Consider the following 118485-nt stretch of genomic DNA (forward strand, 5'->3'; position numbering starts at 1 on the left):
TAGATGGGCACCTACTATCTTTTAAACATCTGTTATAGACAGACTAAGTTTACCTTTACAAAACGAAGTGCGAGTCTAGACTTTTTACGAGCGAACAGAGGAAACAAGAGGCCACGCAGGCTAACACTACGACTAGGCTTCTCACGAGCAAACAGAGGAAAGGAACGGGAAACAAGAGGCCAAGTAGATTAACACTGAGATCCTCGCATGCTGCCAGGAGTTCAGTGTCGAGCCTACGGGGCCAGAGGAAGGAGAGGAAGCAAAGAAGACCCACGAGCCAAAGGAACCAAGAACTAAAGGAACTAGAGCCAACCCACGAGCAAAACCAGAGGCCGAAGCCAACAAGCCAAAGAGAACGAACCCGCGAGGCAAAAGCGAAAAGGAACAGCGAGAAGACCCAGAGATCCACAGGATAAGAGAGAGGAGCCAAATGCCACAGAGCCTAAAAACCCACGAGCCAAAGGAAAAAGAGCTAAAAGCTCACGAACCAAAACCCAGAACTCAAAGCCCAAAACCAAAAACCAAAAAACCAAAAAACCAAAACCAAAAACCAAAAACCAAAAACCAAAAACCAAAAACCCAAAACCCAAAAACCAAAAAACCAAAAAACCCAAAAAACCCAAAAAAACCCAAAACCGAAAAACCGAAAAACCGAAAAACCAAAAAACCAAAAAAAAAAAAAACCAAAAAAAAATCCCATAGAAACCAAAACCCCACAAGGATCCAAAGACCCAGTAGCCCCAAAAGATTGGTATGGAACCAGCTCCTCGCTATTCAGCCAGAAAATGATTTCCCCAGTTCTCAGCCCCCCCAGTCCCCATACATAAATGTCCCCCAGATGCCCACATGTCCCCAAGGACCCACGACCAAGAACCAAAGAGGTGGCAAAGCAGATGTAGCCTACTTTTTTTCGGGAAAGGCCCAAGGTACCAATCCGTACTACATAAATATCGGCTAGAGATCTAGACCTGCCACAAGGAGAAAGGAAAAAAGAAGTCTGAAAGGTGAGGAAGCTCCTGCCCTTTTATTCACCGGTGGGTCAGCGAAATTCTTTTTTCAAGAATGGGGCTTGGCTACGAGAATCTTGTTTTTAAGTAACTGGATAAATCATTATCTTGGCCGTGAAAGTTTTCTTTTAAGTGTTTGGATAAATAATGATCTTGGCTGTGGCCGTATGAGGTCAATTATCGTGAACACGATCCTTGGCGCCGGGTTGCCAAGGTTAATGAGTTTAACGGTTAAGCAACAGTGTCAAGGTTGCTCATGGGTTTACCATGGGTAGCTTATCTCTGCCCATTCGTGGTGGGCTTGGTCCAGGCGAATATGGTAGAAATATATAGCAGAAAAGAGTTATTTTGATCATTGGTCGTCGTAGCTCCTAGAATCAAAAACACAATTGATTCACTTCGACCCAATATCCAGAAGTGAACCGGATTGTATTAAATATACGGGATTCAGGCATGATTGATCATGATGGTTCTCGCAAGCCTGGCTAGTACGAAGATGTTTGATGTTCTAGTTATAGTGCAGGCCACGATAAACCTATGTCCCGTGTAAGGTTGTCTTGGTAACGGTGCCTCCAGTCTAGCCTAACTAGACGTGTAATCTATATGTATAATTAGACAGGCTTTCATCCTTTTCGTAATAGAGCCATCCATCTTATTTAGTGTGGTCCACGAGGGCGAGCGTCCTTGTGTCCTTGCCTCGAGGACATGTCCTCGATGACATGCAAAGACAATGGTCTGAAATGACAAGGAGTCTCGAGGACACTACCTATCCTTGCCTCGAGGAACCCCGAGGACAATCTTTGGTATATTATATGCTTAATCTGCCCCATTGAGATGAGATCAAGGGTAGGATATGCTTTCTAATTGAAATAAATACCCTTTTTTACTCTCCCGGAGTCGTTCCCAAGGTTCCTCGAGGTTAGACAAGGACAGAGGTCAACGAGGCGAAGTACCTCGAGGACACTCTCAAACCTCGCCTCGAGCGTCCTCGTGGACCATATTGGTCATACTACATGTACATATTGAGTCTTCCTCTCTATATATATGCATCCCGGTTACTGTCTCAGGCAAAAGAAAATGGGTTGAGAGCACAGGTATCGTGTCGATAGGTCTTTCTTCGAAGTGCTATCTGGGTAGACTATAGCTCCGACTCCGAGGTGGTATGATCCACGGAAATCTAGACAGCTGTCCTCGACGGTATGCAAAGACGGTTGCGCAAAAGGATAAGAAGCCTCGAGTACACTCTCTAGCTCTTGATGTGTCGCCTGATGGAGACGAGGTCTGGGAAAATATGCCTTTTCCTTTAAACAAACACCGCTATTTGTTCTCCAGGAATCATTTTCATCATCCTCAAGGCTCTTCAAGATAGCTCTAGGGGACTTCAAGGATAGATAAGGATAAAGGTCGAAGAGTTAGAGGTATCGCAGTCAAGAATATTAATTCCCAAACCTAGCCTCGAACTTCCTCTTTAAGCACACTAGTTTTAAGAATAATTTAAAAGATTATTCATTCCTCAAAAACGGAGAGCTATGGAGAAGACAACCTGTCACTGCCTGTTTTAGTTGGGGGAGACTACACGATTTTCGTGGAGATGCTTCTTTCGGAGCCCCCTGTAACCTGCGACATATATTATCACTCGAGCCTTGGCAACCACCAACCTATATCTCACCGTCCTTCCTTCTCTCCCAACCAACTCCCCAACTCCCCAACTCCCCAACTCCCCAACTCCCTACCTCTTCACCTCCCTTCCCCACCACCCCACCACTCCCTTCTTCCCTCCACTCCAACTATCATTAAACCCCCGGGTCCCCCCCCCCCCTCTCCTCCTCCAAAATGGCCAACGTGCCATACCAAGCCGGCCTCAGGTTCGGCCACGCCCTCGCCATCCAACAAGTCCGTGACGTCATGGACAAGCTCTTCCACCCCGCCGTCATCAACTCCCTCACCATAGTACTCGACCGGATCTCCATGCCCCCCTTACCATTCGAGATCACGTCCCCCAGAGCAGCCCTTGTAGCCGCCCCTGGGCCCGCCTCCAGAGCCCTTCACCCCGATCCCGTCACCGGAGGCCTCCTGGCGATTCCTCCCCTGCCAATGTACGTGGAAGCCCCAGGCCCTCCTCATCCTGCGCCTGAGCCTTGCCTTCCTGCGACTCCGACTCACCATCATACAAGCGGAGCTCTCCATTCCACGGCTAGTTGTCTCCCCGATTCTTCCGCCAGAGGGGATTCAGAGGAACTCACCCCAGCCCCGCCGGTCCGGAGACGCGGTCGCACGGCCCGTGACGCTCCCTCTGCCCTCGTCAAAGAAGAGGTGCAAGAAGACGCTGCTCCAGTGCAGCCTGTGCGGAGAGGTGTCCGCACAACAAGAAGCCAGGTCTCGTATGCCGAGCCCTCTCTCGCTGCCGCTGAACTGGAGGACGCTCACGAGGCTTACGTCCCGAGGCCTGGCCGTCAGAGCAAGCACGGTCTGTGCTCTGAGACGCTCCTCGACTCAGGTTCTGAGGATGCTGCTCCCGTCCAGCCGGCCCGTAAACGCGGCCGCCCAAGAAAGAACATCGCGCCGCCCGAGACTCTTGTCATGGCGGATCCTAAGCAGGAGGAGGAAGAAGGAGAAGCCACCGCTGAAGAAGACCTCACTCCAGTCCAAGCTCCCAAGAAGCGTGGCCGGGGTGGCCGCCCAAGAAAGAACGTCGTGCCGGCCGAGACTCTTGTTGCGGCAGATCTCAAGCAGGAGGAGCAGGAGGAGGAAGAAGCCCCCGCTCCAAAGCGTGGCCGTCTCAGTACCACTGCTTCATCCCCCGAGGCTACCGTCGAAGAGAAACTCGCTCCAGCCCAGGCTCTCAAGAAGCGCGGCCGCCCAAGAAAGGTACCTCCTTCACAGGTTGGCCGGAGCGTCCTCGTTCCCTTCGAGGGGAAGCTTGTTGATCAGAAGATGAAACGTGGAAGGGGGAGAAAGAAGGTGGTTGTGTAAGTTTTCGCTTTCTTCTATTTTTTCTACTATATGGGAATTTTTGCTAACCAGGATTTCGTTTGTAGGTCTGATACTGATACTAGCACTGCTGAGACGCACGGTGTTGCGGCGAAGCACGAAGATTCGGAGTGGTGAGAGCTGGAAGGCCTGGGAAGCCAAGGGTGTATGAGTATTCGGGAGAGCCTACAGCCCTCCCTTCAGAATTTTGTGCCAACTTCTAGCGCTTCCTTTACACGCCTCCTTGTACTCTTCCCCATTTGTCTACTCTGAATATGCACTATCATTATGTACCACGATTAACTACCGAGAGAATATGAATTATATTAAGCATAAACAATTCTCAAAGTCTTAGAAAATAAATCTGTGGCTTAAACTCGGTCTTACTTTTTTCTTCTCTCTATTAAAAAGTCCCTCCATAGATACCACATTTCACAAAAGTAGCCGAGAAAAGTGTACAAGTCAACTGTAGACATTTCGTAAAAACCGACTGTTGTTGGGTAGAAAAAGGTTACCGCTATTCCTATTGTTCTATTTTAGGGATAGGAAAACAAGCTCCGTTGGGATTCGAACACCCTCTTCCTATTTGGCAAACGTCCTATTGATAGCCAGACGCATTCCCACCTATTCTAGCGAAGCTTCAGGGTAGGATATATGAGCGCTGGGACGGACGGTAAAGATCAGTCGTTTGTGATAGGAGAGATAAAGAGAGATCTCAAGGTCTCGAGCTCTGAATTAAAGTCTAGAACGTTCGCAAGAAAGACGCCCCAGGCCCTGCCCGAACGAAAGACCGAGCGGGCTGCCTCAGCTTCCCTTTATAGCGTCTCAAACCTACCACATATGCTTCACCAGTTACAACCACGTCGCTATTATAAAGTGTCTTGGCACCTGTTCCGCCAACCTGTTCTACAGCGTGCCTTGAAAACGGTCCAGGGCACTTGTAGGCATATGAGCATATGGCCGTTATCTCTTACTACTTTTACACTCCCACTTTCGTTGCCCTATACACGAGCGTGCGGGGTGGAGGCAGGAGGGGAGCTCGAGTGAGCTAAATAGCTCAAACCCGAGTGATACCCCATGCATCAACCCTAACCCTAGCTACTCCAAGAACCGTTCCCTCTTCTACCCATTCCCACCCCCCTTGATCCGCACATCCTCATCACGAGCAGCAAATTTGCAAGAGGTCTATCATGAATATCCCATATATTCCCTCCCTCTAAGATAATAAATAAAGCCCTCTACTACTAGCTACACAATAACCCCCCCCCCCTTCCCCCATTCCCCGCATACACAGCCGTTCAATCCCCCCTCCTATCCAGCCTTATAGGCAATACTACCTAGCTAGCCGGCTTGGGCGACCTAGCTACCCAGCCGGCTACTAATAACTAAAGGTCGTAGATAAATATATACAGCAACAAAAGAAAAAGAAACAAAGTATAAAAAAGTATAGCTAAGCTAGGTGGGGTAAGAGGCTAGTATAAGCAAGGAAAGAGGAGGTAGATGGATGGATAATATAAAATAAAGAGGAAAGTATAATTCGAGAGAGAACATCCAATTCCGCGGATGGAGAATAAAATATATAGAGTGGGAGAGAGAGAGAGAGAGCCAGGAGAGGAGCCAGAAGAAGAGGAACAGCCAGAGAACAGAGGACAGAGAAAAAATAGCTACAAAGCGCACAAGCAAGCAAGCAAGCCAGAAAGAAACCCCATTACAGCAAGTTTAAGAAAAAAAAAGGAAGAAAAAGCAGAAAAAGCCTACTCAAACACTCAAAAAAAAAAAGAACCAACTCCGATCCCAAAACCCATTAACCCACCCCAGCCTACCTCGACCGTTTCTTCCCGACCACATCACTCCCACTCGCACTCCTATTCACCTGCATCCCGCCCGCGCCCGCACTATACCCGCCCTTCACCACGCCCAACTTCGCACTCTGACTCCTAGTCCTCTTCGGCGGCGGCCCATCCTCCTCATCATACTCCTCCTCATCCCCCGCCGCATCACCCCCGAGCCCATTCCCACCCCCACCACCAAAGATCTTATGCGCGCCCGGAATCCCCGACACCTTCCCGACCGTCTTATTCGGCGTCAACACCTCCTTCTCCCCCAACGGCGTCCTCCCCCCTCCCCCGATCTTTCCCGGAAACACCGCGGCCGTCGGCGTCGTCAACGGCGACACCTCCTCCCCCTCGTCCCCCTCATCCACCATCTCCTCATCGTCCGCGCCCCCCGCGAGCACCACCTCCCTCGCCGCCGTCCGCGGCAGCACCATCGGATACTCATACTCCCTCTTCCTCGGCGTCGCGCCCGTGGGCCGATACTCCTTCATCGGCGCGCGGACCACGGACCTGCGGAGGTCCGAGAGCGCGGGCAGGATGACGGCCTCGACGGGGTCGAGCGCGCGCTCGAGCGCCGCCGTGTGCGCGTTGATGTCGTCGGCGAAGATCTCGGTGTCCTCCTTGACCTCGGCGAGCCTGGTCTCGTGGGTGGTGTATGTGTCGCGCACGGAGGTCGCGAGGGTCTGCAGGGTGGTTGAGAACTGGGTGTGGTGAGATTCGTTGGCGGCGCGGGCGCGCGTGACGAAGGTGTCGAGGGAGGCGAGTTGTGTGTCGATGCTGTGGACCTGCGTGTCGACGAGGGAGACGGTTTCGGCGTGGATGGTGGTGGCGGTGCTCTGGATCGCGGCGCTCTGGGCTTCCGCGGCCTGGAGGGGGAAGGGGGAGATTGGTTAGTTTTGGGGGTCAATGTGAGGGAAAAGGGGGAGGGGGGGGTGGGGGGGGGGTAATGATCGGGTTGCAGGTAATGATGATGCATACCTGCCAGTCCTCCTGCAGGCGCGTCTTGAGCCCCTCCTTCTTCGCGCTGAGGTTCTCAATGAACCGCTCCTCGCTGCCCGCCCACTCGTCCATGCCCGCCTTATACTCCTTCGTGGCCGCCTCGAGCTCCTCCTGCACCGCCGCCACATCGCTCTGCACGCGCTGGATCCGCGCCGTGAGCCTCCGATCCTGCTGCTCCGCCGCGCCATTGACCAGCCTCGATATCTGCGCAATCAGGGCCTCGCGCTCCCGCGCCGCCTTCTCGCGCTCGTCCTTGAGAATGCCGTCGACGTCCTCCTGCGCCTTCCTCGTCGCGCTCGTGCTCGCCGCCGTCGCCGCAACAAGCTGCACCCGCAGCTTCTCCACCTCCGCCTTCTGCGCCACAACGCTCTTCTGCGCCTCGTCGAACAGCACGCGGAACTCGCGCCCCAGCTGCGCATACGACTCGTGCAGCATCGTCCCGAACTTGGCTAGGTCCTCGACGACCTCCGCCGCGATGCGCTCCGCAGCGTCGTTGAGCCCCTTGAGGCCCTCGCCGACCCGCGTCTTGACCTCCTCCCGCAGCACCTTGATCTCCTCGAGCACCGCGTTCATCTCCTCCTTCGCCTTGTGCGTCTCCGCGGCCAGCGCCGCCTCGCCGGTGCTGAAGCCCTCGAGCCGGTTCTCGATGTGGCTGTACGCATCGTCCAGCTTCGCGACCTCCACCTCCACAAACTGCGCCAGCCGGTCCGTGACATAGTCGGCCAGGCGCTGCTGCTCGCCCGTAAACGCGCCCAGCTCGCTCTCGACCAGCTCGGTGGTGGACACGACGGCGCCCGACGACCGCTGCCACGTGCTGTGGTTGGTGACCTCCAGGTCTGCCATTCGGCGGATCTTCCCGTGCAGCCCGGCGACGTCTTTGACGGTCTCGCCGAGCGTTGTGATGAGCGTGCGGCCGACGCGGTCGAGCTTCTCCTCGGTGTGCTCGTGCGCGATGCGCAGCACGGTCTCGTCGGCGAGGTCGCGCTGCGTGCTCTCGAGGTGCTGCTCCGTCTTCTCCAGGCTTCCCTTCGTCTCCTCCAGCGCCCGATTCGTGCACTCATGGTCCTTCTTCAGCGCCACAAACATGCGCATGTTGCTCTCAAACTGCTCGCGCGTGTTCTTCAGGCTATTCTCCATGACCTCGATCTTGCGCTGCTGCTCCTCATTCAGGATGCGCCGGCTCTCGCTCTCCTCCGTCATCTCCTGGTAGCTCTCGCTCGTGAGGAACACGCCATTCTTCTGCCGCGTCGCGTGCAGGTCCCCCTTCAGCTTCTCAATCTCCAGCACATACTCGCGGATCAGCGCCTTCTTGGTCAGCATCTGGTTCATCTGCGGCTTATTCCTGATGTCCTTTGCGCGCGCCGCATAGTCCAGCGTGCTCATCGTCTCCTCGAGGTTGCACTTTGCCGGCGAGATCGTCGCGATGATGCACGTCTTTGTGCGCCCGCCCAGCGAGTCCTGCAGCAGCCGCGTGAGCTTCGACTCGCGGTACGGGATGTGCGGCGACTTGTCGACGAGCGCATTGATCACGCGCCCGAGCGTGAGCAAGCTCTGGTTGATCATGCCCGCCTCGCGCGCGCGCTTGTTCTCCGCGCCCGAGCGCCCAATGTTCTCCGACCCGGCCAGATCCACGAGGTTGAGCTTCCCCGTGCGCAGCATGTCCTCGCCGTCCTCGCCCATGACCTTGACGTGCACCGTGATAGTGAAGACGGTGTGCGAGCGCGACGAGAGATCGTTACACTTCGTCGCGGCGACCTGGCGCTTGTGGGATCCGTCCTGGAGCAGGCGGACGCCGTCCTCGGCCGACTTGATGAACGACTCCTCCATTCCCTGAATCACGATAGCGCCCTTCCTCGTCGAGTCCTCAAAGATCTTCACCTTCGCATTATCGTCCGCCGCCAGCAGGTCCCTCAGCTCCTCATTATACAGCTCGATGAACGAGCACTTGACACTATTATCCTTCTCGTCCGCGCCGCCGAGCTTGCTAAACAGCTGATACAGCGCGCGGGGTATGATGCCCGCCGTGTCCGAGTAGCTCCCAAAGTTGTCCGCCATGTCCCCCGTCATGGTGTACGTCTTCCCCGTGCCCGTCTGCCCATACGCAAAGATCGTGCAATTGAACCCCTGCAGCATCTCGTCCAGCATCGGCGCCACCACATCGTCGTAGATCATCGTCTGGTCCGCCTCGGGCCCAAACACCCGGTCGAAGCTGTACGTCTTGTTGCTCAGCGCCAGCGGGCCCATGCTCAGCGCGATCTCGCGCCCGCGCAGCCCGCCCGGCGTCGACACCACGACGACGCTGCTCTCGCGGATCTCGCGCTCGGAGCGCCCGCGGCAGCGCACCACAACATTAATGTTTGTCTCCGAGTTGTGCTGCTCGTCGTGGAGGGCCTGGGCGGCCTCGGCCGCGATCTGGCGCGCCGTCTTGCGCGTGGGCGAGCGGCGGGAGGTGGTGGAGCGGATTGAGCCGGCGGGGGAGGGGGGCACGGCGGTGGAGTTGGAGTTGGAGTTGGAGTTGGTGGGCTGCGGGAGGTTGGGGGGCGCGCCCATGCGCGCGTTGGCGATGGAGATTTGGTGGGCGGTCATGAGGCCGGCGGCGCGGGAGGTGGGGCGGGAGGTGGCGGCGCGTTGGAGGTTTGTTGCTGCTGTTTTGCGGACGCCGGGGCGCGGGGGGCCAGACATGCTGGCGGTTGGGGGGGGGGTGGGGGTGTGTGATGATGCTGGTTGTAGATAGTTCTGGTGGTAGGTGGTGGTAGGTCTGGTAAGGTTGTGAGGTGTCTGTGTGTGCTAGAGATGCTGCTGTGTGTTAGTAGTATGTAGTTGTGAAGATGCTGCTGCAGACTGGTGGTGAAGATGGTGATGATGCTTCTTCTTCTTCTGCTGCTGCTGCTGCTGCTGCTGCTGCTGCTGCTTCTGCTTCTGCTCCAGGAGGCAGAGGTCTGGCGGGAGTGAAGCTTGTTGTCGATGCAGCTCTCACGTGTGTGTCCGTGTCGGTCTGAGATGTGCAGAGGTGTGCGCGGAGGGGGTGTTGGGTGTGGAATGGCCGTCTTGAGTCTTGACCCTTGCCCTTGTCTTGTCTTGTCTTGTCCCGTCTTGTTTGTTTACGTTTTCTGTGCAGCCCGGGAGAGACAGAGAGGCCGAGCAGCAGCCACTACCGAGTGCCAAGACACCACCACCACCGGGCCCTGGTTGGCCCACCGCTGCACACACACACACCCAGACACACACCCCCAGACACCCCAGACACACACACCCCAGACACCCCAGACACCCCAGACACCCCAGACACAACCACAGGAGAGCTCCAACCTCTAGATAGAGTCTACAGCTACTTGTATGTTATCCACATATATCGCCTATAACCAATTGTACCGTACACTATCGACAATCTACCTGCTATGTATCCTGTACTCACTATCCGCCGCGCCCTAGCTCCATCCATCATACTCTGATCAATTGCACTGAATTACTAAAAGAAAAAGAAAAAGAAGAAGAAAACATATATCATCCATTCCTCTACCTATTCCTATTCCTATTCCTATCCCTATCCCTATCCTACCGGCTATCGATATCATATCATACTATCCCTATCCTATCCTACCAACCCCGCCTATTTTCCCGCTTTCCCACAAAAAAATTACAGCAACAGAAAAGAAAGAAAAATCCAACTCAAACGAGTAAAATAAAATAAAAAAGCGAGAAAAGAAATACGCAAGTTAATCCCCCAAGCCCTAGTATCGATCCCCCGCCTAAATAATAATAGCTAAACAAGAAGATTCAAGAGAATAACTAACTAAAAAATGAGAGACTACTGTAACCTAAAGAAGATGAACAACAAAAAACACAAACATCCCAAAAACACCAAAGCCAGAAGAAAAAAAATATCAGGATACCGCACGAAAAAACGCATACTATCACAATTTTTATGTCCTAAGAATAAATGAGTAACCCCCCATCCCCCTCTCTGATTACTACCCCAATTACTCCGTATTCGGCGTCTTCCCCGCCTTTGTGGCTGTGTCCACCGTGATGAGTGTGGGCGCAATCCTCCTCCGCTTCTTGTCCCCGCCTGTGGCTACATCGGACGCCTCCTCCGTCTTTGTTGCGGCCGTGTGTTCATCTCTCTTCCCTAAAACACTTCCGCCGGTGGCACTGAGGGGGGTCTGCGGGGGTGTGGTCAATGGCACTCCGGCAACCGAAACACTCGGGAGACTTCCGACGGTTGGGGTCGGGTTGTTGATGGCACTAGCTAGTGAGCTCAGCGTTGTCACTGACGACGCAGATGAGGACCTAGTTGGCGAGCTGGGCTGGCGAACTGGGGGCGCAGGGGATGGAGGGAGGGTAGGTGTCGAGGAGACTTTGGAGGACGATGGTGTCGAGGTCGGGTTGGTGGGTGTGGAAGCGGTAGGGGTTGGCGCCGCCGTGGGGATGGGCCCAGTATATTTCTCTCCGAGCTCCCCCGGCGAAAACACAACTACAGAACAGAACCCATCCGTCGACGTCATGAGTAAAGTATTGCCGTCAGGTGACCTAGATTGCTAATTAGCTTGAATCAAGCACACTTCAAGGGGGGGGCGGGGCAAACCATGTAAGATCGGTGAATGCCGCGTAATGCAGGTTGCTGACAATGCAAAGCGGCGTCTGCTGCTGGGTGTCATATATCAAAACCGCATCCTGTGTCGCAACGGCATACACAATCCTATAGGGAAGTGAGAATGCCGAGTTTGTAGGCGTCCCCGACGAGGATGGCGAATCCGAGTTGCCGGACTGTGATCCGGGAGTTGAAGTGGAAGTGGGCTCCTGGGCCGCTACCGCGGGTGGGGGTAACAACGGGATCGAATCCATATCGGATGTGTCTACGGTTATGTGCTTGGTGGGAGCTGGCGCTTTCCGGTATGTGTAGAATACCGGTGAGCACTTCACCGCAATCGAAGGCTTCTTGTGGCCTGGCAGATGTGCAATCGGCGGCTTGTTCAACCCAGCCCGGGTGTAGATGTATACAGTGTTAATAACCTCATCGGGGTTCTTCACGCCATCTCCAGCCGTGGGATTGGACGTCTTGTACTGCCCGGCCGGGGTTAGGAGAAGACTCCCATCGGGAGTAAAGGTCAGTCTACGGAAGAAAGACGTCAATGTCTCATTGTAGTATATGTTTGCGTTCTTGACCCCTAGCCCGTGAACCTTTGGCGAAAAGTCCATAGGTTTGACAGCAGGCAAGGGCAAAGCCGGGGATGGCGATGTGGAGCGGCGCATTGAGGGAGAAGAACTGAAGGAGCTCCGCCTGCTAGCAGCAAGAATAGGCGGGTTCATCGGGAGAGAAAACCCAGTTGGTGTCCCGGGGGTAGACGGGGCAGGCGACGCAATTGCAATTGCCGATCCCATATCAAACTCCCTCCCCCTCTGGAAATCCGGCGGGGCGGGGCTGCTCGAGGACACCCGTCTCCGTGGGGGCAGATCCATTCTTGAAAGCTTCCCGTGCTGTGAGAGGGAGAATTGCCCATCTTTGGACTTTAGTGTGTAAATGTGCACTGAGCGGTCTGAGCTCTGAGTCGCGACAAACTCATTCAGTGGGTCCCAGGCAACGCCTTGGACATAGTGATTGTGCTCGGCAATTTGTCGAACCATTTGCCCTGGAAATTGCGTGGTTTGTCAGCTCTCTCCAACCGTGATCACTGATAGCGGGCAAACCATACCTGTCTGCGCATTCCAAACTCGAGCAACATTGTCCATGCTCCCAGTAATGAAAAACATCCCATCTGGTGACCATGCAAGGTCGTAGATTTCCGAACCCATGGATCTACACATGTGCTTCAATCTCCACGTCTCCTTATCCTCGAGATCATCTTCTCCAAATCCCGGGCCCGCACGGTGTGTTGGTTCTGCTGGGACCCAAAGAATAATGTTCCCGTCGTCTCCAGCGGACGCTATCATCTCGCCTGTGTCACAAGAAGTCAGTCTCGACCAATTCCACGGGGAAGGCGTTGCAATAGCCGAAGGGTGCACAAACCTCGAGGGCAGAAACGAACAACATTGACAGCCTGGTTGTGTTTGGCGAGTGTACTCAGGTAGACAGCCTTCTTTTCGTCGCCTTCGCCTTGGATTTTCCACAACTACTCAATCCACATCAGACCTGAATTTTTTTTGATTTTTCTCTCCCAATCTCCCCCGAAAAATAAAAATAAAAATAAAAATATTGGGACGGGATCCTGAGGTGGGAAAAACGTGACAAAGAGGTGTAGATCAAACATACGCGAACATTGTTGTCTCCACCCGCAGTTGCAAGCCTTCCTTTGCCGTTTGGCTCAAAGTGAGCACTATAAATAGGCTGGTTGTGTTCGTGCCAGTGAATGGTGAGTGGAACTGCCTTCATCTCGTTTCCTTTGCGCTGAAAGTCGTCTGGGAGTCGGTGAACAGGAGATCTTTGTCGACGACGTTGATGGAGGACAATGAGACAAAGGTTGGAGTGAACAAAAGAGCTAGTAGAAGAACACCAATTCCTCTATTGTGAAATTATGAGAATTCTGGTTTCCGTAGGAAATAAATCAAATCCACTTATGAGTCGTTGAAAAACGGTAGGTTTATTTGGTGGGAGCTTGGGTCGTGAGTTGGTTGTGGTTGAGGATGAGGTTTGTAGTGGTTGGTTGCCGTGGTGGCAGTAAGGTAGCAAGGTTCGGGGGTTTCAGAGCAGAAGATCGGTGCGGTGCAAAGGGTTACTTTTGAGGCGAATAAATTGTGTGCATACACTGGCAGAGGGACGCAGAGAATAACGGGGGCAAGAGCTGTGCTACATCACCGATGCACTTGCCTTCACGCCCAGAGACACTAACTATCGTGGGGATCAGTTCCTAGAACTTCTGTTTATTTACCGTTCTACCATGTGCCCCCTGGTGCAGCAGAACGATAGTATCAGCGTCCAACATGATACTCCAATCAGACAACCACTTTCGCCTCTGTTATATCTTGGCTCTTTATCACGAAAAATGATACATACTTCAATCCTAATGGGTCCCTTCCATCGATCTTGCTATCGAATTATTATTTCATCTCGATTTCCCCACGTTTTCACATGCAACCACATTCTCAGCCCTGTGTCTTCTGTCCTTGTGCAATTCGTTCGGCTATGACTGGATCCTCAAAGCTCAATCTCTTGCGTCCCTCACGAGAAGTGATTGAATGAGAATCCGAGTCTACCCCACAGCTGGCTACGAAGGACTACCAATCCAGGAACAGCATGCCCGGCTTTGTTCCTGACCACTCGGCAAAGGCAATGCTTACACAGGTACATGAGTAGAGTACCACGCCCCAACTTTTCACATTAGCGACTTGCATATGAAACTACTCTGGAGAAGAAGAAGAAAGGAAAGTCTTGTGTTTTAGAGCACTGCGAGGTAGCGAGGCGGCCCGATGCCGCGTGCTTTAGGCGTAAGAAGGGCAGAGCGTTCGGGCAGGTACGTTTGAAGGTACTCTACCCAAACCAGAACATAATTGTACCTATAGCGACTATACTTTGTATGGTTCCCCAGACTACTAAGCTTCACCAATCAAGCGGTACGACACAAGATGTTCCTAGAGTGGACCCTGGAGGCATGCAGAGTGGAATGTCCACGCGGCAAAGTGGGATCGTCCCACCTTTCGAAACAATATTTGCTTGCAGGCAGAGAGAACGAAGGAATTGTAATCTGCGAGTACCTATGAATTGGTTCATATTTCGACAAGCACTGCTGATGTTGGGTTCATTCATATAGTGCCCTCAAGACCCGACTTTTTGCCGTTATCAAATAAGGCTTTTTATCATTCTTTTTTTTCTTCCTTCATGTTCATGCATCGCACCGATTAGACGAAGAGCGCACCAATTGCCTTTGTCGTGAAATAGGCTGAAGTAGGAAAGTGTGACAGTAAAGGTCAAACAGTCGATGGTGCAGTTCTAATTCACATCGCATACGACGTCAGGCCAGATTCAAATAATTTGTCCTCCTAACGCGAATTGGAAGCGTTCCCAAGGATCAGAGTCTAGAGGCCCTCTAGTGGAAAGTCAGGGTAACTTCCGGCGGCGCCTTGTAGCGAGCGAGTGCTGATATTTCTACATACGACGGGAAAAATCCCTCAAAGGATGCGCACGCCAGCAGGTGGATATTCGAATTCAAATATATTTACCTCCTTCTTCACGAGTCTGGGGCTATGGTGTTGGTGGATATCAATGGGTCAATCAAGGCTGATCTTCGGCAGACTGAGAAATACTCGCTGTGGAACTTAGTAAATACTGCATGTTTCTAGGAAACCGACACGTCACCTGCTGCAAGCATTTATGAAATCTCAAGGTTCTGTTACATCGTGCTCCTAGTTCACATAGAGAGGCAACAAAGAATATTTATGACTCTAACTCTCTTAATAATATCAGATTTATCGATGCCTTATTAACAGCCAAACGGCTGATCAGAAAGCGGGGCGCTAGGCTTGATATTTGAGAACTTATCGATAAGAAGATACATGTAGTGATATATTACAATTTGTAGGTACATGTTGTAACTTGTCGTCCTCGTGAACGAATTAACCCGTGTTTCAGAGAAGGTGCTTGCGCTGAGCTTCAATATTATCAAGCCATATTTGTAACTATGCTCTTAGTTCCCGCGCGGGGTTGAATAATTGGTTAACTGCAGACATATACCCTTCCAATGGTTTCGTCTCAATTAGTATGACTGATATGCTTTAGGATCAACTTCGCATGTGATGAATCACAAAGCTTTGTGTGTGTAGCTACGTCGAGAACGGCGATCAAGATCTACTGGCCTGAATCTCTTTCGAATTGTAGGCTGTTTTCGGCTGGAAATCTATGAATGAATCGCGAGGGCTGAACTCATGAAACTGGCGTAGGCAACGGAGTTGGCCAAATGATTTAATGGTTGTCAATCTGCAGGTCTGGATACGAGTTGTTTCTCGACAAAAAAGAGGAGCCGGATCAAATACCGTAAGTACCAGGGCAATTATTGAACAAAGTGTCGTAGCTTATGTATCACTAGCCTGGATTTGGACGTCATTTTGAGCCTCAGACAAGAGCTGCAGGGCAGCAACGTCCTGTCGTACAAGATATCAACAGCTCGCCTTTTAGTCCTGGTATTTAGCAAGTAAGCGCCATAGTCAATGGAAAACCTATTCTCATCAAGAGTGTAGCTTTAATACCCTGCAATATTAGTGATTCAAGCTGAAGATGAATGCCTTACTGTCGACACACATACAATTTTGAGTCGGCTTATCCAGAACGTAGGCTCACAATAGTCTTAGTGTCGACAGTAAGGTGTGCATGATCAAACTCTGAGTCTTAAAGACTCAAGCTTTAGATACAGGAAACTTTAAGCTTTCGAGAGTTAAATTCCTTCCCGTCAAAAAGAAATTCTATTATGTGTCGATTTCTAGCACATGAGCTCCTGCCGGGGATGAATTGAGTCAACTAATCAGCCTGACTTAAGTAGGAAGGTAAGTATTTTGAATTATACGAAGTCGACAGTAGCCGCAGGATTCTACTAGATGAGGCAGGCGTAATATCTAATGGAAAAAGTCTGTTGAGATAGAAATCTCCTCTTAGGTGGCTCCCTGTGGCTTTATGGGAGGGCATACAGTATAGTGCAGCTGGTCGAAACGAATCATTTGACTACTCCCTCTAAACCCTGAGCTGCTACTTGTCAATTGCCATAAATTCAATTACATGTACATAATAGAGTGCCAAAATCGCACGTTCAATATGTTTATCTCACTTGGGGTCGTCTTTCAGCCGAAATAAAACATTGATTACATCGCGGTTATCGTCGGTACCGGCCGGCCGTAGGCGCATTACATGTACGAGCCCATGGTCAAAAGAACCCGGTTGCGCGTCTAGCAACGGCAACTACCCATAAACAAACGCCAACGATGAGTTCAACCCCCCCACGCAACGGGCCTAGTGGCCACTGGACGACACCCACTAGAGTAAGAGTATATACTTTACTTGAAGATGGGCACTCTCAAACTGAGGTATCTCAACAAACCGGGGTGCCACAGCAAACCATTAGTGAATGGTGTCGAAACCCTCATCATTCCCGCCGCAACCACCACCGCCCTGGCCGTCCGCGCCGACTAACAGAACGCGACATCCGACACATTATTATGATAATTAGAAGCGGCTGGGAGGGAAGAAGGCTTTGCTGGAGGAAATTGGGGAAAGCAGCCAATCTTGACGCATCGCCCCGTACAATTCAACGCGCACTAGCTCGAAAAGGTTACCATCGATGCAAGGCTTGCAAGAAGCCATTCCTTAGCCATGAAAATCAACAGGAAAGAAGAGCCTACGCCAATCAACATTTAGGCAAAACAACAGACTTTTGGCGTTCTCACATGTATTCTGATGAATGCACCTTTGACACCTCTGCTCGCGGCTCAGCATGGGTGACACGACTTCCAGGTGAACGATTCCATGAGGATTGTATTCAATATACTTTCAACAGTGGGCGGGGATCTGTTCATGTATGGGGAGCGATCAGTTACAATTGGAAGTCAGAGCTAGTGTTTTTGGATGGTACAGGTGGAAAAGGTATTTGTGCAAAGGACTATATGGAACAAGTCTTGGAACCCATAGTTGCGCCAGCCTTTATGGGTCTGCTTGACTATGATGCATCTACAGGTGGTCTATATGTTGAAGATAGGGCACCATGGCATGGGACTAAGAAGGCACTGGTGGAAGTCAAAAAAATACTTGATATCCCTCTCCATTCTAGACCTGCTCAATCTCCTGACCTTAACCCAATAGAGAATGTATGGAGGATTATGAAACAGCGGATTAAAGCAAGGTCTCAATTTCCAAATACTGTAAAACTGATGGCAAAGGCAATTCAGGAAGAGTGGGATAGGCTGGAGTCAAAGGATTGGAATGGATTTATTGATAGCATGCCAACAAGATTGCAGGAAGTAAAGAAAAGGCATGGACTTATAACTCAATATTAAATGATGAATGTATTTAACTATACTCAAGCTTTATCTATTTTAAATAGGAGGTAAATATCTCAGTCTGTTGTTGAAATACTTCAGGGCCGGTGTTGAGGAGCTCTCCGTTGCTATATGCGCTACCGGGTTTTTTTGACCGTGGGCTCGTACTTATTCATTGATATCTACCCCTGATGATACTGGGTTGCACACACATCCAAGTGCCAATAGGGATCCGGATCTTGCAGGTACATGAACAAACATATATATATGAACAAATTTAAACATACTACATGAAGGTAGCTACTGACATAAACAGCTGGCATACTTACCTGTAGCTACATGAATAAATATAGCTCGGGAATAAACAACTGTCTCTGTATACAAGTAATAGAGTACATCATGTAGTAAACCCTCACAAATTAAGAAGGAAGGCCTGAAGCTACTAGATCAATTAAGTGTTCGTCCAATAAACGAACTCTCAGACACTCTCTATGGGAAGGGATAGTCAGTTTTCAGCAGGGAAAGCTATATGAAGGGAAGGAACGCAAACTATGATCTATAAATCTACAATCAAATCCTTTTCTAAACTTAATATGAATATCATTGTTACTAGTAAAGCACCTTTCCTAGAATTAAACCTCACAAACTTTGGAAGCAAAAAGGCTCGGCAATAATCACAACCAGAATTCATATGCCAATGACCCATTCCACAGCCAGTTTGACACGGTACCAATTAGTCGTGGTGGTATCAATATCGCGATCGGATCAGCCCTAGTTCTTAATGTTAAGTATCTGTATAACCGAATCATCTGACTTTAGCATGATGAGCAGATACATGTATCTATACTGACGAGTTACCTTTAACATCATCTAGATGCAACCCGAGATTTGATTACGGTGACCGCTAGAACCTAATCTTTAAACCATTAGATCTATTATGTTGTCACACCAGCCCCTACTGGATCGGACAGCATCGCCTTACTATTTTCAGGCAATGTCATCTTTTTTTCTCGTACTAGTTGATGACATACCAGAGATAACACACTCATATCGGCAAGAGGCAGGAGTACCATGACTCAACCGAACTGGTGGAACCGGAGATATTCCTTTGGTGATGTACCTCTCCGCCACAACCGCTGAGGTAAGGGAAGCATGGGTGGGCCACAAGAGATAACAGTCGCGCTCATAAAAGAGGGACATCCATCGAATAAAGAGAAATTCCCGCTTTGCAGTACTCATCACTTCTTGCAACGTCCCACCAGCGAATGTTCGTTGCAATAATGGAACATAGCACAACTATTGCGCTCGTCGCAACGGCGTCGTCGGCAGCGATAATTGCAGTCTCAAGCACTATTAGCGCAGCTAAACATTGGAAGCAGATCTCGCCCAAGCGAAAGGGCAATTACGAGGAAATTGGGACAAATGTCTACCAAGATGAGGACGGTACAGCTACAGAGGAATCGGAGGCCAGATACTCGACCTATGTGCAGAAGGTTTTCATTCTGTTTGGGACAGCGCTTGGTGTTGGGTTTTCTTTACCAATTGCAATAAGATCCATGAAGGATATGGAAAGCCTTGTATATGTCTCAAATTGGCTGGTATTTGTCTCATGGGTACGCATTGCATTCCTTGGATTATTTGGCCATCTCTAACATGACACAGTGTTTTATTACTATTCGTGCGATATGCGTCACACAATTACGAGGAAAGCTTCAAACGTTCTACGCTTCCTGTCAATTAGCAGGAGTAGGCGCTATTCTTCTCGTCGCACAATTAGTCCTAGCTTCAATGATACGTAGTGACCTGTCTCCTTGGCTTGAACTTGGCCTTGTTGCTGGCCGCATGTTTGCCGCCTTCGTTTTAATTTTCTCCTCTCTTTCAATCCCGAGGCGGCCTGACGTTTACTTCAATGGCCAAAAGGTGGATGAAATGCGTTCAGTAAGCTTATTTTCCCGCTATACCTTCACATGGGCTGGAACACTTCTCAGGTTAGCTTTCCAAAAAGGTCGCCTAGAGGAACATGATTTGCCAGTATTAGATTCAAAGAGAAGGGCGCGCGAGTTGCAAAAATCGTTCAGCCAGGTAGCGGAATCCCATAGGCTTTATTATCAAATTTACTTGGCCCACTGGAGAACAGTCAATATCCAGTGGACACTGTCTCTGATAAATGCATTCACTACCTTTGCGCCCCAATACATTATGTTCCAGCTTCTAAAGAGTTTAGAGAAAAGAAGTGCCGGAGTTGATGCCCGTTATGAAGCCTGGTTTTGGCTTATTTGTCTGGGCTTGACAAAATTGGTTGACTCGACAATCGCATCGTATTTATACTGGTATGTGCTTATCTAGAGTCCCGCAATCAAGCTGTAAATAGCCACTTTAGTAAACTATAGACTGATATATCCCGCTAGGCTATCCTATATGGGATTAATGATCCCAATCCGAGGACAGCTTTCTGCCATAGTGTTCTCTAAAACTATGCGAAAGAAGGATGTTAAGGGCATGCAAACGGGAAAGGATTCAGAAGCCACAAACGATACAACTGATAACAATAAAACCGCCTCTGGGCCCAGTGATGATGAGGACGAACTAAAAAATATGAAGCAAGGAACAATCAACTTGCTTGCCATTGATTCTTCGCGAGTTGCCGAGTTCACTTCCTTCAGCAGTGCCTTCTTCCAGGCAATCTTCGAAATGTTTTTTGGGTTTTCATTGCTCATTAATATCATCGGGTTTGCTCCCTTCCCATATCTTACGCATTCACCTCGAAACTGAAACTAACATAAATCCAATTCAGTTGGAAGAGTATGATTGCGGGCCTTGGCGTAGTTGCTGTGACGACTCCCTTTAATATAATCGTTTCGAAAAAGTATTCTGTGGCTCAGGACAATCTGATGAAAGTGAGAGACCGTAAAATGGCCGTTATCTCGGAAGCTCTTCAGGGTCAGTGAATATCATCCAAGTCGACAATCCAAACAGCCCCAGATTCCCGGAAGCTAATAACATCACAGGTATTCGGCAAATCAAATTCTCTGCTTTGGAAACGCAATGGGAAAATCGGATTCGGGCTGTCCGGAATGATGAGCTCAAGACTTTACGTACTGTCTTCACAACTGAGGCGTATGCATACCTCCATTGAATATACGAGAACAGATTAATGATTACTAACTTTTTATAGTTGTCTAATTCTTTTCTGGATGTAAGAACTATTTTACCCATATAAACTCCAAGAATTTTACTTACGATCGCAGAATGAATCCTGTATTGCTCTCAGCAGTTGCTCTAAGTGCCTATGCTATAATTTATGGGACATTATTGCCCTCCGTAGCGTTCACTGCATTGGCAGTCTTCAGCGAGCTGGAATTTGTCCTATCGGTTATTCCGGAGCTCACAACGTAAGCCATTCTTCGGGATTTAAAAGGTACCTCCTAGTCACTGACCCAAAATAGGGATGCTTTGGACGCATATGTCAGCACAAAGCGCATAAAAGATTATCTTGATTCTGCTGAAAAAAGCTTCAAGCCTACACCATCCAAAAGAATTGCAATCAACAGTGCCACAATTGCCTGGGCTGCTGATTCGGAAGATCAAAAAGACAGATTCTGCCTTCGTGGCGTAAACCTTGAATTTCCTATTGATGAGCTTAGCGTCATATCAGGAAGAACAGGTTCTGGGAAGAGCTTGCTGCTTGCAGCTCTATTAGGCGAGGCAGATGTTTTGAGTGGAGATATTGAGATGCCATTACCCCCATCACCTGAAGAGAGATTCGACGCGCAGGCTACCCCAGGAAATTGGATTCTACCGTCAGCCGTAGCATATGTTGCTCAGATCCCATGGATTGAGAATGCCACCATCAGGGAGAACATATTATTTGGTTTACCATATATCGAGTCGAGGTACAAGCAAACCTTGGCAGCATGCGCTTTACAGAAGGACCTTGAGATGCTCTCGGACGGAGAATTCACTGAGATTGGTGCAAGCGGAATAAACCTCAGTGGTGGTCAGCGTTGGAGGGTATCATTTGCACGTGCTGTTTATTCTCGTGCAGGAATATTGATCCTTGATGATATATTCTCAGCTGTCGATGCCCATGTAGGAAAACATCTTTTTGAGAACGCTCTCGTTGGAAACCTTATGCAAGGCCGAACCCGTATTCTTGTTACTCATCATCTTAAACTCTGCATCTCTAAAGCAAAATATACTGTTTCGCTGGAGAACGGGGTTATTCAACATGCAGGTTCGGTAGAGAAGCTAATCCAAGATGGAGTCCTGGAAGAGATTATTGCAGCAGGCGAGAACGAGGATCAAGCAGTTGAAGAAATTATCGACGAAGTAAACGAAGATCCCAACCCGAATAAGGGTGATAGCAAGCCTCAGGCTACACCTCTTAAATTTGTGCTGGACGAGGAGCGTGAACGAGGTGCTGTGAAGAAAGATATCTATCTTGATTACATCCTCTCTAGTGGCGGGTGAGTGGAAATGCAAGCCCTTCGGCGGTTTGGAATAAATCTGACAATTAGTAGAATCATCTTTTGGATATTTATAGTTTCCTCTTTCCTTGGACAGGAAGTAATGCTATTATCAAGAGTAAGCGTTCCCAGACTCTAGAAATATAAGAAGAAAATACTGACAAATTATAGAGCTACTGGTTGAAAATGTGGACTGCAGAGGGCGTACAAGCGTCTGTAGTTCTTAGCCCACAATCTCTTATTCATACTTCCCTCCAGCGACTTATGACTGTTGTTCAGGAGGAACGTTCTCTGTTTTACTGGATCGGCGTTTACTCTGGCCTAAGTGTAGCTGTCTGCATTATCGGAGTTGCAAAATATGGTAAGTTCTTTAACATTGAGCCTCTTTCTGAAGTGCTAATAATTTATTGTAGTATTGGTCTTTATTGCTTCATTGAAGGCCTCCAAGGTCCTGTTTGAACGAATGACATTTACCATCTTGCGAACTCCACTGCGCTGGCTTGATACAGTCCCTACTGGCCGGATTCTCAACAGGTTCAACAAGGATTTCGAGCTTTTTGACTCAAAACTTTCAGGAAATATAGCCATGTTGGTTTATCATTCACTGGCACTCATGGGAGTTATCGCTGCTGGGTAAGTAAACTACTGTCTTTTTTAGTGAATTACAACTGATAAATATTTTAAGTGTAATACTTTCTCGATGGATGCTTTTTATGGCTTTAGTCTTGCTCTCCATCAATATCCTCTATGCGATGTACTATCTCGCGGGTGCTCGTGAAGTAAAACGATTAGAGAGCAACAGTCGTAGCCCAATGTTTGAGCTTTTTGGGTCAACATTAAGCGGAGTTGGAACCATCAGGTATTCCATCCTTTGAGCTACTATATTATCGCATATTCTAATCAGAATGAATAAATAGGGCATTTGGCAAATCCGAGGAATACATCGATAAAATGTTCAAAAAAATTGATATCTTTAGCCAGCGTACTTTTTATGTTTGGTGGGTTGACATAATTCTACTAATATCCTGATTCCAATGCTAATGGTGACTTTGTAGGTTGTTCAATAGGTGGATGGGTCTCCGTATGTCCGCAATTGGGGGATTCTTTTCTGTTATTGTTGGGGCAGTAATTGTTGCTCTTCCGAATATCGATGCAAGTTTGGCTGGATTTGCCTTGTCTTTTGCTCTCACCTACACTATTAATGTCATATGGACAATCCGGCGTTATGCAAATACTGAGCTTGATATGAACAGTAAGACTATGACGATTGAAGATGCGGCATGTTTTTTCTAACCTTGGGACCAGGTACCGAACGTATTATTGAATACACCAGACTTGCTACCGAGGACATCAATGGTATAGCTCCGCCTGCAGCATGGCCACAGGAGGGCAGAGTCGAATTCCAGGACCTAGTAGTAAGCTATGCTCCAGAACTACCGCCAGTGCTGAAAGGTATCTCGTTCGATATCAAGCCGAGGGAGCGAGTTGGTGTCGTTGGACGCACTGGTGCCGGCAAGTCCTCCATGACGTTGGCTCTCTTTCAATTTATACGGGCTTCCTCGGGATCGATCTATATCGACGGTCTCGATATCTCGAAGATTTCGCTACAAGACCTTAGAAGCCGGTTGGCTATCATTCCTCAAGGCAAGTAATAAAGCTGAAATCTAATTTGCGAGCATAATTATTAATGGTTTTTAGATCCTGTTCTCTTTTCAGGTACTATTCGTTCCAATCTCGACACATTTGAGGAGCATAGCGACCAAGAGGTGAGCAGTTCCTTATGTCTCTTAAGGACATTCTCTCTAACATATCTATTCTAGCTTCGGGATGCTCTGGAACGTGTTCATCTGGTCAGGTCATCCAGCAGTGGTACAGCAACGCCCAACTCGCTAGGTTCGACAAATGCAAACATTTTCGAAAGTCTTGATTCAAAGATCTCTGAAGGCGGTCTTAACTTGAGTCAAGGGCAAAGGCAGCTCCTGTGAGTAGCATCCAGTCGGGTTAACTAGATTTCTTGCTGATAGTATTCCAGCTGTCTCGCTCGCGCAATTGTATCTCGGCCAAAGATTCTGGTTCTTGACGAGGTATGAACCCTAAAGATTCCATCTATATAGATGTTTTTTCACTAATCTATTATATAGGCCACCAGTGCAGTCGATATGCAGACCGATGCCTTGATCCAAAGAAGTATACGTGAAGAGTTCACAGACTGTACAACGTTAGTGATTGCACATAGACTACAAACCGTAGCGGATTACGATAGAATCCTTGTCCTCGGCGATGGAAAAGTCATTGTACGTCAAATTCCTCTTCCAAGGCCCATGAACTATACTGACTAACGATCTCTAGGAGTACGACTCACCGTGGAATCTACTCCAAAGCAATGGCATGTTCCACGATATGGCCCAGCAGAGCGGCGATTTTGAAACATTAGTCAGTATCTCCAAGAAGGCTACAGGGCGGGAATAGATGTGTTGAGGCATTTTCTTTTTATTTTGGTTATAGTTGTGCATAATAGAAGTTCTGCACGAGTTTATACATGTTTTCCTTTTTTTTATTTGCAAAATTCATAAAATCGAGCGCAATAAAATTTTCTCTGTTTACAATCGGTTATTATTCGTCCCTATCCCTTGGCCTGGGAGAAACTTACACATTGCGAGACTTCCTATCTCAGTAGGCCTTCCAGTAGCAAAGTCGCTGCTCCACAGTGGTAGCTTGTGGCTTAATGTTAATTATACGTAGAGCAGTGACTTTACCACTGGAAGGGCCTACTAAGATAGGAAGTCTCGCAAGGCCAAGGGATACAACATGATTATGTGATGATAGTAGTGAAGGATGAAGGTAATAGTGGAGGGATGATAGCAATAATAATAGTGTTAGTGGTTGAAGTGTATGAAGAGGGGATGGAGGGGATAAAAGTGTAGTCTGCTTCCCCAACTTGTAATCCGGCAAACGCCAAGACCAGATCCAGTCTAGCATCGACACTCCCATTCCATCCTTCTCCCGCCCATCCTCCACCCCCCCCCCCCCCCCCCAAACCTTACGCCGGGATGACAGTGGGAGGTAGAGAAACTGTAATATGATGACCAGCCCGTCTAATTGGGGTACGAAGTGCCGAGTGATTTCCTATGATTACAAAGCATAAGGATGACATAAGTATATTGACTAAATTCTGTATAATTACATATCTCTGATGTTCTCCAACGCTCGTTCACCAACCCCTATATGGTTTATATACGCGGCTGAGGAGGCAGGCTACCGAGTGATAATGCATGATCGACAGAAGTTGGCTGGTTTTCTTGACTCTTCACGCTCTGCGCTGCGTGGTTGTCGGTTGGGGAAAGCCGGGCTACGCAGTGAGAGCATAACTCCTTTGTGGCGAGAGATAATGAAGTAGTTTCTCGTATTAGCAATCTATACACGTAGAGCTATTTGGTAAAAACATAACTGCCTGTTCAAAACCCGCTCTCGTACCCGAGATATATATATATATCCGCCGTATGTCCGGTCGCCCTATAGAATTCGGTAACGGAGTATGGTAACGGAAACCCATGCAGCTAGATCCATAGCACCACCAGTATGGATGTCTTTCCTGGTGTATCCTCGTTTAATTGTTGAACGAATCCGAAGCCGCCATCGCTTCTACCAATCAAACTCTGGGCGTCCTGTTGGCGGGGGTACCAACATCTCCCGGATAGTGAGGAGATAGCAGGTGTGCTCTTTTTGGCTTGTTGGGTAGGTGCTGGCAGTACGGGAGTCTCCAACGTAAAGGTTGGGTTCCGCCCTCTTCGCATAGACGTGCGCGCGCCTCGTTTTCCTCGAGCTCTACCAGTACTAGCCACACTGCCATACGGTAAAAGACCTTCCGAGCCTTACTGAATATTATGGAGAAAATGGTTTGTGCTTAGGGTACAATGGTGGGCCTTGCATTGAAGATGGATATGCAGGCTGGACATCGAGAGCAGTAGGCACTGATACATTATATATGGTGAAAGAGGACTTTAGTGTTGGGTACTTAGCCACTAAATATAATTTCAGTAGAGTCTTGATTGTGGTTTATGTGTGTTCATATCTCATCACTCGGCCACGTGAGACCGGTGTTGTTGGATATATGGCTTCTTCGATGACAGCGAAATCGAATGTCTCATGCTAATATTTCTGTCCTATTCAGATAGTGACTAGATAGATAGCTAGCTAGCTAGACCTCAGAGTCTATCATCTCATTGACAAGGTTTCTGTCATCTCTCTATATTGCCTCTCTAAAAAGGTTATCAATTCATCCTTTTCGACAGGGGCGATGTCATACACAATGGCAGTAAGGGGAATGCATGAATGACATACTGATCATACGCCATGACCAAGTTTAGCTACTAATACCTTCAACTTCAGCTGCTGGAAAATTAGAGAACCAATTTACTTATATTCTCAGGCCAAAAATGTCTACAAAAAAGCCAGCCAAAGGTTACGCATCAAGACCACCGGTGGGATTACTACAACCTCCATCTTTACCGTATCCACTCCGTATATACAACGCCGTGCACCCAGAGACCCTAACGCACCCTCAACAGCAGCTGCCCGCCAATTTGCCTATCAACGGCCTCCCTTGCCTCCAACAAGCCGCCTTTATCATTCAACAGGAACATGCACTCGCCGGGCTGCAGCGGCTTGACATACTCATGTTCCTTCCCACTAGTAAGCATCTTGAGGCCATTCACGCCAACCCACACCCTCTTTGTCGGCTTGGATACCAGGCGCATCTTCGAGAGCACGGGTTCGTTGTCGTAGTACTTCATCCCCAGCCACAGTCGTCGGGTCGCGACGTTCTCCTGCGTTATCGGTGTGTACTCGGTGTCGGGCCCGGCGTGGTTGCCTCTCGCCACGGAGGACAGGAAGCCTTGATCTTGGAGCCCAAGTGCAATTGCGAGGTTGAGCTTGGTCATGGGAATGGAAGTCGTGGCGATGCGCGCTTTAGAGATGTTCTGCAGGTGCGAGCAGACCTGGGCGAGATTTTTGAGAACCATAGTGGGGGTAGTGGGGGGGGGGGGAGGGGGGTGAACGAGTCTGTGAGAGTTAGTGGGAGGGCTTCAGATGGAGGCAGATTAATTGCTCGGGCGGAGGGAGCAAGGTGTCTACCTGGAGAATTGGCCGGGACGGTGACTGACAGCCTCCTTCGATTGGGACGTCGCTGAGATTCTTCTTTGGTGTCTTCACACACTTGCCTGTGATTTCGATGTTTCGATAATCCAGATAGTCTTGGCGTGTCTCAAAGAGGCTCTGGTGCGGAAAAAACGGTTCCAGACTGCGCATGACTAAGGAGGTGATTGGGTAAGCCAGCCCAGCTGTGGGCTTCTCGGCACTTCTCCATTGAGATAGACGTGTCAGGGTCAGGGTTACATTTAGGACTCCCTTCCAGGAGGACGAGAAGGACAGAGAGAAACTTCAAACACAGATCGGGCAGTAACCCCCAGCATAGGCATCCAGACCCGTTCCCTCTCCCTCACAATCATCACTCGGCTTCCTCTGAATCGTGACCCTTCTACAGAACGGACTTATTAACCTATCCCTACATCGTTCTGCTATACCCTACCCCAAACCGTTCGAGAGCCGCCAAATAGAAGGAGGTCAGCATTAAATCGTACGATTTGAACACCCAGCAGCTTCATCAATCACTCCACTTTTTTTTTTTTTTTTTTCTCTGGCTGTGCAAGGCCCCATTGAACAAGCCCAACTGCCGCCACACACCCACTCGAACCACTCGCACCCCCCCCCCCTCCCCCTCTTCTTGCGGTTTACCACCCCTCCCCCCACCCTCCCAGGTCCCTTCTGCTAGTCCCCGATGATCCTCGGGCTGTCACTCATCCTCGCGTTCCTCACGTACCTTATTTACCGCCGCCTGCTACTATCTACGGACAGTAGTAGTACTAGTAGCATCACTGGCACTGGCTCGTCCAGGAACAGCTCACAATCATATCAAGTCTTTCCGATGTGGCCGTTCCTGTCGACGCTCCTACAACAGCAGTCCACCACCTCTACTACTACTACCACCTCAACCTCCGCAACCGTAGGCCCCTCCAGCACAGCCAAGCGTCCCTTCCCTACATGCCAACCCACCACCATCTCTACCAGTGCTGCCAATAGTGCCACTACCACCACCACCACTACAACATTAAGGGCCAATGACTACCATGGTAGGTCACCGGTCGCTCCCGCACAATATGCAGCATCGCCGGAAACAACTCCAAAAGCGATCCCCGCAGCACCTGCCATCGCTATTGACGCAATCCCGCCAGTCACCCTCGAGTTAACACCCCCCAGCATCACCATCAACGTCGACGCCGAAGATGAGGATGACACCTACATTCCCTCGTTCCCATCCATAAATTCCGCGCAGCGGGCCTCGCCATCCTCCTCTGCATCCCTCATGTCCACCACTCACAGCGCCAAACCAGCAGCCCCCATGGCGCCGCCCCCAATCCCCATCCGCGGCCGCAACCCAAAAGCCAACGTCCGCTACGCAACGCCCACCACCACTGCAACCCCGTCCGCAGCAGCCGTCGCACGCCAGAACCCAAACGGCGCAGCCCGCTCACGACTCACCGCGATGGGCGTCGGCGCATCTGGCGTGGCCGCAGGCAGCGGACTGAGCCTGCCGGGCAGAGGGGGGCAGAGCAACAACAGCAACAGGAAGAAGGTTGTGCTAGAGCCTGGACACTCGCCGCTGGACTGGGCGCGCTTGCAGAGGAGCGGGATTGATCTGAGGGTATGTTCCCCCCAGTGCAAAGCTGTAATGGGTGGGCGGAATGACTGCATCAACAAAACAAGACTAACGGCGTGCGTGTGTATAGGGACTCCCACACTCAAACCTAATCAAGGTACCGCCATCACTGCTGGCAAAACACGCAAAGGCCCCCGAAGACATCTGGACGGCGCTCAACGGACGCGTCTACAACATCACCGCCTACCTCCCCTTCCACCCGGGCGGCGAGAAGGACCTCCTCCGCGGCGCGGGCAAGGACAGCACTAAACTCTTCAACGCTACGCATCCGTGGGTAAATGTGGAGGGCATGCTGGCAGAGTGCCTCATCGGCATATTTGTCAGCGAGGAGGAAGCGGCCGCGGGCCTGGACGAGGATGAGTCGCCGTTGGATACAGTGGATTGAGGGGGTGAGGGATTCTTGGGGACTAGGGCGTAAGCAAAGTGAGGAGGAACGAAATTTTTTTTTTCTTTTTTCATTTCTCTTTTCCTGGTTGGGCTGGTCGATTTGGCTGGTCGGTTGGGCTGGTGGGCTCCATGGTTGGTAGGGTCTTCTGTTATCTTGGGTTGGGGAGTTTTTTTTGTCCATATAATGTTTCCTTTTTTTCTTTTCTTTTTATCTTCCCTACTTTTTTTTTATATAACTTTGGCTTCTTCTTTGGGGGGATACTCCTTATCTTTTTTACTGGAACAAAAAAAGCGGGGTTTCTTTTTATATGACAATATACTTTGGTATAAATCTGTTGTAGTTTTTTTTGTTATAGTTTGTCTCTTGTTTTTCCTTTCTTTTCTTTTCTAATTCTTTCTGGGGGCTTTTATTACTTGGCGTTATGATTAACTCTACCTACTAACTAACTTAACTATATGTAACTTCATTTTACCCCTTACAATTAGCCCTCTTCTTAGTGACTGACTTGTCTTTTTGTTTCGGCTCTTTGTTGTTTCATTTTATCTGGGGGATATGGTGATGCTTGGGGGAGACGGCGACTATAAGTATCTACGTAATGGCAGTGGTATAGCATAGACCAAAAAGGTTTTAATCAACATTGGCCGGTCTGTCTGTCTGGTGTTCTTGGCGTTTTCTTGCTGGATATTGGGGCATCTGTGGTGTGATGGGTGTATTACCTGGGGGAGATTCGAAGGGTGCCGAGGATGAGGGGCATGCTTGTGCTTGTGTTATGCTTGTACGCGTGTTGCTATAATATTGTTGTTACTCTTTTATAGATTGCTTGTTGTCTTGCCTCTAGTGTCAGCTCTTGTGCGGGGGTGTTGTATTATGGGTCTCTCCTCTTCTAGAAATGTTGGGGGGAGGGGATTGCTTAGCTATTGAGCTTGTGCAGATGTTTGATAGTAGCTGGTGGCAAAAGCTTTAATATCAATAGAGGTGTTGATATGTAATCAACCAATCATATACCACACAATGCAATAGCTCCGCTGTCTATCTATCTGTCTAGTGTGCTTGTGCCCGAAGCCGTGCCTGCGTTAGATGCACGCCATCCAGCCAGGCCAGGGAGTGTCGAGTAGAGTGCAGATGTATATTATACATACTAAATAGTCGACGTGTCTGCTCCCTCCGTCCCGGCCGGTCGATATTGATACCAGGCATACACGACCAAACGAAGCCATTCCATGCGCCAAACCCCGCCCACCTGCATGTAAACACAGTAAGAGGAAGAAGAAAATAGGGTTCCGGAATAAGTGATCTTCCAGGCGGTAGTTAGTCTCAAGGGTTTGGGTTAGGGTGGAGGATCTTCCGTGACCGATATATTGGTACTCTACTTCGCGTGCAGATATATGCAGCCTGCGGGTACGAAGAGGTAGAGTACATATTGGCGAGCGACAACAAAACGAAAGAATGCAGCCCAGCCCTATCGGATGCAGCAGCATCGGGGCTACGCCGGAGTGATGGCGGGCGGGTGCGGGCGGTACACCAGTGTTCTGGTGTAAAGTACTATAGTCATGGGGTGTCACTCGGCGATGTATGTGGACTAGCGCCGGGGCTGTTCGGTTGCCGAATATCTCGGTGGAATGGAGGTGTGCAGGGGTCTCCCTGGTTGTACTGTAGATACCTTAGTAATATTTGTTGATTGACTGAGATTCGGTGGTCTGGATGCGTACATCCTGGCCGGAGTCGGTCATAGTATATCACTCGTTTAGATCCGGCTCCGACATGGAGTTGTGGATTCTAGGCCTAGGGCGGCAGTGTTATGGACCGTATCATAATGGCGCCCAAAGGGCCCAGAGTACGGAAGATGAAGGGTTGTGCTGCGGTCAGTCAGGTTTTTTTTTGGTTCGCTTCCAGCCGTTCATACAACACATCAATCAGTTTCTGCTGCGTTATTCCCCCCGCCAAATCGATTTAGTGGATAGGAGTAGTCTAGATATGGTGTATCTGATACTGTAGATCCATCTTTATGAGTATCCCTTTCGCTGGTGAATGGGTGACCCCCGCCTTCCTCGGAGAGTCAGTACTGGGGGCATGATATGTGGCTTGTGTTGACGGTGGTGGTGGTGATGAGGAGGTGAATAGGAAAGATAGACAGGAGGAGAGAAAGATGAAGAGCCCTCCCCATATAATATATGTAGCTACGTGTAGTGAAGCTTTGACGACATCTCCTGATGCCAGCTGTTGCGTGGCATCTATATTGCACTAACCCACTTTAACTACATGTACATGTAGCGGGTTCCAGCAGGGATACATGTATAGTTCTTGTTCAAAAGTCCCGGGACAACGCAACCGCGAGTTGCTACGGGGGCTTGTCCCAGGATTTTTGACATGGAGGTATACATACATGTATAGTCGTATCATGAGCACGAACTCGGTAGTTTAGGTCTGCTAACACCACTGAAAGCTAGGGCTACATATATTTCATAGGGGATCACTCGGTTTGTTCGAAAACACCAACGTGTCTAGATAATTGATTGATTGACCAGCGTGTTTGGAGACGACGGAGGGTGCATATGGGGGATGGATGGTGCGGGTGTTGGTCGATCTTCGACGGGGCATGACTTCGTTCCTCACGTACGCCGGCCGCACTTCAAAGGATGGCGGAGAAAAGCTGGCCGAAAACCTCAAGATCGAAGGAAAATTAAAGGCCACCGCCCAAACCCTAAATTATTGCGAGTTTCCAAAATTAACCCGACGCTCTGTTACAACCACCCAAACCAAATAGGCCACAATAACTAACCTTTCAAATACCTGCGATTGAGTCGATATTAAAACCTGAGATAATACAAGCGTAGAGAATCACAGATATAACACCTCTTGATTTCCAGCTGTGGTTGTGTTGCAATTGCAACGTGATGTTGAAGTTGCGTTCTCGTACAAAATTCGGTTAATTTTGAAAACTCGCAATACAACCACACTTTCTTAACAGCATATCTCCATGGGGTCCGTGTCTACTGATCATTCAAAAGCTCAACCTATCTCACCCATCAAGTTTAGCGAACTTCGCACTCCTTCGGCGGCCTTTTTGGTGCTTAGGTTCACCATGCAGCGTTTGTCCTGGTGTGGACGTTTGACAGCGGGACATGGATAATCACTCGAATATCTTGGCGCCAAGAATAGCGCAACCTACATGTAGCTGACCTCCTCCTCCGCTCCATACAACCATACCTGTACAAACAAAAACCTTCGATGTCAAGATCTCAATACTGGTGATATCTACCAGTTATGTACAGCAAAAATGACCATCATAGCTCGAAGGCCAATCTCGAACCAACTGCCACGCAATCACTGTAACAAAACGCACTAGCGGGAGTGCGATCCCACAGGATTCGAGGCCACCGTGATCTAGCTAGCTGAGTCCGAGTGGGATAAACCCGGCCCATATTCCACCTTTCTAACTACCACGAATGAATATCTTCACAGCTGAACATACGTACCATGGGATAAGGGTTGGAGGGAGGTACATACGTATCGGAATATTTTAATCATACTATATCACTCGCTTCCCTCCTCCTCCTCGCTGTGTTGTATGTTCCCAAGCCCGGGCCCGCCCACAGCGCCAGCCAAAACCCATTGGCTTGATGTAAGTGTTGCGGTCCTCGCCGACATGGCTGTCTAGAGAATGTTTCTATTGGTCAGGCATTACCTGGGCTCGTCAAGTAAGCATAGGATTACTCGGGGTAGGTGTGCCTGGGGATGAGGTAAAGCCTACCGCCGATAGCATCCCCGATTACAAAGTGGCGGTTAAATTTATTTCCTACCTTTCCCACTAGTGTGAGTCAAATTAAAAAGCGTAGGGCAGATCTGCCTGCCATCATAGCGTGGACTGAACGACACCGACACCCGGCCGATCACGGCCCATGGGTTTCGGTAGTGTGGTCCACGCGGCATTGACGCTCAAGGCATGGGGGTCGACGAGGCGAGCATGCTCGAAGTTTAGGTAATTATACTACTAGTATTAGTAGCATATACGTATCCAATAGGATTGAAGTTTCCGCTATCGGTAGGAATATCAGTAGTATTCCCGGATTCTCCACTATAGTTTCATCAATATTTATACCAAATCAACATATATTTGTTTCGCTCGAACTGCATACCAGTATTAACTACAAAATACAATTTTACTAGATCTAAATATATGTAGTAATTATCTGCCTCGAGCCAGCTCGAACACCTCGAGGCGTGATCTCTCTTTACACGAGCGAGCAAAGGCACGCGCCACACGGGGCAAAGGCACCTCGAGGCACCTGCAGGCTCTGCTCGCCTTGAGCAGCCTCGTGGACACTAGACCGTTTCGGAAACTAACGTTGGGCAGAGGGTGGCACAACGCAAGTGATTCATTAGCTAATTAGCATGAGGCCACTCATGATCGAGGTACATAACACAGGAAGTAGTTCGCCTTGAACTTCGTGGTCTAGTAAGCAGGGTAACGAGAGCATACATAGGCTTGAGCTTTGCGAGATAGTGACCTGCCGGTGTTTCTCGAGCTCTACTCAGTTCAAATGAAGATTAGTTGTACAATTGTCCGGAAGTATCAAAATTGGGGATTCTTTACATTAGCTCCATATTATATTTAGATCGATTTCGCTAAATTCATAATTGAGGCTTCCTCGTTTTACGATATTCCATGTTTCGGTCTTGAAAATAACTAGCACAATTATCCAGAAGAAATATTGAATTATTAACGACGAAAATAAATACATAGCAGTGCGTATAATTAAATGAACATCAAAAAGTCCTAACCAACAAGACATCCTCTTCTCTGCGAATACTAACTCAATTACTCCAAGCCTTGCCACCCGTATTTCCTCAGCCGAGCCATCTCTTTCTGATGTTTGTCGACTTCTGTCAATAGGGCGCTTGTCACAACCCACGCAAAGCTCTGTAGCCCGTTTTGTGGCCCAACACGCCCTCCATCCGATCTACACAGGAACAGGCAAGCCATTCCAATTCCAAAAACATCTGCTTGGCCATCTTGATCTCCTTTAATGGAATCAATGATTGATGCCACCAACCATTCGTACTCTTCTTTCATAGAAATGGAGGCGTCCTTCTGACGTTGGGTCTGTTTCTCGCGCCCAACGATGGAACCGATGAACACTTCGACTTCGCTGATATTCCCGCTCCATGGGGTATCGGCATAGTTATGCATCAAGTTTAGCATCGCCTTTTCGTAACTGTTGTTACCGTATTAGTGGTCGGGTTTCTAGATGTTCTGGAACGTTCGCTTTTACCTCTCTTTGATCCCTTCGGCCTCCCTCAATCGTTCAGTCCAATCATACACTGGTGGGATGTTCGCTGAAAGATAATTCCAGACACCATCACTAACATTAACCGTCTCCGTCTCCGTCCTTTCCGAACCCCTTAATTCTGCCTTGACTTCATAGATGAACTGTTTCTCATCGATAGCACGGTAGAGATGCCCAAGAACCTTTGCTGATTCATAGTACCTAATTCCAGTGTCCCCAACTCCCCCATCTTCCCCTTCAATCTCCATCTCTGCAATTGCACGGTTCTTCTTGACGAGAACACGGGGCCCCGGGGCCATGAAGTCGGGACGAACTCGACCACCGTAAGGAAGTTTAGCCTTGTCGACTTTGATACCGGTTTTGGGGAAATCGACTGCTGTCGATGCCATTTCCGCCAGCTTCAAACAATCGGGGTGATTCACGCCTTCTTTTTCCCTGTCGGAGATGATGAGATGTCGAGCACTAATTAAACCGACAATGTCGTTCTGCATGAAATCAATCAGAAAGTCGACAATGTCATTTTGATTGACCGGGCGACCAAGATCCTGAGGCAGGACTCGAGTGTACATGGCGGGAGTATAAGTTTGACCAAGTGAGAACCTAGGATCGTAGATAATGTTGTATAGATCTTTCCTGTGTCAGTTTATAAACTCATACTAATTCAGTAGTTATTTACCTCCGTCCAGATCTCCACCAGACAACATGCTGGGCAAATCACGACTTCCACATTGTGAAAATACAACAACATTCTTGAGTGCCCTGAGGGGAGAGTTTGCAGGTATATGCGACACCGCTCTAGCCATTTGAACGTCTCCGGGATGGTAAACTGGCGATCTGGTAATCAAAACGTTTCCCTTCACTACGCCTTCTTCGTTATTATCAAATCTGTAGGGGCAATAGATTTCTCCTTCTTTTAGGAACCCCGTTTCGTCGACAATGCCTATGAGAGTAACCCCATTCGGCACCGGAATTCTTGCACGATGCTTAAGATCCCGTAGAGCCGTCAACAGGGCAAGTTCGAGTGCGCGTTCCAAGAATTCGTCCTTTCTAAAGTTCAGCCCGATATTATGGAGAGACTCGATCATCCATGGAAGTTTGACAGATGCCGGTGCAACCCCACGCCTTTTCAAGAAATTCGCTGCTAAATGCGCCGACTTTGTGGACTCACGGAGCTCATTTATAGCATCTCTTTGCAGATCCATAAACGTCTCTTTCTTAACTTTAAGGTCCTCTAGTAACTTGATTAGTGGTCTATTCAGCACCATCGGTAGCCAACCTGGCGTCGAACATATTTCGATGTTACGGTCAGTCGAGCCACGGAACTTGATCATCGATGGACGAAGACACAGTTGACTTCCTTGAAGACGGGTATCTAAAGCGACCACACCCTTGGCGCCAGCAAAACGAATCTGGAATACCGTGGACTTGTTTTTCGCGAGCTTTTCAGACCCGGTCCATATAACCTCGAGCATTTCATGAGAAATCTTTCCCACACCATCACTGAAGCAGCGATTATTCCGTTCAATATCTTCGATTTCGATCTCTGAATGATGAGGTACTTCGATAGACCCGACAGTGTCGCTAAAGGCTTGACCAATACGTGCTGCACACCTGCCAGGACAGGTAATCTGAGAGAAGTCCCCTAAGTTTTCGATAATCCTGGCGGCATCCAGATGTTCACCGTTGAAGACGAAAGGGGCCATAAACCAACAACTGCTAGTTCTCAACGAAGAACTTGAGAACCCTAGGAATTGGAATGGTTTGCCAGCGATAACAATTCCACTACCTGAAGGCGAGAGGTAGTTTCGAAATTGTCCGTCATAAATCAAAGACTGCGAGACGTTGTACTCGAACAGGAGTTGATCACCATCCTCGTCACCGAAAAAAACTCTTAAAAAGGAACCGTGATTCTGTGGATACTTCCGAAGAACCCTATTCTGCATTTCTAGCGTGGGTCCGTAGAAATAGCACCCTGCAGGAGTGATCGTTGAATGGTATATGTAAGTCATCCCAGCCTCCTCAGCAGCACTATCTGCACTCGAGACATGTGAATTAAGGTGTTGATAATCGGCAATGCATGACTTCAAAACTTCAAATAGGCTGTTGTATGATAGGCTATCAAGCTCGCCCAAGGGGTCCACTGAAGTTACCGATCTAACAAAAATTTGCATGATACCGGCTGCCTTTGTTACTCCAAACCTCATTATCAACTCAGACACAGTCGGGAGCAGTGGGAGAATGGCATATGGTGGGAGGATTCCGTTTGCACATAATGCGTTGAGTTGAAATGCGATAGAGAAATCGAATTCCTCCCGTAATACGTTTGTGAGTTTCCGAAAAGAATCCACAAATAAGCCGGCGACATTGGGCATTATTAATGTCGGCCGGGAATTTATTTCTGGCACGCCGCCGTTTCTGGAGAGGTTATTTAGTAAGTTGAGATCACCAACTTCCGTGAGATAAAACTGGTATACAAAGGCGAAAGGGGCAAAGCAAGCGTGAGCTCCGTCCAGGCTAGATGTCCGTTCAATCGAAAATTCCTCTTCATCTGACATTGATTGTTGGAAAAGCCTAATCAAATCGCTCATATCCTGGTCGAAGCCGTTATTTGGGCTAGGTGTGCCCTCTGCAACAATCTTACGATACATCCTAGGTGCTCTTGCTAGGGTGAAGAGAACTCGAGGACTTCTTGTCCCAGAAGTGATAATTGAAGATACAGTGGGATATAGAATGGAAATTGTTTTGTTGATACGTATAGCCCCAAAATTGCGGCGCAGCTTCGGGCCCAGTGTTTCCGGGTCGGAAACGTCCAACTCATCGTCTTCAAACTCAACCACGGCTCCGTTTTGTTTGAAAATCAGCTTTCCATCAACTTTTTTCGAGTAATATGCCTCAAAGATCGGCACATTCATCGATTGTGGGGACCAGATTCCACATTCAATCGAGCTGATTGAATATGATTTCGTCAGCTTGCTGGGGGTAATTGGTTGGGTGCGTCGGGCGTTTCTAAGCTTTTTATCTTGTTGCTCTTTGGCAAGACTTTTAACCAAGAGTGGTTCAAATGGCTTATTGCTAAGGGCACAGGATATCTTGCAGCTCGATACCCATAGTTGGACCGGTGGTGGGCCACCATTTTGCGGCTGTCCAAAATATCTAAGGAATTGTTGCCCGGCTTCCTCGGTCGGGAGCGTTAGAGCTGCGAGTTTGGTTCTCCTATCACTCCTCTGTTTTGACGAAAATACTCGTACGGCCGAGGCTAAGATGCCGATGCTTATGAGAGAAGGTTCAAGAGCCTTTTCCACATCGTTTTCGGTGGCATGGTAAGGGATCCCTCGGATGAAGACCTCCATTATTGCTATATATTGACCCGCTCAAACCTAAGGTTGGCTAAGAGAGCGAGTATCTTGCTGATATCGAGCTTGAAAGTATTGAAGGGTTTGGGCTTGGGGGTATTGAGTTTGGAGGTACTGAGATCTAGATTTCTGAGATAGTAGCAAACTCCACGGAATTAGCATTTAAGCATGCATAATAATGAAAAAATAAATACCTGAATAGCTTGGTTGAAGTTCGTAGCGAGCACCTGTCCAAATTGAGAGTATTGTTCCGTGTTTTATACAGTTTCTACTCGAATCATGTTTGAGTAGACGTCACGGTATCTAAAATTATAGTTACATGTATTTATGCAGGGTTCAGGCAACCACCGCGGGGTAACGTTCTTGTGTAACGCACAATCACATGTAGGTACTCCCGTTATTGAAGCAGAGTAGAGTAAAATTCGTTCAAAGTACCAACGATGCATGTAGTTTTATTGGTCACATATAATCTAAAATACACAGCCCGGTACCGAAAGTATGCATAAACCGATATGGAGTTATCGTCGCCGTCTCAAAACAGACGCTAGCAAATAAAGTTGGCTTCTAACTGTTACTGAATACTAGGCCCAATCGGGTCTGGTGCTATAAAACAAGATAGGTATCAATGGGAGATATCTAGCTGGCTGTCTCTCCGACCAACCAGTTCAACGATTGTTGAAGAAGTCCATACGTAAACCCTCGTGTTTGGTATACTCTTGAGGCTCAAAGTAGGATTTCTTTTCAGGCAGGCCACTCTTACTATGAGGGATTAGAAATTTCTAGGGCTGTCGACGTTAGGCATCCATATTTCCAAGCTTTTCTCGATATCAATGTACGTACTACTATAGTAGTGATCCAAGAATCTTAAGAGGATATTCCAGAATGTTTCCTTCTCCACTAAGAGTAATATGTACATGCATGGGCAGACAACTAATCGCGTGGATGTATACGCACAAGAATACACAGCAATATTACATACGTATTAGCTAATTATAATAGAGATGGATCTTTTTGACTAAGGGACAGCTAGAGTTTTCTACCAGTTCCCGCAATCCCAATAGTAATATCGCGATAGTTGATAGCTACAGTACCGCAAAACCCAGGAATAACGAATCGAAATGGACTAGGAACATTGGCTTTCGAATTGGTCAAACGTGTATCGAACTTCAATCCCACAGACCCGAAGTGGGTGTAGTATTCCAGTCCAGTCCGATTCGTTATTCCTGAGTACCGAAAAAAAAGTGGAGAGCCTACTTTACCGTCAAAATAGGTCAAATAATAATGCTTGCGAAAGGCTCAGGATACGCTTATATAAGCCTAAAATAAACCTTTTATTTGATATATTGCTTTTTTATGAATAATCCTACAGCAAATAACTATAGGTGAAAATTCTTATTTCGAAATAAGACTTTTTCCATATTTTAAGACTTATGCATTTTTTAAGGCTAATATAAGACTTTTTCCAGATAAGATTATGTCCTTGGTGGTTCAAAAAAGCAAAAGAGAGGATTTGAACCTAGAGCATTGTAGGTAGAATGCACCTCATGCTACCCACTAAGCTATGGAAGAACTGAAATTTCCTTGCTGGAGGTAATATATAAGTAGGATAGCCGATGAAATGCTAGTAAAATCGGAAATTACAAATCTTATATAAACCTTATTTGCCGAAAATGTCTTATTTGATAAAAAGACTTATCTGGTATAAAGGCTTAAATTATTTGATAACACTTAAACTAAATTAATGTGTACAAAGACCTAAAGATGTATATACTCCTTTTTCTCGGCAAATGATTACAAAATTTTAGGCCTTATATGGAGAAAAGGCTAAGGACACAATTTTTCGTCAAAAAACGTTCAAATATGCCTTATTTGGACGATAAGCCTACAGCAAGCCTTATCATTTCACCTATGTTGACGGTAATGTAGATGTATATTTGCTTTTCTCGCAACTACTCTACATACAACCGACTTGAACCAATTACATACACGCCAGTTATTCATCTGAGACTGCACAAGAAAACGGTTTATTACTTCTAGGTCAACCACTCGGATGGGTATGTCTCCCATGATCGAAGCTTCCGAACTATCCAGCTATTCATCAGAGAACCTATTCCAGAAACCAGCCAGAAATTTCATATACGTCCGATCCTCAGCAGACTCTTTAATTCTCTGTTACCCATCTAGAAGCGATACAGATAGTCCTAACGTTGGTCTTTCCATGGCCAGCAAGACCTACCCAGAATAGCGTGCATTGTATGTTTGGTGTTTTGTGGAGGTTGAAAGATCAGTTCATGTTGATTAGAGAATTTTAGCCACGCTCAAAATCAACAATCGAGGGAACTTTCGAGGGAAAATGACCGGGATGATTGCATAAAGACACCTAACCCTCGCAGCTTGCAGTGTGATACGTCAAATTTCTCAGGTTTACGCAGTGCAAATATTAGGTCCTGGTTGGTTATTGGTCCCGATTTGACGCTACTTATGCATCTTGGCTAGCTTGCCTCGAAAGTTCCCTCGATTGTTGATTTTGAGCGTGGCTAAAATTCTCTAATACCGTGCTGCGCTCGATTCTGAAGAGACGCGCCTTGAGGCAGGCGGAATCATATCTGCGGCCTGAGCTTGCAGGTATGACTCGGTTTTGCACGTCCAATTGTGGTAATATCAAGAAGCTATGCATATGTATTAAACGAATAAAGATTATGTGCTTTTTGATAGGTGGGCGCTAAACTGTATTGAATGCACGTGATCCGGGATAAAAGTGAAGGGTACCTTGATCATAGAAAATCACTCGAAATAGTCAACAAACGATATGTAACGTTTTTTTTTTTTTTTTGTTTAATTCATGACATGTAACGGTGTAACTATGGCCTCTAGGCTAATATTTGAACAACCTCAGTGTTATCATTAACTGGATCGATTTCGATTTAAAGTAATTATAATAATGTCTTTCTTATAAACCCCTACAAACCTTGTTACAAATACGTTAATATAAATTCACTTATAGTGTGGTCCATGAGCCGAGCCAGCTCGAGCTTTGGGCTCGAGCTCCTGGCTCGTTGAGAGCAAGCCTTACTCTTCATGAGCATGAGCCGAGCTGGCTCAAGCCTTTTCCGTTAATACACGAGCTTCGGCTCGAGCCAAAATTGCCATGCTTTTAACTAGATATCTGAGAGATGGGAACTGGAAATTGGGGTTTATAATGATCTCTATACATTGGTGAGTTATAGGTAATGCTATTATTAAAACCACTTTCAGTAATCTCGCTGTTTTTCTATGTCCCCACCTTTTGCAAGGAAAAACCTGTAACTCTGGTCATTGACCACAAGCTCGAGCTGTATCACGAGCCTGTACCAGAAGCTCGAGCTCTGTGAGCCCTACACCCATCGAGCCAAGCCAACTCGAGCTTTTGTCCGGCTAGACTCGAGCCGGCTAGACTCGAGCCGGCTAGACTCGAGCCGGCTAGACTCGAGCCGGCTCATGGACCACACTATTCACTTATCCCCAAAGGAAGTACCTGTGGTAGCACATCACGGTTTCTTAATCGGTGTGACTACATCTAGATCTACTAGTAGCTGGTCACGTATTTCCTTCCAGTGATTTGTGCCAGCAATTCTAGGCGCATGGGATATACAGTACCAAAAGACGGGTGGGGGTTAGTACGGTAGTACTACGCCTATGTATCCATAAAATCGGGTAGCGCTCCGGTTGTCGAGCGAGTAAAGCCGCCTTTCAGCAAACGCTCTATCGATGCCGTATCAATTATACTGCATTATATAATCTATGTATTCCCTAGATTGCGCAGTGTGGGTGGTATATTTATACTGCCCTAGTACTTCCGCATTTCCCAAAATCCGGCATTCTTGTGGTATTGGGGGAAATGCCATCCCCCTAATATTTACCCTGAATATCATATTTTGGTGATGAAGCATTTCAGAACCAAAGATCACCAGTTATTGTTTCATCCACCGATCCATCAATTCTCATCCTCCTAGTATGGGCTTTAAACAATTGGGATATACTTTTGAAAAATAGATTTTGTGTTTCTAGGCACACATATACCCGTGATTTTAATTAAGAAAATGACGATGAGTTAGGAATTACATGCACTGTTCAGTCATGATAAGCTCGTGATGATGATGGTGGTGATGATGATAAAGTGGTGTAGGTGCGGTCTAGTCTCGTACCATGGGACGAGCCTAGGTGTGGTTAGTCCTAGACCTGGTACTGGAGCACTGGACCTGGTGCTAACACGCTGGACCTGCTCCTGGTCATAGTGTGCTGCGGCCCCTAGGTTATTAACATACATGTCATGTTAAAAGGCCTATATTGGTGTGGTAGTGCTATGGTATTGCTACGGTATTTTATAAAAAATATATTCCTTGAAATTCTAAAATGATGCCGCTGTCCTAAGAATACCCCATCGCGGCGGTGCTACTGTAGCACTACGGCATCGATCCATACCCCCTTTTGTTATTGTATTTATGTTACTCAGCATCGTTACTTCTGCGAGTCAAAAGAATCCGTCAATGTCACCAACAGCTAATGACTGGTACCAACAGAACCGCATATCGCGTACGTATAGCTTCGCGCCGCGTATTGATACCAAGCTTTACTATAGCTATATATACTAAACTTCATTACTATTAATCAGATCACCACCAGGGGGGGTTGACCAGGACCATTCCTGATGTTCATTTAACAAGTGCGTATATAATTAAGGTACGTACTACTAGTAGTGGCCCACCTCGCGAGCGCGAGGTCTCTCCCACCGCCATGCAGTATTTCCCACCTCCAGTACACGTACTTGCTCACCCATAGTAGTTGGCCAGCTCCAGTAGTTAATTACTGTTCCCTTATCCATCTATAGTAGTTTCCCATAGCCAGCGCCTCCCATATATCGACGTTGGCCAGCTCCCGCTGTTGACCATAGCCAGCGCTCATAGTCACTCATTGCCAGCTCCCGCAAATGTCCACCTTCTCCGTAATGATCCAGTTCCTTCAGTTAATAATAAGGTACCAATTCCAATACCGCCCACAATTAATTCCACCTCCAATGCCATCCTGTTAATGAGTTCGGTATGCCAGTGTCCCGGTTTTTGGCGGGTGGTCTGGTTGCCATGGGGGTTAGGGTTTCCAGCTCTCGACCAATCATATGCCCAAGCGTTTAGAAAAACCATAATCCAGTATACAATAGAAGATAAAGAAGAAGACATATATACTATCACGTATTAACCGCCTAACCGCATCCAAAAATCGTGTGTACTCTTGGACGCGATCTTTGTTTTAATACCAATCGCTCGAATCGTACTGCATTAAGATTTGATCATAATCACCTGGTTTCAAACTACTCTATGTACTCTAGGTACATAAACCTCGATATCTACGGCAATGATCCCCGCGGATATTAGCCCGGCCCCACATGCAATGTTTGAGACAGCAATAGGGCTGAAGTTCTATTATTATTTTAACCTGCTCTTCAGTGGAGAATCACCCACTGGTACCGGTGGATAAGGCAGAAAATACATGTATCAGCGGTGCAAATCCATCACTTGGCTATTCCCCCAAAACCAAATTCCTAATCCCGATATCCCAACTGACCGTATTACGTGCATGCCCAAATCAGCCCACATACCTCAATCATCAATCATCACTCGATTCAAACAACCCGCTATATGATCGGCCACAATCCATTCATCATTCACCAAGGCGTCCCCTAGATGCCCCAAACCCAGATAGACTATAAAAAACCTAAGTTAAACATAATACAATACGCGTAATGGATTACCGACCCAGTACCTTCTACAGTAACTACTTGTATGATCATGATCGACCAAAGCTCGGTCTTGGCGCCCGTAGCACTTGCATGACTAATTACATCTCGTATTGTCATTACGCCTTACAAGTGGGCAGTGTCGTGAAACCCGAGCTAGTGAGGGCTTTTCCCACAAAGTGCGAAAACAAGACCCATAATTGCACGTGCTGCTGTATGTATGGTTACTGCACTCAGTCAAGGGCAAAAAGAAATTTTCAGGGCTGAAGAGCCAGATCTCGAGACCTAGATAGAGAGCGCCTATTGTGTATCAATTATTCCGGATGATAAGTACATGTATTTATAGAATAGCATACATGTACCGCTCTGATTAGATAACCAATTAATTCAACTGATCGAATCTGCAGTGATCACAGATGGCTTCAAGGCTGAATACAGTCTAAAGCCCACTTTTCTATATTCTAGATGAATAATTGATCGTGAACGTCAATAGTAGGTAAGTAATCGAAATGTAATTGGTCGAAAGCTTATGACTGTTACATGGTTGCTGCAAGGCAAACGGCAGATCTTGATATCAAGAATCTTGAATACGAGCCGGCGCACTCAAGGTCGTATTCCTGTAACTCATCGAGCCCGGAAATAAGATGAGCCGGAAATAGCATTAGAAAATATAAATATTGCTATTTCACCTCCGAGAGTGATTAGCAGTTTTGATCAGTACGGTTACAACAGTAGAGCCAGCTACGGCATCAGTATCAAACATATATTACTTGGATCAAGAATAGTTCGGTTTTCAAAGCTTCCAAAACCAGAGCACAGAGCCTTCGAACCGCTCAACATGGCCTTGAAAATACTTCTCCCCCTCCTCTCTCTCTATGCCACCATCATATCCTGCGCTCCAACTTCCGAGCTTCCAGTCATTGACCTTGGCTACGTCCAACAACGAGCCACCGTCTACAACTCCACCAACGACTACTATGTCTTCAAGAACATCCGCTTCGCCGCCCCGCCTCTCGGTGATCTCCGTTTCCGCAAACCTACCCCACCAGTCTACGAGGGGAAGATCCAGGATGGCAACATTACTGGGACAGAATGTGTGCAGACCCTTCCGGGAATGCCCGGAGAAGGTTCAGGTATATTTGGTGGGGAATCCTATATAATTGGAACTGAAGACTGCTTGTATCTGGACGTGTATGTACCTGCTTCGCTCAAAGCGACGGATAAAGCGCCAGTGCTTCAATGGTTCTATGGGGGTGGGTATATGTTCGGTAGTAAGGAAATGTGGGGTGACCCAGCGGGTTTGATCCAAGCCGCGGATGAGCCAATGATTTATGTTGCGTCGAACTATAGGTGAGTGTAATGCCCTTTCTAGACGTTATAAAGCTAATTATTATAGGCTTGGCGCTTTTGGATGGCTTGCAGATGCAAATCAGGATATTGACGTGAATGTTGGGCTCCATGATGTCCGCGCAGCTATGGACTGGGTCAATGATCATATCTCCAAATTTGGCGGTGACCCAGAGAGAGTCACTGTATTCGGGGAAAGTGCGGGCGGTGGAGTAATCATGCACTCGATCGTTGCGTACGGTGGTACGCATTCACCGCCGCCGTTTAAACAGGTACGCCCTATTATCCATACTGTTGTCCTCCCGAGTATTCGGGAAATACCTCCGTGGGTTGAAAGTAGCTGATCTGAAGATAAAAGGCAATTCTGCAATCTCCGGGTCTGCTATCAGATAGGAATTCTTTCGAGAAACGAAGCAGTGACTACCGGAATTTCCAGAAAGCTGCCAATAACTGCACTAGCCTTGAATGCCTGAGAGCGGCGTCCACTGAGACTCTGACCGCAGCTAATGATGTGGTCCTTAAATCTGGTCTTATGGTACCTACACCTGTAGCAGATGGGGATTATATCCCGGACCTAGCTATCATATTGTTGTCCCAAGGAAAATTTCACCACATCGACAGTATCATTGCGTCGAATACCTGGTATGAGGTTGGTCAATTACTCAACTCTTTGTAAGTTTAGTTTGAAATACTGACAAGTGGCTACAGAGCGGCCTGTTCCTATTAGCAATTGGCAATATAACTTCCGAAACCTTTAGCGGCTTCGCTCAAGGCAACATCGCAAATATCTCAGCGTCCTCTCTTGCCAGACTCGAGGAGCTCTATCCAAAAGGCAGTAATGAAGCCGAAGAATACAAAAGAGTAGCGGACCTAGTGCAGGATGTCCTCATTAATTGCAATGTCGTCGCCTTGGCGAAGGCCTTTGGTGATGATACGTACCGCTATGTCTTCAATGTATCTCGAGCCTGGCACGGAGACGATGTGTTTTATAACTTTTACAACCCAGGTTTTGATGTGGGAGCACTGCCAATCGGTGCACCGCCAATCAGCGCGTGGGCTGCTAAGGTGCATCAGGAGTACCTGACTGACTATACGGTAAAGGGAGACCCTGGTTGTGCGGACACACTTCCTTGTTTTACGAAGTATGGTACAGAGGAGAGTTCTTTGATGATCACTGATGAGAAGGTTGAAATTTTATCGGCCGACCCATGGAATAACGAGAGATGTGACTTTTTGATTAACGGTGTGTGGGAAAGTTGAGGGTATGATGTTTTATCCAGTGCTTCCTTCCTTCCTTTGTTCTTTCTTCCTGCCTGTCTTCTCTTGGAGTCTAGTCGCCAACTGTCTCTTTTTTAATTTCTTTGGTTTGTTATTCGATATTCATGTTACGGGTCGCGATGAAATATACTGTCATTTACGTCATTTTTGATCCGCCCAGACGTAATCCAGGAAGATGCTAAAGTCTCAGATAACATTGATCTTCTTGAATGATAACTGTATATATGTGCTGTAGTCCATTCATAAACGCCTACTATACGAACAGATCTGTATACCTATATATTATTGTGGTAGTAATTAATTGTGGGGGCGGCGATGAACGAACGAATAAATGCATCAATTAACTCCTAGGCTATCTAGATCTGTTCATAGAAAGATCAAGGCATTCAATCCCAGCATAGATGTCTTCGGAGGGAGGGTTTAATTGACCATCCACTGTACGAATCGGGGTTTAATGAGTCACATGGTTGTAGTTGAGAACGTGCTAAGAACACAACTTTAATGATGTCGACCCAGCACGCATAAACATCTCGCGCTCAAATCTCCCCGCCATCTCTTAACCCTCTTTAGCTTTAATTTCTATCCCGCCGCTTAATTCTCTCGTCTTTATTGAATTCGATAGACATTATCTCAATGTCCTCTAGATGATCCCTGGGCCAATTGAGGTAAATAAATCCTCTAATCGCTCTTTTGACCATATTAATTACCAAATGCAGTTATGTAGTCTTCAAGATCTAGGTTGCACCTGCTGCTCCAATATGTACATGTATGTACATGTACCCTTGGCTGCGGTTACAATGCCCCAAGGCCAAACACAAGTTACACCAAGATACATGTATATACATGTACATAGTATGGGGATCGGATTCGTCAGTGATAGAGTACAGACAGCGGCATCTGTAGAGTGCCGGTCACAGCATCATGCAATCGGTCAATATTTACCTCAACTTCTGTGCACGTGTGATACACGTAGCCATGCACGAATTAACAATCAGCAAAGTCTCGTTGTTGTCGGTACATAGGGCAGCAGGGCACCCCCCTACGTTACACATAACCAGTACCAACGCCCTCCCATGGATGGGATGTGTGAATTCCCTCTCTCTCCCCTCTTGATTCTTGGCTCATGGGCAGGCTTGTAGTATCTGGGATTGTTTCCCTTCTGCTTCTGGTGCAGGGCGACCAGGGAGGGCTGCACATGGATGTAGTTAGTGTCACGGCTCACAGCTTATCACTCACCGCATGATTACCCGCTCGATGGGTAACAGACAGGCCCATCCATTCATACAACCCTACCCTAGCTACCCTGCCTGTCAAACCGGGTAATCTCGAGATGCGCGTTAAGAGATGTGAACCCGCGATTTGAATCACGACCAGCAATAACGTTTCCGGAGAACCCCGGGCAACGCAGACCATACGTCGTGACAATACGCACTTCTGCCGCCGTCGGGAGCACAGAAACCACAAATGCGTTGATCAAAGCAGAAACAAAAAAAATAAAAAAATAATGGAATATATAAAAATAAAACATAAAAGATGAGATGGCAGCAGACACGGGATCGGATACCTACTCCCACTGTATGCACCCCATCGCTCCACTTGATGCGAGAAAGCTCGGTAGAAGCTGCCACTGCCGCACTCGCGTGCCGTACATGGAGTTACCCCACGTAGAGTACTCCCCACTCTGTTTACCTAAACGCGCGCATGAAAAAAAAATACCCACACGTACGTAGTTTCAAGAACTCATATCGCGGTTGCAGGGTCGTCGTCGTTGAGATTAACGAATCAGCGGCACAGAAAAGAGCCGCTCCCAGAGGTTGGATTAAAGTTTCACCGAACCAGACCCTCGGAATTCCGCCCAAAAAAAGCCCCGCAAGCCACCACCGCAATCAAGAGACGTGACCCCAACTGCAACATAGCCCGAATTGTATGATTCTGATCCTCTCGCATCGCATTCCACCATCAAAGACAAAAAAAGCAATACCATTATCATTATCACCATTAATGTTGCTACTGCTGGCAAGGAGGTATGGACGCATCAACCATCATCATCCCGTCGTGCAAAGGATCGACATAAGCGCGAATAATGCCATACATACACAACGCCAAGACACGCACCTTGTTGTCAAGTCACGAGACTGTTGCCCTGAACGTCTAATCAAACAAAAGCTCAACAGCTTACTTGCCCTTTTTCCACCTATCCAACAACACCTTGACATACCACTCTCACCAGCATTCATGCCGTCCAAACGTACCCGAATCGCAGAAACCGTATCCGAAGAGCCGTTGCCAAAACGAGCTCTCAGATCACAAGGCAGGCCACCTTTGGACTCAAAAAAGGAAAAGAAGGTAAACACCACAGCAACGAAAAATGCGCCCAAAAAGGGGCCGCAGCCGGAAACGAAAGGAAATACTTCCCAACGCGAAACAGAAGAGGACTTTGATGGGGGCCCTTCCTATTGGCTTATGAAAGCGGAGCCGGAGACCAGAATGGAAAAGGGCAAAGACATGAAGTTCTCGATCGACGACTTGAAAGCTTGCAAAGGACCTGCAGGCTGGGATGGGGGTAAGCAAAGCTTCCATTGATTCGTCCAGCCTCGAAAAGACAAAAAATAAAATAAAATAATAAACGGCCGATGATTGTCATCATTCTAACTCTGTGTCATTCAGTGAGGAACTACAGCGCGAGGAACAACCTGAAGGCAATGGAACAGGGGGATTTGGCGTTCTTCTACCACAGGTTGGTCCCATCTCCACTCCACTGCCACTCCCCTCCTTCCAATCCCACTCCGCCATTGGATGAAAGCGTGAAAAGGCCATTTAAATCTGATGCGTCGTGAATCATCCCGCAAAAAAAAAATACAGCAATTGTAAAGAACCAGGTATCGTTGGAATAATGGAAATCGTCAAAGCCGCCACACCAGACGGTAAGCTCCATCAGGGAATCTCAGCTCTCTCCACTTTTGAAACTGATCGTTCAGAAACTGCTTTCGACCCCTCCGAGCCATACTACGATCCAAAGTCGTCAAGGGATAACCCGAAGTGGTTTCTTGTGCACGTGGAGTTCAGGCGAAAACTGGAGCGGCAGATTGGACTTGCCGAGCTGAAGACATACACCCAAGGTGAGCTGTCAGAGATGCCGCTGCTCAAGATGAGCCGTCTGAGCGTGTCACCTGTCCCGAAAGCTTGCTGGGATTTTATCATTTCCCTGGAGAAATCGCCATGAGGCGAATTGGGGTAGAGACGGGGGGGAATGGGGGATGGGGGATGGGGGATGGGGGGGGTGTGGGAGGTTCGTGGTCCGCCACTTCTCTTAATTTTTCTTAATTCTGCTAGTCGTACCTAACTTGCCCTTTTTCATATCCCCTTGTACTACTGCTACTACAGTTGCCCGATTGGTGTTTGTGTTCGTAGATAGATAGATAGAGCCGAAATAGAGATTCACTACTAATCAGATAATCAATACTGCACCTAACGCACCTACTCTAAGTTGCACCTACTTGCACAACAAACCCACGGACCAAATGTGCAATGTGGAACATGGGACGGACATGGAACCTTACTAATTGTACAACTCTAGATCTTCCCAGGAACATGCACATGCGAAGGAAGCAGATCATACGAACGAGCGTCCTAATAAGTAAAGGTAACTCAATAGCGCAATAACGCCTTTCAACTCTAAATACTCATATGTTGTACGCGCGTTTCCCCCCCATCCACCCCCAGCCCATTAGCTTTTTATCACGGCTACAAATACAAGTTGGGTTATTACAGGGAGATACCATACGCATGAGGTGATGATGTGATGTAGGGTGGTGATAGTGGTGATAGGTAGTAGGTCATGTTCCAAGAGAAGCTAACAAACGAAACGATTTCCATGATCAAGTCCAATAATAAACACTAAAAAATAGGATATAAGAGAGTAAAAAAGGAACGGATAAGAATAGACGAATAAAGTATTCTAGAAAAACCAACGCCCCTCCCGCAGAAGTAGAAACATGATAATTTACAAAGTTGTCCCCCCGCTAAAAGATTGGATGGAATGAAAGTGGATGATGGTAAAAAAAGGAAAATCGCAAAGTAAAAAAAGATGCATGCAACAGACAAAATAAATAAAACAATCAACCAAAAAAAAAAAAAAAAAAAAATGAGATGAACGGCAAACAAAATGCAAAAAAATAAAATAAAATTCCAAGAACGCACGGTTAATGACCCACTTCTAACAAGACTGCAAAGGAAATAAAATCGACAAAGCCACCCACGAATAACCTCCCCGCGCCGGATAAAATCAGGTACACATAGGAAATAACAAAAGAAATGTGTATAATGCCGTGTCTAGTGATGTCGCTGATCACTACCCCCAGCCCCGCGATGTTCCCGGTCATACATTTCAGTCTCTCGTTTCAATGCACTGCCAGCGCCGCTGTCCATTGGTTGTCTCATCCTCGGTGTTCCCGGATGTCCTGGATGACCACTCCTGCTACCTTGCCCATGGTCACCGCTCACTTCAATACCAGTCATTGGTGACCCAAAATCCCGCATGCTGGAACTTGGACGCGAAATTTCGCTCGGTCTGAACCCGCCAAATCCGCTGTCACCGGGTCCCATTGCCATTCCAATCCGCGATGGTGACAAGGATTGTGGTTGCCCCTGTTGTGGTCGTCCACCACCCCGTTGCAACCTCAACGCCAGGTCTCGATAGTAGTCTCGTTCCTCCTCTACTTTCTTGACGCGCTGCTCCAAATCGCTGATTCTGGTCGACATTTCACGTTCACGTTCCTTTCTACGTTGACGAAATCTTGCGGAAGCGCCAGCATTTCGTTTACGCTTCTCATCGGCGCTTTTTGACGCCGCCGTTGTGTCTATAGGTATTTGGATGGCCCCATGAGCCGTGTTCAAGGACATCATTGGATACCCGCCATGGGGTCCGTGCGTTGATAGTGATAAGGGGTATGGGTTGTTGATAGGAGTGCTTGGGTGGCCAAGCGAATATCCCGGGTGGTTGAAGGTTGGTGTTGATGGAGGGAGCGGTGATTGGGCAGATTGCACGTAAGTTGAGTAAGACGTATTTGGGCTGGCACTTGCTGAAGACAGAGGAGTCGAAAAGCTACTTGGGGCATACTGCATGGAGGTGGGTACGCTAGGGAAAGGGAAAGCGGGAGATTGATGGCCAGATGGCGGTGCTGGCAAATGCGGTGGGGGAGGGGCTGCAGCTGATGAGTGGGCATCCGATGCATACCCTGCAGGCCTTCGGGGAGTCCCTAGAGGAAAAGGATTCTCTTGAGCACTAATTATTCCAGATAGACTATGCCGTGTGGAATGTCTGTGTTGTGCTGACGGTGGACCGGGTGCTATTCGGCGAGGAAAACTACTACCCCCTCGGGACGCATCTCCCGAATGGGATAAATCTATAGGAGATGGCGGTAAAGACCGTTGCGTTCCATGATGGATCGTGGGCGTAGATGCCCGTGGAGATCCGAAATGTGCAAGGCTTGTTGCTCTGGAATGTTGAGCTGACCTTTGAGGCGTAGGATTCAAGATGTTGCTAACATCCAAAAGTCGAGAGGGTCGTTGCTCAGGACTAGTGACTGTCGAAGCTATCGAAGGCTCCGAGGCCTGCGATGTATATTGGGAGGTTGAGATAGCCAGGGTTGCTGGTATTGTTCCGTCTGGTGCCTGAGTATTGTAATGATCCAGTACTCGATAATCCCTATCAGAGTCGTCCGAAGAAGTCGAGGACCTTGAAGTCGAATACGTCCGCGACATGGAGTCTTTCCTCCGGGAACTCGCAAACTGCCTAAAGACAGCACATTGACGGTTTTCCCCTTCCTCCCGACGCCCAACAAGAAAGTCCGGCGACTGTAAGAGAAGAGGGGGATGAACGAAGGGAGCCACCAACGCCAACGTTCCGACTTGTGGGTATTCCGGGTGAATAAGAGTTGACCCGAAGTCTCAGGCGGACTTCGTAGTACTCGAACAGTAGGGATTCCGTGTGTGATAAAGGCAATCAAGTCCTTGCTCTGTATGTATCTATACGATGGTTTGACGTCTAATTCCCCTTTTTTTTTTTTCAATCCTTATATGAGATTATTATTATTATTTCGTCTGATTCCTTTTGATAAGTCTGTTTCGTTGGTTGATGGATGTGATAATGATAGGTTTTAGGTCAAGCAATTCGTGTTTAACAAATCCCCCTGCTGCACGGCAAACAATCCTGCATAGTTCGATCCACAGGTGGTGCTCAGGTGTGACGATGAAATGGGAATCCACCAACTCTTAAGACGGGGGTGAGTGGGTAGGCTGGTGGTGGTGGGTGGGTGGGTGGGTGGGCGGGGGAAGAGGAAGAGGGGAGCAATGTGTGGGAGGGATGATAGAGGATGGAAGGGAGGGGAAGGAAGTAAGAAGGAAGTGTGGGCGAGGATGATGGGGGTGTGTGTAAGGACGGACGAGGGGAAGTGGATGGGCGAGGGTGAGGGTTAAGACTGAGGAGGTGGTAGCGAACTCGAAATGGCGGAGAACATGCAAAGCACTGGCGTCAGAGGCCCATCCAAAAACAAGCTGCACAGGTCACAGATGTGAGATGGCGCGGAAACGGGCCGGGCTGAAGCTAGAAACGTGGACTTGGTTCTTGCTTAGATTGTTGTGGCAGGTAAAGAAGAAGAAGGTAGGGAAGGCAGTAGTAGACTCCGACTGCAGTGGAATAGATAGACAAAGTATGGAGAGCTGCCTGAGTAGGTACTGAACTGAGTGCTGTCTGGCTGAACGACTGACTGACTCTCCAGAACAGTCCAACGCCAGGGCGCTAGGACGCGGATGGGGTCTGACGGTTTGCTGGCTGGTGCTGCTGCTGGCTGGCTGGTGCACACCTTCTTCTAACTGGGTGTGCTTCTGCGGGTGCTGGATGGAAGGTATCGAGAAATGGATGTCTGAATGTGGATATGTAGGGTATGTATGTATGAGTTGTATGGGGAATGAGATAGTACCGTCTTTTGTCGTTATGGGTAAGGTACCGGGGTAGGGGTGTGAATTTAACTAGTACATATGGGATAATATGTATGGAGTGGGTACTTGGTATATGAGTATCGGGATTTGGGTGGTTGGGATGCCACGCAGAGAAAAACTCGGGGCGCCAGCAACTCGCAGGGGCCCCAGATTGAGATATTGGATGAACAACAGTGGACTGAACTGGAACTACAGGACGTGAGCGTCCCTACAAGGGCTGTCTGGTACACATGAACATGATAGTGGTTATGTACTTCTCAAGCTTAGCATACCAAGCAACAGTACAGCCAGTGATGGAGTACGTTCCAAAAAATAAAAATAAGGAAAGAAAGTTGTGCGACAACAGCTCGAATTGTATACCCTTTCCTTGTGCTCCATCTTCTTTCTCTGCTTCTCATCCTCCTCTTCTCTTCCTCCCTTCCTTCCCTTCCTTCCCCCCTCCTTGTGCAGCCCGTCCCCGAAGATGGTCCCAGTTTTCTCACACACACACTCACACACTCACACACACACACATATTCACACACACCATCACTCATACACCCCCCCCCCCCCCGCACTCACTATTACCTAGTGAGACGTAGGAACAACAGGGAGTTGTGAGAGCGAAACCCCCCAGAGTAGTAGAGATATGACCTAGGAATATCATCGTTCTTCTGGCCGCTGTGGGCTAAAAAACAACTTCCAAAATTCGTCAACTGCCGAACTATCACTACGTCGTTGTCTGTGCTTTCCTTTTTTCTCTCCCATTCCCTTGCTAGCCCTTCCCAGCCATGTTCGCTCTTTACTGGTTGGAGCTATTAGCGGCAGCCTACATACCTCAATACCACATGCTGCGTTGCGTGCCTTCTAGGCAGGCAGACAAGGTGTTGGACATAATGAGATAATGGTGTATGATGATGGATACAACCTCTCCGCCTATGGTGCAGCATGATGAAGGGCGTTTGATTAGGCTGGAAATTTGAAATTGAATTGCGTGACCGTGCTGGAAGATCAATATAGTCCCGACGATTGAGTACTCCGGTAAGCAGCGGAGTACAAGAGCCCTGTGGGCGAATTATGGCGTCTCCCAGGGTACAGGGGGGAAATCTAATCCAACAGAATGAAGGAAATATATAGGGTAAGCGAACGGTGCACAACCGCCAACCAAAGTTTAGGAAGCTTGGGAAAAACGAAAGTGAGCCCACCCGAAAAATTAACCCAAGAAACGCCCACAAAAACAAAAGTTGTGAAACTCGACCAAACAGAGATGCCCATTCACACAGACCATCGGCCTAAGGAACGCCAAATTGACTCGTGTGGCCGAGGGTCCAGGATCCCGGGCACTAAGATGAAGCGAAAGCAGCCGCAGGCACCATCCCGCTATACATCCCGGGTCAAAAGCCAGTATCGTGGGATGCGGCGGTGTAGTACTGGTGCACCACTAACATAACCCCATGCAATTGATGCTAACCATGGCAATAGGGCGGTGGGGGCTAGGGCCGTATATGGTTCTTTTTACGGGCTAATGAAATTTGCAAGAAAATAATACCGGGAAATAATTACATTCGGGAGATTTGAAGGGGCGAACCAACTGGCATCCTGCCTGGTTATATTTTTTGTTTTGCTTTGTTTTTGTTTTGTTTCCCCTTCCCTCCAAAGTTTAGATGAGATGCTGGAGATTATATTAAGATAACATGAGCAGCGATGGTAAGTAGATGACGATGATGGTGTGCGATGGGTACATGTAGTACTCTAGTGGTTGGAGTGGTGAGTAGAGTAGTGCACGCACTTAGGGTACTGGTACTTGTACTGGCTGGCGTTGTATTGTATTTTGTTATTTTATTGCTGCCATTGGATTATATTGTGGTTGGTGCTGCCGTTGTTTCTGCCGGGACGTTGGGTTGGTGTGGAGAAGCCTCGTGTCTGCTCCTCGTCCAGCGAAGTCAGTCACCTGCAAAGAATACAGTTACCGCTGTCGAGTGTCTGCCTGCATGCATGTAAACTCGCTCACATGATATCAGCTTGAGCCCGCTAAGTGGTTAGAACGGCCATATGGCCCTCGCTTATTATCCTGCGGCATGCAGAAGAAACAACCACACAGCAGCAGCAGTAGTAGTAGCAGCAGCATCATGATCTCTCGTCCGCATCCAGTTCATCATACACACACCATCATCACCCATCACCCGTCACCACCAACCACAACCCACGCCTACCTATCTTACATTTGTACGATGGATGTCGCCAGTATGATGTATCCGATCCCCTCTGTCAGAAAATAAGATCTCTTCTCAGATGAGATACATACATACATACCTTCTGCTCACCTACCTCCTCTTCATTCTCCTCCTCCTCTTCTACATACGCACCACCACAACCACCATAACCACATGTGCACACCAGCAGCACCACCCACCACCCGCAGCCCACAACTCACAACACACATAACCATGTTGTACATACATGCCTCCTAGGGCCTAGAGAGAAACCGAGAAAATCTCCGACTAGGTTGCTCAGGCCGGCCATTGATCCCGCTGTCATCGTAATAGGTTTACTCAACCCCTGCTCCCTGGCGGGAAACCAAAACCACGGATAGATTAAAATCCACCACACCCCTAAGAGGTCTGAGCGACTCAACTTCTGAACATTCCCAGAAACGGAATCGCTCTCAACCCCCCACGAGCCCCAAAAACAAGAAAACAGAATATGCGTCTAAACCCAGACGGGAAATTCGCAAGCGTTCCAAACTTTCAGTTCTTCCACAGGCCTGTATCTCGGACGATCCGTTGGACTGGGTGCGGTCTCGTCGTGGGTCACTAAAAAAAACATCATAGTTGCATAACAGTCATAGCGTAAGTAAGAGTAACTAGAGAAGGAAGAAGAGTATGTGTATCATCTGTAGGGTTGTACTCGCGGTAGGCATGAAGAACCTGAACATCGTTTTTCTGGTAGCAACCACTTTGACCCCTGCTAGCGCGTTTTTATGTTCAGGTTCTTGTTACCTGCCCCGAGTAGGCATGTAGGCAGGCATGCAGAGTACTCTACCTACTCTACTCTAGGTAGCATGTAGGCATGTAGGGGAAAAAGATACCAAAGCTCCCAACCACAAAGACAAAGAACCCGGACACTGCATTTCCCGTGGGGAGTGCGCACGCTTCTGGAAAGTCACGAAGGACAACAGGTTCCGGAGAGCCGTTTCTGGAAGCCACGGAAAGATCGGTTTGCCTAATTTCAACGCAGATCAGAATGGGCTCAGTAACCTTTATCCGAAATGAGCTGCGTACCGTCAAGCTTGCTTCCTTCCTGCTTCTGCAACTCTCCCTCAGAGAGAGCTTCGCTCCAACTGCTGCCTTTTGCGGTGAATCAGTGGATCAGTGTGTTGGGCGTACAGAACCCGATCAAGACGAACGAGCGAACGGCAGTGTGGTGTTGTCGGGAATCGATATGTAACACTAAATACCAATTGGTCCGTCGTTGGAAACTGGACGTTGGACCATGGGAGGTTGCTGGCACGCGCATAATAGACTCTCCCGTTAAAGAAGCAACTCGTTGCGACAACGACCCCATCAACCACCAACCTCCACTCAACTTCTTATCCACGAGATGATAAATTCCCCACTTCCCCTCCTGCGTGGTACACTTGTTGTTTTTGGAGTCTACATAGGTATTTCTATTTCGTATGATACATCTCATTTACGAACACACTAAACCATTGCTAGCGTAAAATCTTAGGAAACAAATATATCCCGGGCATACCATTTTGAAATTCCAACTGATCTATGGCTTTGCGGACAAAACAAATTTGTTTGACGGCAGCCCTGTCGTGGATGTCTTGAACCGAAATACAGCCCCATTGTCCTTACATCCTTCGGGCTTCGGGTCATCGGAGCCTACACCAGCCGATGTGATGAAAAGCTCGTCATTGTTGGGGCCCCCAAATATCGGGCAGGTTATCTTCCAAGCATCCATTTTAACCTCGGCAACCTGTTTTCCCTCTGGGGAAACGCGTATAACGCGGCTACCTTCATGAATCGCAACCCAAAGGTAACCCTCAGAGTCTACGGTGCAACCATCTGGGACGGCATCCCCATCGTCCAGAGTGAAGAAAGTACGTTTGTTCGAGATGTTTCCACTCTCAGGATCGAAGTCATAAGCCACTATACTCTTCGACGGCGAATCCGTAAAATAGAACGTTTGATCGTCAGGACTCCCTGCCAATTACTTTAGTGTCTCTTTATATTGGTGTATAATTAGGTGATCTTACAACCCATGCCATTTGGTATGCAAACATTTTCAATCATTCGGTGTAACGTCAAATCGGGATCCAGGCGAAATACACATCCTATCATTTGGCCTCGATCACCATGCCGTTCGGCAGTTATTATAAGGGAATGAGATGAACCGCGGACTACCTTCTGGTTGTGGTACTCCAGAGTGGAAACTACGCGGCAGGTTCGGAGGAGTCAGTCAAATTCGGAAACACGAGTGGGATTGTCTCATTACTCACTCGTACATAGTGCCTGCCCAGAAACGGCCCTTTGAATCAACATTTCCGTCGTTGAACCTGTTCACGTGTAATAAGTTTCCGTCCAGTTTAGAAAGACCGTTATACGTCAAACGACCGGAGATTCGAACCTCATTCTATAGCGTCAGCAGTCAATAAATTTAGGCCATGAATGTGACAGCAATCTCGCTACGTGGGGTTTTGGGAAGCGAACCTCTCAGCGGTTGTGGGATCATCGTAGACCTTCTTGATATATCGCAGTTGGCCGGTCGTCTTATTGAAGATTGCAAACCCTAATTTGGCAGCAACTATATACTCTCCCTCGTGCCCATCGATATCTGCGGTTATACTATGGAGACACCCCACATTAACAACGTCAGCGAATCTCATCCATTCGGCACATTAAATAACTGGTATATAGTTATAGAATGTTCGATTTAATCCCCGCACATACCCGACCGAATGTTCCAATTTTGTCACCTTGTGAGAGTTTGGTCCTTCAGCAAGATTGACAGAGTGGATCTCCTTCTTGACAATATCGACAAAGCGTAGCTCTCCTGTAGCCTCTTCGTAGTACGGCCCTTCTCCCAGGGCACACTCGGTGTGGAGGTAGGGCTAACAAGATTCCCTCAAGTTTCCCCCATTAGAGTGTGCTCCTTTAGGCAACTGGGCAAACGAGCAACATCAGGTTACTTACCTCCGAGATTTTATAGGTTTCAATTTCCGCCATTCTGGGTGTGATATGATATGTTGGTATCCTCTAGTGGGGGGGGGGGGGGGGGGGAGGGACTAGTATTCCAAGCAGCTGTTGATAAGGTGATGCTGTTTATTTACCAGGTGTGCAGTCAAGTATCTCGGAGGAGCCGCTGATTTATAAATGAATTCAGTTAAAAGAGCTATTCGTCTTTGTTTTTTTGTACAGGCAAAATCGGGCGTGCCGTTTGGAGGATACAATTTATCGAACTCGTTCGAGTTTCGATTCGGGTGCGTGTCAACACAAACAGTGGGCAGCTCAAGGAAAAATGTAACCCCGCGTTGCGGCAAAGTGGCGCAAAGAGGGAACGCTTATTCTGGCATTTTCGGTTCCTCGGGCCGATAAACCAGGGGATTATGCTCAAGCTTCGGGGACGGGGTCAGTCATCGGATAACAGCCTTCTGAGAACTGCCTGAACTACTAGGTACTGTGCCTATTGTGGCCAGTTACGCGCACACAATACTGTAATATTGATAAATAATGCCTTCCGACTTCTTTTGATCGGGAAACCATGGATCTATGGAACTGAGACCGGATTTGGGGAATAATGTCCCGAGATTAGATGAGATGTAGAGCAGAACGCAAGAGCGGAAAGAGGAATCATGAGATGTACTTGGTTCCGATAATTTGGAGAGCTAAGCACGTATGGATGACATCCGGGTCGCAATACCTACCACAAACTAGAGCTACATGCAAGATCACGAACGATCCCATACGTAACAACCGTACCTCTACATAAACACCATGGTCATCTCCTACCTGCAATAATCGGTTAATATGTGTAATAGACACGATCGAAATAAAAGGGATGTGGCATTTAGAGAAAAAAGAAATGTTCGGCTCATAGTAGTTACTCTGCCTAGTTCTTGGCAACTTCTTGCACTGCCACTGCCATCAAACACAGTGATGTTAATCCCCCACATTTATCTACGGACGGCTGGTCTAATAATAATATCTCAATTATGAAAATCGATATTAAACTCGGAGAAACCCACTTGTAAATATGTGGCGGATTAGTATGATAGTAGGTAAGTCCTATCTAGACGTAGTACCAGTACAGTGTACCGATAGGTGTTCATACGTTGCAACGTTGCGCCCAGTAAGCCCACTTGCATGTCTGAGACCCTTTTTTACTTATGCCCAGAAGTACAGCGTTGCACCCTGCACAAGCCAGTTTCTACCGATCATTATACTCCCCTTCTCCACATTATTGCATCTACACCCTACATACAAGATAGGGAGAGTGCTGCGAGTACCTACACCGCACATCTTACTTGCACACCAACCCCACGTCCTAACCAGCCATTCAGCTCCACACAACGTTTTGTGCCTGAATGCCGAGGAGAAACTGGATCCCCCCCCCCCCAATAAGTTGCTTCATTATCGGTAGCAGCGTTCAAGGATCTGGCAAAAGCTGTTGGACGTCGGACCGCCCATGCCTATTCCCTATCCCTATTCCCACGCCGGTAACTGGACTGGGTAAAAGGGAAATCGATAGGTGAGATCAACTATAAGGCAAGGCAAGTTTAAGGTTGATATGCCTTGCATGACGCACATCTGCACAGCTGGTCAAAGGGAGGGAGGGATTGTGAATTGAGTTGACAGCCCGTTGGCAAGCAAGCGAGACAGCCTTGCTGGATGGCTATGACCAGTTGCAAACGGAACGGTACATACAATACGCTTTGCTCTAGCTCTAGCTCTAGCTCTAGCTAGCTCTAGCTCTAATTCTAGCCAAAGCATTGTCATCTTGAACAGTGCTCACTCTAGTTAATACTCCACTTACCTACATGTATCGTTTTTCTCCGCTAGAGTAATTTTCTTTTCTTTTCTGCCGCCTCCGGCGGGTATTAAAATCATTGGCCGTGGGTTGGAACGGGTTGTGTCACTTGGGCAATTATGTGGTCAGCAGCAAGAAATATTTGATTTTTCAAGACGGATGTCGTGTGCCAGAAACAGCGTACCCGGCTGTTAGTACACCTTCTGGGCACAGGACCTGGGTATAAAGTTGACTAGCTAAGACCTTCGACATAAGAAGTCGTTATCAGAAGAAAGACACAACTGCACGATGCTCACTTGCTCTATGGGTACCCGGAAAAGAAATGAAAAAGAAAAAAGTCTTGGGCTAAGCTATCTATCAGATCGTCAAAGCACCAGAGGCGTTCCATAGTCATGATTACAGTAATACTTCCGAGACAGCACTACACTGCTGCCCGTATAGAGTAGCAAGCTAAATAATGAGATCCGGCAAGAAGATGCGGGATGAAGTTAAAGCGCCAGCATTTCCAGCCAAGTAAAGTAGGCAGCAAAATAAGAAAAGAAAAAAGTAGGATGGGCCATGAGCGCACTGTGCTCAAATCTCATCAAAGATTCGAAATCAGGCAGACAGAACGAGCGAACACGCGGGGTAATAGGATCCCTGTAGAGCTCGCTCCCATAAAGGGCGACCCCCCATGCCGTCCATATTGGAACATCGGAAGAAAAAGAAAAGAAATAGAGCTTCAGCACGACACCGGACAACTCCTAGGGTACGGCTGTACCGCCTGTAGGTATGTGTTGCCGATGCGGATTCCGTGCTGTACTCTACTCTAGAGTACTGTGCAATGCGGGATCTAAATACCCGTTCACGTGGATCGTTCTCCCGTTCAGTGATCAGATTTCTCACGGCGGTGATGCATGTAGTCCGTTGGATGCCAAGCCCGAGTATTCGGTGACACAGTGCATGCTTGGCCAATTCAGCTGTTCACCAAATCTCACCGCTGTTATTGTCAACGCTACTGGTAAGGCATGAATGAGATCATAGCGAGACGAGAGCTTACCCTGCATTACCAACAAAGGGACCTACCCCGGACCAAAACTAGAGTAGCATCATGTTGTGCGTGATGATTTTCTAGGTACGTATGTTCTACTAAAGGCTTGGTAAGTACATGTGTAAATACTATATCTATAAATCCTCCACATTATTATGTTCCTCTAGTTGGATGTGATAGCCCACATCGTCAACATCTCGTCACGAACTGCTCCATCAATAACGTAAACGGACGTCAACCATGCCTTGCAAATTTATGCACACACATCTTTGCTTGTAGATCGTGGGGAAATACGAAGTCAGGAAAAACAAAGCGTTGTTTGGGATTCTTTTTATGTAAAATTTCTATATCCATCAGAGAAGTGACAAACAATTGAAACTTCTGGCCAAACTCCCAGGCTTTCATCCCACGATCGTGACCCCCACTCGACAGAACGGCGAAGGGCGAAGGGCGACTTGTCCAAAGTCTGTGTCATCCCGGATGGACCACAATGGTTTTCCCTAGAGCACGGTTCCCAGGTTCACTGTCGTGGATCAGCAATTGAAAACCACGGCGGAGAACCTCCGGAGATTGAAAGAGTAAAGACTGAATACAACTCACCATGCACCGCTTTGGCATTTGTGTAAGCTGATAAAGCGTACTGTCCGAGTTCTCTACCAATACCAGATTGCTTGACACCTCTATTATTCCAATGTCAGTCAGCATTATTCGCTTACGGCAACACAGTGCGACATTATGATTCAAATAAAGTGCTGATACAGGCAGGCGCAAGTTCAGCAACCCCGGGATTTGGCAATCAGTCGCTTGTAGTGCAGATGGCGCAACGAAAAGCGGCGCGGGAGTATCCGCAGAGCACATTGTGTGCGTGGTCCCTTATTCTTTCCCCCCATTCTGTGGACATGACCCAAATAAACCGGTTGGCCCAATCGGACGTACCGCACGACGGCGGTATCTGAAACGCAGAACCAAGTTATTGGAAGACCTACGCCCGCCCTGCCCAATAACAAGACTGCGTTCCATCGGAGAATGTCCCGGTACTTTGGGGAAAGGGAAAATAAATGAAATTTATAAACACATACCCAAAAGGTATAGCATAGTGACTATCGTTAGAACTATATCGTAAAAATATATTAGTGATTCGCACACAGTAACGCATGTTTCCATATAAGTCACCTGTTGATCCAAACCATTCCAGCATCAAGCTTTGCGGCAACCCTGTGTGCTCTTGTAATATCCTTTGTGAAGATTGATGCTCCTAGGCCATATTGCGTACCATTTGCTCTTGAAATGGCTTCTTCCTGGGTCGAGAATTTGTCAATAACAACGAAAGGACCGAAGACCTCTTCCTGATTGATTTTGTGGTGAGCTTTCACGTCAGCAAAAATTGTCGGGGCCACGAAAAATCCTTTCTCTCCATGGGGTGTTCCCCCAGAAACGAGGGTAGCACCCTCGGCCTTTCCATGTTCAATGTACTCCAAAATACGTTCATGTTGCTGCTTGGAGACTTGTGGGCCCTGGAAAGTTTTTTCGGAAAACGGATCTCCAACAACGGAGACCTTCGCTGTTTCTTCCTTGAATCTTTCGATAAACTTTGGTCGTAGTTAAACGTTAGAATATAAGAACGTTATTATAGATCTAGAGATGATGGATTTACCTTGCTATAAACGCTCTCGTGAACGAGAATTCTAGAGGTAGCAGTGCAAACCTGACCCATGTTATGCATGATACCGACATGTCCCCACTTGACAGCTTGTTCCAGGTCTGCATCTTCGAAAATGATCAAGGGACTCTTTCCTCCAGTCTCTAATGTACTATTAGACAAGTATGAATGTTAGTTTTAGATGGCTCGATGAAGACAGCGATGGAGTATTGGCCCACTATCACGCTGCAGCGGCCGTGATACAGACTTTCACAAAGTATGAAGTCTATAGGGATCATGAAGTACAAACATACATATTCTTCAGATTTACACTAGCAGCCTTCATAATGTGCCTAGCCGTTGCCGTGGAGCCAGTAAAGGCGATTTTATCGACATCTTCGTGTCCCGCAATGGCTGCACCAGCTGTTTTACCGTATCCGGTGAGAATGTTAACGACACCCGGAGGGAACCCGGCTTCTTTGACAAGTTGTGCGAGGTAAAGAGCCGAAAGTGGGGTTTGTTCTGCCGATTTAAGAACAACCGTGTTTCCACAGGCAAGTGCTGGTGCCAGTTTCCAGGCAGCCATCTTATTAAATCGGTTATTATAAGGCTCTTGTATTTGAAATGAGAGTTGAGTAAGTTACCATCAAAGGATAATTCCAAGGGACAACTTTTTAGTTAGCATAACTTCTTAGTCAAAATGCGTTGGGTCTTACTTTGTCCACTATTTATTTTAAGCACGAGTTAGCACTCGTTTATCTGAGGTTTTGGAATTACATACCAAACTCCAACTGGTTGATGTAGAGTGTATGCAAGCTTATTTGGACCAGTGTCGATGGTGCGTCCTTCAACTTTGTCTGCCCAACCGGCGTAATACCTTTCCAACGTATCCCATTAGAACGAGAATCTACGAGTTCGTTCCTTGGAGGAAAGGAGACCTACTTGAATACCTTCACGCTCTCCGCAAGATCCTCTGCCTTGGCAACAGTATATGGCTTTCCCATATCCCAAGTCTCTATCGTAGCCAGTTGTTCCTCGTGTTGTTGAACCAGATCCGCAAGTTTATAGAGCAGCTGTCCACGCTCGACTGGTGATATGTCACACCAAGCTGGATTTAAGAAGGCTGCACGAGCAGCTTTCACAGCGATATCTACATCTGCAGCATCTGCGGCGTAGACATCGGTAATCTCGGTTTCATCCCTGTAACAAATTAGCAGAGGGGCAGTGAAATTATTTAAAAGATGAAGGTAAAGATACGTTGGACTGATCGTCGTAAGAGTCTCGCCGGACTGTGACTTAACGAATTCATTATTGATGAAAAGCCCTAGTTAAAGTCAGCAGTGATAAACCTACCAAACTCGGAATATATACCAAGTGGCTGGTTGAACTTCTTGCCATTAGGGGCAGTTAATTCCTTGAATAGTGGAAGTGTCATTTTTGCAACTGATATCGAAAGATCTTGAAAATTTGGTACGTGTTAATGATGAATGGAATTGGGTTTGCGTAAACTGACTATGGGAATTAGATGCACGTTTCCTTATAAACGTCGAAAAGCGGGGAAGCACATCTCATTGATTAGGGTTTGAGTTCAATTACTAATGTCGCTATGAATCTTTAATGCAAATGAAAGCCAAGGGATCTTCCGCGGCGATCACGATAACGGAGGACGGGTATGTATGTGAATCCTGCAAAGTACCGGGCGTGGGGTGACGTGATGCGATGCGGGAGCTTTCCCTGTTCTTTTCCCTTTACGGAAACGCTATTCTGGCGCCAAGAATTCAAAGGAGTGATTTGTTGTGATTCTCGACGTCAACACTGGACCTTGAATGGTATGTAGTACTGTTTGATGGGTGCTATATTAAATAATATGTACATACCATGCGATTGGAATCAAGGGGTTTTTTTTTATAAGGGGGCGCTAATGTCTTTTAAACCATCAAATTGGATTAGGGTGTTAGCTGTTAACCATATAGCAGGCATGATACTCTGGGCTCTACGATTATATCCTCAAAGCCTTCGTTTCCCATGATTCACAATATTTTGCCAAATTAACGACGATAAGTGATACCGCATTATGTGTACACCACTTTCACCTACGTTTTGACACTGTTTATTGACGGTTAGCCTTGGCCACAAATCGCCACAAGTCATGAATTTGTGATGATAATTGGTTTGAACCAAGGTTTTCTTGCAATTGACACATGATGTTTCATTGATCCTCTAGTATAGATTTCCCTGACCCGAAGTGCTCTTCAAGGGATCTGCACTAAACCATCACTCGACAAATGTGTGTGTGTGTGTGTGTGTGTGTGTGTGTGTGTACATGTACACTGCTAGCCAAGCTGCGAGAGCTTCATAATTGATGCGTTCTTAAAATTTATATTAGCTGTTCTACAAGGTACGTAGTACCTCCATGTACTTATGTACATCGATGGCTTAGGCCCTTACCTTGGGCGCAGCTTAACATGTCGCTTAGAATTATTGGGAATATGGTGCTGGTCAGTATAATACTGCAATTCAGACAAATTTGAAAAAAAAGTAGCTATTCTGTAGCCCCGATGGTTCTCTATAGAATAGCTAAGTTTCTTCTCTATCTAAGGATTGGAGGCTAAACCCCATGATTACATGATCATATGAGGTCACAGTCCAGGAGTCAAATTGAAAGCTACATGTACTTACTTGTTGATGTCAGATCTATCAGAAAGGACCGTTAAATCATTGCCAAGCAAAGAGTTAGGCCCTGGGTTTATTCTAAACCAGGCTAGATTTTCCAAGATCGCTGGGAAGGGTAAGGACATGGAGCGAGTTTCACCCGCCGGAACTCTGGGGCTATCGTAGCGTCGTCCATAGCTCTTTACTAATTCAGGGTCCTTTGAAGAATTAAGGCGGCCCGGACCGTCTAAACAGCCTAACTTAGGACACGTGAGTTTCTTTGTTGTTTTCCCTTCGTATCCTAGGATCCTATTTCTTGCGGTTTGGCCTAGTTGATTCCCCGCAAAAGATATATTAAAGACCCCTCCTAGGATCAGTCGAGTCGCTTACGTCTCGTAACTTTCTCACTTTCCAACTGGAGATCTCATACAACACAAGGCAATTGCCCGATATCTTTACATCTACGAAAATGGTTCTTCTCTCGCCCAAGAACAAATTTTTGATTTGGGGTGGTACGTATCACATCATCAGCCCTGGATTTCTGGAACCGAAACTGACGCGACACCAGGAAATGGATGGGTTGCTGGTCACCTCAAAATGATTCTCGAGAAACGAGGTAAAGATGTTGTTACCACCACAGTCCGTATGGAAGATCGTGAATCTGTCTTAAAGTAGAATTTTTCCCTTGATCGGAACCTTGATACCAGGGCTGATAGTTAATTGCTCTAGAACTCTTGATGAACTGAAGCCGACCCATGTGCTCAATGCTGCTGGCTGCACCGGAAGACCTAATGTCGACTGGTGTGAAGATAACAAAGAAGCCACCATTCGATCCAATGTTATAGGCTCATTGAATCTTACAGACTGCTGTTACCTAAAGGGGATACATTGCACTGTTTTCGCCACGGGCTGTATATATGAATACGACGAGAAACATAAAATCGGAGGAGAAGGTTTCAGGGAGGAGGAGGAAGCAAATTTTGCCGGATCTTTTTATTCAGCGACTAAGTCCAAAGTTGAGGAGGTGGAACTATCTTGCGCTAATGAGGGGTGTGGGTGCTAATGCGCAATCTGGTCAATTTAGATAATGAAGACATATCCAAATGTTCTTATTTTGAGGCTCCGCATGCCAGTATCGGATGATTTACACGCCCGAAATTTTGTCACAAAGATCTCTCAGTATGACAGGGTTGTAGATATTCCGAACGTGAGTTTCTGGCTACCCTCCCGAATAGCGTTTAGTTAATTCCGTCTTAGTCAAATACAATCCTTACCGACCTTCTCCCAGCATCGATCATTCTAGCAGAGAATTCAGAGTTGGGAGTATATAACTTTGTAAGTTTATGTCCCCGCCGATTCAGAAAACTGACTCTTGCTGAGGAGTTACATATTCCAGACCAATCCTGGTGCTATTTCACACAATGAAGTCCTAAGCCTTTTCAAGAAATACGTCCGCCCAGACTTTGAATGGAAGAACTTTACGATTGAGGAGCAAAGCAAAGTAATCAAAGCAGGTCGATCCAATTGTATGCTTGATACTTCAAAGCTAGTGAACAAACTTAAGGAGTATGGTTATACTGTTCCCGAAATCCATGACGCGTATGAACAGTGTTTCATTCGTATGGCGCAGGGCGGGGCTACCTGAGGAGGATTCTGCGTACCATCTTGGTGGATTTTTTTTTTTTTTTTTTTTTTTTTTTTTTTTTTTTTTTGATTTTGATTTGGATTTGGTTTTCCTTTCAGTCAATCTGCTGGGAACGCCGTACAACGAATGGACTCCCCGAGGAAATGACTCCTTCCTCGATTAACCACAACAAGGGATGATCATATGATTGTTTATATTTGCACATATGGGTTTCAACTATATTTGGGTTATAATTATGTTATCAAGAATTCATGTCAGCAAGCGAGTGATTTAAGCACATGGCATCATTTAAGCACGAAGAGGAATGAGAGGAGCAAAGTAGCTTCAGAAATAATAGGTCTAAGTTTCATGGTGGATGCTTGGCAATATTGATTTAAGTCATCTTTATCCTGAGCTGATGAGGCATAGGTGAAGGAAAGGGAGTGAATTGGCCTTGGGTGCTGAAAGACCGAAATTACAAAAGATAAATTAACTAGGGAGTTACACATAGATGCTGATCTGCGCCCATAGGTATCGTTCCCACTAATTATAAGACAATTGATAAAGAAATTAAATTCACAAGATATGAGTAGAATTACGCATAGCATATATGTAGCAGTACAGAAACCCTTAGGACTTTGTGGTGTTTTATGCGAGACAGAGCTAGAGGGGATCGCCTGGCACTGAGGATTTACCAGCTTAATAGGCATAGGTAACTATGAGTTTTTCTCAATTTTTCTGTGCTTACTGGTTGTGATTGAAGGCGTTTATTAGTGCTTGTAATGTCACCCCCCAAAAACCCCTAGCCCGGGGACCTAGAGTACCTACTCGCCAAAAATAAAGTCTGGCGATGAATTAAAGGGCCCGTTTGGAAGCCAGAAGGTTGTTGCAACCAAGCGACTTATCTACCCGCATTAAGTTGGTTCCAAAAGAAGTTGCCTACCTGTTGTTTGGCAGTCATGCAATCTGTATTGGAAATCCGCACATACAGATTCTGGTAGAATTAATGCGAAAGTGGGTTTTCCGTGACCAGATAGTCCCATTGGCCCTTAAAGGAATTTTTGCAGTGAGCACGGACCAAGAAACCCACTCTTTTAGTTCTGACTTTCGCAATAATTCTACCGGATACTGTATATAGCCCAATCTTTTCCTGATAGTCGAGGATTGAGCTGTCATACAAGTTTACAATATTTTAGATTTTCTTTATAAATATTATGATTTCAATAAGCAGCAACAATGAGTATAAGGGTAATTAAATGAGAATGGTGGTAGTGGTACGTACCGGTGGTCAAGGTTGTTGCTGGAAGCGATGTAGTGGTGGTGACTTAAAATAAAAGTAGGTCAGACTCGTAGAGTTGATTTTGGGCCCTTTGACTTCGAAACTTTTCATTGCCAAGGAGACATTAGAATAAGTCATTCCCCACAAGGCCAAACGGGCCCTATGTACCGTTGCAAGGCAACCATTAACTAGGCCAGGTACTGAATTCATCGCCAGACTTTATTTTTTGGTGAGTATGTGGTATGTATGTAATAGCTCAGGGCTTGCTTGGCGTAGGGTTAGGGGTGAAGTCACAAATCAATGATTATCGGCGCCGTTGTGGACCTAGTTATGATTATCAGATTATCCGGCCCGGGGGGGGCGGGGGGGGCGAGAGAATATACTCCAGCAGATAGATATTTGCCATCTTTGTTGATGGGGGTTACATGCACTCAAGAACTAATTACATATAGGCATGCCTAGAGTCCATCTCAGTCATACACGTAGACTCCTTCACTGGGGTATGGTCAATCTCAATTATACGCCGGAGTGATATATGATACGCAGGGAGTTGATCGAATAGCTCTTTTGGTTTCCATTCAAAATCTTGGAATCGACCACACCCCCGTGTTGACCATATCCCCGTGAAGGATTTAATTCCATTAGCCTTTACAGTATGTAACGTACATTAACATTCGGTACGGTGTACGCGTGTATTCGGGGCCTTACCGGTTCGTTGGCACCTAAATAGTAAGCAAACTACATGAAATACAAACAATTGTAGGCCTATTAAGCACATGCGTTCAGATTGAGACAGAGACATATAATTGTTCATCATTCTATGAAACCCATACTTCAATCGCCAGGCGCAGCGTAGCTGATACAAACAACGGGACTCTCCGAAACCGCGACTAAAAAAAAAGGGTTCATGCTGAGTCACCAGGCCGCAGCAATTGGGGCTAACGCAACGTCACTACCCCAGCCACTGCCCCACTCCGCCGCCTTCCAGGGTCTCATTTGATTTCTCTCTTCTTCCCTCTTCCACCGTCCTTCCCTCAGTCATGAAATAAACACCCGACATTGAGAATACCCTTCACAGAACTGAAACTTTACTTACAAATAAACAACCTACGATGGTGAAAGAAACAGAGTACTATGACACCCTTGAGGTGACGCCCACTGCCTCGGAACTGGAGATCAAGAAGGCGTACAGGAAACTTGCAATAAAACTACATCCTGACAAGAATCTTGACGACCCGACGGCGCCTGCTAAGTTTCAAGCTGTAAGGTTTCTTCCTATGTTGTGGAAGCGCTTTTATACTTGTCTATCTTATTAAAGTGCTTGATACTAACTCCGTAAAGATCAGCGAAGCGTATCAAGTACTTAGCAATGAAGAACTCAGAAAACAGTACGACAAATACGGAAAGGAGAGAGCTGTTCCAGATAGTGGATTCGGTACATGGCCCTTTGTCTGCATTTTCGAGACCCTGGAATTAGTTCATTGAGCGGTCCGTTTTACTAACACGAAGGTCGTTTACAGAGGATCCGTCGGAATTCTTCAGCATGATATTTGGTGGCGATGCGTTTGAAGATTGGTTTGTTGCCCTTTCATACATAACCACGCGCGGCTTCACTGATCTTGACGTGATAGGATCGGGGAACTCTCTTTAATGAAGGACCTTACCCGGACTATGGAGATAACCATGAAAGAGATGGAGGAGGAAGAAGCGGCAAGTGAAGAAGAAGCCAAAAATAAGGATTCTGAGATCAAATCAGGTTCTTCTTCCCCCGGGGTGTCTGGGGAGCACAAGCCCACAGAGCACAAGCCCACAACTTCTGATGAGCTTCATGCACCTGTTCCTGTCACACCAGATGGAACTACCCCAACGCCACAGGCAGCGGCTGCTACTTCTAGTTCCGAGCTACCAATACCTCCTACAAAGTCCAGTCCTACTGCTTCCAGATCCAGCACACCTCGTCCAAAAGGCGTTCCAACGAGGGCAATGCTCATGGACAAATCCGAAGAGGACCGGATGGCTGCTGAGGGCCTAACAGAGGAGGAGAAAGAGCTGAAGCGCAAGGACAGGAAGAAGGCTGGAATGACAAAAAAGCAGCGGGAAGCATTTGCTGCACTCCAGGCGGAACAGAGAGAGACTAGGAATAAGAGGGTTGAGATGTTGACCAAAAAATTGGTTGATCGAATTTGTGTTTGGACCGAGACCGATAAAGGTCCGGACACCACGCGCTCATTTAATGAAAAGACGAAATGTGAGGTTGAGAACCTCAAGATGGAGAGCTTTGGAATTGAGATCCTTCATGGTAGGTTACCGCGGCCAGGCTGATTCCTCGTGGATGGGGGCTAACGGTGGTTACTAGCTATTGGGTACACTTACATATCGAAGGGTGCATCTTTCATCAAGTCCCAAAAGTTCTTAGGAATTAGTGGATTCTTTAGTAGGTTAAAGGATAAGGGCAATATCGTCAAGGATACCTGGGGAACTATTTCCACCGCGATTGACGCCCAAATGACAATGGAGGAGATGGCAAAACTCGAAGAAAAGGGTGGCGACGACTGGACAGATGAGAAGAAAGCCGAATACGAACGGAAGGTTACGGGGAAAATCTTAGCGGCTGCGTGGAGAGGGAGCAAGTCCGAGATCCAGAGTGTTTTGAGGGATGTCTGCGACAGGGTTTTGAACGATAAGAACGTAAAGTTGGAGAAAAGAGTCGAGAGAGCGCATGCGCTAATTATGATTGGTACTATTTTCAAAGCCGTAAGCATCCCCTGATAACAGAACCCCTGTTTCCTGTTTTAGGCATGGGCAAGTATTAACTTTACATAGGCCGAGCGTGATCCCGATGAAGAATTCCCCGAAGGGGTTTTCGAGCAACTTGTCGCTGATGCTGCAAAGAAAGAAAACGATAAGAAGGATAAGAAGGGCAAGGCAAAGGAGGCTGAAGCCAAAAAAAATGCTCCCACAAAAGGCAGCCCTAGTAAACCCAAGAACGCTTCATCCGAGGAAGCGTCCGAGGATGTCAACATGCGACCACGAACGTAATTCTAGGGGTGGGTGTGGGGAGAATAAATTGTAGACTTGTCGAGTTTGCTGATCGACTATGTTGTGGAGTGATCACCTCTCTGTATTGTCAGGCCCGGATGTTAAAATTCGGTGATAGAGTATTGGGGTGTCTTTTTTGTAATTCGTCGCAGCGCCGGCCTCATTTTTCTACTTTCATCATCTCTTATCTTTTTATTCCTTCCTTTGCTTTCTTTCCACTACTTCGCTGGGAGTTTTATAAACCGGAGGGACTCTTTTATTTTATTTTCTCCGAGTAGTCTCGAATATGCTTGCCTTGTGCTTCTATACCCTTCCCTTACTTACTATATACTTACTGCGACAGTACCTACTACCGGTAGCATAATAATTTTCACTGCTTTTATCTAGCGCCAAGACCTTGAACCCTGAGTGCTTCTCACCAGGTTAACTTTAAGTGGGTTGCGACTTCAGGGTTAACTAACATGGGTGACCTTGACATGTGAGAATGCGTGACCCATGTGAAGGTTAATAATTTCACGACTAATCACTCGGGCCTGGTACCACCCATCGACAGCAGGTCATCTCAGCAAAGTATTCCAACAGGTCTCAATTTTATTGCCCTTGCAATGATCCACCTTTTATATATGTAGTTGGGTCAAAGAGCTATCATATTTCACGATTATAGCGCTGAGGCCAATTTTTATCCCGAAACAGATATGTCTCGAAGTCCTAAAATTCTTCCCTCAAAAATTCCCCCACTCCCTTGAGCCCAGCTTTCAGCACCTGCGTTCCACAGCAATATCCAATTCTAAAATACCCTGCAAACTCTTCGCCATGCCCAAAGCACACCCCACCTGGCAGAAACATGATCCCCTTTCTCTCCAGTAGTTCTTCACAAAATCTCTTATCATCCACTGTTTCCCCATCCTTCCTTTCAAACTTTACAAATGCTGTAGTCCCGGCGGTAGGCTTGATATACGAGGCGTTAAATTTCCCGTCACTAACCTCAGGCACCCGGGTGATGAAATCGTCGAGAATATTTAGGTTTGTATTGCACAATGCTACATTTCGTTCTAGGATCTTCGAGACGACGCTAGGAGAGAGAGCGTGTGTTGCCATTGTATCGTCAAGTTGTGATACAGAGATGGTATTATAGTCTCGTGCACTGGCGCAGGCGTCGATTACCTTGTGTTGGCGAGCGGCGATCCATCCCACACGTAAGCCTGCGAGCGAAAATGCTTTAGACATGGAGCCAGTTGCGATACCATGATCATAAATATCAATGATAGATGGCGGATGTGTTGAGGTGCCCAAAGAATGAAATAGAGGGCGATAGACTTCATCAGAAAGAATTGGGATATTGCCAGAACCTTTAGCGAGATTGACGATCTTATGGAGTGCGTCAGAAGGGAGAAAGTTCCCAATAGGGTTATTGGGGTTACTGGGTGCGATTGTATAAGTTAGTATCAACGTTTGTTTTGTGTAGTAAGGCGGGTGGTCAATCGTACTTGATAATGATGAGCTTAGTTCCTCCGGTTCCATCCTCGCTGGCTGGCCTGATGAGCTTCTCCAATTCCTCAAGATCGGCTGTAAATCCGTTTTCCTCCTTTAACTTCCAGAGCTCCACCTCTGCACCTAAAGACTCTGGCACGGCATAGAGCTGCTGGTAAGTCGGATACATGCAAATAACATGGTCACCAGGCCCTACGAGGGTATATAACAGCAGAAAGTTAGCTGCGATAGCCCCAGGGGTGATCAGAACGTTGTCAACTGGGAGCTTTCCCATAGGAGATGACGAAGAGTAGAGCTTTGTAACATTTTCACGAAACTCGGGGGAGCCGCGAATGTGCCCGTATCCCAGCTTCCTTTTTAGTAGTTTATTGAGGGATTCCTGAAACTTATCTTCGCCTGAATCCGACGATGATAATAAGGAAAGGTCTGTGAGAGAGAAGGAATCGCAACAAGTCTCGGCGATATTATAGGTTGCAACAGTCTCGTATCTGTCCATCCACTGTAGCGATATATATGAGTAGGTAGCTTCATCAACGGGTACAATGATTGAGAACTTACTTGTTCAACTGCAAAAGGCTCAATCTTCACCATCGTTATTATTTTCACACTTCTCTCGATCTTTGCGGGGGTATCGGGGATTCAAAGCTGTGGAAAATACGACGGAAGTTTACAAGAAGTAGATACGATCTTATAAAGGATTCGTACGGAATCGTGAGTCAAACGCCCGTATCGCAACCCGTTCTAAGTTCTAATACTCTTCGGGCTTTCCGGTCTACTAATCCTTGGTTGTGTTTCTAGAAGTTTCTCATATTCTCCAAGATGGAGCCAGATGGAGAAGGTCCGCAGAGTGCACGTATTGAATGGAGCGATTTATGCATAACGAAGGTACTGCTTACTTCCTTACTTTGGGGACGTGGATTAATTATATCTGGACATAGTCTAGGGGGTACTAGGGGTCGTCGCTATCACGGCTACACCTTCGCCTTGGGGTAACAGCGGGGTTAAAAAGCGGGGAACTCGCCGTACTTAAAGCAAAAGTAGGAGGACTAGGCACAAAACGAGATCCAACAATGATATAAATAAAATAAAAAACAGCAACCCTCACTGCTTTTTTTCTTTCTTTTTTTTGGTTTTGCTTTGATATAATCTCGTCCCTACCGAATATAAAACTGAAAGGCTCGTGCTGCAATAAACTGGTTTAACTCCTAGAGACAAAGGGACAAACAATCTCATTGACACACTCCCTTAAAAACAGCATTTGGGAGTGTCAACAAGTATTGAATTTGGAGCTATGATTCAAAGACAAGGGATATCGATTATTCTTGAGGCCGGGTTGGGTCTTCATCGGCTGGGAATTAAGTATCGAGTTAGTATATTATTTGAATTTTGACTGTGAGTATTAAGGGTATATTTACGCAATAGAATTCCCTGCTGAATGACAGCTTTGGGATCCGGACGGTGGGCAAGTTTTTCCTATAGTCGTGTCAATAGAGAACGGATCAAGATATGTCTGAGCTCGTTGAGGCGGGCCGGAACTCTGCACGAGGGCATCCACCCCAAATCTAAATTATCCATCTTTTGAGTACAAACCTTGAGATTGTCTTCCAACATGGACCGTTCCAATTCCTTCTGATGTGCCACTATACCTGGAGCGACAGCATTGGCATTGACAGGAAGAATATTGCCTAATTGATAATAAGTCAGTAAATATTCGTTGGGTATGATACATAGCTAGCACATACGCTGCACAAGATCCTCTTTCTCCGGTCTCTTCGCCAGATGTTTCTTTAAAGCATCCTTGGCCATAGCTGTTTCAAGGTCTGTTGATCGAGATAGATTAGTGAAGTTATTAATAACAAAAAACTTAAGCTATGTCATTACCGTGCTGAACCTGTTGAATAGCAGGAGCTCCAGTATGCAAGATGTGGCGTTCTTTGAGCTCTTTCTCGTCTGGGCGAGCCTTGAGAGCTATTTGATGTTAGGCCAGTTATCACCCCTGATGATACAGTGCTTGCATACCCTGCTCTAAGGAGTTCTTGCGCTCCTTGATAGGAGAAATGGGGGTAGTATCTGGGGAGTTGGGAGCTTCTTCGGACATAGCTATTGATGTTGTGGGAATGAGATGGATTGGGACTGAAGGTAGATGGAGGGCGATGAATGGGTATCTTATGGGTTGTGAGTTGTTTGTTGATGCTGATTTGCAAGTCTCGTGGTTTTGCTGGGCCCCTCACTATTCACTCGTCACTCGCCCGTTTGCGGGGGGGCGCCATGCATGATCTGGCCTGGCGCGTCAGGCTGCGTCACTCATTATGGCAATAGGGTCCAATTGCCTTGACGATCACTTCCGCTTCGGAAGAAGATTGAAAAGCCATAAAATTTGATTTTGAGGCCTGTTCTACAAAAACTACTCCATTAACAAAGATGCAATCGAACAAAGCACGGATGAACGTGAATCTGTGATAATCACGTGAGAGCACCTACCACCTCACCCCTGTCGTGTATTGTCGCGTAAACCCGTGGAAATCAACGGTCGATTGGCTCGGTCGCGTTTTACTCACGTCCTCTATCACCCTCGAAAGGCCACTGCCACACAACATTTCTAGAAATGTGGCTACTTGAATGTGAAGGTGAAGTTCTCGCTGGTAAGAAACTATGGTTGAAGCCTGGCAAGAAGTATGTCCTAGGCAGAGTTCCGTCTGAAGAAGGTATGAGGTTTTGAGTGCCATAATTAGAAGGGTGAGAGCATTAGTTGACTCCTACGGGGCTAGTAAATCTGCCGATGCCCTCACAAAAATCAATATCCAGGATTCATTTGGTCATCGAGGTTGAAATGGTTTCAGAGGGTGATGGGGTAGCTTCTACAGCCACAACCTAACATGACATACTTTACTAACTGAATGTTTGTTCCATTCAGCTGAAGTTACACTATCGTCCAAATGTTCTCGTTCAAGACTGTGGCACCAGACATGGAACCAGACTCGATGGCGAAGAAATGAGAGATCAGACCAAGACATTAAGCGGAGACGAGCACTTTCTTCATCTTGGGAAGTATGAACCAGGCTTTAGGTAGAATTCATCTTCCATACACTTAGAATCTAGCTCACAATAACATTTAGGCTGTTTTGGGAACCTGTTGTTATCTCTTTCTCTCTTTCAAGCAAAGAACGCAAAGATATTAAGAAAGCAATGAGACCTTACCAAAAGAAGGTCGAAATTCTTGATATCAAAACAATCGGCGGATATGTTCCAGAAACTACACATGTCATTGCGACTAAACGTAACACCGCTGTGGGATTACAAGCGCTGATAAACGGAAAACGTATAGTCACGCCCGAGTATCTTGATGCTATCGTCGAGGCCAATACCCCGAGAGATGATGATCGAGTGAAAGGGTCGCCCTTAGAAGTAGACTTTGAAGGGAATTGGCCAAACCCGGAGAGCTACCTTCCACCGCGCACTAACGAACCTAAAGACCGAGAGCCTTGGAGATTTAGACCGGATAAGAAGAGGAACTCTCTGTTCGAAGGCTATACTTTTATAGTTTGCGAAAGGGTTCAGTATGAAAACTTTTTAGGTCCGATCACGGACGCACATGGAAAATTAGAGATGTTTGATCTGGAACCGAAGAAGACAACAGCTGAAGAATTGGTACAGTTCGTGAATAAACGAGAGAGGGGGTCGCAAGTTGTCATAGTCAGATTTATCGGAAAGCAGGATCCGGAATGGGTAAATCAACTTTCTACAGAAGTACAAGAAATGTATGACTCCAACAATCCAGTATACACGATGATTTCAAGGCATTCTTGGAGATGAATTTATCTCCGATGAATTTCTTTGACTAATATTATCATAGGCTGGGCTTTCGTATGATAGAGCAAAACGAATTCTTGGATATTATCCTAATGTGTGATACGAGCCGTTTGAGGCTGCCTCTTCGAGAGCAACCTACAAATTTGTTAGCTGATCCCGGTCAGGGTCCGTCTCCCCTAAGAATTCGCCCCATCTACGGAAACATTAATATTCATAAGATTAGTAGAAATGACTCTTTCCACTCGTATCCCTAATAATCCACCCTCTAAATCAACTCTTACGCCAACGAAATCGAATATGGAAATACTAGAGACTACTGCCCCCCAGATGCCAATTCCATCAGCCATGGTTTCCGGACGTGGACGTGGAGGTGGAAGAGTAGGATCCCTATCAAACCCTTCTCTTAGCATCAACTAACATGTGGGAATCTCAGGCTCGGACTCGTCAAACAACGCTTGACCCATTTGCAATCGATCCATCGGAATTCAAACCACCCCCAGTCCAAAGCCTATCAAGTACTACAAATCAAAAGACGGAGCTACAGGATTCTGGGGCTAGAGTGCCCTCACCTCCTGCACGCACTCAAGCTTCTTTTCAGGTCAAAGAGACTGCTAGCCAGAGTTCAGTAAGGCAGACACGCCAGACACGCCAGACACATCAAAGCCAGAGAATTTCCGATACACCTATAGAAGAAGAAGATGATGAGCGAATGTCCGTATCGACTACAGAGTCGAGTACTAGATTACCTGCCCCCCCATGCGTTGTCATTGTTGATCGAAAACGCCCGGCTGCAATTGAGGGTCCGGAATTTGATATAATGGACATGCTTCCTGGGGCTAGAGAAGTGAAACGGCGGAAGATTGCAGAGGAAGAAGAGCGGATCCGAAGGGGGGAAACAATAATGGAAGAGCCTCGCGAATCCATACCACCAACGGACGAACCAGCTGAAGTCGTCAAAACGCCGGAGCAAACACCTCTGAAAGGCAAAAGTAAGAAGGCTCTAAGTGAGAAAGAGGATTCATATGTTGCAAGAGCTCGTGAAATCAAACAACAGGAAGAAGAAAAAGCTAGAAGAGCAAGGGAAGAGGAACTAGCGGCGATGGATGGTCTTGAGGTTGAGAAGATGAGAAACTTGGCTATCGTAGAGGTTATGGAGATCAAGCCAAGGACCGATAAACCGATTAGAGGCGTATATGGTGATGATGGCGATAGATGGGATGACAAGTGGAACGGGAGGAAAAATTTCAAGAAATTTAGAAGGCAAGGAAGGGGCGGAGGCATGAGGACTATGAGGGGCAGCGTAATGGTGAATTTGGTTGAGCACAAAGGGAAGGACTATGGGATTGGCGACGGTAAGATTTTCCACACTGTTTTTTTTTCTCTCTGGGACTTTGCTAAGAAGATATCTCAAGGCTACTGGGTTGATGATGAAAGTAATAAATCAACAAGAAAGACGGCTCGGGAAACGGCGTCAGTGCTGGTTAACGAAGACAGTGGAGACTCCGATAAGGGTGATACTCAGTTTCGACCTGCCCCCACTAATTCAGCGCGATCTACAAGGCAGACACAAACGCAGGCACACACCCAAGCCTCAAGCCAAACGGTTTCTATAGCGGATTCGCCTTCTCGAGGAATAAAGAGGGGCGCATCTGCTGCCAATTTAGGTAGGATGGGTGTTGGAAAGAAACAGAAGACTATGTTTCTGAAGAATGAGAGCGAAAGCGAGGACGAGAGTGAGGACGAATTGAAATTCAGATTTAAAAAGAGATAATTCTCAGGGCTAGGTTTTTCCTAGTCGACTCTTTTTTAAAATAGAGGATTTAATACGTCTCCACGACATATACACATGTAGATAATGTGCCTGTGCTCGGATCCTATGATAGGAATTAACGGGATGTTCTGGTTCGACTATATTGACCTAGATCCCCACTTTACGCTTTCTAACCCTGTGAAAATGCTATTACCTACGTACAATCCAAATTTACATAAATATTCTTTTATTGGAACTAACGAAAAGTATATTGTTCCATAGTTTCAAATTCTTTTCTTCCTGTCTAGATTTCACTGGATGAGATGAGGCCAAACCGTGTCATTATAGTTGGAAGGGATGAGGCCTACCGATATCAAATACCGTATATGAGTCTAGTATAATTTAGTTTTCGATACAAGTATCTAATGGAGCAGGATTCACTGACAATATCATCAATGTTCTTATTTCTCAAGATCTCTTGCCGCGCGTAATCATGCAGCTCCGACCTTGTCACAGGGTCATTGACACCTTTTACCCCCATCTCACATAAGAACATGCGTTTTCTAGCTATAGTCTGGGAGATATCTCACGTTTTAATGCTCGCAGTATATCTCGCCATAAAGATAGTACTCGGGCTCTCTGGATAAACTACACAAATTCCGTTTGGGTTTCAGTAAGCTGCTTAATATCAGGGATTGAATGGTCTACGCACGTGTTTTAGACTCGGCACTTTGTTTCCAGCCACCATTGTGGGCAAGGAACTCTGGAAAAGAGCCCGTAATGTGGAGCGCATGAGGATTTTTTTGTTCGGTTGTTGAGGTGACGTCGGGACGAGCCGCGGCTAAAACCCTTGCTCTACCCTAACAAAATGTTCTAGCTGTGGGGATAAACGATAGACGAATACATGTACAACGGTATGGTCTTCTATTAAACATATCAATCCTCCCGCTTCCATCTCAACCTTTTTTAGGGGCTTCGCAGCAGATATGGAACTTCTTGGCAAAATCCTGTGGCCATGTTTCATCACAAGGTATCACTCTGTCCTTGCATGCAGGCGCATCGAAACACCTGTCATCATGATACACCGTAACATAGTACTAGTGTTGAACGGTTTGTTGAATGCTTTATTTCGGTGTAGATTGTGCCCTATCCAACTACGATTAAATAAACCTACTCTAGCCTACTCAGGAAGTCGGTCCATTCGGGAAGTCTCATGAGTGCGCCTTCTACTCAAGGAATAAATATAGGAATGGCGCCAGGATTGCGCGTATACCCAGTTCCTCCGGAAAGAGCCCAACCCGTTTACGGAGAATACAATACTGTATATGTCCAGCTCATGGAAAGCTCCCTTGATTAGCCCCATCTCACATTCATGGTAGAATTTTTATTATTTGAACAGTTGGTGGTCAAAGATTCACTACCACTACCATTGCCACTACCACTATCACTATCGCTACCACGGGACTCCAAAGGGTGATTGTCCTTGAGGTCTGACAGCAATGCCAGTCGAGTTTGTATGAATTTGCCTGCTATAGAATTTCCCCTGTCAGGCAGGTCTTAATCCAGAAACAAACTGCAGTAACTAAGGCATCATGGAACTTCGGGAATTGACCGACTTTCTCAGTGAGCCGGAACAGACTTCACTGTCTGGTATAAGTTCAACCAGTCTGTTGCATTACGAGACTAGACTCGGAAGCTATAACTCAAGATCCTATAATATCTACGAGCTGGTGAGGCCTTTTTAAAGATAGGTGGGCGAAGGAGGGGACAACGGTGAATGTTGGTGGCGTAGATGACTCCCATGTATGAATGAGCGTTTTGTGGTAGCGGTGGACCAAAGAGCCGTTGGGTGTAATGCATAGTTGGTACAGACGAGGAGAGATCGAGAGGTTTCTGAGAGAAGAGTTGTCTCCTGAAATAAATGAAATATAGGTATACGTTCATTACGCTGCTGCGTTTATAAAAGACTTTTCTTTGGAACCTTAAGATATTCTAACGATTATCCCAGTTGTATACCTATATATCACACAGTATATATATGTCTTGAGTGGAGGCAGGTACAGAACTGTAACTCGGTCAGTGAAGATCTCGACAGGTATCAAAAGCCAGACACTTGCTTAATTTTTATGAAAAGATACCTTTCCGATCTGTTGAATGGTAGAAGCTGACTAATAGAAGTAGATCTTATTAGTAACGATGAGTAAGACTATACATACTACAAGTCATCTGATAAGGTCCAGTTTCTTGTAGATACATGTACTAAGGAAATGATGTGTATTCAGGGGATGTCGATCACCAAACAAGGCCCATCATCTACGCGCTCTACAGAGAGAAAACAAGTACTAGGGGCCCAAAATGATATGGCTTTTTGTGCCAAACAAAATTCTTGAATGTAATGTGCGTAGGGGCCGGTCATGGCAGGAATAAGATAAGCCGTCATGAACTATCACTCGTTCGAATCCTCTCTGTATTTCTTTTAGCTTAGAGCACTGCCGTGTCGTTTAAGCATCAACAATCAAATATAAGGTTGTGTTATAAGAGTGATAGAGTCACTATGTTAGAGTATTGGCGTTGTCAATTGCTTTTTCGCCTCGAAGACTCCGCTCTCCAAATTTGGGGCGGAATTTTATTACGCTAAGATCGTCAAGTTCCGTTAGAGATGAGGGAAGGAAGGAAGGCGGTTAAAGTTAACAGTTTGGTTATTTGCTTGTGTGTAGTCATGATTTATTGGTAGAAACTATTAGTATCATGTGAACGGGGGCGGATCTCGTGATTGGTACCTTGTACATAGTTTAGTTCATCTTACACCTGATTGCGTACATGTGCGTAGAGAATCGTCTTCTTAACTTCAATCAAACGGCGCACGCAATTAGGACGCGAAAATAAACCAAGTATCTACAAATGCACGCAAGCCCTGGCATAATATAGTACTGAATGGGATATCCGCCAAAGTAACAAAATCTAAGGCTTGTGGCACAACTGATAACGATTGTTAGGAAGGTAAGACATTACGTATCAGATCATGGTATGCTTTTTTTTAAAAAAAAAAGAGGTGAGTGTGCTTCTCTGATCAGGTTGTTAATAAAACCGGCATACACAACGTAACACTAATCTCACCCTAGATCTCCCTGTAAAACGGTCCAAACCGATAGGCCGGATAACTCTCACCGAAAAGAAAGAAATTCTAGAGTATGGAGGGTTATCATCCAGAGATGTAACCATAATTGCTGGGCGGTTATCTGACGGCGATTGACAGTGGTAATAGATCAGATGAGCAATATATGTCGATGGTAACGATTTCGAAGTAGATACACCATTTTTGAGATATGACTCCTTAAAGAGGAATCTAGGAATTAACTAGTGCCATCCTTTAACAGTATTGATGAGCACCTATTGATATAGATTACGAAGACCTTTGCACTCTGGTTGAAGTAGCAAGGCATACAAAGGCGTCTTTTTCATTTTTCGTCGATCTTGACTTAAAAACCATACGTACACTAATACTAGGCATTAATATTTGTGCGTAACATATTGGCATTATCGTGACAGTTATACGGCACTGGGGCGGGTGTTCTCGACGTGTATTTGCAAGCAATGGGCTTGATCGCTGTTGATGAATACCGAGATGCCATGAGATTGACTCTGGTAAAGAACATTCCAGAAAATATATTATTCCGGACCCAAAATATAAAAGGAAGAATATGACGTTCCAAACTTTTGGTGAGTGCCTTACAATTTTGTCCCATTTTTGGCGCCTAGTTTTGACGGTGGTACAAAGGAAGTACAAGATCGTTTGTGGTGGTGCAAACAGGCATGTTAATGGCGGAGCCAGGTGTTGAGGTACAGATGAGATGAGATGGACGGTAATACCGTCCTTGGACCGGATGAAAGCGAGGCCGTCTGCAAATGTCTCCAGACACAGTATTACTTTGATCCCCGCCAAGGCTGGCTTCATAATTCCTTGGCCGGTCCAGTAGTACCAATGGTAACGACACAGTTTTGCAAAATATACAGTTGTACTCCCAGGAACACTAGTAAAACGCCTTGATTTACATGGACCATTTGTAGACCGGAAAAAGAGTATATGCTAGCTAATAGCATAGTGCCTTTACAGGAAATTCATTCAATAGTTTCCTCCGTGGACTCTTCTCCCAACAAAGGTAAAATAGCTTTCCTCCATCAAGAGAAAGATCAAGTCTTTGGCATGACTCAAACTCCAGTTATGACCCTTCCCACAGCTGAATAGGTGGTGTTAGACCTAACCCTGACGTTGCTTGTGCTTAGGGTTCTTGTCGCAAATGATGTAGACTCTACCCTTTCGGCGAACAGACTGTAAGGCGTTTTGCAAGGCAGTCAGGCAAATGTTTACCTCACAACCCGGAGAGGGCGAATATTCAAAATCAAAAAGTAACGAGAGAAAACACAGCAATGTAGGTACAAGATTATGGGGAGGATAGGGCGGGAGATTATGGTACCTTACAGCCCTCACACAGCTTCTTGACTGATGACCGCACTTTCATCCCTCGCTTTTGCTGTTGCTGAACGACATTCCATGACACTCGTGAGCCCAGGAAGGGAAGAGTCAGAGAGGGAATGAGCGAAGTGGAAAAGAATTGTCTGTTGGAAGCGATCCGTGGCAAGGTAGCAATTGTAGCGGGGGTAGACAGTGACAAGGTGGTGGAGCGGAGGAGAAGTGAGAGACGAGCAAGAGGCGCTCCGGAAGCGAATAACGACATGATGAAATAATCAGCCTCCTGGTCGGTGTCGGAGGTGTTGAATAGTAGCTGTCGCTGATGGGATAATTCACTTAATGCTGTTGTTGAGTTGAGCCAAGTGAAAAAAATTAGAGGTCGCGATGGTAGGGCCTGGTCCAAAGTCACCACCATAGCAACCAAGGTACACACTTACCATCACGTGAATCTAGGTAGTAACAATCTCAACGTCAAGCTTTCTAGGTTTCAAAATGACAGTCGTTGAAGTGTATCGTCATCCTTCTTATCGACCATCCACAAAAAAAATATCAACGCAATGACCATCTAAACATCTATTCTATTTTATACACTATTTTTCTGACTCAAACCCTTGCACGCGTTACTAACCCCATGTCATTTGTACAGTACCAGATCCTTTGCATGCATCTATTCCTGTTCAGGCCAATGGCCAAGGCGAACAATAATCCCAATGGGGGCTGAGTCTGTAGTATCAGTATGGTGGCTGTCCACAAACTCTTCTTCCTCTTGAAAACTATTCTCTTAGGACTATTCCACCTATTCCTTTCTAGCCCTCGCTAACTTCCACCAATCTCCTTTGTGGATTGCTTGCATTGCCCTAACATCTTGTACTCGGAGTATACCCACCACTCCATTCAGACATCCTACCTCCCCACCCATATAGTACTACTGCTGCATATCATGCAATGTCCGTTATTTACTCCTTATCCCTTCCCCCGGGTAGGTCCCAAGTTACTTGGCCGTTAATAAGAGCTTCGGTAGATTTAAACTCAAGTTTGGTTTAGCCTGGTATAAGTTTGATCATTGAACGAGAGAATAAAACCACTTCTCTGTATCCGTGCTCAGCCGTGTACTATGCTCTGGTCCGCCTCGAATAGTACAGGGGACTTTACGCACCTCAATCCCATTATTGTCACAATTCTACTTAGACAGCCCCGAGATCATTGGTCGATTTTTTCCATACCCGCACGTGCCTGCGTCAGTAATGGCATTCGCAAGGCACAAACCCTTCATGGTTTGCTCGCTTGAATAGTGTTCGAACACCATATGCAGCTCCATATGACCTTTGCGTGGTATGAAGCCCAAGACAGAATAGATACACACAAATAGATGGCTATTAAGTGGTACCAAGTATCTGCGGATACCAGCAAAGAGCCCTAGACCCCCGGTAGCTGTATGTACAATGGACTGCAGCCGTTTTTTCCTCACCCTCTTCCCCTACCAAGACATCATCTAGTCTCACGCTACTCAACTTTACTACTTCATATTAGACTCAACCTGGGATGGTCCAGTCATCCACGACGAGTCAACGTTGATTCCCAAATCTGGCCCCAGTTATTGATTGTGTTACACTATTTGCATCATTGTAGGCTTGGTTTAGGGCTCGAGGTGGTTTGTTTACTCGACATCGGACGAGCCGGCGGAGCATTGTACTTCGGTATTAATATATGGCAACTCTGAATCGATAGACTCGAATCTATCCATTATCCTTTAGACATAAATACCCGCTTGGATTTCCTCATTTTCGATCGATATCATATTACAATCCTACAACATCGAACAGAAATCTAAAAGAGCTCGAAATATCATTCTATCAGCCATATTCATCCCAATTTACTTTGCCCCAATTCATTTCATCTCAATTCATCTGATCTCATTTCATATCAATTCTATCAATAAACCTACATTGAAGATATCATCATGCTTGACGAAATGCCCGCAGAGCTGCTCCTCAATATCCTGTCTTACCTAGACAATTTAGACCCTGTTTCCCATGCTAGCCACGCTCTTTCTTTGTCTACTCGAGATTTCAAGACTCGAACTTTACGCACTCGTTTAGCAAATATTAAACACATTGGGCTTTTGATGAAGATATGGACACCGCCATCGTTCTTCAAACCGCGAGAAGGAAGCCCCGCTTGTTCCAAAGGAAGCTATATCACTCGACCACAGGATCGGCTCTACGATATGCTTTGTGATCCATATATGGTCGTGAAGGTTGAGGAGTATCTAGACAATCTGGAAAAGAAGGCTCGAGCGGCACAAAAGATAGCTGGTCATCTTTTGACTATGATGTCTTTCGACACGGATGAAGAGCAACATTCATATGCTACAAAGGTTGTCATAGAGTTATGGTCAGCTCAATCACGCTATGGGCATGATGTTGATGGACGTTGGTCAGATATCAACGATGAGTGCGGATTGCAAGAAGTGCATGTTCGAGATAATTATGTTACGGATTTACCCTCTGATATACAAGAGGCAATGATTACAGCATATAATGCGTTGGCACAACGTCTACAACCTCCATTCTACTCTAGTAGTCGAAGAAGTCATGGAGGTAGAATTGCAGAGGGAGAGGGGATGTGGCTGTATAGGTTGATTGTTAAGGTAAGTCCCTTTGAACTTCAAACTAGATAGACCGGCTTCGTAAGACTTAAATTTACTTACGCCTTTTTCTGTGGTTTTAGGAGGGAATGGAAATAATTCTAGCACTGCTTGAGCAAAAGTGTTAAATTCTTATACACATTCTCAAGGGCCTCGGTTTTGCTCCAAGATGGAAAGAATACCAACAAGAGCCTATGGTACGTAAAGGTTTATATGTATGGAGACTATGTTTTTTCTTTCTTTCCTATTTTCAGAACGTTCACAAGACTTTAGATTTCTTTGATTGTTTCATGACGGTCGTAGTTGTTATCTGCTTCCCTTTCCACAATTTCTGAATCCTTAGCCTTATGTATCGTCAGTCTTTTTTACGTTTATTGACTTTGTTTCTTTTTCTCGATGATTTGTCTTAGATATCACTGCTCTCTGGCCAGCCTTGAGTTCTTAGACCAATAAAATAACAATACACCCAATGCAGATCTATAGTGAAAAGAACTAATTACGTCAATAAAGCAAGTTTTTTCTTTTAATTTAACTGTATTACAGATCATCAAGAGGAAAACATATTTAGAGCCAGTATTTCCTTACAGGGGGTGTCGGGGACAGGGTTGCGTGCGCCACACAGCCTCACTCGACTAAGGTATGTACAATGCAAATGCAGCGTGTTATCTTTATACATATCAGATATGATGTCGGTGATTGAGTACCGATTTCCCTATGGTTTACTTGACAAAGTGAAGCGGATAGCACTATATGTATGTACATGTACATGTATGCATGTGGTGCCCACGCATTATTCATGTAGGACACAAAATCATGTATTATCACTCGTGCTAGCCGCTGGTTAGGCGTTTTCCCCAGCAAGCAACGCTAGTACTACTACTAAAAGAACAGGCATGTGGACTGCAGCCGAGTTTTTTGTTTCCTCGATTTGATAGACAAGGCTCCCCCAATACTTACATATATGTACCTGCATGTATGTAGGCATCGAGAAACAAAAACGTGCACCATAACTGTCGAAGAAGGCACACAAGTGCAGTTCTTTGCCTCTTTTCTGTGGTATGTTTCCGCTACACAAAACCAGGAAAAGGTGTGAGTGAGGCACGATACTATTACCGATATGTTCATGTAAGTACATGTAATCAAACATCCGAGGTGAATGCCCATGAAGGCCTCATAAAAATCCTTTGATCCTGTTGTACTTCCCGAAAACTTTATCTGACCCCTCTTACTGTGCAGGCTGTGCCCAATGTCATTGAAGGAATGCAAGTAACGATATGACAATGAATTTATGTATTAGTGCCGTGGTATTTCAACAAATGAGACGGTGGCTTGCATAGATATAAATGATATTGGACGAAATATGTGGGTTAGCTGTGGAAAGAAAAGAAAAGAAGCACATTGTTCAGCTCACGATACAAATCCCCAAAAAACAAAAAAGAACAAAGAACAAATAAAAAAATCTCTATATATAAACGCAAGGAAATTTCCAAAGCTACGCGTAGGTAACCATACTAATCTGTCTATTGAAATCTGGGTAGGGTTTGAAAAAAAGAAAACAGGAGGGTTAAAAAAAGTAAAACATAACAGGGCGCGGAAACCTGGTTAGGCAACAGCAGCAGCTCGTTCTGCAACATCAGGCCAAGTCGCTCCGAACGGGGTGAAGGCTTGTACAGGCCTCTGTGCCACCCCACCATTGTGCAATGGTTACACAAAGCAACACACACTGGATGTAACGTGCCAAGCCACACTCCCAGGTGATACTCAATACCCACTATTCGATCCTCTTTTTCCCCTCCTCCAAGTGAATAAGTCTGATGTTTCCCCCGCTAATACTAGAGCCCCGTTCACGGCCAACACCGGCTCCACTACTAAAGTTACCCCTCTCTACCCACTTTCCCACGATCTTGTCTTTCTTGGCCTTACCCAGCGCCTCGTTGTATCCATCCGCTGCAAATCCCGGCACGTTCAACTTGGGCCAGTTGACATAAAGCATGCCGTGATTCCAAATGAAGCTGGCGGCCCACAATCCTACAGCAAGCCAGAAAAGCGCAAAGATTCTGATACTGATCAGACCGCTTCCAGTTGGACGGGGCAACACAAAGGCTGCAAATACAAGAAACATTGCAGCATAGAGGATATACGGTATACTTTGAATCAGAATCGGGCGTCGATCGACAAAAAGGAGAGAGGAGGAGATGTTGCTGCTTGTCGATGGCAGGTACACTCCCAAGAAAAGATCATAGGCATCCTGTCTGGGTCCGTCGGCAAAGTTATTACGGATGTACCGGGTTATCGAATTTGATAAATCTGCGAGTGCCCCGGCTTTTGTTCGCACCCCCGTTCTGGTAAAATCCGTCTTAAGCGCTCCAGTTCCGGAGTAGGCTCGGCTCACAACATCGGCGTTGTCAGCCCACGCTAGAATCAAATGTCAGCCATAATCCAGCCAACCACCAGATACCAGCCGTCATAATCATACGACAAAATCACAAAGTCAACGTCAAGAAAATCGAGCCTTACCATTTCTAAACATCACTTCAAAATTTTCAAAATCGGCAGTATTTTCCCCTTTCTGAAGCACTCCCAAATCGATCATCTGACGATTTAACGTCCACCTGGCCAATACGCTTTGCACGACATTTGTCCTATCCAAACAATCCATGCAGTTCGTCCTTACAACGCTCTTTTGGTAGTTTCGCACAGTGTTTGTTGCACCGCCCTCGATGGAGTGGAAATAATGCTGCTCGTGCAATCCGTCACCCAATTTGTCGATCAATAACTGGACCCTATGCCATTTCATTCCTCCACATTCGTGGTGAAAATCGAAATAGATATAATGCAAGCGGTCGACTAGCTTTGCATTTCCCATGGGTTCAATCTCCCGGAACCTTTCTGACGTTTTCGAGGAGCTCTCTCTACTCTCTGTAGGTGAAGTAACAAGCATTTTGACCATGTTCTCATAGCCCGCCTTGACTCTTTCCTCGCGTCCTTTCTGATTGACTAGATTGACCATATAATTGTCGCCGTATAGCCGGATCTGCTCATCAAAATGTTTCCTCGCGGAGCTTTTGGCCAATTCCAAGCTCTTAAGATGAATTTTAGGAGTGTACTTTATGTTGTTCACCTCCGCCCAATAAACTGGAACACTTCCCCTTGTTTGCACATAACTGAGAACCTGGACGCTCTGAGAACCTTGTTTGCCAGCCATAGAGCTCTGGTCGTAACCCCCAAGCCCACCCGAAGTGTCACCCAGAATTACAATTTGTTCCGTTTCATTGTAGTTTGCCACATTTCCGGCTTCATCAACTCCGCGAGTGAAGTATCGTGTACCAGCACGATGACGAGACTTTCGCGTGATAAGAACAAAGGTTAAGCTGGTCGACTTAATCGTGACCGTGCTAACGTTAAGATAACCGAAAAACACTGGAAGAATATAAGGGTCCACCTAGTCAAGTTAGCATGGTTAAGCCCAGGATGTGATTCCAAGTTTGGTTTAGTCTTGCATCTTCCAATCGAATGTCTGGGAACGATGCTCGTGGGATATGCAGGATTTATGTGGGGTAAATATAGATAAAATGTGTTGTCTTACAGCAGGATTGGAACTTCTCATGTCAATGAGATCCGATTGGACATGTCTGTTCCAGAAGAAACGTTCATCCGCCTAGCCAAAAAGAAAGAAAAAAAAATCAGCGTTCAACCCTCAGCTTTGTGGGGGTACTTAGGACAAAAGCTTTCAATCATACCCTTTGCCAAAGTGGTAGCGAGGTATTTGCCGTAGACTGGCGCTGAAATGAGTTCGTGAGGTCAAACGAATATGATAGATACATCGGCCCGGTACGCAAGTGCGTACGTAAAAGCGAAAGGTAGGTGTCCTCATCGGGATCCTATGAGAATGAGAATTGACATTAACATAACTGCTCAGCTATAAGGGTTTGTTCTGGCCCCTAGTACTCAAAAAACTTAAACCATGACATACGTGTAAATGCCTATCTTGCAATGGTAAAAACTCGACAGCTTGAACTTTGTACACAGAATGACCGCGGATGCGTCCGACAAGTAAGGCTTTTGTAATAATGATTATATATTTATCTAGTAAAAGAGTCAGCTCGAGTGAAACCCTCAAGCAAACATTCCCTAATTACTGAAGCTCAAGCACCCAACCCAGGCTCGGAGGTGCTAACTGCTGCAGAGAACTACCCACCAAGACGCAAACGGATCATGCCCATAATTCCTGCAATGCTTGTTACCCGCTTTCCTTCAGCTTTCGGCGATTCGACCAACCGCATATCCCCAGAGGGACGGTCTATGACCAGAGCGGGGGCATTGGGAGACGAGGGGGACCGGAAAGTGTACTGCGAGGCTGAGGCAGTGACATTGATGTCTCGAAAAGGATTAACGGAGGCCATCGAGGCTGTATTATTGAAGAAAAGCTGCTTGTAAAGGTTTTGTAAGAGTTTTGAATTCGCTGGTTTATCAAACTTGCAATGAGAACAGAAGGGAAAGGTTGTGATTTTTCGGTTGAAGAGAAAGGTTGCTATTCTCCGGTGAACATCTGGCTTTACCTCCTGTTGTTTTGGGACGGGAGGGAGGCTGAATCAGGGTCTGGCTTAGTCAGTAATCTTAGCGTCTTGAGTTCCCGCTGGAGCTGCGCTGCTTTAGAAGCGGCAGGTACACAAGTTAGGTTTTACTTTTCCATATGACGGAAGAATCTTTGGTGATGGTCACAGAGCGACTTGCTACAGGTTTAAGCTTTAGTGAACAGGCTCCATCTTCTAACGAAAGAACGAGATAGATAATACTTGGCGCTAAGGTAGTAATGTTGCAATTGGCTAGACTCTTCGACTCTCCACCAATCAAAATCCACAAACGTCTATCTCAGGCTTCAGCTTTAGCATGTAGGTAAGTGCTTGCTGTATTTACATCATGATCTTTTGGAACCATCTTGACCGGACGTATCCTGGAATTTAGTTCAACACACGACTATCTATTTGCTGCCTACGAATTAACCCTAAGCTCAAGCATGCGCTTCAATTAAGGATTCTCAGTTGCTAGACCTTATTTCTTTACAGAACTATCGATACAATTGGAACGATACCGAGCAGCAACAAAATTTGGATCGAGCATTCAGGATTCGAATTTTGGGCCTCAACTAGCTCAAGCACCTTAATACATGTAGTGATCGACCTATCATTGGACTAGGATAGTATCTCCACTGCCTTATCCATAGGTACCTAAACCGAATCGAACTCTCCTACTCCCTTCTATGTGTTTTCTCTCCGACCAGCTGTCGAATCCACTGTTGCCGCGTACTAGAGAATTATTTTTTAAAATGCCTTGGGGTGTCGTCCATTGGCATACGGCAATCGGTTCAGCCATTGCTGCATTTCCAGCGCGGGTCGCGTCTGTCGCCAAACACGGCAGTAGAAGCTGGCACTTGCAGTCAGTTTCCTCAAATGTCTCTCGGATTGATTTATGTATGTATCCTCGAGGTTCTCGCGGCCCTTTGGGGCTAGAGTATGAGGAGTATGAGGTTATGTACGGTCGCGTAGCCTATGACAAAATTGTCGGAGAAGCGGTTGGAATTAGAAGCCATTTATCTCTTGCACTCGGATACAATCTATTCAATAGAATTGATCCAACTAAAAGGCTTTAACCCTAATATTGGAACATGCGGGGTAACAACTTCGACTGGTGCGGGATAGGCGGGGATATAGATTGGCGTGGAGAGAATTCCAGGTTCAGGTCTCTGGGTCCCGCAGTGGCCCACATCACTGTATAATCACTAATATAAGTGTCCCCAAAGGAGCAGGTCTACACTTCTGGGAGTTATCATATGTGCCAAGACATTACAGCACAATGTCTCACCTAGCAAGATTGAAAACCACAGACGATCAACATTGATTTATTGATAATTCATTTACGATCAACATAAGTAGATAGGGAAAACTTCAAGACGAAAGCTGTGCTATGAAATAACAATAAGGAAAAAAAGATAATCTAAATCCTGTAGCTCTAAGTCTTTACGAGTATGCGTGTAGGTACATGTATGTACACCTACTGCTGGAAGATTGCTCAATTCGTAGATCACAACTACAGCATTAAGTGTTGAGAATCCAGACCGCCATCCATGACACGGCCGACCAGACCACATCACTACCCGATGTTACTTTAGAATCACACTTCTTGACAAAGAATTACCAAATACACTTCACTTCTTTGAAATTGTCACAGTTTATGACTCATATAAGTCTGACCTCTGTGGGGAGATCAATATGAAACATAAATGTGAGTAGCCTCGTATATTTGTTCTGCAAGGCTTGCTATAAGGCTGAAAAAGTACTGGAGATTTGATTACTAAATACAGAATTCCCGTGACCTATGCATAAAACATCACTCGATGGTACCTGAAACGATTGGCCCGGTGAACCCCCGGCTAGAACACTAGTTCAATGGGATTCCAGTACCACGCAATGCATTAATACCGTATACCCGATACTATAACAATTCTCAACCGTATCATCATTCTGGGAGCTTAATGGTATGCTGTCAAATAAAATATCAAGTTATAGTTACATCAGTTCTGGACACCGTCGGTGAAGTGTTTTGTTGAAAGGTCGATTGTTTATCATTAGTTTACCCGCTCAGTTTCCCGAAAAATGGCAAGGATCTTTTAAGATCTGGAACTGAAGATAACACTCTCCAAGGGTATCTGGGGAACCAGATCATGAAAGAGACTTTAGTCACATAAAATCACTCGAACTTACACCAGTGAGGATAGTGTGGTGTTCCATAAAAAAAAAGGTGGTTCTAACCCTTGAAAAACGCTTTATAAACCAAACAAGCCATCTCTATTCCACGTTTCTGCAACACTACCATACCAACAAAGCAAGTTAAAAGAAGAGAGAAAAAATGAACAGAAGATAAAGAAAAAAGAACGGTTTAAGACAGGGGATATTCTACAAGTCCCATTTCTCCACATCCTTTCAATGCCTATAACAACCTTAAACCCAATCCGCTCCACCCCTAGCTAGTAGTAGCAAGCTTTCTTTTCGGGAAAAGAAAAGAGGAAAGAAGAAGGAAACCACATATCGCTTTTTTATGTAATTCCAAAATGGAAGTAGAGAAATCACTTGTTAGAAAAAAACAATAGGAAACTCTAGATATTATCTACCCACAGGCAAAACCAACCACTTAGTTTTGTTCCTGGACCCTCAAGCTCTGAAGTCTTGCCTCCGCTGCAATCACCTGTAGTTTTCACGTCAATCAGCATTCTACCCTTCACAAAAAAAATGACCGCGATTTCTAGAAAGAAAACTTACATCAACTGCCTGTTTCACCTCCAACAGCAACCTGGCCTCCTTCAGCCAGTCATTTGCTAGTTTCCTTGACCATCCGCTCAGCTGGTTCATCTCTCTTGCCGCACTGTCAATATCGCCCTCCTCTAAGAAAGTCTCCGTGCGGGTCAAGATGCTCTCAACATCATTTCCTTGTGCAAGTCCCTGCTTTCTGAACAGCACCTTGCTCAGCAACCAGCTTGATGCGTGTCCTGCAAAACCGGCGTCTTCCGGAAGAAGGGCAGCTTTTCGGACCTCTTCTGCAACACGGCGGAATCGGTCGACCAGTTGGGTCTGTGTAGGTACACCCTCCTGGTATGCACGGGGGTTTATGGACGCAATCGCAGCACTGACCACCTCATCGTCACCTGCAACCTCCTTCAACGCTGCGACCTCACGCAAGAACGGCTTAGGCTGCTCGGGGGACTCGTATGCTGCACGGACGGCCTCAAGGGCAACATGCAGTTTCTGTGTGTTTAGGTTTGCATCAATGATGTCGGCCCATGAAGTCGAAAGTTTGCTTAATTCGTCAACGCTGTTGGTCAGTTCCTGGAGCTTCCCAAGTCTGCCGTTACGTTCCGTCTCAACGCGCTCTTCAATCTCGCCAATGAACTTTCTCTTCATCTCGATTGCCTGCTCAAGAAGCTCATTACGAAGACGTTGCTCGGCAATTTTGTGGGAGCGTTCCAGCTCGTTGCCAAGACGTTCGCGGTAAGATTGGATGATCTTCTCGCGCTCGTGCTCGAACTCTTCCTTCCATTTGTGCTCTAGGTCTGATACTTCGCTGTTGACCTTCGACACGAGGCTCTGGGCAGCAGAAGCAAATTCAACATCCTTGCTTTTGAGCTTTTCTTCAGTTGCCTTTTCCAAGTCACCTTTGATGGTTGCAATTTGCGCATTCAAGTGCGAAAGCTCTGATTTGGCAGAAGAAATAACATCCTCGAACGATTTGGCGCTACCGCTGTTATTAACAAGGGAAATGATGGTGTTGACCACTTTAACGAGATCCTGTACTACGGGGTCGTTGACACTTCCCATCTCTACAGGGCTAATGGAATAGTTGCTCCCGCCGTTCGCCTTTCCAGAATTTGTAACAGCCTCAACCTTCGTCGAATCCTTGCCGGTTGGCCCTGCCTTTTCACTTAGAACCGTGGCCTCGGCAGGCTTCTGCTCTGATGCGTTCGCCTTTGGTCCCCCGGTCAATTCGGCCCGCTCCGCCTGCTGATCCTTGGTCCCCTTTGCAGAGATATGTGGGCCATGCTTGCCTACATCTGTGGTCTTTGGCTTCTCTTCCTCGTGGTTTCTCCATGTAGCACCCGATGAGCGGGGGATTGTCACCTTTGGTAGGTCCTGCTTTGCCGGAATAAGACGGCTCAATGCATTGGGGAAGCGCCTGCGGAATTCACGCTCCTCAAAGTAAAGGACTGCCTCTTCTCCGAACGGAATATATTCCGTGAAGAAATCATGGAAATTGTCCGACTTGAGCGAGTAGAATACCCCACCACCGAATGAAAGCCCAGTCAGTAGTGTGAGAGTAATAATAAAGTTCCGGAACTTGTGTGTCTTCTTTGCTGGCTTACCACCCGGCGGCGGTGGGGGTACAGAGTCTGAAGCTGGCTTGACCGGTGGAGACGGCGGTGGAGCAGCTGCGGCAGCAACAGGCTTCTCGGCCGGAGAAGAGGGGGTAACAGTTGCGGTCTTCACGGCAGGGGAACTTGTGGGTGTCACGACAGGCGGTGCAGTCTGTGTCTTTGGTCCTGCTGGGGTCGGCGGTACTACCTTAGTGGGGGAACTCGGTGAGGCACTCGTAGGTGTTACGGGGCTCGCAGACTTCCTCACGGGCTGGGGCTCAGAGAGCGGTCCCTTCGAGCCGATGCCATTTCCGGGGGTTTTGATTTCGCCGGGCTTTGTAGACGTGGGGGTTGATTGAGGGGATTTGATATCGGCCAGGTATCGCTATGTGGAGGGAAACAAGGAAAGAAATTTTCAATTTCGGGTCAGCCCAGCTGTAACAATCTCTTGATCTTGACATTCAACACAACTCTCTGTATCTGGGGTATTGAAAATGATAATCTCTCTCCTCCCCCACACGGGGATGGGGGATGGATGGTGGGTGGTGAATAACGAACCTGCTGCTGCTTCAGCGCATACTGGCTTCGTGCGATATTTGCAATTGCCCTGGCGGGAGCGGCGGAGGACAGGCGCAACATTGCAGGCCGGCCTACTCTAGGGGCGGAGGGATGATGAGGGCACGGGGGGGAGGGGGGATGGAGGGGGGTAGGTTAGGCCTGAGATAAAACGGGGGTGGTGGTTGAATGTGACGATTGAATTAGGAACTGCGTTCACTACTGTACTCTGCTCTAGAGTAGATATGATTTGATTGATTGATAGATTGATTGCCGCGGGTGGTTGTCAACAACCCCGGTAGAAAAATTGTTCCGAGTATTTTTCTTGATGGGTATGGGTTGGCAGGCTTTTGTTTCTACTCCGAGAGTCCCATCTACAAGTCGTCCACGGTCTCCGCCGGAAGAAAAAAAAAAAAAAAGGTGATGCAACAGCAAGGATATTCCGGGTGCTGCCTATAATTATGACAACATCGGAGATATTCCAGGGAGGGAAACTTGACACAATCTATCACCACTCGATTGATAGATCCTGAGGTTTCTTTGTGCGCTTTAGCTCAAATCCAAAGATTCACAATTTCGGCCAGAACACACTCGAATTAAGGCTTTCATCGGATCTTTCTAAAAGCTCATCACCACTTCACAAAATTACAATATAAATAGTTCTTCCAAACAACCAAAAAACTGAAAAGGGACAAATCAAATATCTGTTTATATACTCATTTATAAGTCCGAAAACAAACGAAAAGACATTCGTTACCGTAACTAGACCTCAACTCTCCTCATATCGCTTCTCAAATTGCTCGCACGGGAACCTCTTCCTATATGAGCCAAGACATTGGGGCCATTGTATCTGAAAGGGCCGGGGCGAGATTGAGAAACAAAGTAGTATGTAGAGGAAACATCACCATTAAACGTAATATTCTTCCTCCTCCCTCCCACCTTCCCTACCGCGACCTGGCTACTGCATTCAACACAACATTATCTTTGCAACCCTTCGTTCGCTCAAATTCGGCTTTGACGCACGAGAGTATAATAAGAAAGAAAGAGAAGAATGAGAGAAGAAAAGAGAAAAACAAGAGAACCAAATTTCGACCGAGAGAGAAAGGAAGCTATTGATACCACATAAGAAAAGACACAAACAGATACGGGCTCGACCTCGCACACAAAGAGAATATCCTGATCACCACCACATCCATTCTGAATTGCCCATTTACACATCGAATGTCCCACTTGACCTCATAACGAACATCGGCAGATTTAACAATTACATCCTTGCTGCTGCGCCGCTGATCCGCCCTTCAGATCAACTCCTCGCCCGCCCGCACCACCTGCCCGACCGCCTCTAGGGCCTTGCTGGTCGAGAGGCAGCTTCTTTGCGATGGCCGTGAAGAGTTCCTTCACGTTCTCTGCAGTCTTTGCCGAGGTCTCGAAAAACAGGAGACCTGCTTCCCGTGCGTAGGCCTCGGCTTCCGCGGTTTCAACAGCTCGTTTTGAGGGGTCGGATGCAAGATCGAGCTTGTTACCGGCAAGGGCGATCACGATGTTTTCGTTTGCTTGTCGCTGGAGTTCCTTGACCCAGGCTTTTGCTTTATCTAGTGAAGACTGGAGAGAACATGTGTTAGTTCGATTTGTTAAATCGAGCCTTTTGAGGAGATTTTGGGACGAACAGCTTGTGTGATATCGTAGACTACTACAGCGCAGTTGGCGTTACGGTAGTACATGGGCGCCAGTGATTTGTAACGCTCCTGGCCAGCAGTGTCCCTAAGATCCGAGTAAAGCGGTTAGTTTCAAGTCGCTCCGGAGCGAAATTCTCTAAGGAACTAAGCCGAGGGGAACTATAATGATAGCACTCACCAGATCTCAAACTTGATCGTGGTGGTCTCATCGAGGGCGATCGTTTGCGTCAGGAACGCAGCACCGATGGTAGATTCCCGGTAGTCGTCAAATTGATCCTAATGGGCATAACGTCGTCAGCAAAGAGCTACCCCGAGAAGCATCACCGGATAGAATAGGTTTGCACTGACTTTCACGAAACGGAGCACCAACGAACTCTGGAAAAATTAAAGGTTAGATAAGCAAGAAGCCGGCAAGACAAGAAACCACGACACGAAGAGGACACACCTTTCCAACAGCAGATTCGCCTAAATGCGGGGGGTAAGGAACCAAACGTTAGCGACAGCTTCCAGAGAGGCAGAATGACCAATCAAGAAAGTTGGCGAGAGAAGAGTACATGACATACCAAGGAGGACAAGCTTGAACTGGGCGAAACGTTGGGACTGAGTTGATGCACGGGGATGAGCCATGGCGAAATTCGGATGTGAAGGTTGGATAGAAGCTGGTCAAGGAGTTTGAGATTATGAAAAGAGAGAAAGAGAGGAGTGATTGAAAACTTGATATTGTTTGGCCGGTTCGTTAAAGTTGGTGATTGTGGAGGGGGGTGGGGATGGTGATTAAGAGGTGGTGATTGCGGTGATTACTGTAAACTGTGTAGATAGTGATGATGGGGGGAGGAACTGGAACAAGGCGTCGGGAGACTCGTAACGGTGGCGGTGCAGTGCCTATTTTATGGTGATTGCGTAGTTTACCCTTTTTTTTTTTTTTCTATGGGAGACAAAACTTTCCAGGTTTTTTTTTTCTTTCTTTGAAATATATCAACCAGGTCACGGGGAAGAGGAATATTCAGTTGGTGTTTATGTTTAGTTGATCAGATGTGAAGCTTGTTCAGTTCCTTCGTTGAGGTGACGAGGACTTGTGTGAATGCTGGATTGGACACGCGCGACTGGAACACAGAACAGAAGACTGAATACGATTGCCGCAAAGGGTCACTTGCCAGCAAAGTGCAAGAGAACTGGCTAGGGCGGCTTTAACACGAGTGGCTGGAGACAGTGGGAAGGCTTACCGCATTGGACAAAACTGCACTGTAAAGGGAAATTCATTCGCTTCATTTGGACTAGCCCGTTAGGCAGGGGAGAGCTTCGCTTATCGCAGCGGTCCCTGACATCTCTCTATCCAGCAGCCAAGCCTAGTGATAGGTAGAGCGAGCACCAGTACTCCGGAGCTATCCAAGGCAGTGTAGGTACTCGGGGCAGGTAAGAAGAACCCGAAAATGACTTTTGATAGTAACAACCTCTGATTCGCGGCTGGCGAAAAGCTACACCAAATTGAGCCCCTGCTTGCAGCTTGCATTTTCAGGTTCTTATTGCCGTCCCCGAGTACAAGTAGTGAAGCTCGGCCAGCGCCGGCGTCCTGAGTGAGAATACCCATAACCAACAACAGCTGCTGTCTCTTTCCCCCAGTCCATCTGTAAACTCACAGTATCCCATAGCTTTATATCTCATCTGTTTCTACGAGTCTACACCATCCGTGAATTACCTCCCTTCGCAAGTACTAGTGGTTATACAGCGTTCAGCTCGAAAACATCATGGCTACTGACGGCGGGACTGCTCAGGTCTACCCAAGCAAAGCTCTAGGCTTCCTGAGTATGTACTATTTCCTTTGCTTTTATCACTCTCTCTCCTCTCTCCCCACACACACACCCCTCACTTCCCTAGAAGCCCTAGCTCCATCCCATCATCTCCACAGTAGCAGTTTACCCCCCAAAGCCCCCCTCCTATCTAACCTGTTCTAGCTCTCGGTTCTTCCATCTATGAGGTCCTCACCTCCCTCCGCCGTTATCCTCGTGTGTTTCCCTCAATATCCGTCATCTACGAAGCCAGTGCTCCATTATCCACACCCGTCGTCCTGCTCCTCGATGCTAATGGCCTGCGTCTCCGCTTCGATGGCCAGGACCAACGTCTCCGACTCATCGAGGTCCTAGACTTCCAAAAGTCCCGGCTGACCTACAACGGTGGGGAGCTCGCAAAGGCTGGCACTGGCACGGGTGGCCCAACCTTCCGGAACATCTACAATAAGTTGTTTGGCCCTACTTATCCGGGGGAGTATATGGAGGACCAGGGGGTGTATGTGTTGTCGTACCCAGGCGTTGCGTTCTCGTTTCCTGTGGAGAAGCAGGACAAAAAGCCGGATGACTTTGTGTCATTGCTCATGGGGTCAAACGCACACACTGCAAGCAGCATGGCCATATATAACGGCTCCTCATGGTCCGATGCCCGGGATGGTCTGTTTACAAAGACGGTAACGGCCCCAAGGTCTCCAGGAATAAACAGTGCAAGCGCTCGACTGTCATCTGCCAACGATGAGATTGAGCTAGTGCGTCTCCATGACGACAATAAAGTCGAGCTTGTCCGAAGACACAACAAACCATTCTGTATAACTCTTCACTTGACAACACCGCAAGAGCTTGTTGCAGAGCTGGGTCCCCCAAGTGCCATCTACCGTAAGAATGATCACCGCCTAGCCATCCATAGAACACACTCGATGTCCGGTCGAGGTATTCAGGATGATACGGATGACACTGAGCCCGAGGACCCCCCGTCTGACGACGACAAAGATGTGTCTGATGTCTCTGCAACAAGCAACAGTGATTGCTTTTATAACTATTTCCAACACGGTATCGACATTTTCATCTCGTCCGCCCGCTCTTCATCTCACCCGGTGGCCACGAAGATTATCCTTCATGGCAACATCCCTGGCTCTTTTGAATTCCAAAGATACCGTCGGAGTAGATGGGTTATCGAGCTAGCAGACACGGGTAAAAAGAGCGAGTTGAAACTTCACAGCGAGGTGACCTTTGACGAGGCACTGCCGAAGCTGCGGGAAAGGTTTGGAGAGGGTCAACGTCCAATGTTACTAAATCGAGGAAGCGATTCTCCAAGCAGCAGCTGTGAACTGCTGGGCGGATGGGAGGATGGTGACAATGGCGAAAAGACAACCACGCTGGCTGGAAAAAGCGGGCCGGAGGCTACTTTTGGAAATACTGAGTTATTTGGCTTCCCAGGATATATTTTTGAGGTTCTGAAGAACCGGGCGGTGTCATCGTTGACTGTATTTTGATTTTCAGTTTGTTGACTGTAGTTTATTGGCGCACGGTGGTTTTCTTTTCCTTTCCTTTTCTTCTTTTTCCTATTTGACGTTCGTTGATGAGCTGAGGACATTTTCTGATATTATTTGTTTACAATAAGACTGTATCTGTAGGTTCGACATAGCATGATGGAGCGTAAATACCTCTAGATAGTAATGGTAGTTTATATCTTGGATCTTCTTGCTATATCATTCCCCAGCATCCTCAGCTCAACACCTTGTGAAGCAAAGCAGAATCCTTGTCATTCCTTGCAGTTACTCTCTGAAATACACTTACATACATGATATAGAACAGCTCTGGAGAGATAGCTCACCAACAAACACAAACACAAACACAAGCACAAGCACAAGCACAATAACAACTCAAACAACCAACCACCCTCTACTCCTCATCGTCAGCATCACTCCCACAAGGGGTATCCGCCCCACCGCACTCCGACTCAGTCACAACACTATATGCCACGCTCGCATCTCTCCTCTTAGCGGCCTCCCTCGCATCCCTCCGCGAAACCATCTCCTTCCACTGCTTGGCCCGCTTCCTCTCCTCCCGCGCCTCCGCACGCTCCCGCTCCTGCCTCAGCTCTGCCGCATCCCGTGCCTCGCGCCTGACCTTGCGGAACCGCTTCATCCGCCGCTGCTCCGGCGTGTGCTTGCCGCTGTCTGTGGCCGACGAGTTGTCGGAGCCGTAATAGTTATCCTCGTCCTCAGTGTCCGAGTCCGAGTCCGAGCCAGAGCTCTTCTCCTTCTCAGTCTTCTCCACGCCCTCGAGTCTTTGCTTCTCGCTCCTCCCCTCGCCACCGTCCTCATTATCCTGCCCCTGCCCCTGCTCCAACAACCCCGCCGCCGCTCCATCCTCATCACCATCCCCACCATCCCCGCCACCCCGTCTTCTCAACGCATCGACCGCCACCACGGCCGCCCCGCCACCCGTCAACAGGCCCGACGTCGTCGCCGCGGTCCCTAGCGCCGCAGCGCCATACCCGCCCATGGCCGCGCTCTGGCAGAACGCAAACAGGCTTCCAGCACCGACGGAGCCAATGCCTGACTGGATGCCCGCTGCAATGCTGCCGCCCACGACGCCCGCGGCGCCGAAGCCGATGGCGCCGAGCGCGGGGACGACGACGAGGGGGGCGGCGGTCGCGGCGCAGCCGGCGAGGAGGGCGTTGCGCGTGCGTGGGTTCTCGGAGAAGTAGGTGCTCATGTCGTCTGCGTGGGGGTTAGCTTGGGGGTTATGGGGGTGATTGGGGGTTTGGGGAGGGGAGGGGAGGGGAGGTGCGGACCGTAGAGACCCATTTTGTAGGTGTGGCAAAGTTTTGTGTTAGCTGTAGGTTTAATAAGTATCGTATGGTAGGTAGGTTTGTTTTTCGTAGAGCTCTGTAAAGCTATCCCCAGATTTTTATGGCCGAAGGCTAGCTAGGTAGGTAGGTAGGTAGGTAGGTGGAATTATCTACGGTGATCTAGATAGGCGCCACCCCTCAGCAGACTCAGATGTGTAAGCGCATAATAATATCAGGCATCCAATTATTTGGTGTTTGTCGAATCAGTGGCCCGGGAGGCTTGCCTGATGCCGCGGATGCCCGTGTTCGATGACACTCCTAGCTCGATCCCCGCCCGCGCCCCTTGAGGATGGGCTCCAGCGCCACCAGTATGTAATAGCAGCAGTAGTAGCAGTAGTAGCAGTAGTATGCTAGTGAGTAGAGCTACAATGCTCCAGCAGAAACAAAGCACCCACTGCCAATCTACCAATCTACCAATCTACAGAGTATCTACTCTGCCTGCTCTACACACTGCGCATACAATTAACAGCCCACATACCATTGACCGTAACCCCCGGCCAGAGACAGCTCCCTCCCCGGCCAGTCTCCTCCTCAGTCCCCTGCCCCAAGCTAGAGCAGAGCTCCACCCCGCTAGTCCCAAACAGACCACGGCTTGGCAGGGAATCATTTCTCCCACGCCCATACCCGCGCCCCCCCACGTCGTTGTTGTTTCAGCGCGTCTCCCGGCACTTTACACGACTACGCGCTCCTTTCATGGTTCGCTGTTTATAACATTTCTGTCTTTTTTTGCTATATTCTATTTTTCCTTTCTTCTCTGCAAGTCAAGTCATGGCTTCCACCACCAGCAGCAGCAGCAGCAGCAGCAGCAGCAGTAGCAACGCAGACCCACCGACCACCAAAGAGGCGCACAAAACACTGCGGCACTCGCTGCTCGGCCCGTCGCTGCTCAAGGCCGGGCAGGACCGCGTGAACCAGCAGAAGGTCGGCGAGATCATCTACAACGCCTCGAAGGGCTCAAAGTTCTTCAAGAACGAGGAGCGCAGGGACGAGCAAGTATGTTAAATATGTCGGATCTTTTTAATTTGCACATATGTAGCCAGAGCAGAATCTATAGAACTGTAGTAGTAATTATGGTCCCAAACCCGCAGCTTACAAAACGCATCGAAGGCATCTTGAGGCGCAAGAAGGAGCTGGAGGCGCACGATCTGTCGGTGCATGTGAAGAGAGTAGACGAACAGGTACACCGCACCACACTGCACTGCACATATACATAAAATCCTGATTTATTATTATTCTACAAAACTAGATCGCAGCCCTCGAAGCCAGCCGAGACCTGTCACAGACAATCATCCACGTCGACTGCGACGCCTTCTACGCCTCTGTCGAGGAGCTCGACCGCCCGGAGCTCAAAGAGGTGCCGATGGCCGTGGGCGGCGGCGTCCTGACGACGTGCAATTACAAGGCAAGGGAGTTTGGGGTGCGGAGTGGGATGGCGGGGTATATTGCGAAACGTGAGTGCTCCTGGTGCCCCGAGTGGTGTGGTGGTGGCTGATTAATTGGGTGTAGAGCTGTGTCCGCACTTGATCTTCCTGCCGTTGAATTTCGAAAAGTACGGGCAGAAGGCCGAGGAGGTGAGGGAGGTGCTGGTGAAATATGATCCGAGATATGAGGCGGGGAGCTGTGACGAGGCGTTTCTGAATATAACGAAGGTCAGTGGCAGTGACTTGGACGGGATGGCAAGATCTGGAGATATATATTCTGCATTGGATATCAAGGGGCTTGATAACTGAGTATTCATCCAGTACTTGGAAGAGCACCCAGAAATGACTCCAGACACAGCTACAGAGCAGATACGAGCAGAGGTATTCGCTCACGCCAAAATCACAATCTCTGCCGGAATTGCGCCAAACGCTAGGGTAAAACCTTCATTCCTGTCATTACCCCCCACTCAATATCTAAATTAAAGCACCATGAATGTAGTTAGCCAAAATCGCCTCCAACCAGAACAAACCCAACGGCCAATTCGTAAGTCCCCCCCTCCGTGACTCCCCCACAAACCCCCTTCTCACAGCTCTCCCTCCGGCGAACAGCGAATCCAACCCACCGTCGACGCAGTCCGCACCTTCATGTCCGCCCTCCCCGTCCGCAAAGTCAACGGCGTCGGCCGCGTCTTCGAGCGCGAGCTGCAAGCCATCGGCATAAACACATGGGGCGACGTCTACCCCCTCCGGCACCTCCTCCAGCCGCTCTTCAGCGAAAAGCTCGCCTCCTTCCTCCTCAACTGCTACCTCGGCCTCGGCCGCACGCACGTCCAGCCCGTCGAGGAGTACGAGCGCAAGAGCATGGGCACCGAGTCCACATTCTCGGACCTCCACGGCGCGGAGCCGCTCCGCGCAAAACTGAGAAGCACGGCAGTGGAACTGGAGAAAGACCTGGCGAATGCGGGGCTGAAGGGACGTACGGTGAATCTGAAGGTGAAGCTGCACACCTATGAGGTGTATACGAGGCAGAAGGCACTCGGGAGAGCGATATGCACGGCGGACGACTTGTATAACACGGCGCTGCCGCTGCTGGCAGGACTGGAGGTCGAGTTTCGGCCACTAAGGCTGAGGCTGATGGGGCTGCGGCTGACGCAGCTGGTAGACGCGAGTAAGGGACCTAGCAGGCTGGAGGAGTTGTTTAAGAACGCGGGGGCGGGGGCGGGGAAGCGGAAGCGCGAGCAGGACGATGAGGGGTGGGAGGTGTGGCCGGAGGAGGAGTTTACGCAGATGAAGGCCGCCTCGGGCGAGCAGGAGGAGGATATCCTGCTGCTGTCGCAGCATGAAGTCGTGGATGGCGACGAGGAGGGCGAAGAGGTGTCCGCCGCCGCCGCCGCCGCCGAGGTAGCGGTGAACTCCAAGGACGCCCCAGAGCAAGCACCCGAGGAGGAGAAATGGCCGTGCCCGATCTGTGCGCGGATGCTGCCGGCAGAGGATGCGCTGTTTAATGAGCATGTGGACTTTTGTCTCTCGCGGGAGACGATTAAGGAGGCGGTGAAGGGGTCGTCGAGGTCGCCGGACCCGCCGGAGAAAGTGCAGCAGCACCAGCAGCAGCAGGAGAAGAGGCCGAGGTTGGGGGAGAGGAAGAGGAGGAGTAATGGGGGGAGGGGAGGTAGGGGTGAGGCGGATGGGGGGGAGGGGCTAATTAGACAGTATTTTGTAAAGCCGGGGTAGATAGATTATAGAGTGCTGCGGTGTTCTTTCGGGTTTGTTTTTCTGTTCTTTTGTTTTGTTTTTCTGTTCTTTCTACTTGGCTGCTGTTTCTGTTTTTCTGTTCTTTCTACTTGGCTGCTGTTTCTGTTTTTCTGCCCTGGTTTCTTTTCCTTTTTTTTATACCCGGGGATTGGTTGTGTAAATTTGAAGCTGAGATGGGATTAATCGGTTGCGATCATAGAGACAAGAAGTCGGGGTGTATGTATGTACATGTACTCTAGTTATCAAATTGTAGAAAGATTCATCATATCCTCTGATGCCGTAATATTTCTAAGATGATCTTTATGACATGCGCCACCATACCCTATGGCCCAACGAAAACTCATTGATACTTTTGGTGTTGGCTCGTGAAATTCCGTCACAGATTATCACTCGTAGCCTCTAGATAAGTAATTGATTGATTGATTGATTGATTGATTACTTCATTAAATGTTGAAAGCAGGACGAGTCTTGGAGTTTTTCAATTGATGTCTAAAGCTGATTGATACAAGCTCTCTTGTAGGAGACCTGACTGCCTTGAACGACACATCTCAAACAAGTAAAACCCTTCCCACAAGTACCACACACACCCACTACTATGACCGGGACATCATAGAATAGAACCCAGGGACATGGAGGTAGTCTCTCTCTTTAGTAATTACTAGCTACCTGGGACGACTCATAGAGTTGCTCTCCCGCCTTAATTCCTTGGATAATGTACCAACTCTTTATAACTCAGCACTACCCCCAAGGCTTGATACACTATTCCAGGTTCCAAAAGATATAGTTCAGATAAAAAGGGACGATTTACAAACTCCCGCAACGCCATAATCCCGGCCACACCGGCCATATAAAAATAAAGAAGAAAAGGAAAAGCTCAAATACTCCCCCCGCTCCTATTCTGCCCAATCAGCCCCGCCATCTCCAGCAGCGCCTACTCCCGTCAGTACAACCCTCCCACAAAGTCCTAGTTCCGGAAGACAGCAAACTCACCCTATCCGCCTCGATATCCTTCCCCAAATTGACCTGTCGTCTCAACAGCGCCTCCCGCTCCTCCCACGCCCACGCCTTCCTCTGCGCCTCCGCCTCACTATCGCCGCCGCACCCCCACACCTCGATCTCTTCAATCTCAAACACGTCCTGCCATTCCTGCTCGTCTCTGGCATCGTTAGTGTGGAAGGCGCCGCCGTGCCCAATGTGCTGGAATACGCCGAACTCGAGCGCCGGGTCGAAGGTCAATGACACGGGGCCGAGATTGAGGTACGGCCCGCGCTGGCTGGCCTTCATCTTCTGCACGGGCGAGCCGAAGCCGATGCCGTCGTCTTTGTTGAAGTAGGCGTAGTCGGTGGATGCCGTTGAGGCGTGGAAGGTTCTGTGCGTGGGCTCGAGCTGGAACAGGATGCTGTTGGAGTCGCCGAAACAATCTATAATCCAATCCACTGGTTAGTAGTCTCAAAACAGTGTGGGTTTGTAGGGTTGGTAAACCTCGGTGCGACACTCGCCATGGATGGTGCATGTACACCCCGTAAACAACCCTCTCATCTATTTCACCGCCCGCAGCATACTTCCTCGGCGGCAGCCTATCGCAGAACATCTTCCGCTGGTGTGTTTCCGGGTTTCTAGAGACGCGGGTGCCAGATACTAGTAGTATAGTTGGAGCGGTCCATTTTACGACCTTTGTCTCGAACGAGCCCATGCTAAAGCCTGCCTCTGAGCCGGCGTAGAGAGGCCGCAGCCGCCGCCAGAGATTGTCGCCTTTGATGAAGAGGGAAATCTGGCTGAGGAGGTTCATGTCTAGGATCTGGCCCGTGTGGGGGAGGAGTGGTTCGACTTCTGTTACTGCTGTGTGGGAGTTGTCGACTTTTTTGCAGAAGAGGAGATGCTCGAAGAGTGGGGATAGGCTGTCGAAGAGGAAGGGCTTTGAATGGGTAGTGGTTAGCTAAGACTCAAGTTGAGAGTAGAACCTTTCGAGGAACAATCCTTACCATTGACTCCTTCACAGTCTTTTTGAAATCTCTATATAAAATCCCCTTCCCGTCTCTACTCTTAAAAGATCTAACGACACACTCCGCAGTGTCCCTCAATTCCTGCAGAGCCTCTGGTGTAGAAAACCGCTCTGCGAACACTGCAATAGGCTGGTTCGGCTCCAGCGGCGCAGCCACTAGTAGGAATGCCACGAAATTTCTCAAGTTCTCTAACGGTATACGCGCATGGCTAATATTCGACTTCTCAACCTGCCCAAACACCTCAATCGCATCTAGCGCATCCAGCGCCGCCAGCGATAGATCGTCGTCATCATCATCCTCATAGTACTCAAACTCCGGCTCCGAGACCTGCTCCTTCCTCCCCTCGCCATCCTGGCGGTCGTACACCGCCAGCGACCGGAACAACAGCTTCACCGGGTCCGGATGGCGCTTCAGCACCTTCTTATACCTACCCGTGAAGATAGTCACGACCTTCACCAGCGCCTCGAAATTCAGGATGGCCGGCGACAAGCTCGGGAACGGAAACGCGCCCAGGTACGACGTCGACTGGAATATGATTGAGCCGACCTGCAGGCAGTCCGGGATGGACAGGAAGCGGATCAAGGTGTCCTCGTTCCAGTACAGGAACCCGCCCTCGGAGTTGTTGCTGTCGGCGAGACTGCGGAAGTTGTCTTTGAACGAGTAGAACTCGACGCCGTTGAAGCACTTCTGCGCAAACCTTTCGGCGAGCTGCAGAGAGAGCTCCTCTAAGCTCCCCGTTAGCTATAGTGTAGGGGTTATGCATGTGTGGAAATAGACACTAACCTGCAGTAGCTTTGTGGACTTCGCCGGATTGACCCTGACCCATTGCGGATGTATTTCGTCTTGTTCAGGCTGTAGAGGTGCGAGAAAAATACGGGAGAGATGACTGTTGTTTGCTTGAGAGCTCTGGGGTGGTGTGAGATGAGGTCACTTTTGAGGCTCTGGCAACGGGTGGGCAGCCCTAACCCTTGATGGGACAGGGAGCTAGGTAAACACTGAATTAATGATCAGCTGGATGTAACGCCCGATATACCCCACTGGTCTGCTATTTTAGAAGGTACCTACAATATGTACCCTCTTGCAGTGTTCGGGTGCCTTCGGTAGCGAATATGGCTCTGTGGGTTGACTTATGGGCGAATAGACGGAGGCAGAGTAACATTTCGCCCGAGAGAAATGATCTCGGGTTCAACTTTTGCAATTTAGGGGGGATCTCTCCACATGAACAGTTGGTGATCCCCTCAACAAACATAACCGGGGTTTCCGGTCCCGAAAACAATGGGCGGTAACCAATCAGATGGCTCCGCCTTTGCTGCTCCCAAATTATCCGCAGTTGAATAGGTAATCATGTCCAGTGAGGGCACCACCATTTTACCCCAGGATCGCCCAAGATTGGCTGGCAACAAGGCCTTCAGAAAATCTGAGCACTCATGCTGCTGTCTTTGGGGGGACTATATTGCACCGGCTTATTTGATTTTCATATGTTCTGACTCGGAGGATGTGCAGATAACCTTATCTTGCATCTATCCACTAGCGGGTTCGCTTTGTCAGATCTCCGGTCTGTGCTGCTCTCGTGATGGAGATGGAGGATGAGATAACAAGGACTTGATTTGCTCTAGTTGAGGAGGATGAACTTCTCTACATATATATGGTCGCTATCCGGAATACCCACCTTCATTTATGCTAGCGCATATCACTAGGACTAAATTTCTCATTGGATCGCTGCTGGTCACGCCGCAAACTGTTTTCTGTCAACGATCCACCCATTATCACCAGCTTCCGCGACAAGAAGTAATATCTCAACTCCTGGAGATGTCGAGTTGTGAGCATAACTGTAACAGCTTCACACAGAGTCTCGGTTCCTGCGAGCAGAAAAAAGAAAAGAGCTCTCTGTAGCTCCCATCACACCGAAATCTGAGCTCACACCCGAGTGACGACTCATGAACTCGGCAACAGAACGCTAGCACTGGACAACACCAAAACCCTTGCATGAAGAATTACGGAAGATGTTCCATCCATCCGCGCCGAATGTCTCATTTCCATGGTTCTTTTTTAGAGTAGACCCTTGAAATGTAGAATCGATCTGGGCGGGCGCTACAGGTATGTATTGGCACGAGGGGTAGGTACTCTACCAGTGAATGTGGGGGCTTGTACATCAAGTAGTGAGGATCACGTATCACGTATCATGCATGGGGATGATGAATGATGAGCACTCAGATGCTCTTCCATCTGTGGGCTATTGGGTTGGCTGGTCGGTTGTCTCGTCCGCGCCCGAGAGAGACGTGAGTGTACCTGCTACCTAATGAATTGCCTAGAGTCTCAGAAAGGGCAACAACATATTTAACTTCAGCCTTATTTCTGTTTAATTTTGATAATTCAAAGCACACAGCATTGTTTTTTTTTTTTTTCAATGCAAGCTCAGTCGACGTACGTCGCGACCGATATTATGCTGGAGTTTATGTTGATAATAATGAGGGGTTGGCCACCTCGACGTCTACCCCGCGGTTGAGCGGGGGAATTTAAATCCCCCCCACCAAGAAAAGTTCCAGCGGAAATCTCGGTTTCGGGAAATTATTATATTCTGGACCACTCTTCGGCATATTTATGTTAATGGGAGCCGCCGCCGCTCAGAGACATGGCGATTGCGGCACTAGCTTCGCCCTTTCTCTTCTAGGTACTGTGCAGCATGGTGCGCGCGTATTTTTGGAACTGGTGCTACGAGTGATAGAATATGATCCTCGTGAGCTTCCCCGGGCATCTCGGCTCAACCAACGTCATACTGTTTGCATGTCCCTGGGGGTTTCCGCTGAAGCGTAGATCAACCCCACAATCACAGATCTGTTTTGATAAAAAGCGCAAGGACGCGTGAGAGGATTTTCCTTGTTAATAAAAAGATGTTATGCGTGAGGCAGTTGGCCTGGATGATAACTCGACCATGAGTTGCCGGTTCCACTGTCAGGTCCCTACAGGATATCATATGTGGACTCGTTATTGGTCTTGAGGTTCGCAGTGTCGCTGCATTGAGGCGATCCCAACCCCCTTATAGGTGGGGGTACCCGAGGAGAACAACCTTCTGGAGGGGTTCCAGCCCATCAGTGCCTGTGGCTGGCAGGCTGTTCCTTTCATGATTATGAAATTTAGACATTCTAAGCGTCGAGATAGAGGTATTCCAGCCAACAGATGTCTAGACATACGATGTGCCAAAGTCCTCGCTTGTGTTTCCCCTTTGAAACATCTGGTCGTAGTTAGTTAGCGGCTGCTTAGGTATTAGTCTAGCACAGTAATCCCTAGGCTACTGCACTCCGCAGTCAAGGACCCTTTTCTTCCAGGCCCGTACGGTACGTGGAAGGCGGAGCTTCGGAGGCAAAAAAACAAAAAAATAAACAACGAGCCCAAACATCCAGATCAATTGCTTGTTTTTTGTTTAGAGAATCGCGTTATGTCCACTGCCCTTGTGACCGATGACATTGAAAGGAGAAGAGGGGGTTCGAACTACCCCGCGATTACTGACCCATTAATTGAGAAGAGGGAGGGGGTAGGGGGGTGTTGGAATAGAGGGAGGGAGGGGGATCGATCAGTGGAGTGGTTGCTATGTAACGCGATTCCTGACCGGGAATCTAGAGTCCTAAACAACCATCCTTCAAGTCGCAGCGACTCTAACCTGCTCAGTCGTCATCCCGCTCGGTTCGGCATAGAGTGAGGGTGACTGCAGGCAGACAAGACAGACCAGACAACGGGGGGGGAGGGGATAAGCAAGCAGGCAAAGCAAAGCAAGCAGACCACTGGTGAGCTTCAGCTCTTGCACGGGAGTGGGTAGAGTAGGGTACTCTCCATAGAGTTACCTGCATGCAGCTAGCCTGGCGGTGTGAAGGGAAGTTGGGGTGAAGAAACCTGTCTGACTGACCGAATGAAAGTGAGTTGAGTTGAGAACAAGTGACTGACCACGAGAGCTTGGGCTGGGGAGTTCTTCAGAACGTTTGAGACTCGAGAGAGACGACGACGACGGTGTATCGTGGTCATTTTCTCACTCTCCATATTCCTTACCTCCTTATACTTCTTCATACTCCTGCACTTACACCAAGTAATAACCCGTACCTGCCCTCCCCCTCGTCGTCCTCTCACATTCACACATTCACCCCCTTTAGCCTTTCATCCTTTGGCATTTCGTTCATTCTTCCACCCCCCCACACACTCGACGATCATATCCAAGAGCAATAGCACAGTGACAACAAACATCACAACACAACAACGTACATACGTTAGTGCAGCATCGTCACCGGCACCTCAACAAAAAACCCAATACGATAGTTACTGTTTCGTTCCTTCCACATACCCATATCTCGAACCTGGAGTTTAGGATTACCTTTTGGGATATACCCCATTCCACTTGACTTCTAAAACTTTAGCAAAGACCTTTCCATTATTTGCTCCGTCGACTGCAACTGTGCCCATCACGGCTGTCATGCCATTTGCGCAATGAAAGTTCCCGTCATGACAATTACAGCATCTACAACATCCACTACGACCGCTCCTAGCTCCACAAACAACTCAAATATGTCATCCTCAGCTGATCCAAGATTACGGAAGAAGCCCTCTGCCATGTCATCCACTACTACAAAGCCAACTACTGCTAAAGCTCCCCTTCCTCCACCCACAACCCCAACATATCCCCGTATGGCACAGCGTCCTACAGTCTCTCTCTCAAGCACCACGATATCCAACCCTACGCTTCACCCAAACGTAACAACTCGTTCACCTCGATCGACGAGAAAACCCAGAGCAGACACCGTTTCCTCCGGTGTATCCCAATTGCACATCCCCTCCCGACCACCCTCCGCGGCAGATCTTCAGAGGCCATCTAGCGCTACTGGATCTCGAGTTTCCGTGAGATCAGAAAGATCAGATAGACCAGACTCCCGCCAGTCACAGTACAGGTCCGATTCTCGCCAGTCGCAGTATGGAGCTGTCAGCCCCAATCCACGGTTTTTTCACGCAATCGATGCGCGAAGTACAAAGCCAACGCCCAAGGCGCCGCCCCCCTTAAGGCACGAGTCCAGCAACACCGGAAAGTTCTTTTTTGCAAACAGCATACAGACATCATCGCGAAGTTCGTCCCCAGCACCTTCGCCCCGAGTGCCCGGAATTTCTCCTATGGCCATACTGGGTGAACCCCCTAGCCTTTCACCGTCACTTCCAATTTTGGCGCGCTCAGATTCTCGTGGTGGTGGTTCAGTTGTTGGCGCACGGTCTCGTCCCTCGTCCATGGTGTCGCAAGGACCGTCGTTATTTCCGGAAACCCGAAACCATGTCAAATTTGTATATGCAAATGGGACGGAAGAAGTGCTGGAACCCAGAGGGTCGGAAATGGGCAGGGGTTCGGAAATTGGCAGATCGGAACTTGGCAGGTCAGAACTTGGGCGAGGGTCATCGGAATATAGTAGGGGCTCCGAACTAGGAAAAAGCTCGGAAAATGGATCTGTTTTGCATTCCCCTCAAATTCCAAGTTCACCAAATGGAACTTATTTTCCATTTACGAAGCCATTGTCACCCACGGCGTCGCCTAATCCCAACATTGCTCCAACCTCACCATTTCAAAGACCATCACCCCCAAATCATTCGCGACGGACGAGCCTAGAGGGAATAGCAGCCCGACATGGACGAACACTCTCGATTAGTTCGATCATTGATATGGCGGATCTCTTGGAGGAGGAAGCTTCTAAGGTGCCGGAAACCCCAGCCGAGAAATATGCGCGGCGGTCATCATCTCCCCCGGCTGTAATCGCGCTAGCTCCACCGGCAATGACCGCGAAGGAGCGAATTGCAGCCAGGGAAGAGGCCGCTGCAAAGGCCCGGAAGGAACGACAGGTATGCAATCATGTTATCCATTTGCGTAAGGTGTAGGTGTTTCCTACGATGCTAATCTCACTTTCTAGGTTCTCGATTTGGAAATTTCCAACGCCTCCTTGCTAGCGATCAACAAAACACTCGAACGCCAATTGAAGAAGCAGACAGCCGAGCTCAGAAGGTACCGACGGCTATCGCGTTCCGGGCGTATTCCAGCTTTGCCCCCCAAGAAGAAGAAGAAGCGGAGAGGTTCAAACGAGGATCCGGAAGATAGCGAAGGTTATCATGTGAAGGATGGTAGCGACCTTGATGCCGAGTACGAAGATGGGGAAGATGAGGAAGAGGAAGAGGAGGAAGAAGAAGAGGAGGACTCCGATACGACCGGAGAAGACGGCAGCGTCGGGAAAGAGAATTGTGCGGACGAAAAGAGGTTGAAGCTGGATCTTTCCAAGCACCAGGAACTTTTGGACAATTCTGCCAAAATGAATGCCTCTTTGAAAGGTTGTCAATCAATCGTTGACCAGCTCATCATGGAGGCAAAGAAGGCACTGGAATACAAGATCCGAGCATCGGACGTCCACCTCGGAGGGAGGATTCTGAGCTACGACGCGGAAGAGACGGAAACGGAATTAGAGACAGAGGCGGAAGAGGGGACGGATGACGGTCATGACGATGACCAGACGGAAACTGAGGATGGGGAGGACTACGATGATGACGATCTGGATAGTGAGGAAGATGAGGATTTAGAGGAGATGGAGGAGGTGCATTTGCCGGATGCCAATGGGATAGGTAAACCGATATACCTGCCTACACCCCTAGTGCAAACTGTCGACGGCTATGTATAAGATGGAGGGGGAAAAACCATCTTATGCGGGTATTACAATGGGATAGAAAGGCCCCGAAGAAATAATAAAGAGCTGTTTTGGGTTATACCCCCATATGGGGGAAAACATGATGTTATCGTTGTTGCTGTTGTTCTTTGGTGGGAACCGCGTGGGTATTTTGATATTAGCGGATGGCGTCGAGTTCTTTTTTTTTTTTTACTGCTTAAGGAAACGGGTTAGGTTTTTGTGGGATGGCTTATTTGATCTTTTTCAGGCCTTCCGTCGCCTGTTGTTTTTGTTTTTGTCTTGTCTGCTGCCTGGGCCATTGACAGCCGTTTTGCCATTTGTGTGTTTTGTGTGTTTTGGGTTTTGCATTCCTTGCCTTTTTTCCTCGGTCCTGTTTCTTTTGTGTTTCTTCTTTGAAATATCCATTATGCATTGCAGCCACCTTCCCCTGCCTGCCCCCCATTCATGAGTTATGACTCGCACACATCATCACCATCCTTTTTTTTAGAAACTTAAGCTTGCCGGTATCTCTTTACACTTTTTCTGTTATACGCTTCTTGTATTATATGACTCCCGGAGTGAGTTTTTTCTATTTACTTTTTTTTCTTTCTTTCTCTCTGATACTGGACAGCTGGATTATGAGGAGTGGTGTTTTTTTGTTTCTTAAGTACTTGGTTAGCTTACCTTATACCTACATTACATCCTATCATTACTGGGTTATCTATCAACGCTTTTGAACAACAATTCGTCCTGTGTGTGTGTGTTCCTGATCCTTACTCGCAGTATGGCCAATTGTGAATGCTGGTTGGTAGTAAGTACATGTACACATAGGTACAATACAATACCTACATATAAAGACTGCTGCAGGCTCAAATGGCGGGGTGGGTTTGTCAATATGTATATACAATATCTAATTGCGTTTTTCGTTACCTCTGCATCGCATCCCGAGCTTCCTATTCCCTGTCCTTCGTTGCCGCCGCAGCAGCCATAGCCGCCCTCCTCCGCTCCGCATGCCTCTTCGCCCGTTCCGCCATCTACCCACCGCACACCGTCAGCCCACACCCTTCATCCCCACTGCACCCCTTCCCTCTTCTCCCCCCCCCCCCCCCCCCACCCACAAAAACCCAAACCGCCCCCGCAAAACCAAAGGAACAAACATACCTCCCGATCCTCCCGGTCCCTAATCTCCAACTCCTTAATCCACGCGGCCCTCTTCTCCTCGCCCTTCTTCTCCGCGACGATCGCCTCGACGGCGCGCTCCTCGGCGCGCTCCTTCTTGTAGTACACGGATCCCGCGATCATGGCCGCGACGGTGAAGCCCTGCGCGTAGATGCGTGCGCGGAACCATTTGTTGGTCGCCGCCTTGTTGCCGGCGCGGATGGAGCGCGTGGCTTGGAGGAGGGCCAGGCAGGTTAATGCTGCGCCTGTGGTGGGGGTGGAGTGTTAGCTGGTGGTGTATGGGGGCGGTGGTGGGGTGGACGGTGGTGGGGTTAATTGGGGGGAGGTGGGGGGACAGTGGGAAGGGGAGAGAGGGAGGGGGCAGACCGAACGGGATGAGGGGCTCTTCTTTGAAGCGGCGGGAGAACTTTGACCAGCGGGACTCGTCGTAGAAGTCGCTGCAGGTCACTCTTTGTTAGCTTTCCCTTCATTGCGTGACTGTACTGTGTTCTAGCTAGAGGACCGTGAGAGAGCGGGGGTACTAACGGCGACTCGTCGAATGAAGACGGGAGTGGGCGGGAGGACATTGTTTAAATTCTGGGGTTTCTGGTACTGCTTGTGGTGGCTGCAGTTGTAGATGGTTGTAGTGGATTGTAGATCGTGGTTTGGTGGTTGCGCTGAGGCCGACGTCACATGGATGCGAGATCATTGGCACCTGGCCCGGGTATGGCGGCTGGCGTGGGGAGGCGTATTTGTGGGCCCTAACTTGCAATGGGGGATCGATTGTATTGATTGTGCTGCGTCATGGCTTTTGACTCGGTTTTGTGTGAGTGCGGATGTCTGTCAGGGCGGAGGGAGTGTTAAGATAGAGAGGTAGAGTGTGTGGTTTTTGTACATGATTGAGTCTCTCTTCCCTCTTGGATTAGTCTCTATTCACGATTGTCCCAGCTGTCATGTCAAGCCGCAATTCCCAGCCATTACACTTACGAGCAGAGTCGCAATGGGTTTCTGGTTCATGGGTTATGACTCGGCTGTGAGTAATTCATAGTAGAGAGGCTCTTAATCACTAATAACTATTACATGTACATATGATCATTTCCCACAATTGAAAATCCTTTCTATCCAACAAATAGTACCCCTAGTCTCTCCCTCTCCTCTCTTTCACCCACCGGCATTCGTTTCCGGGTACAAACCACACCCGTGCAGAATCCCGAGCCTGAAGATTTTTCCGGGGAGCTTTTTGGTGGGGTATCGCATTCTAGCTCTCATCCATGCACGCAACCCCACCACGACTCCTCACCTGCCCAACCCAACTCTCACCCCCGACTACCGCACCGCACCGCACCCCCGAATAACCCCCCCACCCACCGGCAATGGAGCCCAAAGGTACCAGTCTCACCGAATACAGCTCCGCCGTGCCAGATACCGGCGCCACGAAGGACCCCGTCGCGCGGGCAGCCATTCCCTCTGCGCTCACACAAGATGACGGCGCCCCCGACGTGAGTCTAATTATCGCGCAGCAGTGTTTTTTTTTACATGTTTCGCTGATAGGTGCGGTAATAGTACATGCGACTCATCCTGACATCTCGGGTCTACGATGTCATCAAGGAGACGCCCGTCACGCATGCCGTTAATCTGTCGAACCGACTGGGCTACAAGGTGCTTATGAAGCGGGAGGACCTGCAGCCGGTGTTTAGCTTCAAGCTTAGGGGCGCATATAACAAGATGGCGCACATGCCGGTGGAAGACCGCTGGAAGGGCGTGATTGCCTGTTCTGCCGGTATCTCTCTCTCCCCCGTCCCCGCCTCTCCTCCCGCCCCCGCCGCATTGAGAGCTCCCGCAGTTACTTACCCGTGCACAGGAAACCACGCCCAAGGCGTCGCCTACTCGGCCAAGCACCTCGGCATCCCAGCCACCATCGTTATGCCTCTCGCCACGCCTAGTATTAAAACCGCCAACGTCGCCCGCCTCGGCTCCCAAATCGTCCTGCACGGCGCCGACTTTGACGCCGCGAAGGCCGAGTGCAAGCGCCTTGAAGAGAAGCACGGCCTCACAAATATCCCCCCCTTCGACGACCCGTACGTCATCGCCGGCCAAGGTACCATCGCCATGGAGCTCGCCCGCCAGGCTAACATCGCAGACCTCAAGGCTATCTTCTGCTGCGTGGGTGGTGGCGGCCTCATTGCGGGTATTGGCTGCTATATCAAGCGCATTGCTCCTCATATCAAGATCATTGGCGTCGAGACGCACGACGCAAATGCAATGGTCGAGTCGCTGAAAGCCGACCACCGCGTTGAGCTCAAAGAAGTCGGCCTCTTCGCCGACGGTGCCGCAGTAAAGGTCGTCGGTGAAGAGACCTTCCGCCTGTGCAAAGAGTACGTCGACGAGGTTATCGAGGTCTCCACCGACGAGATCTGCGCAGCGATTAAAGACGTCTTCCAGGACACGCGCTCCATTGTCGAGCCCGCCGGCGCCCTCGCCGTCGCCGGAATGAAAAAGTACGCCGCGCTGCACCCGCCCACAGACCCCCAGGACTCGCTCTGCGCGGTGCTGTCCGGCGCGAATATGGATTTTGACCGTCTGCGATTTGTCGCGGAGCGCGCGAGATTGGGAGAGGGGCATGAGGTGCTGCTGTCGGTGATTGTGCCGGACCGCCCAAAGGTATTTTATGAGATGATGCAGTGCATCATCCCACGTGCTGTGACGGAGTTCTCGTACCGTTTCGGGGACGGCGAGAGGGCGAGCATCTTTATGAGTATACTTGTCGGGGACCGGGAAAAGGAGATTCCAGAGATATTAGAGAGCTTTGAGAAGAAGGGGTTTGAGGGAGTTGATATCAGCGACAATGAGTTTGCGAAGAGCCACGGGAGGTATCTAATTGGCGGGAGGATGCCGAATGGGATGGAGGACGAAGAGAGGGTGTATCGGTTTGGTGAGTACTTCCTTTATCAACCATCCACTACTGTACTCCATATGGCTAACACACATGTAGAATTCCCGGAGCGCCCAGGCGCACTGTCGAAATTCCTAGAGCTCCTCCGTCCGGAATTCAACATCTCGCTGTTCCACTACCGGAACTACGGCGGCGGTATATCACCCCCCCCCCCCCCCTTCTTTACATCTATCCTCTTCGGCTCTCAATACTAACACACGGATAGATGTCGGAAAGGTACTAGCAGGTATCCAAGTGCCTCCCGGCAAGCGCGAGGCGCTTGAGCAGTTCCTGGTACAGCTCGAGTACCCATTTGTGGATGAGACGGAGAATGGGGTGTATAAAAAGTTTATGACACAGGAGGGGAGGTCTTAGCTGTAGTTGTGTAGTTGTATTTGGTAGAAATAGAAATTTGCTGGGTTTTTTCTTGCGTCACAAGGTGTCACTCGGTGTTTGGTGTGTGTGTAGTAGAAGCGTTGGTGTTGTTACTTGTGGGTTTATGCTGGGATAAGGGTGTGGGGTGGAGTGTAGTTGCTTGATACTGTGCTAGCCTGTATGAATGAGCACACAGTCCAAGACTCCCCTCCGGCCAGTAGCTATAGACTGTTTCTGTGAATTAGTGATGTGGTAGGCCGGGGGTGTGTCGGACGGGTATACATACTGGAGTCGAGAAATAGAATAAAATAAATAGGGTGTGGTGCGGTCTCTACGTTACTTATTTGTAGCGGTTCCTATAGTTGCTGTGTCGGCTTACCTACTTACTACTAATTAATGAATTAAACAACAAAAAAAAAATACCTACTTACTACTACTACCGGCCCCCATCCCACCTGAGTGCTGTGTGTGTGTAAATAGCTTGGTGCCGAGGTTGTGGTTGGAGTTAGGTGTATGTTGTGTTTCAGT

The 118485-nt window shown here is 47.7% G+C and overlaps 33 protein-coding genes across 33 annotated transcripts; 17 read left to right on the plus strand and 16 right to left on the minus strand.

The window, feature by feature from the left end:
- Nucleotides 1-2840: 2840 nt before the first annotated feature.
- H6S33_011834 (uncharacterized protein) lies at nt 2841-4115 on the plus strand (the record flags this gene model as incomplete). The annotated part of the gene is made up of 2 exons (XM_044843179.1): nt 2841-3976; nt 4046-4115. 2 exons carry the CDS (start codon nt 2841-2843, stop codon nt 4113-4115), a joined length of 1206 nt encoding a protein of 401 aa, XP_044695502.1.
- Nucleotides 4116-5796: 1681 nt separating this feature from the next.
- On the minus strand, nt 5797-9493 carry H6S33_011835 (uncharacterized protein; the record flags this gene model as incomplete). Its single annotated transcript, XM_044843180.1, has 2 exons — nt 5797-6678; nt 6791-9493. The coding sequence occupies 2 exons, from the start codon at nt 9491-9493 to the stop codon at nt 5797-5799; spliced, it is 3585 nt and encodes a 1194-aa protein (XP_044695503.1).
- Nucleotides 9494-9639: 146 nt separating this feature from the next.
- Nucleotides 9640-9810, plus strand: H6S33_011836 (uncharacterized protein; the record flags this gene model as incomplete). The annotated part of the gene is made up of 1 exon (XM_044843181.1): nt 9640-9810. One exon carries the CDS (start codon nt 9640-9642, stop codon nt 9808-9810), a length of 171 nt encoding a protein of 56 aa, XP_044695504.1.
- Nucleotides 9811-10791: 981 nt separating this feature from the next.
- Nucleotides 10792-13181, minus strand: H6S33_011837 (uncharacterized protein; the record flags this gene model as incomplete). Its single annotated transcript, XM_044843182.1, has 5 exons — nt 10792-11341; nt 11397-12441; nt 12505-12747; nt 12819-12921; nt 13062-13181. The coding sequence occupies 5 exons, from the start codon at nt 13179-13181 to the stop codon at nt 10792-10794; spliced, it is 2061 nt and encodes a 686-aa protein (XP_044695505.1).
- An 861-nt stretch (nt 13182-14042) lies between these two features.
- On the plus strand, nt 14043-14593 carry H6S33_011838 (uncharacterized protein; the record flags this gene model as incomplete). Its single annotated transcript, XM_044843183.1, has 4 exons — nt 14043-14090; nt 14204-14259; nt 14358-14492; nt 14557-14593. 4 exons carry the CDS (start codon nt 14043-14045, stop codon nt 14591-14593), a joined length of 276 nt encoding a protein of 91 aa, XP_044695506.1.
- A 2583-nt stretch (nt 14594-17176) lies between these two features.
- On the plus strand, nt 17177-17782 carry H6S33_011839 (uncharacterized protein; the record flags this gene model as incomplete). The annotated part of the gene is made up of 1 exon (XM_044843184.1): nt 17177-17782. One exon carries the CDS (start codon nt 17177-17179, stop codon nt 17780-17782), a length of 606 nt encoding a protein of 201 aa, XP_044695507.1.
- Nucleotides 17783-19044: 1262 nt separating this feature from the next.
- On the plus strand, nt 19045-24699 carry H6S33_011840 (uncharacterized protein; the record flags this gene model as incomplete). Its single annotated transcript, XM_044843186.1, has 20 exons — nt 19045-19377; nt 19427-20094; nt 20173-20493; nt 20559-20704; nt 20773-20881; nt 20940-20960; nt 21013-21156; nt 21211-22230; nt 22285-22348; nt 22402-22591; nt 22644-22863; nt 22916-23089; nt 23148-23228; nt 23286-23482; nt 23536-23874; nt 23929-23996; nt 24051-24211; nt 24263-24314; nt 24372-24524; nt 24580-24699. The coding sequence occupies 20 exons, from the start codon at nt 19045-19047 to the stop codon at nt 24697-24699; spliced, it is 4581 nt and encodes a 1526-aa protein (XP_044695508.1).
- A 2081-nt stretch (nt 24700-26780) lies between these two features.
- Nucleotides 26781-27251, minus strand: H6S33_011841 (uncharacterized protein; the record flags this gene model as incomplete). Its single annotated transcript, XM_044843187.1, has 1 exon — nt 26781-27251. One exon carries the CDS (start codon nt 27249-27251, stop codon nt 26781-26783), a length of 471 nt encoding a protein of 156 aa, XP_044695509.1.
- Nucleotides 27252-28066: 815 nt separating this feature from the next.
- On the plus strand, nt 28067-29390 carry H6S33_011842 (uncharacterized protein; the record flags this gene model as incomplete). The annotated part of the gene is made up of 2 exons (XM_044843188.1): nt 28067-28990; nt 29076-29390. 2 exons carry the CDS (start codon nt 28067-28069, stop codon nt 29388-29390), a joined length of 1239 nt encoding a protein of 412 aa, XP_044695510.1.
- Nucleotides 29391-34212: 4822 nt separating this feature from the next.
- H6S33_011843 (uncharacterized protein) lies at nt 34213-38031 on the minus strand (the record flags this gene model as incomplete). The annotated part of the gene is made up of 3 exons (XM_044843189.1): nt 34213-34609; nt 34667-35309; nt 35358-38031. The coding sequence occupies 3 exons, from the start codon at nt 38029-38031 to the stop codon at nt 34213-34215; spliced, it is 3714 nt and encodes a 1237-aa protein (XP_044695511.1).
- A 6611-nt stretch (nt 38032-44642) lies between these two features.
- Nucleotides 44643-46411, plus strand: H6S33_011844 (uncharacterized protein; the record flags this gene model as incomplete). The annotated part of the gene is made up of 4 exons (XM_044843190.1): nt 44643-45154; nt 45201-45423; nt 45510-45800; nt 45860-46411. The coding sequence occupies 4 exons, from the start codon at nt 44643-44645 to the stop codon at nt 46409-46411; spliced, it is 1578 nt and encodes a 525-aa protein (XP_044695512.1).
- A 2253-nt stretch (nt 46412-48664) lies between these two features.
- On the plus strand, nt 48665-49266 carry H6S33_011845 (uncharacterized protein; the record flags this gene model as incomplete). The annotated part of the gene is made up of 2 exons (XM_044843191.1): nt 48665-48992; nt 49097-49266. 2 exons carry the CDS (start codon nt 48665-48667, stop codon nt 49264-49266), a joined length of 498 nt encoding a protein of 165 aa, XP_044695513.1.
- A 56-nt stretch (nt 49267-49322) lies between these two features.
- On the plus strand, nt 49323-49652 carry H6S33_011846 (uncharacterized protein; the record flags this gene model as incomplete). The annotated part of the gene is made up of 2 exons (XM_044843192.1): nt 49323-49353; nt 49408-49652. 2 exons carry the CDS (start codon nt 49323-49325, stop codon nt 49650-49652), a joined length of 276 nt encoding a protein of 91 aa, XP_044695514.1.
- A 1109-nt stretch (nt 49653-50761) lies between these two features.
- H6S33_011847 (uncharacterized protein) lies at nt 50762-52192 on the minus strand (the record flags this gene model as incomplete). The annotated part of the gene is made up of 1 exon (XM_044843193.1): nt 50762-52192. One exon carries the CDS (start codon nt 52190-52192, stop codon nt 50762-50764), a length of 1431 nt encoding a protein of 476 aa, XP_044695515.1.
- Nucleotides 52193-57181: 4989 nt separating this feature from the next.
- H6S33_011848 (uncharacterized protein) lies at nt 57182-58638 on the minus strand (the record flags this gene model as incomplete). The annotated part of the gene is made up of 7 exons (XM_044843194.1): nt 57182-57615; nt 57669-57746; nt 57817-57845; nt 57912-57968; nt 58123-58257; nt 58363-58523; nt 58606-58638. The coding sequence occupies 7 exons, from the start codon at nt 58636-58638 to the stop codon at nt 57182-57184; spliced, it is 927 nt and encodes a 308-aa protein (XP_044695516.1).
- Nucleotides 58639-61969: 3331 nt separating this feature from the next.
- H6S33_011849 (uncharacterized protein) lies at nt 61970-64543 on the minus strand (the record flags this gene model as incomplete). The annotated part of the gene is made up of 12 exons (XM_044843195.1): nt 61970-61992; nt 62070-62149; nt 62549-62581; nt 62643-63058; nt 63124-63280; nt 63423-63694; nt 63753-63778; nt 63825-63832; nt 63890-63985; nt 64051-64308; nt 64366-64432; nt 64480-64543. The coding sequence occupies 12 exons, from the start codon at nt 64541-64543 to the stop codon at nt 61970-61972; spliced, it is 1500 nt and encodes a 499-aa protein (XP_044695517.1).
- Nucleotides 64544-66229: 1686 nt separating this feature from the next.
- H6S33_011850 (uncharacterized protein) lies at nt 66230-67405 on the plus strand (the record flags this gene model as incomplete). The annotated part of the gene is made up of 6 exons (XM_044843197.1): nt 66230-66272; nt 66329-66431; nt 66490-66784; nt 66845-66967; nt 67018-67095; nt 67157-67405. 6 exons carry the CDS (start codon nt 66230-66232, stop codon nt 67403-67405), a joined length of 891 nt encoding a protein of 296 aa, XP_044695518.1.
- Nucleotides 67406-69775: 2370 nt separating this feature from the next.
- H6S33_011851 (uncharacterized protein) lies at nt 69776-71702 on the plus strand (the record flags this gene model as incomplete). The annotated part of the gene is made up of 6 exons (XM_044843198.1): nt 69776-69925; nt 70005-70098; nt 70184-70238; nt 70295-70962; nt 71020-71417; nt 71487-71702. The coding sequence occupies 6 exons, from the start codon at nt 69776-69778 to the stop codon at nt 71700-71702; spliced, it is 1581 nt and encodes a 526-aa protein (XP_044695519.1).
- Nucleotides 71703-72410: 708 nt separating this feature from the next.
- H6S33_011852 (uncharacterized protein) lies at nt 72411-73784 on the minus strand (the record flags this gene model as incomplete). The annotated part of the gene is made up of 3 exons (XM_044843199.1): nt 72411-73122; nt 73190-73692; nt 73752-73784. 3 exons carry the CDS (start codon nt 73782-73784, stop codon nt 72411-72413), a joined length of 1248 nt encoding a protein of 415 aa, XP_044695520.1.
- Nucleotides 73785-74509: 725 nt separating this feature from the next.
- On the minus strand, nt 74510-75291 carry H6S33_011853 (uncharacterized protein; the record flags this gene model as incomplete). Its single annotated transcript, XM_044843200.1, has 6 exons — nt 74510-74541; nt 74609-74666; nt 74784-74878; nt 74936-75013; nt 75075-75161; nt 75213-75291. 6 exons carry the CDS (start codon nt 75289-75291, stop codon nt 74510-74512), a joined length of 429 nt encoding a protein of 142 aa, XP_044695521.1.
- A 507-nt stretch (nt 75292-75798) lies between these two features.
- On the plus strand, nt 75799-78774 carry H6S33_011854 (uncharacterized protein; the record flags this gene model as incomplete). Its single annotated transcript, XM_044843201.1, has 8 exons — nt 75799-75898; nt 75962-76044; nt 76108-76241; nt 76310-76951; nt 77047-77168; nt 77227-77381; nt 77437-78355; nt 78416-78774. The coding sequence occupies 8 exons, from the start codon at nt 75799-75801 to the stop codon at nt 78772-78774; spliced, it is 2514 nt and encodes an 837-aa protein (XP_044695522.1).
- Nucleotides 78775-79064: 290 nt separating this feature from the next.
- H6S33_011855 (uncharacterized protein) lies at nt 79065-79501 on the minus strand (the record flags this gene model as incomplete). The annotated part of the gene is made up of 5 exons (XM_044843202.1): nt 79065-79067; nt 79122-79145; nt 79199-79281; nt 79344-79401; nt 79466-79501. 5 exons carry the CDS (start codon nt 79499-79501, stop codon nt 79065-79067), a joined length of 204 nt encoding a protein of 67 aa, XP_044695523.1.
- Nucleotides 79502-85451: 5950 nt separating this feature from the next.
- Nucleotides 85452-85999, plus strand: H6S33_011856 (uncharacterized protein; the record flags this gene model as incomplete). The annotated part of the gene is made up of 2 exons (XM_044843203.1): nt 85452-85874; nt 85955-85999. 2 exons carry the CDS (start codon nt 85452-85454, stop codon nt 85997-85999), a joined length of 468 nt encoding a protein of 155 aa, XP_044695524.1.
- Nucleotides 86000-87642: 1643 nt separating this feature from the next.
- H6S33_011857 (uncharacterized protein) lies at nt 87643-90274 on the minus strand (the record flags this gene model as incomplete). Its single annotated transcript, XM_044843204.1, has 6 exons — nt 87643-88286; nt 88389-89313; nt 89458-89529; nt 89612-89752; nt 89845-89957; nt 90070-90274. 6 exons carry the CDS (start codon nt 90272-90274, stop codon nt 87643-87645), a joined length of 2100 nt encoding a protein of 699 aa, XP_044695525.1.
- Nucleotides 90275-93059: 2785 nt separating this feature from the next.
- H6S33_011858 (uncharacterized protein) lies at nt 93060-95412 on the minus strand (the record flags this gene model as incomplete). The annotated part of the gene is made up of 3 exons (XM_044843205.1): nt 93060-93113; nt 93188-95158; nt 95332-95412. The coding sequence occupies 3 exons, from the start codon at nt 95410-95412 to the stop codon at nt 93060-93062; spliced, it is 2106 nt and encodes a 701-aa protein (XP_044695526.1).
- Nucleotides 95413-96585: 1173 nt separating this feature from the next.
- On the minus strand, nt 96586-97631 carry H6S33_011859 (uncharacterized protein; the record flags this gene model as incomplete). Its single annotated transcript, XM_044843206.1, has 6 exons — nt 96586-96930; nt 96996-97089; nt 97183-97280; nt 97353-97379; nt 97450-97469; nt 97568-97631. The coding sequence occupies 6 exons, from the start codon at nt 97629-97631 to the stop codon at nt 96586-96588; spliced, it is 648 nt and encodes a 215-aa protein (XP_044695527.1).
- Nucleotides 97632-98749: 1118 nt separating this feature from the next.
- On the plus strand, nt 98750-100281 carry H6S33_011860 (uncharacterized protein; the record flags this gene model as incomplete). Its single annotated transcript, XM_044843208.1, has 2 exons — nt 98750-98807; nt 98957-100281. 2 exons carry the CDS (start codon nt 98750-98752, stop codon nt 100279-100281), a joined length of 1383 nt encoding a protein of 460 aa, XP_044695528.1.
- A 409-nt stretch (nt 100282-100690) lies between these two features.
- H6S33_011861 (uncharacterized protein) lies at nt 100691-101601 on the minus strand (the record flags this gene model as incomplete). Its single annotated transcript, XM_044843209.1, has 2 exons — nt 100691-101514; nt 101589-101601. The coding sequence occupies 2 exons, from the start codon at nt 101599-101601 to the stop codon at nt 100691-100693; spliced, it is 837 nt and encodes a 278-aa protein (XP_044695529.1).
- An 812-nt stretch (nt 101602-102413) lies between these two features.
- On the plus strand, nt 102414-104797 carry H6S33_011862 (uncharacterized protein; the record flags this gene model as incomplete). Its single annotated transcript, XM_044843210.1, has 7 exons — nt 102414-102638; nt 102734-102823; nt 102892-103096; nt 103152-103294; nt 103388-103501; nt 103566-103610; nt 103676-104797. 7 exons carry the CDS (start codon nt 102414-102416, stop codon nt 104795-104797), a joined length of 1944 nt encoding a protein of 647 aa, XP_044695530.1.
- An 895-nt stretch (nt 104798-105692) lies between these two features.
- Nucleotides 105693-107647, minus strand: H6S33_011863 (uncharacterized protein; the record flags this gene model as incomplete). Its single annotated transcript, XM_044843211.1, has 5 exons — nt 105693-105749; nt 105809-106239; nt 106301-106733; nt 106801-107546; nt 107605-107647. The coding sequence occupies 5 exons, from the start codon at nt 107645-107647 to the stop codon at nt 105693-105695; spliced, it is 1710 nt and encodes a 569-aa protein (XP_044695531.1).
- Nucleotides 107648-111294: 3647 nt separating this feature from the next.
- Nucleotides 111295-113507, plus strand: H6S33_011864 (uncharacterized protein; the record flags this gene model as incomplete). The annotated part of the gene is made up of 2 exons (XM_044843212.1): nt 111295-112683; nt 112752-113507. The coding sequence occupies 2 exons, from the start codon at nt 111295-111297 to the stop codon at nt 113505-113507; spliced, it is 2145 nt and encodes a 714-aa protein (XP_044695532.1).
- Nucleotides 113508-114445: 938 nt separating this feature from the next.
- On the minus strand, nt 114446-115237 carry H6S33_011865 (uncharacterized protein; the record flags this gene model as incomplete). The annotated part of the gene is made up of 4 exons (XM_044843213.1): nt 114446-114526; nt 114654-114916; nt 115038-115108; nt 115197-115237. The coding sequence occupies 4 exons, from the start codon at nt 115235-115237 to the stop codon at nt 114446-114448; spliced, it is 456 nt and encodes a 151-aa protein (XP_044695533.1).
- A 786-nt stretch (nt 115238-116023) lies between these two features.
- On the plus strand, nt 116024-117957 carry H6S33_011866 (uncharacterized protein; the record flags this gene model as incomplete). Its single annotated transcript, XM_044843214.1, has 4 exons — nt 116024-116149; nt 116214-117582; nt 117643-117738; nt 117809-117957. 4 exons carry the CDS (start codon nt 116024-116026, stop codon nt 117955-117957), a joined length of 1740 nt encoding a protein of 579 aa, XP_044695534.1.
- Nucleotides 117958-118485: the final 528 nt, after the last annotated feature.

Source organism: Morchella sextelata (genome assembly GCF_020137385.1).
Source record: "Morchella sextelata strain SCLS chromosome Unknown scls_7, whole genome shotgun sequence".
NCBI lineage: Eukaryota > Fungi > Ascomycota > Pezizomycetes > Pezizales > Morchellaceae > Morchella > Morchella sextelata.